This window comes from Gastrolobium bilobum, unplaced genomic scaffold (assembly GCF_033153095.1).
Source record: "Gastrolobium bilobum isolate Gb01-03AN ecotype WA unplaced genomic scaffold, APGP_CSIRO_Gbil_v1 utg1262, whole genome shotgun sequence".
Taxonomy (NCBI): domain Eukaryota; kingdom Viridiplantae; phylum Streptophyta; class Magnoliopsida; order Fabales; family Fabaceae; genus Gastrolobium; species Gastrolobium bilobum.
The window spans coordinates 104,559-248,737 of NW_026897857.1; the positions used below are offsets into that span (position 1 = coordinate 104,559).

A 144,179-nucleotide genomic window follows, 5' to 3' on the forward strand; every position below is an offset into this window, starting at 1 on the left:
ACAAAAAATGAGGATTGACATACTCATTTAGTAACAAGTAGCTCCTTCCAAAATTCTACTAATTAGGGTTTCAAAAAACCAAGCAATTCTTTGCCTTCTTTCACATATAAGGGGTAAAAATAAGCACAAGAAATTTCAGGATAAGAAAACAGACAAAACAAATCAAACAAGACTGACAAAAATCATAGGTAACAAGAACAGATTAATTTCTCTCTTTTTACTTTTTCTTTTGCATGAATTTGAAAAAAAAAAAAGGAAAAGAAAAAAAATTAAATAACAAAGGATTCATTAAATATAATACCAACTTACTCGTGTCCTCTATAACAGAATTTCCTTTACATAATGAATGATTCATTAAATATAATACCAACATGCTTGCAGCTGCTTAATCAAAATGAGCTCAATTTTACATAGAACCATCTCAATTGACTACAGTATTACAAAACCAAATAACTTCCATAAGCGAAAGAAATTTATTCAACATTTATGGTACTTTTCCATGGTTTTTGTTTCAATATAAAAACTGGATTGTTCATATAAATAAACAAAATTGTGCAGTAGCAATAAAAGGCGAGTGTGATATAGATAGTTTAACCCTTATTTATCAACTTAAGCATTCAATACAATTGGTATTTGGTAATATGAAATAGGAACAGAACTGAGAGCGTTGGCTTTTGCAAAGTACAAATCTAAAAGGAAATAAGAATTTCTTAAGAGAGAAAAGAAGTACAGGAATATGGGATCCTTTGGAAGTAAAAGAAGGCAGGGGGAAAAGGAAAGCAAAATAAGTAAAAATCACACAAAGTTAAAAAGAGCTCTCCAGTCCCTCTGCACATCAGATAAATAGAAACCCCCTTGAAGAGATGAACAGAAACTTACAAAGAAGGAAGTAAACATTTCTTATCCCAAAGAAGACTCACAGATAAAGAATTATAACCTAGCATTTTTGAAATAAACAACTGGGCGGTGTCCTATCATGTTATGCTTTTGGTTGAAAATTGAAATTTAGTCTAACGTCTTGGTCAGCAAATTAGAAATTCAAAATTGTTCATTTTCTACCCAAACTCTGCATTCACCAATCAATATATATTTATAAGGAAAAAAAGAAAAGTTTCATTTCTTAAACTTAAGGTTTTGGGTTGAAGCGGTTCTTTACATGGTATCAGAGCTTTAGTGACCATAAGGTCACGAGTTCGATCCTCACCGCCCTCCACTTTCTAGTGGAATTAAATAAAAAGCACAAAAGAAGATAAACCACAACCCAAAAGCTTAAGCTGTTGGGTGAGACTACATTAATGATTTTTATATATCTCAGCACGCCCCCTCACACGAGAGCCCACTGGGCTTGAAGGGTGGACAATGCACAGGCCCACCTACCTGTGCTAAGAAATTCCACAAGAGAAAGTGGGGGCGGTGAGGATCGAACTCGGGACACGAGGCTCTGATACCATGTAAAGAACCAATTCAACCCAAAAGTTTAAGCCGTTGAGTGAGACTACATTAATGGTTTTTATATATCTCAACACTTGCTTATTCTTTCTTGTTGCTGGTTAAAATAATTTCTACAATAGAAGAATAACAGACTCAAAGGCAGAAATAATAGGAAACCACACAACCGACTATCTCCGCGCACAAGATTGCCTTATTTTCTCCCTCAACTTCTTGGACATGTTATGGGCAACTGATATTCAAAATAACGAGCAGTTGAGCGCTTGAGTCTAAAAGCTCATTTAACTTATCTTCCTAAATCTCATTTTTGTTATATTCACAGTTATCTATTACGAACTAAAAACCACTTTAGGCATGAAGAACTCATTAACTAAGTAAATCTATTAAACCAATTTCTGACAAATGTATTCTACTTCTTTTCTTCATGTACCTTGCTTTATGTGCTTCTTTGTTATCGATGGGCCCTTAGTCACTAAGGTGTACACAAGAAAAGATAAGCAAGGAGCAGGTGATCATTACACACAACTAACAGAGGCTTCTCCAATTGCCAGTATTGTAATTGTTTACCTTGTTTGATTTCAATTTTCTGTCTCCATTGTACTCCGATTTCCAGAAGCATCAATACAATCACAGGTTACTACCATTTCCTTAAATTTCCTTCTCTGATACCTATCAGTTATCCAATACATCATAAGGTTTTTAAATCTCTGGCACAACTATAAGAAATTTTTTTCTTATATCCCGATAAATTGGTTTTAGTACCACATTGTTAACTGTCCATTCATTGGCAAGTAAGAGATAAAATAATCATTAGTTATCATTAACCCAATTTGGAAAAAGATATTAATTTACATTCTAAGGCTCCTACAATCATTTAAAGCCAACATAGACAATATAGGAACGCTATTTAAAAAGTAGAGTTATTTGTACTAAGACTACTAGCTAGTCAAGAGGGTGAACTCTGTGCAATGTAATGCAAGCAGGCTAGAACAACAGACATGATTTTATAGAGTCAATTGAAGGTGTCATCGACATTGCAATACCCGGGATATGGAGGAAGGTAAACTGGTAAAGTCCTCTATTTGTATAAATGAGCATAGCTAGTTTTACAATTTGGTAGTTCAACATCACAAGCAAGAACAATGGCAAGAAACCTTGATATCACCCAAAGGAACAATTGAAAACAGACCTTGACTCTAGAGAGTATGAGGGTTGCATGTTTCTCTTGCCACTGAGAGAGATCAGTTCGAACTTTGTTTGAAGTGGATTGAGCTTCTTCACCATAAGTGGCTTCATCTTCATCTACACCCAAAAAAAAGTTAAAATAAAATAAAAAAATATTAAATACAATCAATAGATGGACAAGAAATAACACTGCATCGTTAATGGATTTTCCTACGAAGAATGCTAAGGGTGTGCATGACAACCTTCTTAGAAACAGGGTTTGACAAGACCAGTTTATTTTTTTTTGTTCTAGAACCGGTTCAATTTATGTGTTGGGAAACAGACAAAAGAATAAAAAAAATTCTGTTTTTTTGTTTCCAGGCACAAAATGAGAAACATTTGTCTCTCTCAATCACTCTACACTACTACCATCATCACCACTACCACCATCCCAACACGACCATTATCACTGTCACCACCGCCGTCATCATACCACCATTGCCCTCGTCACCACCATCACGATGTCACCGCCACTATCACTGCCACCGTCACCACTACCACCACCACCATCACTATCACCATCACCATCACCATCACCATCACCATCACCATCACCATCACCATCACCATCACCATCACCATATGAAAAGAAAAGTGATGATCCAAAATCTTTTATGTTTAATAGGAATAATTTTTTATTCTATTATTTGTTGTATTAGCAAACGCAATTCTCATTCTCAGAATAAAAATAGAACATATTATCATCCACATTTCTCTCTCTCAAAAACTGTTCTAAAACACTGAAATAGATTTCTTTTCAAAAAAGAGTGTTAGGAACAAAATGATTGTCATGCAGACCTTATGACACAGATTTTCTGCTACAAACTCACAAGATTTTAAAAGTTTCAACAGCTCCTAAATTTTGCTTTTCATTAGAACAGTTCCAACCAACCCATTATTACTTGGCATAGAAAATTAAAGAAATTCATATCATATGGGTTTCTGGGTAAAGAAAGACAACCAAAATTATGAAAACTGGTAATCAAAAGATGGGACCCATAAACCCCATTATTTCTTTCCATTTTCTTCAATTTGGGAAAAAAAAGAGGCAGAAAATTCAGAACAAAACAAAAAATAATAAAGGAAGAACCTTGGAGAGGGAAATTCTTAAACGTGTCAACGGTGAAGGACTTCACGTGGTTTATGAGTTCCTCAGTAATCCCATATATGCGTTCTTCTTCTTCTTCTTCTTTTCGTCCTTTGGAATTCGATTGTGTTTGGGTATTTGGGCTTTTGCTATTTCTTGAACTCCTCGAAAAGCTATGTCTAAGCCAATCCATGATTCGCGTAGCTTTCTTCTACAGCGGCCACTACCTCGGTAAGAAGAAATGTTACACTTAACATAGGAAGAAGGTACAAAGCTTAGTTTATCAACTTAACATTCATAATTAATTTCATCTTCTTATGCTGGACTCAGCCCTCTTTATTTATTAATGTCGTTGTAATTTTCACAATATTAAGGTACAAATTAACATCTATATTTGACTATTCGTAATAAGCTAACTCTAGATTAATACAGGCTGGGCCATAAAATTTTGTAGGTCAACTTAACCAATTTACTCCTCTTCTTTTTTTTTTGTCCTTTTTTTTGGTGAGAGGTAATATTATTGCACTTTAATTTATTATTCTTTATTGCAATTTCACCTTTTTTTCTATCGGTACATAGAGATTAGATTAGGCTTTGATTTAAATAGGCAATGTCTGTGAAAAAAAACTTAGATCTGGACTGACCTATTAGCTTATATAGGATCAAATTATAAGTCTGACTTGACCTATATTTAAAAAATAAAAATCTTGACTTAAGTCTGTTAGTCTTTTAAACCTATTAAACATTCAATAATTAAAAAAATAACTAAAATAATATTACTTTATTATTCAAAATAACTAAAATATAGGCAGGCTTGTAGGCGTATAGGCCCGACATGTAAAAAAAAAACATATGGTCTATTTTCTAAATAAGTTTTTTAATAGTCTAGGCATGTTCTATTTGACTATTTTTAATAAGTTAAGTCTAGTCTAATATAGGTTATGTTATACGCCCTTATAGCCAACCTAACCAATTTACACCTCTACTTTTTTCTTACAAGTTACAACCTCTTATAACTACTTTTATAGTCGTTGTATAAAAATCAAATTAACGGAACTGATTTAATGGCTTTTTGTAACAATTGATTTGATTTTTATCCAATAATCATAAAAATACTTGTAAGAAGTTGTAAGGGAAAAGAGATTGTAAATATAACCTCTCTATTTATTTTTTAATTTAAATATTAAATAAAAATAATTATTTTAACTAAAATGACTATACTTTAAAAGAATAAATATTTTTTCCTTACTTAAAATTAAAATATAATTTGAGAATAATTACTATACACTGTAAACAATACCCTTTATCTTATTTGCATCGTTCTTTCCTGTTCTCTCTTGTTTAAACTATTAACTACCTGCCAATCATTGCTAATATAAGAGGAGCATAATTCACCATTAGTATAAGAAATGGTTGAAACAACAGTTGTTTTCATCATTTTTAAAATTAAAAAGGAAGGTGAACAAATAAAATGATAATTTTATAATTACTCGTAAAACAAAACTAAAAAAAAAAACTAAACGTTCTCTTAATATTTCTCTATCATGATTCTTCAACGAGTTTTCTCTTTAAATTAAGAATTTTTCAATATTATTTGAAAATGTTAGTACGTATTTAGTTATTTTCATATGTACCAATATTTAATGAAATTTACTTTTAATTTTAGTAGTTTTTAGTGGGTGTTGCGATACCAATTGGTCTAACACTCTATTTGGTTTAAGATAAGTGAAATGCTGAAATTAGACGATGTGTTATTATTTATGATGCTATACATTAAACTGCAAAAGATCTTTAGGCAAAAAGTTACACACCATTACGTGCTTAGCACATTCATTGAATCCAAAATAAATTTCTTTTTAAATATTAATTTTGTTAATTTACCTTTCAAAAATTTAGTTATTTCCAGATTTATGTTATTTTGATAGTTTAATTAAATATTTTTTTCATTAAGTTGTTGGGTGAATCATGTTGTTGCGGCTCGCAACAAGTGCATTGATCATTCTAAGTAATAGAGAGAGATAATTAGTATAATTTTTCCACAAAAATTATTATTAAAACTCATATTTTGAATGTGTTATGGGCTCGTGTAAGAGGTCCATATTTTAGAAGGTCTATGAAAGGGCAACAGAAAGAAGAAGCTAAAGCAAATAAAGAAAAGAATTATTAATTGCTACTAATCCTAATACGACAGTTATGAATCTTGACTTGGGCCCCGAGAAAAGCCACCAAAGATATAGAATTTCACTACCCACAGCTAAACCCTATAAATAAGAGGTAAAACTCACATATATGACACATTCTCTCTATTGTTATATTATTACTGTGCACACATGTCACCCCTTTGACAACGTCGTTATACCCAGTGCTTAGAGATCTGTTACTCTCAAAGGTATGTCCTTGATATATACCTGGGAGAGAGCCCTTAGATCCAAAATAAATTCATTAATGTCTAACTAGACATCTATAACTCTAGGACAGAACAATGGCGCCGTCTGTGGGGAACAGTAAACTTCTACCCCCCATGATTAACATGGTGAATACAAGAAGTAACAGCTACTAACAACCTCTGCCGCCACGAATCCAGTCTTGATGGAGCAACCCTTTAATGAGCCCAATCTTGACAACGGACCAATTTTTTACTATAACGCGGTTCACGTCAGCGATGTAGTCTTCGATACAGCCTCGACACTAGTGCTGAACTCGTAAATACAGCCCGAACTAATGCAAACCAAACTAGGGCAGCCACAACCATGGTAGTTAAAATCTGGATTTAAATCTTAAAATCCCGATTTTAACGATTTATTTTTGCTAAAACGATTTAGATTTCACTTAAAATCCTTCCCAATATAAAATTCCGATTTAGACATTTACTTAAGTCCCGATTTTAAGATTTAAATTCCGATTTTAACTATTGGAATAATGTTAAGCAAGTTAGAAAAATTGTTGAATATAACATTGCTGATGTTTCATCCGAAGATGAATGAATTATAGAAAATGAAGAAACTTTATCTCATGATGAAAGTTTAGATGAAGACAATTTTGAATGATGTAGTTGAAGATCACGTGGAACAGAATGTCTTCGATGATAATAATTTATTAGCTTAGACCCTTAGCGTGTGACAATTGTATGCAAATGTATAAGGATGATGGCAGGTAGTCTATTTTTTTAAAAAAAAATTTTATACATAAGCATATGTATATAAAAATTTAAATTTAGAGTGCAGGTAAAATCTACGATTTGTATTACGATTTTACGATTTACGATTTTTTATTCCCTTTTGGATTTTAGGTAAAATCCCGATTTTGACTACCTTGGCCACAACCAGTTGTGAACGTCGATCACAGTATATTGGTGACTGCCTTGAATGCCATTCTGCAACGAATGAAGGAAATAGAGAATCACAACTAGATCCAGAGACAAATGGATGCCCAGAGGATCCGAGATCTAGAAGAGTGTTTGCTCCAGAGGGGCAACCCGAAAAATAGAGGAGACTGAGTCCGAGCTGAGTGAAGCAAAAGAAGATAAGAGGGTCGAGATATCAACCTCGACAGAGAGGAAACTAGCAGCGGCAGAAACAGAAATGAAGGGAACAACTTAGGTCAAGTAACCAACAACGGCCGAGATGAAAATAATGGCAGCATAATCATGAATGAGGAAATAAATTAAGGTCGACATATCAATAACAGCCGAGATGAAGAAGCCCAGAACACTAATCGCAACCAGGATACCAATCCAAAACTAAGGTGAGGGAGATGCATACAAAAGAAAGTATCGCAAATGGCAGTATAACAACAACCCATTCATCGACAGCATTGAGAACACACCACATCCAGAGGGATGGAACTCGACACATTTGCCAAAGTACGATGGGAGCCAGGATCTTGAGGTGCACCTCGACGTATTCGACACAGATATGTACGTGAAAGGGACTCAGGAGCCAATCATTTCACGTATTTTCGCATCAACATTAACAGGAGCCGTGATGTCGTGGTTCTCCAGGTTGCTGCCAAATTTGATTGGATCATTTGAAGAATTTGCAAACAAGTTTATACTCAACTTTACCACTAGTAAAAAGCATCCTATGTCTAAGTTCATTTTGGGAGCTGTCAAATAGCAACAAAGGAAGACACTCCATAAGTACTTGGACCGCTTCAAGAATCTTGCAAGTCTCAGGTCTGAAGAAAAGTGTGCATTTGCATCTGGTGGCGCCAAGGCTAAATGGTATGTCTTGGCTAGCAAGGTCTATCTATAAGGACCAAGTAAAAACATTGGAGGACTTTAGAGCTTGTTTGAAGAAGTACCTAGAGCTAGAGCAGATGGAGTTGGTGAATGCCACCATAGAAGAACTACAAGAGATCGTAGTCCTCAGAGAAGAAGCCCAGTTAGAAGTGAGAAAGATCGAGAAGGGAACAAGAGGCGGATCGACTTCCGAGGAAATAGCTCAGATAACCAACCTCTGAGAGGAAGATACGAAAAATACGCCCTTTTGAACGTACCACGTTTGCAAATTTGGAGAGAAATAAAATTGACCGAGATGAAGAAGGCAGAGAGGTCGAGGCCAATTTTCAAAAGAGGCAAAGTCAACCGCTCTCGATATTATGTATTCCATGACAGACCGACTATCTCATTGACGAATGTTGGGATCTCCGAGACGCGATTGAGAAACACATTAGGGAAGACAAGTTGAGCCAATACCTGATCAGAATGCAGGGATAGCAGAACGGCAAAAGGAAGCAGAGGGGCCACACCAAGAGTCAGAGCTCGATAAAAGAAAGGAAGAAGAGAGATGACAAAGGCAACAACCAGAAACCAATAGCAACGAGTTCCCAAAGGCCGAATTCATTTGTAATGTAATACGTGGAGCGCTGGGCAGTGGAGGAAACACGACAAGTGCAAGAAGAAAGTACCTTAGGGAAGTACTCTTAATTAGAGACCGGACCAAATACAAAGAAGACCATAGCAAGTCGGAGCCCTCACTATTATATTTCACTAAGGAAGAGCTCGAAGACGTGGTCCCAGGACACGTGGATGGGTTAGTCATAACAATGACCTTGGTGAACTGCCAGGTTAAAAAGATCTTTGTGGACCCTGACAGCTGCACAAACATCATCCGTTGGGATGCATTCAAAAGGATGAACTTGGATAAAAAGACTTGAATGATTATGTTTGACCATGCTGATTGATTTCAATGGAGAATACACTCCCCCTAAAGGATACATTGACCTCATGTTGACTTTGGGAACCAAAGAATCTTTCAAATTGGGCCAGGTAAGGTTTATTGTGGCTGATTTCCAGTCACCATATAACTTAATATTAGGGCGGCCAACTATTCATGGGTAGGACATGCTCGTATCCACCAAACAACAGAAGTTGAAGATGGTGAGCAATAAAAATGAGGTCGTCGCCATTAAAGGAGATCAGAAGGAGTTGCGCGAATGCTATTACGAGTCAGTGAAAGACACTAAGGGCAGGCCGTCATCCCCTCCCCAGATCCGAGTTGGAGAAGAAACAGCAAAAATAGAAGCCATTTCCCGAACAGGAAAACCAGTAAACATAGTATAATTAGATAAGAGGGAAGAAACCTTGATGCCAAGGCCAGAATCAGATGGAAAATTGGAAGAATTGGTCCTAGGTGAAGAACTTAGACAATGCACTAAGATTGGCAAGGCACTGGACCCAGAGGTGAAAGCAAACTTGGTCGAATTCCTAATGAAGAACAAAGATGTGTTCGCGCAGAAATCATCAGAAATCCCAGGGATAGACCCCAAGTTTTGTTGCCATAAATTGGCAGTTTATCTCGGATTCACCCCTATGGCTCAAAACAAAAGGAAGTTAGGACCGGAAAGGCGGTATGAGCTAGATGAAAACGTGAAAGAACTTTTGGAAGCTGGATTCATAAGGGAGATACAATACATCACTTGCTTGGAAAATATGGTTATGGTGAAGAAACCTAATGGAAAATGGAGGATCTATACAAATTATACTGACCTTAATAAGGTATGCCCTAAAGACTCATACCATATGCCCAACAATGACTAGTTAGTGGATAATTCTTTTGGGTTCCGTCTCCTGTCGTTCATGGACGCTTATTCCAGATATAACCAGATCCCCTTGCACCCGGATGATCAAGAGAAAACCACGTTCGTCACTGAAAAAGCAAATTATGGCTAGAACGTTATACCCTTCGGGCAGAAGAATGCTGGGGCGACTTATCAAAGGATGATGAACTGAGTCTTTGAAGACCAGATAGGGAAAAATATTGAGGTTTATAAGACAATATGATCGTTAAGTCGGCGGAACCAGGGACACGTGTAAAGGATTTAACGCACACTTTTGAAAAGCTTCGACCTCACCAAATTCGGCTAAGCCCGGCTAAATGTGCATTTGGAGTGTCGGCTGGAAAATTCTTAGGTTTCATGCTGACTCACAGAGGGATCGAGACCAACCCTGACAAGTGCAAAGTAGTACTAGAAATGAAGGATACCAAGAACAAGAAGGAAGTCCAGCAATTAACGGGATGCCTTGCTTTCCTCACCAGATTTTTGCCACGGTCAACAGAAAAGGGATTGGCATTGTAATCCTACGGAAAAGGTTGATTACTTGATCGTTCATTTAGCTCTGGGGTCACAAAGTATTGCTAGTACTCTGTGTGGTCATTAAATGAGTTGGGCCCATTAAAGGCGTTTAATGAGCCCAAGCTTATTTATGTTAGTGGATATTTGGGCCTAATAGGTCACCCACTGACTTGGACTAGAATATGGTTTTGGGCCTATAAGAGTATAGTATAGATCTTGTGTGATAGGATCAGGCAAGTGTTAAGTGGGCCATGTGTCGTGAACACATATGCGTGAGTCCAATAGGGCGCAAACTAGTTAGGCCTAAGAGGAACTAACTTCTTGTCCGATTTGGCCATAGAGATGGATACTTTATGCACTTGATTGGATCAAGTGTTAGTCAAGTTTAAATTTAAAATTTGAATCAAAAAAATAATTTTATCGTTATCTTAATTTAAATTTTGAATTTGAATAGGATAAGGATAAGATAAAGATCTTATAATTGTTTAAAATTTGAATTAGTTTGAATTTTGAATGAATCAAATGTTTGAAATTTAAATTGTTTAAATTTCATCCTTATCTTAATCTTATTAAGATATACACTTATCCTATATAGGATTTGACTTGAAGTAGTCTTAGAACTTGAATTCAAAACTAGGAGACTACTAGTTATTAAATTCAAATTCAAATTTTATGAAGCAAGAGAATCATGGTTCAACCATGACTATTGAGTTCATCTTTTTTATGAACCCTAGCAAAACTTGGCTGCCAAGAACAAACTTGGGCAGCTATGAGCTTCATTTTCTTCCTCTTTTTCCTCACTTACTTGCATTCCAAGCTACACAATCAAATAACTTAGATCCCAAGGAATCACCTTAGTAATAGGATAGCCCCTTCTTGTGTGAGAGACAACTGTCCAAGGGAAGGAGTTTTTCCTGCGAGAAGAGTTCTCACAAGCCCTCAAGTTGATAGTGTGGATTATAGTTGAAGATGCAACCCGTCTCTATAGTGATCAAAGGTATGCAGCTATACATTATACAAAGGTAGGGCTTTTATATGCGCATATGAAACATTTATATTGATCACATGTTTCTTATAAAAACAACATGCATAAATTCACGGATTATAATGAGTTTGATGCATATAACTTGTATACTTCTGCGAAAATAAGTTTTTATGTTTTTATACATGCTTATCTGCGGTTATAAGTAAATTCAAGGCTGCAAATTTTTTCATTTTATCTTCCTTTTAGAGCTATACTCACATGTCTATTGAGTGTTTTTTTAGTAGATAATCTGCAGGTATCCCCACACAACCTCCTCCAGATACCTTGTTCTTGGAGTACAGCTCATAAGGTTAGCTCCTCATTGAAACAGAGGATGCATTGGACTACTGTCATAGAAGGAAGGGTGAAACTAATACCCCTTCGATGGGGAGACGGTTTCCCTCTGGCCCCTAAAGAATTTCAAGAATTTGCTTTAGCTAAGATTTGAACTCTTGACCAAAGCAAATCTTTGGACACTCAGTTCCCAACTGAGTTATCCTTGAAAGTTTTAAGGTGTATGTATGTGATACTTCGAGTCTGATGTGGAATGTTATAGTTTTCATATTTTACCTAAAACAGAATTCATAAAATAAAATAAAAGGTCCATGAACAGAAAATGGTATTACTGGTCTATGGACAATTAAAAACCAATGTTAAGACTAAAACCATAGAACTTCTTTAATTATAATTTATTATTTTTTGTTTTTAATCATGTATTACACCCATATTACGGAAAGAGTCTTCTTTTTATTATGGTTAAATCATCTGATAGGACGAACTCTGTTAAGATATGACAGCACATTATTAGTGAAAATATAGTAAAGAAATACACTAAAAGTGGGTCAAATTAACTTCAAAATTATTTATATATGATAGATATTAAGTAATTGACATTTGACATCCATGATAAACAAAAACAAATATGAGTCCTAGCTATTTATTCCATATAAAAATGAGCCTTAGCTATTTACTTAGTGGCTATTGCCTATTGCACTGAAATCCTTACGCTTGGTAACTTTGAGAACTTATACTAAGCCAATAAGAAAAGGAGATTGAAATCCTGTGACATTTTATAAACCATTAATTTGATGCATTTCGTCACAAAAGTCACAAACATTGACTTAGAAGCCATCGATAAAAGAGTTGGTAATTTTGTTAAGTTTTCTACTAATGCTGCAAACTTAAAATTGTCTTCCATGCTATAAACCAAAGTTTTCATTTTCAACCAACAAAGCACAGTTGGTAGATAACTGGGTTCCTTAAGAATCATACTGACAGGGGTTCGATTCCTGATCGTGCGTATAGAAAAGATTTTGTTGAGAGAGGTTTATTCACTTAATGTGATCTCCTGCCTCGAAAGGATTACTCTTCGGTTGTCGGCTGCAGGATACCTTGCGAAACCAAAAAAAAAAAAAATTCATTTTCAATTCCATATGCTTACAACAAACTATAGACGTTTTTAGTTAATATAATCATATTCCATCATCAACTGATCAGTACAGGTTGATGAATAAAGGATTAAGACAAGAAAACCTTGAAATTTAAGTAACACTTACTTGAATATTAACCAATAGAATCCTAATTTAACACAGTAATAGAAAATTTCAAGTACCAGCAATCCTTTGAAATGATAACTTATATGGACCACAATCTTTACAGTGTTGCGCTTTATATTATGAGTTTGATCCTTTGCTTATTCATTTTCTGATTTTCTCTCCCACTTTCACAAATTTAGTAAGCCTTCAATTCAATGGAATTAATGATGGGGGGAATCGGTATTAACAATAAAAAAAAAAAAAAAACAGATAATTAATTCATCAGTTATATATGAGACACTTCACGAGTTGTTATTTAGACTTACGACTAATTTGTTCTTATTAATTTTTTTTTCATCTAGTGACTCGAAAATATTGTACTAATAAAGAGAGAGAGAACAATGCAATCTTGCACCGATAAGAATAGAGATTAAAATTAATATAAATGCTGAGAGATGTTTTACTATTAGTTCTAATAATTTATTTAAAAATATTAGTAATATATTAATTTATACTATTTATCGTAAGTTGTAATTTTAAAATTTAAGATATTTGTTAAATTTAAACACAGAGAAAATTTTATTTCGGGAAAAGTAGATTTTATATATATATATATGGGATAGGATCCTTTGACACCTAACCGTTGATTTCCGTCAATCAACGGTTATCATTTATTGGAAATTAATAGTAATTAATAAGTTTGATTCCCAATAAATGATAACCGTTGATTGACGAAAATCAACCGTTAGGATTTGGTGTCAAATTTTAAAATTTGACACCGGTGTCAAAGGATCCTGCCTCTATATGTATATATACATATAGGAGAATGTTATATTTACAAACTTTTTTTATTTACAAACTACACTATCTCTTACTAATAGACACTATTGAATGAAGTACTTTTTTTATTTACAAACTACACTATCTCTTACTGATAAACACTATTGAATGAAGTTTTACTGGTAAGACATAGTTTAGTTTGTAAGTTTGTAGATATATATATATATATATATAAGTCTTACACTCAATCTTGATCATTGATCCACTTGTATCTAATGACTCATATTACTAAAAAGTTAGAGCCCTTAGATATAAGTAGGATCTATGGATAAGATTAAGAGTGTAACTTACACTGGTGTAAAATGATCCTATATATATATATATATATATATATATATATATATATATATATATATATATATATATATATATAGGCCATAATCTTGTTACATCGGTGCAAGAATAATAAATCGTACACTTAATTTTAACCGTTAATTTTTGACATCTGACGGTTATAATTTATTGAGAATTAATAATTGAATAATGAGAACAATTCAATTAATTGCAGTTGTTTGATAGACAAAAATCAACAGTTGAGATTGAGTGTAAGATTTATTATTCTTACACCGATATAAATTGATCATATTTACAAACTAAATTGTTTACAAACTCTTACAACCAAATCTTAACGTTGATTTCCATCAATCTAATGATTATAATTTATTAAAAATTATTAATTAATTAATAAGTGTGACTCAATCAATTATAACTGTTAGATCGACAATAATCAATAATTAATATTTAATTATAAAAGTTTGTAAATAATTTAATTTGTAAATATCAATGAAAACAGGTAGAAAAGTATTAAAAAGTGCATAAAGAAATATAAATTTTTGGTACTTCCATGTAATCAGTTTAATAACATGAACAATTGTTATTAATGTAACGATACAAATGCACATGTCCATGACTTTAGGGATCCTGCCCACCATGCATATTGTTGTCTCTATCACCATATATGCCACGCATGGCTCTTAATACACTTTGACTTGGACCCCGAACTTTTTTTGTTTCCATCTACATGAAAGGAATGGAACCAGTAGTGGACGATATGATATCATATCATATCAATACTATAATGTGATCATAGAGGACCATGAGACCCCACTTCATTAACTCCACTGGTGTCCCACAGAGTGGGTGGTGGGCAATCATAAATCATAAAATTATCAAAAGTGGGCGCACCCATCACCATCCAAGTTTTGAGTGTTCTTTCTCTTTTTTTACCTTTATATTTTTGCTTTCTTTCACGTGGAAAGGGAAATCAAATGCAGGTGCAAAAGAAGAATTAGGTTTTCTTTTATTCCTTTGAAACAATTACTCCCACTCGATTTTCCCTTTTGTGAATCGAAGCAATACCAATTTTGAAATCCTTCCCTCGATCTACAAAATCAGTTTCAGATTTATGATGTGAATGATAATATTTCTAAAAATATTATTTTTGTATTTTTAATTTGGAAAATAGAAATAATTAAAAAGTATATTTGATGAAACTAATTTATTTTCTATTACAGAGAATGAACCGATAGCCTGTAGATAAAGATTGGAAAAAAAAAATTAAAGTTTTTAGTTTCTTTATCCTTGGTAAAAAATAAAATAAAAAATTATTTTTCTTCGAAAAAAAATAAGAGAACGTAATAATTATCAGTAGAGCCAACCGAGTAAGTTGGTCCCTCTAATTAATCATTGGTAATGGATAGGGTTACAAGTTATTGACAAACAGATCCAACTCGTTGAGCTGATCTCTCTAGTCAATCATGCATAGTGGGTTGGGTTACAAATTGTAACCCATCCCATATAAATACGGGTTAAATCCGTTTACGGGTTAACCCGTTGGTTGGGTTGAAGCACCAAAACCAACGCGCAATAAGTTTTCTCATCCCAAATTCCATCAGACGAAGCACGTTAGCAATCCCACGAAACCCAAAAGACTCTATGGTGGGGCAAGACGGTATCAATGCAGGGTTTTTTGACCATTGTGCATGACTATTGCTGAAAAAGTGGGAAAGTGGATGGGCACTTTTGCTGAAAACCAGTGGACCACATCCTTGACTTAATCTCAATTTGTTACCAAGAATAAAGGCAAAAACATTCTCACACTTGATCCACATATCCTGTCATAAACTATATGAGAAACAAAATACATGAATCATGGCGATAAGTCCTCTAATATATGCAAGTATTATCTTGAATGTATAACACTTCATTATATTTCTTAAGCCCATATAACTCAATGTTTATTCTAGGCCCAAACTTTATTGATGTTTCTCATAATAAACAATTGTAAAAATATCACAAGTAGACTTTCATAATATCAATGAAAATCACGTAAGGGAACTAAGCCTCATCCTTTCTAGATGATTCTTAAATTTAAATGGCAGCATGTCCTTAGTTGAAGGATAAACAATCATTAATTCAGTGCTAATATGCTCAATAACCCCTGTAATATCTTTAACACGTTCACTTATGGCTAGATATTTAATGTCAATATGCTTGCTTCGACTACCACTTTTGTTATTCTTAGCCATAAAAACAACAAGTGAATTATCACAATATATCCTTAATGGCCTAGAAATAGAATCCATAACTCTAAGCCTAGAAATGAAACTCCTCATCTTTACAATTCATCGCTCCTGAAAATGTTTCAGGATAATTTTCAGCTCCAATATTATAGTCAGATTCTTGTAGATACACAACAAAATCACTTGGTATCGTCAATTTTCTTATTCTGATAGATGTTCTCAATGTTGTTTCATTATCTTCTTGAGGAACTTGTTGTTCAACTGGTTGATCAACAATATCTTCTTGTTCCTCATGAGCAACTTGATCTACTAGATTATCAGCGGGTTATGGATCTTGCATGACTAGTTGTACAATACCAGTTGAGCTGGAAGGGTATTGTGAACAACAACCAATCTCAAACTTAAAGTAGACGATTGAGCAACTGAATGATCTTTCTCAGAAATAAAGTCTATGCATCAATCGCTCCCACTAGTGAAGTCATTCTCAAGAAATTTAACATTTCTTGATTCCACAATCCTAGTAGTGTATGATGGACAGTAAAATTTGGATTATCTAAACCTTTTGTCATATCCAATGAAATACCTGCTAATAGTCCTTGGGTCTAGCTTCTTTTCTTGTCGGTTATAGATTCTAACTTCATACAGGTGTAACACCTAGTGCGCACCCAGTGTATTAACTCATTATGATATTAAGCGCAACATTAATAATTAAGAAATCAATAATAGAGTAGCTTACTTTGTCAATTATTCACTTTATGAAATATGAGTAAACTTTTTTCCTTTACTTAACATGATATTAAACTCTACTAATAGCGAAATAGAGTCAACAAGTCCTTCCACTGAAGGACAAACAAAAGAAATATACTTTATCGTCATACTAAGCACTGAACAACCAATACTATTTCCAAAACTGGGATTACATGTCTCCACCACCAATTCTAATACTTTATTATGTTAAACTAGACATCTTAAGCTTTCCAACATGGTATAGCATGATTCATTTCGTTGGGTATAAATAGAGTTATGTAACTTACAAAACAACTGTTTAAAACCAAACTTCCAAAAATAGGGTAACAACTTCAAAACTGAACCTGGACTTATTCATTTATCTAAAGGTCCTAAGGTTTTATATATTTATAGGTCTTTGAGTAAGTTTTACATAGGTTCAAGTCTCACTAATTTATAGCTCTTTAGCTCAAAATATGTGCATTTTACTGTGCTATGTATCCATTTGCTAAAACCCTCGCTGTCGAGCAGACCTAGCGAGCAAGCTTATAATAGTTATTATTTCTAACTCTGCTCGCTGGAGCGAGCTTCACTAGTGAGCAAGTCTAGAGGATGACTTTTCCCCATGTTCTGCTCACTACAATGCTTGCTGGAGTGAGCAAAATCAGCGAGCAAACCTAGAATACAAAAAATGACAACTCCTTGCTACACTTGGCTAACAAAGGATGCCTCTAATGCCCACTTATCACCTAATTGACCATTTCTCATGCAATATACATTCATCTAGTTATCCATTATCTTAAAATGCATTCCCATTCATTAAATCATCAAGTTTGGCATCAAACCATCAATTCAATATCATATACATCCTTATACATTTTCATACTTGAATTCTAAAGGAAATGTCATAAATCTCATATACATATCCTTAAGCATTTTAATTACAAAATGTTATACTCAAACTCAATGAAATTACATATGCCATAATTATAAGCTTTTAATAAAAACAATACCAAAGCTTCTACAAAATATATGGCTATACAAAAGTTCTCCAAAATACATGTCGATATCATCAAAATACTCTAAGGTGGTGTTTGGTTTACGGTTTTTTAAGATTTCCCTATGCAAATGAAGCAAGCAATCCACTTTGCACTTGTTTGGTTCAACAGATTCACTCAGCTTCCCCAGCCATGCTATTTGCGTAGCATTTTCAATATTGTCTTCGAATGCTAGCTTTTTTCACTGTTTAGAAAGAGATGTTGGAGGTGGTTTTTTGTGGATAGATGGGTAAACCACTTTTTGGCAAAATATTCCAGACCATTATACCCTCTAAAAGCAACCAAATATACCCTCTGAAAGCCACATAAAGAAGAGTGGGAGAGAAGAAGGAGTTGGCTGTTGTCATTGGCAACCATCATTGAAAGAGAGAGAGAAACAAAGAAACTTCATTTTTCGAGATAGTCATCCCTATCGCTTATTCTATCATCGACGACCATCATTGAAATAGAGAGAAGAAGACTGTTTCTTTTACTTTTTACTTTTTTTGAAATCAGAGCAAATAAAGACTAAGTATTGAAAGCAAAAACACAAAGAAACTTAATCCTTCAGGAGCAGGTCGCAGGTCGAAGAGAGCTACCGGCGGAGATTGAAGATTGGGTTTTTTTGTTTTCCCTCTAAACTGCAACAAAACGATCTCGTATGAGAGAAATAGAGGAAGCAAAAATTAATGGTGTGCTTGTTTCTAATTGGTTTGATCAGAGAGTTGAGGATTGCCAGCATGGATGATTTGTGTTTCTTTTGTGAGAGCCCATTTATTTGTCTATTTACAATATTTTCGATTTCCTTTTCGGTACTGGTTTAGGGATTTTTAAAAAATCATGTTATATGATTAATAATAAAAGAGTACTCCATTCAGTATTTTTATTTTATTTAATTATTTCCAGGTACAGATTTATAAAAAAATTGAAAAATCTTTGTTTTTTATTTTATATGTACAGGCACAAAAAAGGAATAACCAAATCAATGGAAAACAAGGATATTTTCGTAATTGTCACTTATTTCCCCATCTATATTTTACCTCAAACCAAACATAGACTTTATAAATCTTACCTAATTTGCTCGGTAAATTTTTTCCAACCAAACAACTTTTTTTACATTTTCCTACCAAACTCACTTTCCAACCATTTCCCTATCAATTATATTTCCCTGGTATTCAAAAAATTTATCCTCAACCAAACGCCCCCTAAAGGGAATAAGTATGCTCCTTTCGCTTGAGGTCTTGAAATATATCCCCCGAATAGGGTGAGATAAAAATCTCAATAAACTAAGGTCCTTGGAGATTCCACCACCTTCAAGTTCACTTTTGATGCGCAGGTATTAAAAACAAGTAAAACATGTCATATTTCATGCAAATGAGCATCAAACACTAATAAAAGTGTATCGGCAACAGTGCCAAAAACTTGTTGCTACTTCGGCAAGTGCACCGGTCGTAAAAGTAATAAAAGTGTACATGAGTTCGAGATCGTTCCCACGAGGATTAAATTTTAAACACTAGTTCACTATTCGCGCTTTATTTGGATAAACAATAACGAGAACTTTGAATTTAAACTAAGAGTGATCAAAAAGCATAAAAATTCAGAATTAAAGATAAGCAATTAAAAGAAAGTGTTTTTGACAATTAAGAAAAAGTGTAGTTAGGGTTTTGACTTTCCCCAATTTCTTTCTTATGTTATGAATTCAATTGTTAAGTAAGTGCCCTTAATATATTGCCAATCAATTCCACTAATTGAATTAAGGCTCAATCCGTTGTTACCCTAATTCTATGTGATATTGAAAGAACCTTAGTTCCTCGGTTATTTCTCAAGAAAACATGCATTAAGTGCAAGAATCTAAAGATTGTATAATTGACCTATGTCTATTCCTAGATCACAAGGACTATGATGAATTTATCAAATCAAGGTTCATGCACCAACATCCCTATTGTCATACAATTCTCCTAAATCAATCTATAAGGAGCAAACTTATAGAAAGCATTAATCATGGATAAATTCATTCAATTATAAAAAAGAAAATTACAGAAACAATTTAATCCATAAACATAAGGATTCAATTGGGTTCCATCTACCTCTAACTATGTAGAAATCTAGTCTAGCATAGCGAAATCAAAAATAAGAGAAAGTAAAGAAAATTCCCTAAACTCCATTGGAGTGATGGCGTGGTGAATCCTTAAAACTCTTAGCGTGTTCTTGAAATCAACCTGCTCCCAATGCTCCAAAGCATGAAAGACGCATTTCTATCACCAAATTAGGATTCCTTAACCAGAATTATAAAAAGCTGCTTAATTGGTGTTGAAATTTCCTTTTTATAGGTAATTGGTTCGTGCCCTAAGTGGATTTATGAATTGGGCCTTGATTTGGATTGTGTCAGCGCGCTAGTAGCGTGCTGAATTACCTTGAATCTCTGCCTTAGCGCGCTCTTTGAAGGGAAATTTCTTTATGATAGCGCGTGTTAGCGCGCTCTTCCAAGGAATTTCATTTTTTTTGGGCAACTCGGAGAATTTGGCCATTTTTGTTTCATTAGCGCGTTGTATGGCGCTAAAGTGTGCTGCTCCAATCTTCAATAATGCTTTTGGAATACACTTTGTTGACTTCATTTGATCTTCAATCTTCTCTTCTAAGTCCTTTGCTTCATTTTTGCCCAAGTTTATGTCAATTCACCTTCAAAACACGCAAAAAAAAAAAATTATGTTAGCTCAATATCCAACTTTCATGCTTTTTCGCAATAAAACCTAAGTTTTCATGCATTTGACTATGTAATTCATGTACTATTTAGCCCTAAAACATGATAAACTCAAGGGTTATCAAAAATCTTCCCTCCTTGCTCCACCCTTAACTTTTGCACAAATGGGTATAAGTAGAATGGGTTTTTCTTCCAAATAAAAACTTCTAAGTTGAAAATTGTGCATGGATTTTGGTTTCCATGGGTGGGTGTGATGGAAAAGATGAAGTTAAGATGCCTTTCTTCCCAAAGCTTGGGCAAATGCCACTAAAAGAGGGGAGAAATGGTGAAGTTCACGGTCAAGATAAAGGACAAGCATGTGAATGAAAGGAGAAATGGAAAGAGAGAATGTGAGTTGTTGGTTTTTGACTAAAGTCAAAGTGTTTAAATGATAAAAGACTATTTTACCCTTCTTTCTTAGCTCTCTCTCCCAACTAATAACCGAGAATATCTAACATATGAGTTTTGGGTTCATAAAATTATATAAGAGGGTTTCGTTAAACTATTTCTATGTTTCGGGTAATTTTGCTTAATTGTATTTTTACCCCAAAACCTTTACTTTTTGTATTTTTACCCCGAAAAGTAACTTAATCAGTAATTAGATTTTTCATCTAATTAACCTCTTTTAATTATTGAATAATTTTTAATTACATAATTTAATCACTCGGGTTATTATAACGTGCATCCCCAAATACATACTTGTTGCAAACTCAGTTTCCAACCTTTAAATAACTCAAATGGCGTCTTTGAGACAACATTAGTTGGAATTTGGTTCAATATGTACATATCTATCTTTAAAATGCTTCAATCCATAAGGACTTCGGAAGCTTGGACTTACTAAGTATACTTTGCACTATATCCATTAATGATCGGTTTCTTCTTTCTGTTACACTATTCTGATTTGGAGAACTATGCACGGTGTATTAGGCAACTATCTCATCCTCTTCAAGAAACTTAACAAACGGGTCAGTTGTCCATCTTTGGTGTATCTACCATACTATTCTCCACCTCTAACCCACCTCATAATCTTAATTTGCTTATCGCATTATTTCTCTACTTCCAATTTAAATACCTAAAAGGTATCGAATGCTTTATACTTATTATTAAGCATGTAGAGGTACATGTATCGTGAATAATAATTTGTGAAAGAGATGAAGTATTTTTGACCATATGCGTCCATGTCTTGATAACAAATATCTGTATGTATGATTTCTAATAATTCGGTACTTCTCTTGGCACCTTTTTTGTACTTGTTTGTTTGCTTTCCCTTAATGCAAATTAAGTAAGTTTCAAAATCTAAAGTACAAAGTACACCATCATTTACTAATCTCTTAATTCTCTGAATGGAGATATGTCCCAATCTTCAATGCCACAAAATAAAGGAATCTTCATTCATAACATATAAATTCCTGCCAATATTAACATGCATAGCATCATAAGCAGTATCATTTTGCAAATTAATATAGAAAAGACCATCAGATAATGTATTATTCCCAACAAACGTAGAAAACAAACTGAAGGATGTCTCATACAATGAAAAGGAATAACCAAAAGATACAAGTCTTGAAATTGAAATTAAGTTCTTAGAAAAACTAGGAACATAAAAAGTCTTTTTCCAAATTCAAAATAAAACCACAACTTAAAATAAAATTAAAAGCCCCAATATCCTCCACAGGTGAACTCATCTTGCTTCATGAATAGATGCATAGTTCACTTCCCACTGGCTTCCTTAGGTTTTCCATACCCTACAAAGTATTCAAAATATAGATTATAGAACAAGAATCAATCCACCATGTGTTATGATTAATGTTAGTCATATTAGATTCTTATTAAACTAAAGAGGTCAGCGTACCTTTCTTTTCAAACCATAGCTTGAATTTAGAACAATCTTTCTTTATGTGCCCCTTTTTTTTACAGAAAAAACACCTGGATTCTTTCTGAATTCCAGCTTGGGGTGATATTTTACCACTTCCCTTGTTCTTATCTTATAGCCTTTCTTATTATCCTTCTTTTCGGTCATCATCAAAGAATCTCTCCTGGTTCCAATTGCAGCCTTCCCTTCTCCTAAACACACTTGGTCATGAGTTCATTGATAAACCATTTGTGTTTATGTGTGTTATAAGAGATTTTAAAGGGACCATATGGGATGAGAGAGTATTTAGAATAAAGTAGACCATAAAAGAGTCTAACATACCTACCTCCAGAGTTTTCAGCTGAGCTGCAATATCTCCCATTTGCATGAGGTGATCATGCACACCCCTCAGAGTAATGAGCTTCGTGGAAGAAAACTTCATTATAAAGGTACTTGTCAATGCCTTCCCTGAATTCTTAAATTGTTCATCAATGAACTTCAGGAGTACCCTAACATCATCATATTTTTCCATCGAACGTCTAATACCAGCTGAATTTTAATCTTAATGAACATTACACAGAGGCGATTGGATCTTTCCCATTTTTATATAGATATACTTGTTTTGTCTCACTATTCTCAATAATTGTCGGGGGTTCAAGTTTCCTGATTGCATAATTAATGTTCATATACCATAGCCTCAAAAGAATTCTTTTCTTCCAAACTAGTTAATTGTCCACTTTCAATTCCAGAACATCAATGGAATTTATAGGTTGTATACCTGCAAAAAACAATTCAACATATATGCTTTGAAAAAGTTCAAATACCCCCAAGTGGTTTGCCTTTGAATCACTTACTCCCCTATGATTTTTATTTCTATCATTTATCCCCTTATGTTTTTCTCCTCTTAGTCCCTCCTTAACAGTGAAAGAGTTTTTAATTAATACTCACTTGTATCTTTCTAAGAAGGGTAAAATAGTCATATTAATTAGAAACTATAAAACTGTTAAGGAGGAACTTGGATGAAAAAAAAGCACATGGTGGTAAATGATAAAAAAAATCGAGGGGGAGGGGTAAGTGATTCAAAGGAAATCATATGGGGGTATTTAAACTTTTCCCTATATGCTTATAATCAAAATTTGAGGTAAAAATAATAATATATCATGCATGTTTTACCAATGTAAATCATGCTTAAACAATTATGATTTATCGACATAAAATTTGTCTCTGGTCTAAAATTTTAATTCAATTAAATTCATATAAACATCATGATAAAATTGTCAATTATAGTTCCTGATATATGAGCAAATCAAGAATATAACTTAATATTTTATCCTAATTAATCATTAAAATTATAATAAAAATTCCTATGGGATGATATCTATTATATTGTATATGGCTTATTATAATTAATATCATCTATCTTAGGTGATCTAGATGCTCTAAATATATAATTTAAATAATTAAATATGTTGTGACTAATTTTTAATTAATTAAATTGTATAGATCACTAAATATTCTCTAATTTTCAAACTTGTATTATTGACAATTAAACGTAAGCAATGATGTTAAGTATTAATTATAATAACCCTAACCTAAATTAAATGCTAAATTGCATTGGGTTAAGTATTTAATCATATATAATTAGATTAATTAAGTGAGAGGCTTAATATTAAGGTTAGATTAAATATTTATTAAGCACATTGTAGATAAAATAAGTGGGTCAACCAATGTGGAGTGTGTTCACGTAGGAAGACACCATTTAAGTGAGTTTAATTAGGTAAAAGGCTTAATTAAATGAATTAAAATCACTTTTGGGATAAAAGTGCAATTACTGTAAGTTTTGGGGTAAAAATATAATTAAGTAAATTATACCTGAAACTATTAAATAATGTGATTCAACATTATTGTAGCGACCTTGATGGATTTTAGAATCATGATTATATGCCAAAGTTAAGAAAACAATTATAATTGGAATTAGAATTTAAATGAAAAAGAGGACGTGGAAGTCAATAGAAGAGAAGTTGCTTTATGCTTTTTAAAAGGTGGAAATACAATACTTTTCCAAAACTTCATCTCCTTCATCGATTTTTCTTTTGAAGACTAAGAAGCCGTAGCTCAAATGCTCTAAAACCTAACTTCCTTAATACTTGATGGAATCATATGGAGTAAAGAGCAAAAGTGCTTAGTTTCTCCTCCTCTACATAACCTATAATCCATAATCCATAAAAAAACCTTAGATTGAGAGAAAACCCTTGGAGAAAGTGGTGCCCCCTTCATTGTAATAGAGCTTTGGAGGTTTCATCTTTCTTGTTGGAAGGTTGAAGAACACTCTTGGGGAGGATTCTAGGTGAGTTAATGTTTTGAAATCCCACTTTCATTGAGTTTTATGAAGATTTCATTTTTAGGTTTTTTAAGAAAAATGTGGTTGGGGTAGTGGTAGTTTGAGCTTATGCTATGCTTAACTCCTTTGGAAATGTTGTTAAGTATGATGATTAATCTATGAAAAGAAATTGAAAACCTCATTTAGTCATAGTATGACATTTTCTAAAATTTCATGCTTGGAGAGTGAGATTACTTGAGTCCCAAGTAAATTGCATGGGTTGTTGATGTATATTCATTGTAATCTAGGTGTGAAACAAGTGAACAATTGGTGGGACAAACATTGGATGAGCCAATGGATGTTGGTTTGGGCACTTCAACAATTTCAAGCCTAAGTAAGTCATGACACATTGTGGATGTGTGAAATTTTCTAAGGTAGTTATGAATATTGATATATTCATGCCAAAATGTATGATTGACTCATTATTACCTTGTTAATAGGTGATTGGTAGCATAGCTATTTGAGTTGCATCTTGGAGCAAACGGTTGGTTGAATTGAATTATGTTGAGGAGAATCTGTAGTTATTAGTTTACAGATAAGCTTTCAGACCTTGAGATTTATCCCTTTATTATTCCACCAAGTCTCGAGTGGATTGTGGTATATGTAAATTGCATGAATTGTTTGGCATAGCATTTTGTGTATATTATTTTGTGTACCACACGAGACGGTTGTTTCCTTGTGTGAAGAATAAGACTGTTGTTTCCTTATGCATGGTATGTTGCAAGACAGTTACTTCCTTGTGTAATGCATTCATTGTAGATCTCTGGCCAGTAGATTCATTATTGCATACATTGCATAGTTATATATTTATATGCTTTATTGTCATAATGTCATTCTTTTATTCCTAGTGAATTTTGGGGTGGAGAAATCCTCCAAGGACCCCTTAGTTTACTGAGATATATATGTATATCTCGCCCCGTGTTGTGGGGATCCCCTTTCAGGTATAGATGATGTGGAGCATCCGATGGCAGGAGGCCATAGTAGACTGCATATGTAGATGACATGCTTAAAAATATTTTTGGAATTACCCTATGTATATGTTATATGAACATGTATAGGATTTACATTTGATAGTCATTTGATATATATACATCATGCTTTATTTTGGTGGACTTAGCCTATGCTCACCCCCTTGCTATCTCATGTTGTTGAAGAGAGCCAAGGATTTGAGCATAGTATTTTGTAGCTAAATTCCATGATTATGTATTAAAGACATTTGGACATTGTGTAATCTTGTACTTATTGCATATATGATGGAAGGGTATGGATGTCTATTTTGATATCATGTGAGCCTTGAAATGATAAGGATTATGTATTATAGTAGTTATACAACGTTGATTAGGTGAAAGAAGATAATTGGGTTGGGAATCAATATAAATATAAGGATACCTTATCTTGTGGTCCATTTTTCATATCCTATATGATAGATTTGGATCATTTGATCTTTTTGGAAGTTATAGATCTTTTTCTTATCTTTCCAATGAGACCAAGATTGTGCCAATTGGATAAGTATAAACCATGTTATGGGTAAAATATCAAAATAGGTTCTAATTCCCTATTCTTAGCTCTATTAGCGTCGTCAAACTGGAGCAATCCCGCTTCGTGGCACTTTCGACGCTAGTCTAGCACTATCAGTGCTGGGCCCATATGAGTTTAACACTATTTTCTTAGAAAATTCATAATTTAAGCTACGGTACTCCAAATTGAGCGTGATTTGAATCCACACGTAGCTAACGAAGAGATCTATAACATAGTAGGAGATGAGAATCATAAAGAAAGTAGACAATTTCCAATGTAATAAAAAGTGAAGACAGTTTAGTGCTGAACATGAATAAATTGAGTTTTCAGCTTTGTTGGTCTAAGGGGACTACTTGACACTTTGTGGGAGAAACATATGGCTTACTTAAATAAACATCAAGTGTCCCATATATTATTTAAGTTATGATTACAATTGTTTTTGGGAATTATTTTAATTATGGAATTAATTTGAAACATAAATGTTTATTTACGAAAAGAAAAAGTTTATCTGCATATTTTAACTCAATTGTTGTGATCGTAATTGCGCTTAATGTCACACGTAATGTTAACAAACCGATTTTAAAATGGGGTGTTACATTAGTATACTCCCATTCATTCAATTGTATATATAAAATTTTGTGAGAACTTACACCAAATTACATGAAAACAAAAAATCATGAACCTGAGGAAATGGATGGATATTGTTGCTGAAGAATAAGTGGTCATCCTTGACTTATTCTCAATTTGTTACCGAGAATAAAGGCACTAAGAGCATTGTGATCTTAATAAAGCTTTCGAGAAACCCGTAATTTGATACTTAAGGAAATAGTAGTTTTGATTTTTCCCCAAATTGAATACAACTGTAAGAGTTTCTCAATTTTCTATAAGTAATAAATAAATTAATTTGTGCATTGCATGTAAGTTGCATTGAAAACTGAAAGGTTTTTTTAAAAAATAAAATAAAATTTAATAATTTGAAATTGCATTTATATTTTCATATTTTTTCATATACCATTTTTTCTTCTATTCGTATGTATGCAGATTTATTTTTATTAATTAATTAATTTACAATAAAATGTTTGTTTCATTAATATTCATCATTATTAATAATAAAAAATTATATTCATTTTAATTTAAAACAAAAAAATTATAATCTATATCTTTAAGTTAAAAATTAAAAGTGTATATACCACCATCCAATATCAAAAACACATTAAGTATTAAGAAATTCTAACTTTAAAATCACTTGTAAAAGTTAAAATTATTTACAATCAAATCAATATTACATAAATATAAATATAAAGATATAAAATCTTTTATAAAGCTTTTCAAAGAATGAGAGAATGATTAAAACTAACATTTTTTTTTTGGTAATCTAAGGGGGTTAGAAAACAACACCCCAAAGAAATCAATTCAACAAGATCCTTCTGAAATTACAAACCAAAGACAAATCAGCCCAATAAAAGGCCAAATACCAGGGGGAGGGTTTGAAAAAACACAAAAATTATTCTCAACAGGATAATCTAAAGGAAATCTAGAATGCCAATCTGCACAACTATTTCCTTCTCTAAAAACATAAACCAATTGAACTTTCCAATTCTTTTGTAACCATGCTCGAATCCGAGTCACTAAACGGGACTCTCGAGCTACTCTTCCATTCCTGGAGAGCAAAGTGATAACTGATTTTGAATCACTTTCTAGGATGCAGCGTCTCCAACCTCTAGTCCAAGCAAATTCAAGACCCTTGAGAATGCCCCATAATTCCGCACCAAAGGCTGAACAGTGACCAATATAATAAGAAAATCCGTCTTTCCAATAACCATATTCATCTCTTATAATTCCTCCACAAGCAGCACCCCTACCATCACTTCTCTCTGCACCATCCGTGTTTAATTTACTCAACATGTATCCGGAGGTAACCATCTAATAGGAACAATAGTATAATTTGTAGTAAGCTTTGTTCCCTTATTAGTTATCCAGGCTTGTGAATACGCACCAGATTTTCCACGGACTGCACCTTATAAGCTTTCCAATTGTCTTCCACACCATGGACCTGATTGTTTCTCCACCTCCAATCTAACCAAACGGTAACAGCAAAAACCAACGATCAAGGGGCATCAAAGCATAAAATAACTACATTTTGAATATTCAAAAACAGCCATGAATCTAAATCAGTATTAAAAAAATCAATTACCATATTTGGCCTCAAAAGATCAGTCCTAACTTTTTTAATTTTTGGATAGTCGCGGGCCATATGAATAATAGATTCATCCTGAAGATTACAAATAGGACAACAAGGGGGACACAAGTTGAACTTAGCCAGAAAGTTCCTGGTTGTGAGACGATGGTGAGCATTCTTCCAAAGGAACAAACTTATACGATTGGGCCCTTTTAATTTCCAAATAACTGACCAGAATTTTCTGTCAAAACCATTCATATTATTCTGATTTAACAAGGTATAATAGATATTTTTCACAGAAACTTCATTTGATCCACCTAAATTCCACCATTTTCTGTCAATACCATTAGATTCATGAGGAGGCAGCATGCTTCTAATAATTTGAACACAATCATCTGGAAGAAGAGTAGATAAATTCTCACAATCCCAAGCTCCATCATGAGTAACATAATCTATTACTTTCTTTTCAGCCTCCATTGGGGAAATTTGAGCAATAGCTCTGTTAGAAAGTTTATCTCCAATATTCACCCAGTGATCTTCCTAAAAAAGGACAGATGAACCATCATCCACATCCCAAACTTGAATACGTAATTCAGGTTCCATTCTTATTATTTAAAGTATAATTATTATATATCTGGACCATTTTATAAGATTAGTTGATTTCATATTTTGAAGTTTCTAAATAAAAAACAATAATATTTCTCTTATTTTATATAAACAATATTTTCCTTCTGATCTCCATTCTTTCATTAATAATTTCTTTTACTTATATTATTTATATTTTAAACTTATACAAATGTATCAATATTTTAAAATTCAGAACATAATTTTATTATTAGGTTTTATTATTATTTTTTAAAATTTTGAATATAAAGTATGAATTTATTTTATATAAATACATAGGAATAGGATCCTTTGACTTTTAGTTTGACAAAAATCTCAATAGTTGATTTCCGTCAATCGACGATTATAATTTATTAAAAATTAATAATTAATTAATAAGTGCGATCTAATAGATTATAACTGTCAGATTGACAAAAATCAACGGTTAAGATTTAATGTTAAATTTTTTAGTTTGACAATGGTATCAAAAAATCATGACTCATATATCATATATATATATATATATATATATATATATATATATATATATATATATATATATAGGGCTTATCATTTCTCAAGTTGCTTGAGATAACTTTATCTCCGGCTACTAAATTATAACCGTACAAAGATGGATCAACGGTGATAAAGGAAGAGAGAGAAAAAGGAAATCATAATCATTCAAAGGTGAATCAATTAATATATGAAAATAAATAAACAAAACGACGTAGTTTTGGGGTGACCGGAGATAAATATATCTCAAGCAGCTTGAGAAATATTTTTCTCATATATATATATGGGCTTATCGTTTTTCAAGCTGCTTGAGACAATGTTATCTCCGGCTACTAAATCATAACCGTACAAAGATGGATAAATGGTGATAAAGGAAGAGAGAGAAAAAGGGAATCATAATCATTCAAAGGTGAATCAATTAATATAAGAAAATAAATAAATAAAACGACGTAATTTTGACAAAGATGGATAAATGGTGATAAAGGAAGAGAGAGAAAAAGGGAATCATAATCATTTAAAGGTGAATCAATTAATATAAGAAAATAAATAAATAAAACGACATAATTTTGGGGTGGCCAGAGATAAACTTATCTCAAGCAACTTGAGAAATGTTTTTCCATATATATATATATATATATATATAAGATCATTTGACACCAAATCTTAACGATTGATTTTCGTCAATTTAACCGTTATAATTTCTTAAAAATTAATAATTAATTAATAAATATGACACAATGAATTATAACCATTGAATTCATAGAAATCATTAGTTAAGATTTGGTGTCAAAGATATAAATTATAACTGTTAAATTCACATAAATCATTAGTTAAGATTTAATATCAAAGGATCATGTCTTTTATATATATATATATATATATATATATATATATATATGACCCATTAGTTGAACCAATAACGTAATGACTAGTATTTCGACTGAGTCAATAATCGAATCAGTTTTTATAACATTGATTATTGTATTGTTGTCAAAATAAATGAATAAAATAGATAAAGTTTTGTTACAAAAAAAAAAAATAGATAAAGTTTTGTATAAAAACTCACCGTTATCAACGGAGTCCATAATTTCTGCACAAAAAGTAATTTGCTTAGTGACAAGATACTAGCAAATGTTTAATGAGGAGATTCAAATAAAATATTCAAACCTTGGTGACAAAACATTACTTGTTCAGAAGAGAAAATGATGAAATTTGGTGTAAAAGGGGACAGAAACACCAACATGACAAAATTGTCAAAACTAAGTTTACTTTTGTTCCCGCTATCATTCCTATTCCTCATAGCATCATTTTTTGACTTTTCCATTGTTAAAGGAAAACCTATAAGCACCCCTCCACCTTTTTGCGCCTCTTTAACTGTTTAAAGACACGGATAAAATAAAAAAGCACCGAATGAAGAAAAATAGTTGTGTCTCAACTCAACTCTCACACACAATCAGTGTCTCTTTCTTGCACCTAACTAGAAGATTCCGAAACAAATTGATTGTCGTACCAATAAAAAAATAGTTTAGGACAAAAAAATAAATAAATAAAATTATTTTATTTTATTGCCAAATTAGTATAAGTAATGCAAAAAAAGAAAAAGAAATAACTCAATGAATAACACAAATTTATAATTTTTTGTTACAACATAAAAAAGAGAAAAAGAATAATTCATATTTTTTCATTGTCCTAATTTATTATGCATAAAACAATACACAATATAGAGAGTGTTATAATAAATCTTGTATTCTATCCATGGTATCACAATTTTTTAATTATTTGTGTTAATCGTCAAACAGCTAATAACGCAAAAATTTATTCTCTGATTCAACCATTTTGTGTTGTGTTGTTATTCTACTCTCTCTTTTTTTAGTGCATTATTCTACTCTCTTTTGTTTATATTGTCTTTCAATGTGCGTCAACCGTAATAAATTGATTAATAATAATGTTTTAAAAATTAAACTTACAATCAAATTCATAATTTTTTTCAAGTACAATTCAACCATATTTAAATCGGATAAAGGATAATAAAATTCAAGACATAAGTTATTAATGATGTAACCGATTAATCCAGTTTGAATTTTAAAATATTGACTCATAGGGTACACTATACTATGATGCATCCACGTTTCAAAAACTTCACATATTATGTAGAGCACTTCTCGACACTCCTTGACATTTCAATACGCGTTTTAGAGACTCAAAAAAAAGTTCAAAGATTGTATTGCGTTTTTAGTTTCAACTATTATATTCGTTGGATTACGATTATTATATTATTGAGTTTAATATAAATATATGTAATATTTACGGTTCTTTGCAAAATTAATAGGTATTATAAATTTAACTTTATTTTTTTGTTAAATTATTGGATATTAAATATAATATATAATTCATAAATTAAAAATATTATTTAATATCAAAACTTGTTCTAAGGTATCAAAATCTAATATTTTTTAAAATTAACATATCAAAATATCATGTCATGTGTCGTGTCGATGTCGGTGCAATATAGCACCACACTATACATGATAAAATGTCTACTTTAAATATATATATTTTTTAATTTATAAATATATTAATAGTCTAAATCTCTTCCAAGATTATGACAAAGCATGACCCACAAGACAGGCCCATAGCTTTGGAGAATTGCAATCTATGCAATGAGCAACTCCTGTTTAACCAAAATGACCAATGAACTCTCACAACAGGAACATCTTCAACTGAGTTTCTCTCTCTTTCCCCACTTCACTGCTACCTTAAACCCACTGCAACTACTGCTACTAGTACTACTGCACTTTTATCATTCACTTCACATTCTGTTCTGTTTTACTATCCTTGGTGGTTTTTCTCACACCCTATGGACCGTACTGAAAAGCAGCAGCAGCAGTTGTCCTTGAACAAGAGTACGCGCCAAAGATACAATGAATGGTTTGTTTTTTTTCATGCTTTCTCAGTCCTCTTCTTTTTATGCTGTGAATTACCCATGCTTGTCCTTTTCTAGAGTTCAAGGTTGTTGGGTTTTGCTTGTTTCTTGTTTTCCTTCATAGAAAACTTGTTACTTGAAGGGTGACTTTCTGTTTGTGCATATGTTGTTTTGTTGTGATATTCTTATTACTGTAATGGGCACTGACTAGTTTTTTTTTTTTTTTTCTTTGTTCAATATTTTATTGTGTTGTTAGTAGTGATCTATTGAACATCTGGTCTGTGGCCTGTCATGTATTAGTATAATTATGCTAATTAATCACTTGAATTCTGCTAAAGATTATTGTTACTGAACTTAAAAGGAATGATAGGAGATCTGTTCTAATATTGTTATGAGATGATGTTATATGTTTCTCAACCATTTATCTTCTGTGTTATCAATGAAATATCATGCCTTCTCTCCTTTGAGCATGGGATTGCTTTTTATTTTGTATTTGGATGCTAAAAGTGTTGATCTGGACATCTTGATACATTACAACACCATCCTTCTTATCGTTGTGAACTGTATTTTCTATTTATGATTCTGATTTTGTTATAGCTGGTATAATGGTATTTATAGTAAATGTTATTATTTTATCTCTAGTAGTATAAGTTGATTTAAACTTTTTCCCTTTCTTTCTTTCTTTCTCGATTAAGGGACATATTGACGAGCACTTTCTTTTCTTATTAAGCCAGAGTGCCAGACAATGATCATATCAATAAAGCCTGTTATTGATGTTGTTATCTTAATAATTTGAGGGATTAATGTTTCTCATGTTGTAGAAGATAATTTTATCTCCTACATACACATAAAAAATGGGTGAGGCTCCGCCCATGTGAAGAGAAGAGAGAGAAAAAGAAAACATGGACCCAACACATTTTTTTGTATGTATAGGAGATAATTTTATCTCCTGTAATATGAGAAACACTCATCTCATAATTTAATTAATTGAGCTATAAGATTAATAGGATTCCAATTTTATTTTCTTTTTCTTTTTTAGTTGGTCCTTTGCGGAATTAATGCAGGTAATATCATTTACTGAAAAAAAAAGTTAATAATTGGACTTCAAAACTGCTACCATTTTTGTTCTTGAATAATGTATGCCCACTTAACTCAGTTTTGCTATATTCATATAACTTTTTCCTTATTCATTTCTTCTGCTTCTTGTCATTTTTAGAAAAGTTGAAGTGTTGCCATTTATGCCTGTAAATAAGGGACATGTTTATGTACATCTTAATTCCAAAGCAATTGCCTAGTTGGTATTAATACCTTTTTATTATGATTGATTATGAGTGTTTTTTTCCTTCTAAGCAAAGAATAAATCATTTTCTTACATGCTTATATGTTCTTTTAAAGAGATTATAGTCAATAAAGAGACTGTGATGTTCCTAACTAACTCTTGAAATCCCAAGTTAGTCTTGAATTACACAAGTTCATAGTTGCAACAAAACTGTTTCTTTAGAATGATTTACCCATTAACCTTTTGTAGGATTTTTCGGGATGTACCAAGCGATATAACTATAGAAGTGAATGGAGGAACATTTTCATTACACAAGGCAAGTACTTAGCTCGTTTAATTTGAATTTTTTTTTTATGATTCTTAATAAAGACATGACAATTACTATGCAGAAGTCCCTGTCTGTGATTGTTCTAATTGTTATTACTTTGTGTCTGAAGTTTCCTCTTGTCTCTCGAAGTGGGAGAATAAGGAGGTTAGTTGCAGAACATAGGGATTCTGATATCTCAAGAGTTGAGCTTCTTAATCTACCGGGAGGTGCTGAATGCTTTGAGTTGGCTGCCAAATTCTGTTATGGTATTAACTTTGAGATAACATCCACAAATGTTGCCCAGCTATGTTGTGTTTCTGATTACCTTGAAATGACAGAAGATTTCTCAAAAGACAATCTTGGATCGCGTGCCGAGGAATATCTTGATAGTATTGTTTGCAAGAATCTTGAAATGTGTGTTCAAGTCTTGCAACAGTGTGAAAGCCTACTTCCTCTTGCTGATGAGCTAAGAATAGTTAGCCGCTGCATTGATGCAATAGCATCAAAAACTTGTGCAGAGCAAATAGCTTCTAGTTTTTCGCGGTTAGAGTATAGCAGCTCAGGGAGGTTACACATGAGCAGGCAAGCCAAATGTGATGGTGACTGGTGGATAGAAGATCTTTCTATTTTAAGAATTGACATGTATCAAAGAGTCATAACAGCCATGAAATGCCGTGGGGTTAGGCCAGAGAGCATTGGTGCTTCCCTTGTGAATTATGCACAAAAAGAATTGACAAAGAAATCTTGCTTGTGGAATCCATCTAGCCAGACTAAAGTTGATTCAAACTCAACTTTGCATGAGAAGCTTGTGGTTGAGACCATTGTAAGCCTTTTGCCTATTGAGAAACTTGTTGTTCCAATCAATTTCCTTTTCGGGCTTCTTCGAAGTGCAGTGATGCTTGATTGTACAATTGCTTCTAGACTTGACCTTGAAAGAAGGATTGGATCACAGCTAGATGTTGCCACTCTTGATGATGTTTTGATTCCATCTTTCAGGCATGCAGGTGATACCTTATTTGATGTTGATACAGTTCATAGAATCTTGGTAAACTTCTGTCAGCAGGATGATAGTGAAGAAGATCTAGAAGATGCTTCTGTTTTTGAATCTGACAGCCCTCATTCTCCTTCCCAAACTGCGTTAGTTAAAGTGTCCAAATTAGTGGACAACTACCTTGCTGAAATTGCCCCTGATGCAAACCTTAAGCTTTCTAAGTTTATGGTCATTGCAGAAACCTTGCCAGCACATGCACGCACTGTTCATGATGGCCTATATCGAGCAATTGATATTTACTTAAAAGTATGTTTTGTTATCCTTGCTTTGATGATATGTGTACAAGATTTTGCTACCAGCAGTGAACAAGTTAACTTAAAACCTGTTGCTGTGTTGAATTTGATCTAAAGAAAATTCCCATTTCATGTCAGATATATACTCTTTCTCTTTATCTGCCTAAACACACTCTTTTTAAAACACTTTCTCTTTGCACATCATTCATAAAGTTTTCTGTGTTAATCAAACTTGTGTTGTAAACATCATGTATATAATCTCAAAATCTTCCCAGAGGCAAGAAGCAAAATTTTGCAATTTAAAACTAATGCTTTCTGTAATGCATTTTCAGGCTCATCAAGGTTTATCAGATTTGGACAGGAAGAAACTAAGCAAATTGATTGATTTCCAAAAACTCTCTCAAGAAGCTGGAGCACATGCTGCACAAAATGAGCGCCTTCCTCTCCAATCAATAGTGCAAGTTCTATATTTTGAACAATTAAGACTTAGAAATTCTTTGTCAAGTTCCTATGGGGAAGATGACCACAAGCCAATGCACCAGTCATGGCGCATAAGTAGTGGTGCACTAAGTGCAGCAATGTCTCCACGAGACAACTATGCATCATTGAGACGAGAAAACCGTGAGCTAAAACTTGAGTTGGCTCGACTGCGAATGAGATTAAATGATCTAGAGAGGGAGCATGTTTGCATGAAGAGGGATATGGCAAAGTCCGGATCTCGTAAATTTATGAGTTCTTTCTCCAAAAAAATCAGTAAGCTTAGCATCTTTGGACATGGTTCTTCCAGAGGATCAAGTTCTCCATCTAGGAATTCTCAGAGAACAAATTCAAAGGTGATTGAGAGAACCTGTGTTAGCACAGAGTAGATATACGTTTAACTGCTATTTTTCTTTTGGTATTTTTCACCCTACTCATTCAGCAAACTGTAAGTTATGCTCATGGTGACATTTTACTTCATTTTGTTTATATTTTGTTCCTTTTTGGCCACTTTTATGTTAGTTCAACTAGGAAGTTCCTCTTGCTTGCAGATTAGCTTTGTTTGACTATATATTATGTATAAAATGTTGACATGAATGTGAAATCAAATGTTACTAAGTTATGTCCCATCTCTACTTGAAGTACTTTTAACAGGGTGGAAAGAGGATAATCTTTGTACGTAATCTTACTATTGCATATTTGCAGAGAGATTGTTTTCTGGATTAGAATTTGTGATGTTTCAATTTTCAGGCTCATAACAAATATGTCAATGATTAATCACATTTGAGTTCCTAAAGAATGACATCATCTAGCCACGCACCCGATACCTCTCCGCAGTTTGAATTTCGTTATGTTCTGTAAATGCTAATAGCACCATATATAGCTAAAACTGCAAGAGAGATATTCTTGTTCTGAAAGTTTTGTATGTTAAAATCCTTGGCTGTAATTTGACTTTCAACAGAAATATTTGAATAATTTATCTCTGTAAATGTTGTTACCATAAACAAGTGTCAGTGTCTGTAAAGAACCACTTCAACCCAAAACCTTAAGGTATTGGGTGAGGGATTGGTTCTTTACAGTGTCATTCTTAAAGAAGTTGTCAACAATACCAAAGCCAGATAAAGTAAAAATTGCCAAACTGCACTTCCTCTCATCAGAGTTACCTTAGAATGGAAGGAAAACTTAAATAATACACCGCAAAGATAGTTTTAATAATGGAGAGAGGTACTACGTTTTCGATGTTTTTTTTTTTTTGTGTCATTTTGAAATAATTACATTAAAGTTTAAACTGATAGATAAAGGCACATAAATGATTTTATATCCAACAACTATTTCTTTCAACTGACTAATGACTACATGAAATTAAAATAAAATAAAAATTCTTCCTTTTACGGTAAGCCTCATAATTACCTTTCAATGGCAACTTGTTCATCATCTGAAATTAAAATAAAAAAAAATAATAATAACATGGTAGTAAAAACATACAAATTACTTTGTTCTATGAATAAAGAATACCCTTTGGACAGAGAAATTCCCTACAATCACCATAGGCATTCCTTACTTAAAAAACTGTTTTTTAAAACTCTGTGGACTTTAACAAACACCAAAAGGCATGGTTGAAATTTAAAATTGATCTCCAAAAGGTCAACATTGTTAACACTTTAACAGTGAATCTGCTGTAATGAAATAGGAACCTTGTAAGATACCTCTAAATAATAGACACGGGACCATGAAATTCTTGCTGCAAATTTGTCCCTTTTGTCTGTACTAGTGTTGTGGGACTCAATAGTTCCTTACTGAAACTCCAATATAATTAAGAATCATGTTGTTCATTCTGTATGTTTTTGTAGACATTATATACCAAACAACATCGAAATGCAAAGATATTCTTGCTTTGACTATGGCGACAAGCGTGCCTATATGTCCAAATCGTTCTCTTTTCAAGATGGACCATATATCATCACTCTCCGTAAAAGCTGAAGGTTCATATGTACATATATGATTACACTTGATCCACTTGTAACAAAGGCGAATTTGTAACTCATTAGAAAGTCAATTATGTTGTGACAGGTCCCTCAAATTCAGCACGGAAGCGATTTACAGGTCGGCAGGTTGAGGTCGGAGCTCGGCACTTAGAGATCAACCTGTAGTCACCAAGTCGGCCCACATGCAAAAACAAGAAAAGTGCAAAAGTGAGAGAGACAGAGAGATGATATGCCTCCAGCATATATATGATTTTAAGTCAAAAAGAGCAAGAATCTTGATTAATCTCGAATAAAAAGGGCTATAATTACTATTAAACTGATAAATCCTAATCAGGTATCTTGTCACTGATTTTCTTATATTTTTATAGGAAAAAGGACGAGAAAGAGGGCAATTAATAGCCAAGGAAAGACACGAGTCTGAAGCCACCGCGCTATTAGCGCAGCACTGGCGCTATCAGCGCCAACATCACCTTTCAACACAGTGCCACCACGCTACTAGCGTGGCACTGGCGCTATCAGCGCCAGCATTTTCTGTCAACCACGCTATCAGCGCGAGATTCACACTAGTTGTACGAAGCTACTGCCTCCAGACAACACTCCTACGCTATCAGCGCCAATCTGGCGCTAGTAGCGCGGGAAGCACATGACAGTTTTAAGTCTTATATCAGAAAGTATATGAAGGAGATGGAAATCAAGAGATGTGATCAAGATTTGAATCAGAGGAAAAAGTCTATAAAAGGGAGACAGAGAACCCTTAGAAAGGCATCTTTGGCTGGAAAGAATTGTGAGAATCAGAGAATTGAGAGAATTCTTGGAGACTCACGTTGGATATCAGGATTCCGACAAAGTTGAAGACTGGAGACCATTGATTCTTCTGTTTCATCCTCTTCTTCTTTTCTATTTCTTTTATGAATTATTATTTTGATTTGTTAAAGCCAGATATGTCTGGCTAAGTTCTTTTTGTAGTTGGGATCACGGATTCAATGTGAATCCTTTTATATTTTTAAATTGTTTTTATAATTAATTTAGTTTATTAGTTTTATTCTACCTGTGTTAATTCTTTCATATCCTTTATAGAATTGATCGCTCTATTATAGGGTTTTGAGGGTTAAAGCTCACAATAGAAATATTGGGGTTTTAATCTAGACAAGGGTAGAATAACAGTCAGTGTATGATCTAGACATAGGCTTACATAGATTGCGGACTTTTAGATTCATTTGTTTAATGCTTAATTCAAGAGGAATTACTAGGACACTAGGATTCTAATTGGGTTAAAGGGTTGAAAACACTAAGACATTAGGGTTCAACTATTTAATAGGGAAATAATGAATTGTCTGAGCTAATAAATTAGTTAGTTATAAAATTCAATTTAGGAATATAAAGGAGGATCGGAGGTGAAGTGCATCCTGACTGCAATTCTTTTACAAATTCAATTATTCACATTTTCTTTGACGTTCTTGATAATTATTGAATGCGTTTAATTCTTATTGTCTTTAATTTTCTATTGACAATATTTTCACAATCAAACCGAGTTTTTTCCAAATTAAGGGGAAGAGTTAAATTAGTAGTTGGTGCATTAATCCTCGAGTGAACGATCTTTACTTATCACTTTTATTACTTGAAACGAACGATATACTTGCCGATTTCGCAACAAGTTTTTGGCGCCGTTGTCGGGGATTAATTACGCCAACATTAATTTTAACTTTCGATCTTTGAGATTGGAATTTTATTTTTATTTTTGTTACTGATTTGATTTCTCTCTTTTATGCGAGGTAAAGTTAACCGTGAATCTTTACAGTTTAATCCAGAAACCGAGAAGACTGCAAAGAAGAATAGGAAGCTAGCCAAGCTAAGAAAGCAAGAGGAATCCTCGAGTTCAGAGCCAAAAGCAGAACCCGAGGTGGCAGCTCCTAATCCACCACCAGAGGATGAATTGATGGAGTCAATCCTTGCTCCTCTTTTCACAAGGCCTAATTCTAGCATCGTCAGACCACCAATTGATGCCAACAAGTATGATATCCATCCATCACTGATATCCTTGGTGGAGAAAACTCCATTTGGTGGGGAAGATTATGAAGACCCCATGATATACTTGTTACTTAAATAATAATACACCGCAAAGATATTTTTAATAATGGAGAGAGATACTACGTTTTCTATGTATTTTTTTATTTTTTATTTTTTATTTTGTGTAATTTTGAAATAATTACATTAAAGTTTAAACTGATAGATAAAGGCACATAAATGATTTTATATCCAACAACTATTTCTTTCAACTGACTAATGACTACATGAAATTAAAATAAAAAATAAAAATTCTTCCTTTTACGGTAAGCCTCATAATTACCTTTCAATGGCAACTTGTTCATCATCTGAAATTAAAATAAAAATAATAACATGGCAGTAAAAACATACAAATTACTTTGTTCTATGAGTAAAGATCATTGTGGATAGGCTTAAGCTTACAATGGAGAATTTAGTTTCTCCTTACCAAGCTAGCTTCGTGCCAAATCGTCAGCTTCAGGATAATATTATAGTAGCAAAGGAGCTGGTTCATTCTATGGGGAGAGTAAAAGGAAAGAAAGGTACAATGGCAATCAAACTGGACCTTGAAAAAGCTTATGATAAACTCAGTTGGAGTTTTATCTATAAAGTGCTTATTGAAGTTCAGTTTCCTGATTGGATGATTGGTGTTATAATGGCTTCTATAACTTCTAATCGTTCGAGGGTCTTGATAAATGGTGTGGCTTCGGATTGCATAGTTCCTCAGAGAGGAATTCGCCAAGGGGATCCAATATCTCCTTATATTTTTGTGTTGTGTGTTGAGAAGCTTTCCCACTTGATCGCTGAAAAAGTGACTATGGGTTCGTGGAAGCCTATTAGAGTCTGCAGAAGAGGGCCGAGTGTATCCCACCTTTTATTTGCAGATGATATCATTCTCTTTGCGGAAGCAGATATGGAGCAAGCTAAGGTGATTATGGATTGTATTAATCTCTTTTGTGAGATGTCGGGGCAAAGTGTTAGTGCAAATAAATCTTTGATTTATTTTTCCCCGAATACTGATACTCAAGTTGCTACAAGGATTGTCAACAGAATGGGCTTTAAGCGCACTTCTAGTATTGGCAGATATTTAGGCTCTATTGTTAAACAAGGGAGATATATTAAAGCAGACTATGGAGCTATCAAGGATAGGATACGTTCAAAACTGGATGGTTGGAAAAGCCATTGCCTTTCTTTTGCTGGTCGAGTTACTTTGGTGAAATCGGTCATTGCTGCAATCCCTTCTTTCCATATGCAGAATGGTCTTTTACCAGTAACGTTTTGTGATGAAATTGAGCAGATACAAAGGGCTTTCATTTGGGGAGATCAGGATAGCAGAAGGCGGGCTCATTTAGTAGCTTGGGATCAAATGTATAAACCCAAAGATAGAGGTGGTTTGGGAATAATTAACCTTCGACTCCAAAATGAAGCTTATATTCATAAACTGGCGTGGAAGGTGTTAACTAAGAAAGATGATTTATGGGTTAAGATTTTAGTAGCCAAGTATGGTAGAGGTCAAGACTTAAGGAGAGGTATAAAGGCAAAATCATATGACTCTAAACTTTGGCGTGATCTTGCTAAATGTTGGAGTAATTTCCTTGCTGGTCTTAGATGGGAAATAGCAGATGGTTCTGAAGTAAAGCTTTGGACTGATAACTGGTTGGGATGGGAGGAAAATTTGCAGCAGTTGTCGAGCAATCAGGTGCCGTGGGAGGAGAGTCAGAAATCAATTGCAGATTACATGGTGGATGATGGTTTCCGTCTTGAAGTTGTTTATCAATTTCTGGAGTCAGATTTGGCTGATGCAGTAACAAATCATCTCAGGCTTATTCCAAGGAATGGGGAGGATAGATTAGTTTGGATCAATAATCATTACTCAACTTCTTTGGTTAAGGTCGCTTACTGTAATCTTATGAACTTCCCAGCAGATGTTCACACTAGCTTATGGAAAAAAGTTTGGTCGTGGAATGGACCAGAACGAGTGAAAGTGTTTATGTGGATGACTTTGCTTGCTAAACTTTCAGTGCGCAGTAGAACCAGTAAGTGGAGCGGAGGTTCAAATGTCTGTCCCAGTTGTCCAAATCATGAGGAAACTATTATTCATGTTCTTCGTGATTGTAGACATGCCAGGAAAATTTGGCAATCTTGGTTTACAGGTTCGATACCCAATTCCTTTATGAATTCGAATTTGCAGGATTGGCTGACTTTAAATATCGATAACATGTGGTCCTCCAATAAAGTGAAGGACTGGAGGGATATTTTCTTTACTACTTGTTGGTTTTTGTGGAAGTGGAGAAATTTGGAGATCCATGAAGATCATTTCTGTCATGATGAGCAATCACAGGCTTCAATTTGGATGTTTGTCCAACAGATTCTGCAAGCCCGAATTTATCAGCGCCGTGGTGATTCCAACGATAGCGTTTGGACAGCCCCCAAGCAAGGGTGGGTTAAGTTGAATTGTGATGGAGCTTCTTCTAGTGGCATGAAAAAAGCTAGTTGTGGTGGTATATTAAGAGATCACAATGGATCCTTTTTGGGAAGCTTCTATTGTAATTTAGGTTCCTGCAATCCTCTTGATGCAGAATTATGGGGATTACTGAAAGGTTTGGAACTGCTTTGGGGAACAGGATTAAAAAGAATAGAGCTAGAATGTGATTCTAGCCAAGCCATCCAGATGTTAAAGGAGCAGCATGAAGATCCTAGGGACTCTCAAGTCACTAGCAGATTGAGATTATGGTTAAAAGCAGATTGGACTATTCATCTTGTTCATACCAAGAGGGAAAACAACAAATGTGCTCATTGGTTAGCTAAAGCTGGGCAGACTAATAATCTCCATTTCAAGATTTTTAAAGATCCTCCTCCTCAGTTGATGGAACTTATAGTTGCTGATGCTAGAAATATGTCTAGCTTGTTAGTTTCTGATTTGTAATTTCTTTCTGTTTCTGGGGCTTAACCCCTCTTTATTTACAAAAAAAAAAAAAAAAAAAAATACCCTTTGGACATAGAAATTCCCTCCAATCACCATAGGCATTCCTTACTTAAAAAACTGTTTTTTAAAACTGTGTGGACTTTAACAAACACCAAAAGGCATGGTTGAAATTTAAAATTGATCTCCAAAAAGTCAGCATTGTTAACACTTAACATTGAATCTGCAGTAATGAAATAGGAACCTTGTAAGATACCTCTAAATAATAGACCGAGGACCATGAAATTCTTGCTGCAAATTTGTCCTTTTTGTCTGTACTAGTGTTGTGGGACTCAATAGTTCCTTACTGAAACTCCAATATAATTAAGAATCATGTTGTTCATTCTGCATGTTTTTGTAGACATTATATACCAAACAACATCGAAATGCAAAGATATTCTTGCTTTGACTATGGCGACAAGCGTGCCTATATGTCCAAATCGTTCTCTTTTCAAGATGGACCATATATCATCACTCTCCGTAAAAGCTGAAGGTTCGTATGTACTGTATATGATTACACTTGATCCACTTGTAACAAAGGCGAAATTGTAACTCATTAGAAAGTCAATTATGCTGTGACGGGGTCCCTCAAATTCAGTGCGGAAGCGATTCACAGGTCGAGGTTGAGGTCGGAGCTCGGCACTTAGATGTCGGACTGTAGTCATCAGGTCGGCCAACATGCAAAAACAAAAAGAGTGCAAAAGTGCGAGAGATACAATCAAATTTTTAAGGTGGAAAACTTTCTCTGATGCAGAAAAGTAAAACTCATAGGACATTAGTCCAAAAAATCTTTCACTATGAAAAAGAAAGATTACAAAAGATTTAAGCTTCCCTAATTACACTAGAGGTACACTCAAGCATCATTAACAATGATGGAATTCTCAAACTTCTCTAAATATGTCACTTTTCAAACTTTTCTTTAGAGGTACCCTCAACTTCTAAGCTCCCAGCTTTTCACTCACTTTCTTTAACCTCTTACAAAAGGTCTTCGTGTGTATTTATAACTTGAGGGGAACCTTCACCTTTTTCCAGAATCTTATTCAATTATTAGTGGGCAAGATTCATTAAGGTGGTTGGGCAAATATTGAACCATACACCCATAAATGTGATGCATGCTCATCTAACAGCGTTAAAAAAGGAACCACCCCAACAAATTACATATTAACACCTAAAAATTTATAAATAAATAAATTAAAAAGGAGTTGAGTAACATGCTGGACTCGTACAATAGCCCTCTTTTTACCTTGTGAAATGAGCTTTATCCACCTTTAGGTAAATTTTAAATGGGTCTTATCCACTTTCAAGTAAAATTTAAATGAATCTTACCCTTCTTCGAGTAAAATCTCTTTATAAATAAAAGATTAAGCCTAATATGTATGTTTTTGGAAACCCTAACCTTTCTAGCGGTCATTGTGCACACACATATGCCTTTTGGCTTTGAGCCTCTTGTGCACACTGATCTCCTACCACATGCTGTTATTTTTTCTATAAACACAGCTAGTTTACATATCCAACAGAAACCCCTTGATATGCTAGGATGATACGAGTAAATAAACTAAAGCTTTAAAAATCACATTAATAATGGTAAGTTTGTGGTGGAAAATAAATTTATCAAATGGAAATTACGTTGACACAAATTTATAAAGATTTTTTTGTAAAACTTTAGTTAAGTACAAAAAATTAAAATGGGATTTCAACTCATCTAATAATTTAAGGAGAAAGGTGTGACAAGTAGCATAATATCTTTTCGGAATAAATTAGTCTTTGTCAAGAGAGTGATAACATATTAAATAAGTAAACAACGTTGAGGAATGAAAGTGCAATGAAGGAATTGTAATAAGGGATTGAGTGAGGTTATATTGATAAAAAAAATTAAAATTTATAAATTACATTATGTCTGATCGGTAATACACTACTCAAGAGTGTATTATCAGTCAGACATAATGTAGTTTGTAAGAGTTTGTAAACAAAAAGTTTGTAAATATAATTTTTTTCCAAGGAATTAATATTTTTCATATTGTAGGAGATAATTTTATCTGTTATAACATAAAAAACTTTAATCCCTTATCATATAAAAGTAAATGGGGCTCATGGAGGGTCATGTGAGGAGAAAAGAAAGAAAAATAAAACATGAACTACATATTTTATGTGTACATAAGAGATAAAATTATATATTATAATATGAGAAATATTAATTCTTTTTAATAAAATATATTATATGGAGAAAAAGAAAATTGGTTGGCTATGCCTATGCTTACTAATTCATTATGTTGGGTGGAAGAAAGCCAAGTACGAATGATGTCAATGTCCATTATCTATGTGTACCATTAGGGTGTGTTTTACAAGAGAAATTTTTTGGTATCCGGAAATCATGATTAATGGGAATACAGTAGAAATTGAGTTTACTTGGAATCTTACGAAAGAGGTGTTTGGTTCGCCAAAATATTACCGGAAATATTGAGTAAAAATTACTGATTTCATGTTTGGTTTAGAACGAAATATGACTTAGAATATGAGGTTATTTTACAAAAATAACCCCAAACTATTTTTACTTTTGTAATTAATAGATTGGGTCTAGATTTTTATGTATATTGGGGTATTTTTGTCTCAAAATTTATTATTGTGCTTTCCCTTTACTTGATATTCTGATTGGTATTCCGAATTACCATATTATTTTTTGTGGTAATCTGAATAGTGACTTTTCTTTATAAATCAAATTACCGGTAATTCTTGGATATCCGAGAATTGATTTTTATTCCTTCTACCAAACTTGATAATTACATTTACCAAAGAAGGATTACCGGTAATCGTCTTCAAATACTTGAAGCAAACAGAGCCCGCATGCAAACACAGACATGATTCTGGTTTTCGAAGCTCTTTATTTTATCTTCCTTTTTTTTTTCCTTGAAGGCTTGAACGCAAAACAAACGAGAGAGAGATTCATCCAAAACGATTACTCAGAAAGGACAGAGAAATTGAGTAAATCGGGTTTTTTTTTTTCTTAACAAATATATTTTTGATCTCCGGGTTTCAATAAACGAATATTTGTCCTTTTTATTTTAATGCAATACAATTTGTTTCGTGAGTATTATATTTGTTCTGAACCGGCCGACTTATCTTATTCAATTAGCCCAAATGGCTGCGCGGCAAGGCATTAGACACTTACCATGTGGAGTGTATGATTCCCTAATACACATATCCCCTTACACTTATCATGCACACATGAATGGCCTTACTCTGTTAGTGCAAATGGTTTCTCGGTATAATGACTTAAACATGTAATTATGGATTAAGGAATTTATGATAAATATTAAAAAATAAATAGATGAAAAGTCTAATTAAAATGAATTAAAGTCATCTTGTAAAACAAGTTTAAAAATTACAATTAATGGGTAGACAAAGTTGCTCGGAAGTTAAAAATAAAATAGTAAATATTACTATAAAAATATTAAAAATCAATGTGTCAAGTTAGAAATCGAGTTAAGTGAGCGACGTAGATAAATTTGTACCCACTGAATTAGTTTGAATCCACTTAAAGTAGCCAAGACATACTTTCCTTTCCCATTTCTCTTCTCCTTCCCGCAGGCTACCTCCTCCATAACCAAAAAAAGAGCAAAACTTCAAAAGCTGGTAGATTGAGCTAGGCACAACGAAATCCAACTACTCCATAGCCAAAATCACTTCACATCTTCTCCTCTTTCTAACCCATTGCTCATTTTCGGTTGGGGTTCATTGTGGAGTGAGATATTTCTTCCTCAAAGCCACGAGTTTGTGAGGATTTTGATGATTTTGAGGGTTTTTCAAGTGCAAGAAAGCTTGGGGACTCCTCCCCTTTTGTTCTAGGTCGGGTTGTGGTAAGTTTCCCCCGCTCAAATCTCATTTTCATGAATTTTCAAGAAAATTAGGTTGTATGTCAATAATACCACGAAATTTTGATGATTGGAGGTGTTAGAGGTTATTTTGTATATGATGTCCTTTGTTAAACATGCTTGGAATTGGTTCCCGTAAAAGAAAAAATTATGAAATCGCCATTTAAAATACTTTGATAAATAGGACTTAAAATCAAGTATAGGTGTCTTGTATGTGTAGTCTTGGAAATGGATATCATTGGTGATGTCTATGCTTGTTTAAATTGATAGTGGTGAACCAAGTGAAACGATGATGGAGGAACTCCCATTAGAACCACCAAGTGACCAAGCTTAGATTCTTGAATTTCCAAGAATTTGGTAAGTCTTAAACTTAAATCTTGTTGGAAATTGAAAGTGTTGACATATGAATACATTAGAATATGCATGTTGAATTAATGGAGGTATACCTTGAATAGGTTGCATTGGTGACATTATCTTGTGTGAATAAGCCATTTGGACTTGGGACCTTAAGTTGTCAAGCATAGGGTGTTTTGGAGTGAAAGTCTTGTGAGCTTGATTGCTTGGACTACAAGAAAGTGTAAAAGAGGAAGCCTACTTGAGGTAAGCTTTCAGTCCTTTGGGTTAATCCTCTTTCTATTCCACTAAACTCCGGAAGAGGATAGTTCTTTGATATATGGTATGTTGTAAAAGATTGATATATAATGCATGTATACGTATGTATGTTTGTGTGTCACACAAGATAGGTTTCCTTGTGCGAGAGGTATAAGATAGGTTTCCTTATGCATAGTACAAGACGGGTTTCCTTGCGCTGGTATGTTGCAAGACGGGTTTCCTTGTGTAATGCATATATGTTGTATTCTATGGCCAATAGGATTCATTATTGCTTACATTCATGGATATACATATTCTGATGCATACATGATTTTTATACTATTTTATGCCTGAAGTGAACCTGGGGGTGGAGGAGTCCTCCAAGGACCCCTAGCTTGCTAAGATGATTATTTCACCCTGCGTTAGGGGACTACCATTTCAGGTACATTGGCTGATGGTGCTAAGGCATCGCATGGCAAGAGACCATAAGAGGGTTATTATTTGACCTGATAGTCATGACTTTAACTGCTATTTTGATATGTACATGACATGTTATTATTTTGAGTTATATATTTCCTCTTATTTTTTGAGAGAAGTGGCTTAAGTGAGTGAGAAAAGGATGGAGGGGCAAAAAGGTATTTTCCCCTCAGATATTTTCTAAAAGCCAAAATGAACACCTTCTCTACTCACTTTTTTTCTCCCCATCGTGTACCCCCACTCTCTCTCACTCTCATTCTCACGTTTTTCCCATCACAAGAAGAGTTGTATCCATTCCTCTTCTTTTAACTGTTGTTTCGCTTATCATTTCACTGTGTTTTTTACTGTTATCAATTCTTGCCACTGCTCAATTTAATTTCTACATCGTTTGTTTCACACCACACAACAACTATAACTTCCAATGAATTGTCGTTCTTCCTTGAACTAGGAAAGACTTGAGTATATAACGACACAATCAGTGTTTCGTTTCGTTTCTAATTTTTCTATTTTCTCGTTTCGTATCTTTTACTCTCTCTTTTTTGCCTCTGTTTTGTTTTACATTTACTGGAAAAAAATAAAATTAGTCCAATAACAATTAAATTGCTTGTTGGTTGGTTGAATTAAATTTGCTTATTATATTAGTTTATATGCATATAAATATTTATAAATATAATTTGTGTCCTGTGTTACGATTCTACGATCAGTGTTACAATTCTGCGAATTACGATTTTGATTCACCCTTCTGAGTTTGCGTAGAATCTCGAGTTTGACAACCTTGGAAACAGGTAGGAAAAAGAAAAGGAATTTCAGAAGTTTCTTCCTACCACTAGGATCAAAAGTTTATGCAGGAAAATGAAACATGATGATAATATGCTTTCAAAAGAAGTTTTTAATTAGTTTATTAGGAACCAGCAAAAGTTTCAAAAGATTAAACTACAGAAAACTGTTCCTGTAGCATGTCAATGACAAAGAAACACAATCAGATATTTAACAGCAAATTAGGCTGAAAAGGCAACAAGCGCAATATCATCAGGCAGATAGAAATGGAATATCCTAGCAACCCCTCATAATTGAAGGGCGAAAGAATAAAACAGGTAGGGGTCTTCCAGCACTAACATATTATTGCAAATGCCTATAATCAAGTGCTCTTGCAGTTTGAATGATTATGTTGATTTGGTGTAGAAACGAATACCAACAGCCAAACCCAAGATTAGCACAGGAACTAGAAACTGAAGGATCTTGATGATGAACTCGGGTGTCTTGTCCTGATTATACTGAGGTTGTTTTGGAGCAGTGTACTTAACTTTAGAGGGGATGGTTGATGAATCAATGTCTCCAACATAGAACTCATCCATCATTGCTACAGCACTGGTGCTGTGACCAATGTCCTCAAAATCATTAGTTGCATCTTTCCCTGCAAAAGCATGTGTCATTTTCAACTATCAAAAGACATTTACAAACATCTCAATTTGCTGAGACCATGAGATACGAAAAATTAAGTGCATTCAGCGATAACGATGAATACCTGTGGAAGACAACAGCACCTCATCCCCACCAGGGTGGTCCTCTAAGAACTTTGTCACATTATAAACCTGTTCCAAAGAAGATATCTTAAGGTAAGGGAACAGAGGCCACCAGCACATGATTCCAAATTAAATAACAGATTGAAGACCTAGCTCTTAAAACTTTTGGATTAAATTTTATACACTAGATCCCTTACTTAAAAGCTCAAGTCTTCAAACAAGGCACAATGGTTTTTTTTTCCTAAAACTCCATAGGCTCATGACTCAGTATCTCCCTAGCATATACTCACCAGATATGATTATGATCTATGAGAATGAGAAATGAATCCCAACCATTCTTACATCTTATGACTGTGTATTTCAGTAAAGAAAGACATTAAAAATGGATAAGAACACTTGCACAGAGACAATGGCAAGGGTGAGTAAATCCAAGTCAGAGATCCAAAGTTTTGCTTCCTGTATAATAAAAAGCATGTGCAAGTTGAAAGAAGCGAAATACAACAAATATAAATGGAGAAACATACAAAGATTTTTCTTGATTCCAGAGTTACAAGTCAACCTTGAAGGAAAGAAGCACAAGCTGAAAGCTTAATACTTACTCCTAATGTTTGAAATCTACTCTTGACTCCTTGTTTACCACCTCAAGCTTTCTAGGTAATGATTAACACAAAGTAGCAGAAAGTGTGTTTAATATACATACCTAAACATTAATGGTCACCACTCCATTTGAGAAAAATCGCACCCAAATTCAATTTTATTTCAGTAAGATGGTAATAACAAAAAACCTTCAAACATTCCATTATGGAATCATGATCAAGAACATGAAATGTAGCATGGTATCTGTTGAGATATATATCCCACATTGGTTGTATGTGCAACTAATATGAAGTTTATAAGGCCTTGGGCACTCCCAGCTAGCTTTTGGGGTGGTGTATCCCAAGATTCTTTACATGGTATCAAAGCCTCGCGGTTCACGGTAGGCTGGGCCTGTTGCATTGTCCACGCTTCAAGCCCAAAGGGATTCTTTGAATATATATATCTATATATGTATAGAGAGAGAGGTAGGATTCTTTGATACCAGTGTCAAATTTGAAATTTAACACATCATTTGAGAGCCATTAGATAAAAAAAAATCAACAACTCTGATTTGTAAGTATGTGACATCATTGGTCTTTTATGATTTAACAGTTTTTAGATCAGGTGAAATCAAATTTGATCAAAGGATCCTACCTCATATACATACATACATATATATATATATATATATATATATATATATATATGGAGCAGGATATTCTCACACACCAATGTAAGAATAAAAGTCTTATATCAATTTTTGATTATTAATTTGCTTGCATCTAACGGTTCAAGTATCTAATAAATCAGAAGCTTTAGATATAAATTTGATCTACGATCAACATTGGAAGTATAACTTATATTGACTTAAAATGAGTGACTAGGTGAAATCTAACATAGTTTTCCTTCAGGTAGAAACACGGTTTTGCTGTCTGGAAAAAAAAAAAGAAAAAAGAAACAGAAACAGAAACCTTGCCACATAACCGTTGTGACTTGTGACGAGTTCAAAGTTCTGGAAACACTTTAGCAAAAAATTGTAATTGTAAGATATGGCTGCGTATAATCGACCGTTCAGCCATGCGCAATTCACCCAATTCAGGAAGCCTTACATATAGGAATTTGTTTTCTTTAAAAAAATAAATATATAAATAAAATAAAATAAAAAACAACAACAAAAAATCACTTTTAAGTAGGATGGAATCCCTCAATCAAAACAAATAACAGCCCTTAGATAGATCTAATTAATCCTAGTCCTCTAACTAAGTTAATTTCAACAAAAACAAAAACAAAAACAAAAAAACAAAGCGAATCTCAACCAATCCAATTGAATCTCTAACGAACCATTCCCAGAAAATTCCATTCAACTAAAAACACTAGAATTTCAACAACAACAACAACAAAATAGTGAAAACCCAGAAAGGAAAAATAAGAAAAGACAACATTACCTTGCCACGAATGACAAGCCAACAGTCTTTGGAATTGTTGTGGTGAGAGACCTCAGCCAAAGTGAAGACCTTGGTACGTTCCCCACCCATTGTTGTGCCCTTCTCACTTACAAAGTGCAAAGCTTGAGAGGCTTTGAATAAGAGCCAGATGGTGGTTGGTGAAAAATTAATAGCAGAGATTTTGGGTGGTTGTTTGGTTGATGATGGTAATGGGTTGGTGAGGTTGGGAAGGTTTGTCATACCAACCCCTTTTAGCCATTTTTCTCACTTAACTTATTTTTTTTTTATGGAAATATTACTTTCTTTTTATACGAGGTAATTTATTTCATTTTCTCTTACTTTGATTTTCGTACTCCATTTTTTTTTTTTTTTTTTTTTCTTGTAATGGTGGGACCATCCATTTTTTCTCTACCACATAAGATAATTAATTATCTGATATGAAAGGAGATTAATAAAACTTATTTTTTTATTCCTTAAAAGTATTTTCCAGGTCAATTAATGACATTGTGTTGGACTTGGACATTAAAATATGTGCCAGTTTCTAACACGATCGGTAGAGGAACTGCGACTCTGTTGTCACATGACATAATTTTGCTCGTTCCTTCCAAATTTTATTCTCTCTCCAACCCCTATTCATCATTTAATATAAATATTAATTAGGATACGACTTTTATGATTGATACAAATTAGTAATAAACCATTATGGCAAGGAAAAGTTAAGATCATCAATAATATAATTGTTATTACTTTAAAAAGTGTCATTAAAATAATTCAGTCAAATAATAAGTATTTCTCATATCTCTGGCGTGATTTTTTTTATTCTCTATAAATTTAAAAATATAAAATTTGTTATCAATAATGATAATATGATAACTTTTTTTCCATGTTCATAAAAAAAGAATGCTTGTAAAATATTATTATGTTTTTCTCAAAAGACATTGAGATTCGAAGTTAATTACCTCATGTAAATTACTTAAACCTCTCACCATTAAATCAATTTTAATGGCTTAAAAAAATAAAGTGTCATTGACAAATCACCCACGGAGTAGCGGATATTTTTTCCTAAATAACATCTCTTGAGGAAATATATTAATTATTTATTCTTAAAAATAAATATTTGAAAAACTTTAATTTATTTTTAACCATTAATAGAAGGGTGTGATGTTTGTCATTTTAGGAGAGAGATAGACACAAGAAATGAAAAATATTAGAGAGAAAGTGGTTGGTTATTTAAATTTAAATTTTAAATAAAAAATTATCTTGTGTCTATTTCTCTCTTAAAATGACATAACTTTATCTCATTTAAAATGACAAATACTTTTTCCTTAATAAACATATTTTTGTCATCAATATTATTACAATATATTGAAATTTGAGAGAGAAATGACATAAATATATTCTCATAAAATTTTATAGGGTAGCAAATATGGGCCATGGCCCACGAAATGAAATAAAAGTTAGGACCCATCTCTCGTTGCATCATTTTTTCTTTTAAAGAAAAACACTTATTTAAATATAGGATTTTATTAATCTCATGTTAAAGGAGATAAGTTATCTCATGTCATAGAGATAAATTTGTGGCCTCCATCACTTGAAAAAAAAAAGATGACACAGTTATCGAAGGGTGTATAAAAAAGAAAGTTATCACATGTAGTATAAGAGTAACTTTTGCCTTAAATATATTTATTCCCACCCCCAGCTCACCACCTCTCTCTCTCTTTTTTTATTTATGTAATAATATAACGTCAGGTACTTCTAATTTTAATAAATGAATACATACTACAGTCAAGTCAAGGGAGTGCGTTAGCCCACGCCCAAAAGCCTCAACTCGGCTCTTTCACCCATTTGGAATTTTTATTCTTTTAATTTATCAATTTGATATTTGATTCAAGGTATTTACCAATGGTTGTCATCTAGTGATGCTGTGCGGGAGGACCAGCTTCACTGAGTGCCGCTACCATCCCCCACGTCACTTACACTTTTTTATTTTTATTTTATTTTTTCTATTGAGTGTCGCCCTCTCCCCTGGGCCCCCCGAATTGTGCCAAGTGGCACAATCTCGTTACTCCTATTACCGTAAAACTTCGGAAAACCATAACTTTTGACTTGGGTATCCAAATCAGATGATTTTATTTTTGATTTCACATAATTTTTTGAGATCTACGCAATGACACCTCATTTGATATATTTTATCTTCTATTAATATAGTTCAAATTTGCAACACTAATTACACTTTTTTACAGATTTGAATTATGTTTGTGAAAGATAAAATATGTCAAATGAGATGTCATTGCGTAGATCTCCAAAAGTTATGTGAAATAAAAAAAAAGCATCTGATTTAGATACCCGAGTTAAAAGTTATGGCTTTCCGAAGTTTTACGGTAATAGGAGTAACAAAATTGTGCCACTTGGCACAATTCTGTGAGTGCCCCAGGGGAGGGGCGACACTCAATAGAAAAAAAATAAAAATAAAAATAAAAATAAAAATAAAAACAAAAAAATGTGAGTGACGCGGATGGATTGTAGCGGCACTCAGTGACGTTGGGTCCCCCCGCGTCACTAAATGACCTCCATTGGTAAATACCTTAAACCAAATATCAAATTGATAAATTAGAATCACAAAAAAAACCCCAATTAGTCAAAGAGCCGCCTCAACACCATCTTGTAAAGTTTTTGTTTTTTTAATAATTTTTCATTTAATTTCATTTTTGGCTCCCAAAAAATTATAAAATTGGTTTTTGCAACTCCAAGTTGAAATTCCTGGCTCCACCCACTAGCCATTTCCATTCAACAAAAAACACCAAGCAAAACAAATGAATAACAAGTTGAAATTTGAACCCTTTATTTTTATTTATTTTTTGGTAGATTTTGTACCCTTTGTTTTGTTAAAGCAACAATAGGTTTCAATATTCTCCGAGCCTACATTTTTTGGAGCCCGTTTGTTTGCACTTTTGAAAAAAGTAACTTTTATCTTTTCCTTATTTTAGAAGTCTCTTTTACAAAAGTTAAAGCTATTTATAATTTTATAAAAATATTTAGATTTTGAAAAAAAATATTTGACTTTTGACTTCTGCTTTTTTTAAAAGTTAAAATTTTTAGTTTCACAAAAAAGTAGGTTTTTAACTTTTTTTGTGACTTCTGCTTTTTTTAAAAGCAGACATCCAAACGAACTAAAAATGAAAAGTGCTTTTTTTCAACAAAAAAAAGCAACTTCTGGATAAAAAAAATCCATCCAAACGGGCCCTTAAAAGGGTTAAAATCTAGTAAAATTCACCAAAAAAAAAAAAATCTAGTAAAAGGTTGAGAATGGCAATGCAGCAAAACAATAGTTGGTCAATTTAGGTAGAATTTGATTTGGGGTCAAAGAAAAACTTCTGGAATCTCATAATTCTATCATAATATTCCTGTTCAGTGAACATTCAACCATAGTCATTTGTAAGATTATACAGGTGGAGATGGCAAGTCTAGCAAAAGCCAGAAGCCAACACAATCTTCAGAATCTAAGTCGTCTTGGATGGCAAGGAAATGCAAACCTCCACAACTTTTCTTAGCTTCTTCCCAAGCTTCAGCTTCAGTAGTTGTCACAGGAGTTTTGTTATATGTGGCATATACATACCGAGTAGAAATTCCAGCAGCTAGAATGAGGCAAGCTCGAGCAGTGTCTGCTTCCACAGAACAAACCTCCAATCCATTCATCCAAGCTGTGGCAGTAAATGGTGAGGGGTTTCTATATTAAAAGGACTATATAGAAGACACTTTTTTTTTTGGATAAAAGAAAATGACAATTATAGGAGGCAAAATGCTACAATACTGCTAAAAGAACCAGGTTTTTAGGTCTCAAATATACTTGGTGAACCAAGTTCACAGCGTTCTGCTATCCATGAATGTTTAAGAATATCCACCAAGTAAAAGTTAACACCCAAGAAGCATACTCCATTAAGACAAAAACGCTTATTTCACTATTTAGCCTTATTAGTCCACAAATCTTATTGAGGACGCAATCCAGCATTTTTGTCAACAGTTATATAGAATTTTGCACAATTTTGGTAAGCTAATTGACCAAATTATAGTCCAAACTCTGGTTAATGTGTATATGAGCTTCATATTTCCCTTAGCTAGCAAATTGTTAAAGATTGGATGTACTCTAGTGCATTAGAAGCGTATGATAACATCATTAGTGTCTGCAGTTCGGTGCTGCATACTGTTTGAGCTCAAGACAGGTTTTAGTTCTTCAACAACCTTGTTGTATGACTTTAATATGGACCTATATATGCATTGTTACTCAGGTAGAGGAAATGTTAATGCTGACTGGCAACATATTTCAGTAACTCATATCAAATTGCTTGATACATACAAGATCTGACAGATTGTCACCAGCTAGGTAATTCATTAATTCCATGCATAAAAATCATTTTTAAACCTAACTAGTTCTTAATGAATTAATACAAAGAATCTGTTGGTAAGGGACACAAGATGAATATATATGGAAATCTGTGGTTCAATACCTGCTAATGCTGTAGCACGAGAAGATGCAACAGACAGTCCTGGGATCAATGTCTTGTCATCAATTTCGATACCCAATAAGTCAAGATCTAGCCCAGCACCAAAAATAAAGCTTGACTCTAAGGATGATACCTCCTCTTGAACAGCTTTAAAATAGATTATTGAAAGTTAGAGAGGTATATCCTACTAAAATAATTCAAAGTATTAAACATACATATTAGCCTTGTGATAAAAGTAACAGGAAAAGCCTTGGGATTTTGAAAATGTGACCATTATAATCAATGTAATGCAGCTAGTATCTCTTATTTAAACTAGTATTAACAAACTAAGGACATTGATAAATGAAACGAAAAATCTGTGCCTGAGAGAAACTAATTATCAAAAGAGAGAAAGAGAAGGCTATCAATTTGTCAAGCAATTGTGAAACAGATGACATGCAAGCTGCTGCCTCTATACCTGAGTAAGGTAATTGGACAAATGCCCATTTCTCCCCGAAAAGATTCTCTGGAAGTTCCATGGGAAAAGGATTATCTAGTGCCAAAAGAGGCTTGAATCCTTTTTGAAATCCAGGATGCCTCATATATACTGTCTCATAGCGCTCCTCTAGCCATAGAAGTAACGACAAGCACTGAAAAGGATCAGAAAAACCACATAAAATATATGCTGGGGCACCCCTGAGAAGGATATCTGAACTCAGAAAATGGTTACAATTTACAAATATAAGATGCTAAGTATACCATGGAATTTCTACTTCCTCATTTTATGCACGTAAGTAACAGAGGCATTTCACTTTCACCCCACAGATAACATCCAAGAGGTGAAATTAATTTGGGAAAACTTGCATACAGACCACATTCTGGGCAATTTTGAAAATGAAACAAGGCGAAATAAACCAAATTTTACATGCTCTAAGTCAGCTAACGCTAAGTATTAGATATATAGCAATTGGCATTGCTTCCTCTTGCCATTGTTGACAATTTTCTACATCATGGGATACTGCAATTAATATCTATTCACAAAACTTAAAAAATTAATTTAATTTAATTTTTTCAATTAGTGGATAAGTGATTAACCGACCACAACTAGTTTGAGATAAATGTGATATTAATGTTGATGTAGTAGATAAGTGATTAAAGGGCGAGCCTTGGAGCAGCGGTAAGGTTATTCTTTGTGACCGAAAGGTTATTGGTTTGAGTTTGGGAAATAACCTCTTTACAAAAATGTAAGGTTAAGGCTGCTTACAAGTGACCCTCTTCCCTATCCTTGCAAATCAGGGAGCCTTGTGCAGAGGGGTTGCCCTTTTTATTAGTTAAATAATTAAATTGAAGGTTTACTTACTACTTCTTCCCTTTAATAGTACATAGACACAAACTATTATTGGCACCTTCATCTAATCAACAAATTAAGTTTTTCGATTCAAGCTTTGTCAGTCACATTAAAAGACCGTGTAGGCTTATTGCCAGGTAGGGTCTATCAGTCATTATTCAAACTAACTCATTTCTACCAGCAGGGAAGCCTATAGTTTTCTGCTAAGCACTTAAATTTCGCAGTCACAGTTAAAAATTGAAGTCATACACACCCGTTTACTAGGAACAGGTTTTGTGCCAAGCTCCTTACACGCTTTCGTAATAATTGTCTGCATCTGTGATCTACAAAGCAACAAAACACCTAATCATAATTCCTTACTCTAACAAGGACACTGATTAAAAAGAGTGTCTTAACACACACACACAAATGCATGCCTATAAACCTAACATAGAATGACAAATATTTAGTTACCTAAAGAAGCGAATTTTTTCAGGTAATGGGAGACCCAACTCGTCAGAAATGGTAACAATAGCATCCTTGAGAGTAATGCTATTAATGACATTATTTGGAAAATACTTTGTATATTGCAAAGAGAGGGAGTTGTCACAAACAAGTAACTCCCAAACCTTCTTCCCTCTGATATCAAGAATGGGTCTGGAGCAGAAGTCCAGTTCCCACTCTGATATGCTCTCAGGGTCAGTTTCTGGATCAAGATAGCTCATTTCCGCAGTTGGGTCGTCTTCTTCATCTTCAAAAACCTCTTCCTTTTCTTCTTCTTCTTCTTTCTCGGTTGACACTGAGCTCTCAGACACCGAACAGGTTCGAAAGTGAATGAGTTTTGGGTGGTTTCTTTTTTTGTTGGAAGAAATGGTGCATGAGGTGAATTTGGAGATGGGGTTGGAATATTTGAACGTTGGGGTTCTGATTCTGGTGGTGTTGAAGCTCAGAGTAGCCATGGCTATGGCTATGGCTATGGCTATTTCCCTTCGTAACTGATCAGTTTTTTTAAGAGACAGGTTTCTGTGTAGTTGAGGTGGTTATCCTCTGCCACATGTTTGGTTAGCGTAATCATGATGATCCGGGTCGAAGTGCCCGTTCGGGTCATTCGATTGGGCCTTGAAGTCTTGAACTTTGTTAAGCTGTCTGTGAAGCTTTCATGTATGAATATTCTTCTGGTTATTAAGCCGGCCCAACATTCATATGGCCCACATTCAATCATATCGGCCTCTACAGGGAACAAATTTTTGGTACAACGAGAGTAGATACATTTTTATGAAAAAAGGAAAAAAATATAGGGATATGTAAGTATAATGTAAATATGTTATTTTCTTACATATTTAGTAAAGGATGTATCAAGTGGTCGGTGGTCGGTACATCTGTAGTACCGAAGATATTTTCTTTTATGTGATCAGTTTTATCCACGTACTCTAAATTGGAAATAAATCCTCATATGTGACACGATTGGTTGTTCATAGATAAATTATAAAATTATAATATTTAAGTTAAAAATATTAAAATAGAGAATGAAAATAATTATTAATATTACTTTAGATCAATAAACTTGTCTTAAGTCATACCAAATAAGATATGAAAAGATTCATTCGCTTTAAATCATATTTCCTAAGAAGAAACCAGAATTGCATTATGGTATTTGTTATAGACCTAACTTATGGGCTTATACTTTAATAGCCACAAAAGGATAATTAACAAATAGAAAAATAAGGAAAGAATCTGCACACTAAGATGTCAATCTTACAATATCTTCAGCGAATGAGATATTAGGTTCTCAATATTCCTTAGAGGTCCAAAATTCCACACTTATCAAGTAATTATTTATAAATAAGAGGTTAAGCCATAGATACGCACTTTTTTAATTTTCTATCTTTTAGTTGTCACTGTGCAAATACCCCCACACTCTGGCTATGTCGTTCTCTACAGTGCACAATGATCTGTTATCCTCTAAGGTATCTCCCTCATAGATACCTGAGAGCAAGTAGTTAAAATTGTGTTCCAACTCATAGGATCGCACAAACAAGTTCTTCTGACAAGGACGATTTAACTCGGTTGTAGGATTTGGTTCGGCTAGGATCGTCGAGCAACATCGGAATAACGATAAAATCACGTGATTTAGCCATTTAGGATGATCTAGAAAAAGAGAAACCATTTCTATTTCATAAACCTAGAATCATTTTATCTTTCATATACTCGTGGAGAATCAAACAAAGAAAGAAGTGGAAACCCCTGTGAGCCCTACCTAAGCAATAAAACTATCTTTACAATGCATTCGACCTTTTCTCTAGTAACTGACCACTTGTGAAGCCCTAACCTCATAACAAACTCAGTGTACATGTCTTTTGTTGACGACAGCTCTTTATCAATACTGAAATTAGGGTTTTCATTTTAACTTGAGTTTGGGAAATATTGTGCTCGTTGGACTATGACTAGTATGTGCTAAAACTTGGGATTTTAATTTTTTATGGTACATGGGATTTCAGTTTTAATTCTTATCTTTCATTAATAGGTTTCCAAGACCAAGAAAGTGAAGTTTTGATGATTACAAAATACCAACTAGCTCAACATGTTTGCACAACATTGAAGGCAGTGCAACAAGTCCCCAATGAGGTTAGAAGGCTATGGCAGTCAACTCTAAGGTCAAAGCTTTTGAAAGAAGAATAACTCAAAACTACTCAAAGATGGAAGACAAAATGAAGAAGATTGAATACATGTGCTAATACTGTTGTAATAGTATAGTTTAGTCTTAGGAAGTGTGAAAGTTGAGTTTATTGAGCTATAACTCTTAAGGTTGCATTTAGAAGCCATAAACTCACACACAAGTGACTTACATACATGATCCATACATACATTGACTCACACACATGAAACATTGTTAGAATGATGATAGAAGCATGCATACATATGTAAGAAGTAAGTAGAATTCATGAAGAAATCATTTGGATTGAAATTGGACCATATAGGGCTGCTATGCAGAAATATCCGGATATGGGTATTGTGATATTTGGATATGGATATCCGGATATGAGCCTGACGAATATTCACATATTGATATAGAAGTACGTGATTACTTAAAATTAGGAGTCTAACGGCTATAAACGGCTATCTAATCATTCATACTCCTACATAAACATGTGATAGAGGTCCCTAGATATAAACTCATCACATTGTTGAAAATCAAATATTAAACACCATTTAGGCCATATTTTAATATATTGAGACAAAAGCTAAATATAATAACCCAACCTAGTAATCAGAATAATTAGAAATTTCTCAGAGTATTAAAGAATTAAGAATGACAAATAAAAGTACAGTATTGAGAGTTTTTGGTTAAATACAGAAATCGACAAAAACTTAAGCAAATATAATAACTCAACCTAGTAATCAATTGCCTCTTGTTGGTGCATAGCTCCTTCAAAAACTTGGTGTAAGAACCTGCACCGTTAAATTAGGAATTTAAATAATTAATTAAGAGTTTAGGAAATAAATTCATAATTGACCTTGAATAATTATGAGAAGACTTAAATAATTATTATAATGGCTTAATAACGTTGAAAGTCGTTTTTCTGACGAAAAGTGCAGATACCGATTTTGCTTTACGGTATAAGTGCATACCGGTGAAGTATCCCAAAAAATTATAACGAGTACATGAATATTCCTAGAATAATATTTAAGTCAAGAATATCAAGTTTGAAGTCTTAATAATGAGTGTTGGTGTCAGAACTAATATCGGTTACGTATAAAACGCGTATCAGCAAAGTACTACGAAAATTATAATAAAAATATGACAAATCCTAGAAAAATGGCTAGGTTCAGAATATGAAGTTTGAGATTAAAAATATTAGCGGAGCTATTAGAACTAATACTATGGATTAATGTTTACACTTATATAAATAGTAACTGTCACAAAACTCTAGATCGGTTTCTAATCCCTAGGCTGATCCTCCATGGCTGCCACCTTCCCCTTTTTGAGAAAGTTTGAATCTTGTGCATAGAATTTGGTCAAAAACCCAACTTTCTTCATACTTCTTCACTCTTATTCCATTGAACCATCATTAAACCTTGTAAAACTTGAGTCTTGTGAAGTAAAGGCTTGGTCTTAGGAGTTTTAGTTTCTGCATTACGGGGAGGAAGGGCTGACTTTGATGTTCTTAGTGTGTGAGCCATGAATACCTCCTTGTAAGTTCAAAGAACCAACTTTTGTGAAGAAAGAACATACATTGGAGTGGGATTTTCGTGCACCACCAAGTCAGTAGCTTGGAGCACCTTCAAAGTCCTCAAAGTTCCCCCATTTTTCTGTCTTCAAAGGCTCATAGGTAACCCCTCACCTTTTCCTTTTTAAATTCATGAACAAGGCTTGTTTGAGCCTTTTAAAAAGGAAAACTTTGATGATTCAAGTAAAAGGTTGTTAATTTAAGTGTAATATGGTAGTTTGAACTTCTGTTTGTGGGTAAATCGAAGGTGGGAACCTTGGGAGGCCATTGGAGCTCGAATTATGCAGAAAAATTTTCATTTTTGCACAGGTGGTAATCGATTACCTTTGAGTGATAATCGATTATCATTCAAAGGTGACAACAACGACCTAGTTTAGTAAAATTGCGATATCTCAAGTTACAGAGCTCCAAATTGAGTGAGGTTTGGACCTATGTGAAGCTAACACATAGGGATACTATAAAATTTCATAGTCATTGGATAAGTGGATTGGCCTCAATGTTAGTTTGAAGTCGCGACTTGGTTGCTGGGAATTCAGTTTGCAGCAGTCACTTTGCGAAAAACATAACCGGAGCTATACAACTCCGATTGAGACATAAAGTATATCGTTGGAAACCTTAAGATGTCTATTTTAACATAGTAAAATATTAGAATATTCCGTGAAGAGATGAAATTGCAGTCTTAAAAATGGTAAAGACAGTTTAGTGTTTGTGGCTTTGGAAAGAGCCCGCAGTAAGCGAAACGAAAAAGAAATAATGTTCGTTTTAAATATGAAAAGCTATGATATGTTTTTTGATAGTATGAATGTTATGAAAATAGATCTGTGACATTGCTGGACATTGTTATTAGTTGTGACCCTTTGGACACCGAGTCGTGAGGGAGGGTTTAGCTTGCGAGGTAAGCACTCATGTCCTCGGATTGATTTGTTGATTGTTCCACCAACCTCCATGGGAGGGTGGTTTATATGCATGTATGCTTTTATGAAAGATGAAATATGCATTGATATATGCCTGAGATATGTTAATTTAACTGTTGATGTAATGTATGAATGTGATGTTGATTACTTACACGATCAAGCTGCGACCCTGGTGTGTAAGGCATACGGTTGCGACCCTTATGTTTAGATAGGTCGCAGACGTGCATAAATCCTATTATATTCCCTGGTCAGTTGAATCGCATTTGCATACATCACATGAGATATGATTTGTAGTACTTGGCTTGTTGAGCAAGAGATATGTTGAAAAATGAATAAGTAATCAACTTGGAATCAACTTAGTTAATGATGATGACATCATAATTGAAAAGAAAAAGTTAGCTTCCGCTTTAACTGAGTTGCGGTTAATACCGTAATATGATAACAATTCGGGTATACACGGGGTGTTACACTTGGCATATTTTGGAATTTCCTTGATCGCATCTAAGAAAGGGATGTTAACTTCAACCTTTCTAAATGTCTCTAGGATTTCCATCTCTTGTGTTGTTTATGCAAACTTCTTGGGCTTGATGGCTCACTAAGGGAAGGGTAAAGGAATGGGTACTTCAGGCTCATTGTCAACTTGTTGCTTCTCCTGCTTTGGAATTGGACTAAATGGTTCTTCGAGGGAAAGGGAGAGGAATGGAAATGTCAGACTGATCATTGTTTTCATGTTCCTGTGTTGTCTTCTCTTTTTTCGGTGTTGGTTTAGCCTCAACTGCAGCTTACTTAGGCTAACCCAGTTGCTTGCCTCACTTTAGAGATATAACGCTAACATTTGCATTCCTTTTTGGATTCGAAACTATTTGTGAAGGGAGAAAATTGCTGGAACTGTAAGGTTGAACTTGACTCATTGAAGTTGCTAACTGCCTAATTTGTGTTTGCAGGTTCTGAATTATAGACTCGGTCTGTTGTTGGAATTGCAAATTGTTTGTTGCCATCCACTTGACCAAATCTTCTAGTGAAGGACTACTACTGTTCTGCTATTGGGCTCGTGGCTGCTGTTGCACTTGCTGTGTAGTTACAGTCTGTTGGAAATTCTGTCGCTACTGGTTCAGGTTCTGATTCCACTTTAGATTGGGCTGACCCTTCCGGCTAGGGATGGCAAAAATTAGCCAACCCGACGGGTTGGCTCGTAACCCGCAAAAATGAGTCGGGTTAGGTTGGCAAAAATAAGTTGACAACCCGAGCCAGCTCAAAAAAAATCGAGCCAACTCTCGGGTCAAACGGGTCAGCTCACAGATTGTTCTTTTTTCTAATTAAAAAATAAAAAAATAATATCAAAACCCACGCTTCTTCACTTTGTTTCTTCCTTCTTTCTTCTGCCAATAATGCAAATCATGCACAACATTATTAACACATCATAGTGCAAACACCTAACTGCAAATTAGAATCAAATCCTTCCTCGTTCCACACCACAAAGGCACAAACCACGAACTTTATACATATCCATAAATCCCTCAGATAGGTATTCTCGGTGTTTAAGCAGATATTGAAAGTGTAGACATTTGAATAGAAAAAAAGAGTGAATCGATCTCTTTCAATTGGCTTATTTTAACCAAAAATATATATTCATTGGGACATCCATCTCGTGTCTGTCAATGGCATATGTCTTGAGTTAAAAATTTGAAGAAAAGACAATATATCAAAGAGAGTAAAAGTAAATCCATTATTTAAGTGAACTCACGAGCCATTTTTTTCAAGTCAACCCGCGAGCCATTTTTTCGAGCCAACCCGACACGGCTCGGGTCAGGATAGGTTGGGTCTTCTAGCTCTCTTTTTTTCGAGCCACTAACCCGTCTCGTTTTTTTCGGGTCGCAAATGGGTTGGGCCGGGTTGGCCCTTTTTGCCAACCCTACTTCCAGCCCGGTTTGTAAGTATTGGTGAAAGGATTGTACTGCTGCTGATACTGCAACTTACTAATAAAGATTCCTGTTGCAGCTACTAATTGGTCTACTGCCAGGAATAGGCAAGCATTCATGGGATAGAGAAGATCGCAGTAGATGCCGCACGGGTTGCTCATCTGTGGAGTGGGAGACTGCACTGTCTGCATCATCGCCAACTGTCTCACTAGCCAAGTCAGCTCGTCAAGCCTGTTTTCAATTCTCTAATTGTCCATGCTTGATGTTGCTGTTGTGGCTGTTGAAGACTGGATAGGGGGTGTTTTCACTTGGAATGCCGCACTGCTATTTGCTGTAGTGCCAAACTGCTGAGCATTTGCGGCCATGTCTGCTATCAATTCTTTGGCTGGAGTAGGTGTCTTGTTGACTAGAACTCCATCACTAGCCGTATCTATCATACTTCTGTCAATGGGCAACAAGCCTTAATATAAATACACAATCAGGAGTTGATCCGGGATCTGGTAACGTGGACAGATCGCACAGTCTCTTGAATCTCTCCTAGTATTCGTGCAGGTTCTCTTCATTCACTTTTCTTATGCCACTTATCTCCTTTATGATGAGTCTAATGGCCTGATTTTCTTTTCCTTTGGTTCGATTTCCCAAGATTTCTATAACATCATTTCATAGGTTGGCAAGGATCTATACAACTATACTGTGCACCTATAATAAATATATATGATCTTATAAGTTGGCAAGGCATCAGTTAGGGAGATAGGCGATCAGATTGTGACTTTAATTTTAAGTTACTATTATTATGATGATTAAATAAACTAAATTCAAAGATAAATAATTCTTGCAAATTTTATCAAACTGAAGGGCGGTACGTCTCCATGCCTTATGTATAAGGCCATTTGGTCAACATCTATTTTGGTCAAGTGGCCAACACGCACTTTGGCCAAATGGCCAGCATTCACATTGGTTGGATGGCCAACAAATATAAAGCAAGATGGCCAGCCTTCACACTACCCGGGTGGCCAGCATCTACAAAGTCGAGCAGCTAACATTATTACATCGGGTGACCAGCAACATATATTGGCCGTCAGATGGTCAATATTTAATTTTTGACCTCCAACAAGGGCAACTGATCACCAGCACATTTACGATACTCTTTGAATATTTTATGCCTTTTTTGATTATCATTTTTCTCTGACCTCCCTAACAACTAATGGATGAAATCCACTTGCAAGTTTGTTATCTCCACAATTTCAGGGTGTCTATTGCAACCCCAATAAGAAGATCAACAAGTCCTAGATGGTTAGCAAGCCATCTAGGCATGAAGACCTCGTCGGTCAGTGTGCCATCCAAGATAGAGACCATAATGGTCAGCGTGTCAATCGGGAGACTAAGTGCTAGAAGGTCAGCGTGTCATTTAGGCATCAAAAACCCGGTCGATCAGTGTTCCCCCGGGAATGAAGACCCTGAATGGTCAATATGCCATTTAGGAGACTAAGCCCTAGATGGTCAGCGTGCCATCTAGGCTTCGAAGACCTGGTCGGTCAGTGTGCCACCTAAGATAGAAGACCTAGATGGTTAGCGTGCCATTCAGCAGTTAAAGACCTAGATGATTAATAACTCATTAGGAAATGAAGACATGGCAAGCCATCCAGACACTCTTAAAGACCTAACACGACTAGACATATTATTATTGTTTAAATGTTATTGATATTAATTGTTGCAGGTTTATGACCTAACTTGGCTAGGCACATAATTTCTTTCATTGGCAGTGGTTGGGGTGTCGACCAACCAACTTCATCAACAAGTGTTGGCCGAGAGGTTGGGTAACCAAATTCATCAAAGAACGTCGGCCGGTAGGTCAGCCAACCAACTTCTTCAGCATGTGTTAGCCGGGAGGTCATCCAATAAACTCCATCAACTTCTTCACATGCAACCAACTTTATCAAGAGTCCAGCTGGGAAGTCGACTAGTCTATATGTGATAGACGAGGGATTACCAAATCAATATTTCCTTATCATGTTATTGTTGAGTGCTCCAAGACCACATGAACTGATCAGACGACTGGAGTTTTCTTTAGAATATACCATGTAGAAGTTTACTGAGAAAGAAATAAGTTTTATATCCGGGGTGAATAGGTCCTGATATGCATCCATTTCGAAGAAAAATTATGGCGAGCAGCAACAAATTTCCTCATGCAGAAGGTGAAAAGTGACCCACGAAGAGGAAGCGATAAAGGTGCAGAAGCTTACAGAGGACCATTAGTTATCCTTGACTCAAATTTGTCAACTATATACCGAGATTATTTAACGCATCTTCTATTTAACTTAACTGATCAACTCAATTTGCCTTTTCTATACAGCCACCGAGAAGGGTACCATTTATTGGACTGCAACACACAGATTGTCCATCTTAGACAAAGCAAGGTTGCTGACCGAGAAGAAGAAATACTTATCTCAACAGATGACAAAATTAGTTAAGGGCCCCACATATTAAGTGTTGGCTTTGCCATTGTGAAGTTGGTTAATTGGCACAAGACCTACTAGATGTATACGAAATATCCAACTGATCAAAGTTTACCTCGACAAACATGAGAGTTTCAGTACCAGTCGAATCTCCTCCCTTTATTGTTTCTTGATGTTGGAATATCTATTCATGTTACCTATCGACATAAACGTAGTTCATATGTCAAACATGGAATTTATAGCTATGTTTAGGCAAATTATTACTAAGATGCTCGACCCACCTACAAGCAATATTCAAAAGAACCCTATCTCCAACAAGAAGATTATTCAAGGGCCGACCGATCAGAACATCAGCATGGTTGCAAGTCAAAAATAAAAGACTCTAACTTGAAGCACTTGATCTTACTGCCCAGGTAATTCGTGCATGAAGACAATAAATATAAGCAGGCAGTGAGACCAACACGAGGAGCAAGTACTGATTAGCGCACATGCATAACTCCATCAAAATGAAGAACCTCACTGATGATGGTGTGACGTATGCCAACACAGCAAAGCAAACAAGACATGAGGACCAACATAAAGGCTCATTACTGACCGATTAGATCATTGTATTCTATTTTAAACACTACACTCTACGGCGGGCTGCTTAAGTTCCCTTGGCATCCTGACTTCATAGGCTACCAAATTGGAGGGCTTCTATTCTGGCTTGCCCATTTTATAGGCCCAATAAATTGGGTCTAATGTTAAAAGCTCACGTTTAGAATCTTTTAGAAGGCACCCCATGATGAGCTATAGAACCTCATCACAGTGGATTCCTCTTCTCCCTGCACTGCGACAGATGCAAGGCTTGGCTAACGGTGGTACAACTTTGTCCCTCTCTCCTCATTCTCTCTCCCACGCTTGGAAAATCTCATTTTCCCTATAACTGTCCCTTTGTCCTATTGAAGGGGCATCTAATCTATTCACTCGTGAAAGTGAATAGATTAGATGCCACCATAGCCAAACACAATCACCTATTGTAGAATATATGCCTAGCACCTACGAAATTCATGTTGAGCCTTGATCTTTACTATTGCTACTAAGAGCATCCCTAGATCAACATACTATATCACTTGAGGGATACATCTTCAGCTCTACAAACACAAACAATTCACACACATAAACCACAATGGGTGAAATTAAATTTTTTCCTTTTAAATAATAAAAGACTGACTTATGTACTTATTTTAAATAACTTTATATTTAATAAATAACCAACATGGAACGAAAGGGATTTTTTTATTATGATCCCGGTACACAATTTTTGGGATGCTTCTTTTCTAATAAAGAAATTTTTTTTTTACATTTATATCCCTATCTTCTTTTTAAATTACCCCTTACTCTTTTTTTCTTTCTTTGATCAAGGAACACCGAGACCCGGTCCACCCTAAATAACCTCGAATGAAAGGTACTAGTACTACCATTATCCCTACTCATAATCCTCCCAAAAAAGTCAAACTTTGACACAATTATTTTTTCTTTTGGGTATCCGATCTACCTTTTCATTTTAATGCTCGAAGTGACTAGTCTCATCTATGCGTCCCGCCGTATCGAAAAAGACGTTGTGATATTGCTTATATAAAACAAATTTAGTTATTTTAAAAAAAAAAATAGTTATGGTATTTGGCACTCATACTTACATATTATCTCCTGCTAAAATATTTACGCATCCAGTAGCTTACGTCTTTTATAACATCAAATCAAAACCGTATAAAACTGTACCTAATTGGAGTATAGGACAACAATGGATCAAAATAATATACCGTTTTGTAAAGAAGCAAAAGATGCATGTCTGTCTGTGTTTTTGTTTGTGTTCATAAGACACTATGGACTGATGGATCAAATGGAAATCATACAGCTGTTTTGAAGGACAAAGCCTAGGTCCAATATTCAGGGATATTGGCTACAAAAAAAGAACCATCAAAGCAATTCATTTGTTGGCTTGCGCAGAAAGCAATAATTGAAGTTGATCCATGGGGTCTGTCATGGTTTCTCCCATGGAATAACCTCTAATATATTACTATTGAGTATTTTGCAGTAACATTTTGCTTTCAATATGTATAGGTAATAAGGTCAATCATGGGTCTCTCTAGTGCGGTGGTGGCTGGATTAAACTCTCATCCTTTCATCTTAATAACTTTTTTGAACCAATTTCGAGACCCAAAACAAAGAAGCAAACAACAATAAACCATAAAACCTTTTCTCCCCAATCTGACAACAAGGAATCATCCAAATAATGGTATACATCCTTCATGCCATTCAAATGGGACAACTTCAACATATTTGATGTTCCACAATGCCAAGACTAGAACTTACATTATTTCCTCTTTTTGTACTTGAGGATCATAGCCTTCTTCTCTCATTTTTGCATCTAATTTTCTCAGCATGTCATAAATCTGAGCAGATTCCTCATGGAATCTATCACCAGCTACGAAACTCTGAACCCCATTCTTTAACTCAACCATACTTCGACCTACAATCTTCTTCAACCTATTCTCCTTTATCAATGTCCTGAGTTTTGCAGCATTATGCCAATTCTTGTCCACACTATAAATATTTGATAAGAGTATATAATACCCTGCATGATTAGGGTCTAATGGGAAAAGATTCGTAGCTGCGACCTCCCCCATCTTTACATTTTGATGTATACGACATGCGCCAAGTAAGGCTCCCCAAACATGAGGCCCAGCTTGCATGGGCATGTTATTAATTACATCCAAGGCCTTATCTAACTCTCCCATTCGACCAAGAAGATCAACCATTATCCCATAATGCTCTGAGTTGGGCTTCAATTGGTACTCATTCACCATGATATCAAACATCTTTATCCCTTCTTTAATCAAACCTGCATGACTACAAGCAGATAGAATTGAGATGAAGGTTACATTGTTAGGCTTAACATCTGAATGGTTAGCCATCTGATAAAATAATTTCAATGACTCTTCTCCTTGCCCATGGAATCCGTAAGCTGCAATTATTGAGCTCCAGGTAACAACATCTTTATATCTCATTCCTTTGAAAACCTTGTTAGCATTATCTATGCTACTACATTTTGCATACAGCTCTATGAGTGATGCTCCAATAAACTCGTTATTGTCAAACCCACTTTTAGTTACGAAACAATGTAGACATACAGCTTGTTGAAGAATCCCTAATTCTGAACTAGCAGCAATAATCTTCACTAGAGCAATTGCGTCAGGTCGAGTTCCATTAGATAACATGTTGCAGAAAACCTCCATTGACTTGTGTGCCATTCCAATTTCAGCATAGCCACTAAACAAAACAGCCCAAGAAACTACATCCTTCTTCGGCATTCTGTTGAAAAGGTCAACTGCATTTTCAGGTGAAAAGCACTTCATGTACATGTCCATCAGAGCTGTAGAGACAGTGGTATCCAACTCAAAACCATAATTGACTGCTAATTTATGAATCTTCATACCTTCTTCCAAATTGGAAGTGGAAGCACATGCTCGCAATGCACTAACCACAGTAACCCAGTTGGGTTCAATTCTATTATCTATCATTTCATTGAAAAGATCTAACGCATCGGTTTCAGCTCCATTATCAGCATAACAGGCTACCATTGAGCTCCAAGATATAATATCCTTATTTGACATTTCCCTGAACAAATTAGCTGCATTATTGATAGAACCAGTTTTTCCATATAAATTTAGCAATGAATTTGTTAAACATAACTTAGTGTCAAAACCCCTTCTTTTTACAAATCCATGTACACTTCTTCCAAGCTTAAAATCAGATAACTGAGCACATGCAGAAGCAGCACTAACAAGTGTCACTGGATCAGGACTTACTTGCTCTGTCACAACCATTCGGGAGAAAAATGCAAGTGCAAGCTCAGGACTGCCACTCTGCTCATAACCAGTAATTATTGAAGTCCATAAAACCACATCTGGTTTTGGATACTCCACAAACACTTTCACTGCATCATTCATTTGTCCACATTTGGAATACAACTCAATCAATGCAGACCCCACAAACAAGTCATTATCTATATTCTCCTTCTTTAGAAATCCGTGAATCATTTTACCCAACTCAAGCTTCTGCAAACCTGCACATGATTTTAAAGCAATAGATACTGTGTAATTGTCAGGTCTTTCCTCAGTTGATATAGCATTGACATTCAGTTGACTGAATAGAGATAAAGTTTCTACCCATTCTCCTTTGGAACAATAGCTCCTAAGCATGGCATTCCACAGATAGACAGTTTTACGAGGTGTTTCTTCAAACACCCTATACGCATGGCTAATTGATGCATATTTAGCATAAAGAACGTTAAGTTTGGTCACAATGAAACTATCATGAGCAAGGCCCACTTTCAAACACTGTGAATGCAACTGTGTAGTTGAGATCTTACTGCAGCAAGATTCCAATAGCTTCACTAAAAAATTCCTCCTTTTCATGTACTAATATAACTTTTTAAAGTTCACTTAGTTGTCAAGCTATTGAAATTTATAATCATGTCTCTGAATCACTAATTTTCCTTGTCATTAGCTTCTGGGTTTCAATCTCTCATCATATTCTATTAATGCAATCAGCTTTCGGTGGCTTTAGCAACGTGTCCTGCATAGAAAACCATGTAACTGAAACAATTAACTCAGCAGCATTAAATAGCCCTCACTTGAAACAAAAAACCCATAGAGAAATAACAATTAACAAAGAATTAATCACAACAATTAACAAACTATGCCATGCTACTTCCCATACAGCTTTTTCGTTTGTCTTCCCTTTTAGTTGTACTGAGAGATGGCAACAGGAACCACAAAACTTTTCCTTGTAAAGATACTTTTAAAAACCAAAAAAAAAAAAAAAACAAGACACTTCTATACAGAAAAGTGGGAAAATAAAAAAGAACCAAGATTTCCTAATAACAAACCATGATCAGTAGCCTCTCCATCATTTAAAATTCCTACACCAAGAGTTCTATAGCAAGGAATAAAAGTGACCAATATAATATCTCTCAACAAAATATAGTTGCATGCATCTAAACAATACTTAAATCAATATAGATTTCAAGCCTGCAAAATGCAAAATTGTGAACATATTAAATGCTGCCACATTACATAATTATGTCAACCAATCCCTTTAGGTCATTTTATCAAACACCCAAAAGGCAAGGTAAGCACCAATGACATCAATTAATCAAACTGAACACAGAAAAGGATTTTAATTTTTAAGCATAAGCAGAATCAAATAAACATACTAATTGACAAGAAAGCAAGTAGCAGTCACACACCTAACAGGGAGGGCGAATTAAAGCTTCCGTTCAGACTACGATACTCAAGACTGAAGCGAGAGCAGTCGATTATTTAATCACCGGCTCGTGTTATTCAAATTGTTTATAATGTTTTAGGGTTTGTATTTTGAGGATGAATATTCTAACTACCAAAATTTTTCATTACCAACTTATTACCTATCTAATCACCGTTAGATTAATATTTTCTCTCTCCTTAAAAACTTTTTAATATTCTCTCTTTTTGATCCAATGGGTAATGAGTTAGTAGTAAAAATTTTTGATGTAAGAATATCTTTACACTTGTATTTTAGTTTTTTATTTTTAAAACTGTTATATAGAATAGTTGCGAGAAGATGTGTTTTCTTTCTTTTTTTTAAATTAAAACACAAAATAAAATAACTCAGACATGTTCTATAAATTTGATTCTAAAAATTAAAAAAACAATTACAATTTTTAAAAAACAATTTACAATTTTTGTTCTGGAAATCAAAAAATTATTTTTAGAAACGGTATTCAAACACAGATTGGTTGATACTTTTTGCTCTTGATCAATGCTCTTATCTTTTTGTTGTTATCCATTTGTTATCATCAAAACATACCTTGTATTCACACCTTTGGTTTGTGGCACCAACATTCTTCAAGCCAAACGACATCATGATATAGCAATAAGTTGCCTTATTCGTTATGAAAGTTGTGTTTTGTACCTTAAGTGTGCATCCATAAATCATAGGATTTGATAACTGATGAATTATTAACTAATTTGTCGATATTGGGTAATGGGTAGGAGTCCTTTTGAGCAAGATTTGTTAAGATCTATGTAGTCAACACACATCCTTCATTTATCATCAGATTTTCATACATATTCGAATGTTTTTCATGATCAAATTGCAATTTTTTCATTTCTAGCAAATATTTTTACTGTTCTTCAAGCCCAGGCTTTGTTTCTTGAGGAGTTCGAGGATATGTTGGTCCATAACAGCTACTTGTTGAATTGATGGGTTGTTCTACTGAAGGGAGGTTGGAGACACAGATGAGGTTGTTCTCTTGCGAGATGACTGGCCTTTCTTCTTTTTGGTTTTTGATACGTTTGGAGACTTCGTCATCTTGCTCCTGGTATCAACCATTTATTTTATTTATATGGAGTGGGAGTCAAAATTTATCGTTTCCCACAAACATCGTCAATGATCAGTCCAACAAATATTGGGTTAGGCCTGATCACACACGATTGAAGGTGATGGATGTTGATGACGAAAATGATGAATGACAAGGAGTCTTGCCGAGACGTTGAGTTGCTTGGCGAGATGGTAGATTCACGAGTTTGATGTCTGAGCAGTTTGGAGGAGACTAGGGGGTACGTGCAACTATAAGGCACTTTGACGCTCAAACCAGTTAAGTATTCAATATAGTTCAAATATTCAAAGAGAGATAGATTACATGGGTTGAATGCCTATGCATTTATAATGTAGAATGTCTTGCTTCAAGTCGCCTTTCACAAGGCGATGTCAATTCTTATTGGTGGATAATGGTGGCCTTTCACGAGCTATTTCTTGGGTGAAAAGCCTAGAGTCAAGCTAGTTTCAATAGATGTAGTGGTAAGTTGGTGCTGCCATTCATGTATTGAGTTTAAGTGAAGGTCAAGTTGCCCTGAGCTGCTGATATGAGCAATGATGTTTCCTTAGTTATTAAGTCACTTTTGGCTTGTCAACTCAGTAGGCGATAGGGGTGTTCGCGGTCTGGATTGGATCGGTTTTGGAAGCAAAACTCATCCGATCCAATCCCTTCGGTTTGATCATGTAATCATCCATTCAGTTTAGATTTTTTTTCAAATCTGATCCGATCCAATCCAATTTTTTTCGGTTTGGATTGGATCAGTTTTCGGTTTTTTGAATATCCTAAAATTAGTTTCATGATTATTGTGCAAATAACATCTTTTATATTGGTTTTGTAAAAAAAAAAAATTGAAATACAAAAATATCAGTAAACAATACTATAGTTGATGAGACGTGACTAAGTTTTTTTTTTTTAGTTTAGTTGATGAGTTAATGGGTCTTGAGTTTAAAAATTTTTGGGTTATAATTGGAGAAAGGACAAATAAGTAGAGGATAATTAATATATTGGATCGGTTTTCATCAACCCATCCGAAAACCGATCCAATCCAATTAAAATTTGCGGTTTTCTTTCGGTTTTTGATTTTTCGGTTTTCGGTTTATTCGGTTATCGGTTTTTCGGTTTGGTTTTCGCGGTTTGAGTCGGTTTGGATCGGTTGATGAACATCCCTAGTAGGCGAGATGTCCACGGTTCACATACGAGTGTGGTTTCTTCAGGGTTAAGTCTATGGTTTATTGGGCCTTCTAGGCTTTTATTGGATTGGACCTTCATATATTAGATCTAAATCACTTCCTAAAAATGAGATAATGTGATATTACGTTGTGATACCTAGGGCTGGCAATATGGGCCAGCCCGCCCCGGTCCGCCACTAGCCCGCCCAAAATGGGCTGGCCCGCCCCGGCCCGTTTTGACAAAATGGGTTAAAAGGAGTAACCTGACCCGTTTTATGAGTGGGCTGGCGGGCTACGGGCCAGCCCGCCTAAAATATAAAAATATAAAAATATAAAAATAAAATACAAAAACTTAAATTCTGCATAAAATCACATAAAAAAATCTGCATAAAAGCATACAAAAATCTGCATAAAATCCTAATGTGCTTATGAAACCAAGAAGATCAGTGTTTAATAATCTGCATATAAATATGCATCTTTCATTCCAAAAATAATAATAAAAAAATAAAATCATATCAGGATAAAATAGAGTAACAAAACAAGTAATAAAGTGTTGTATGAGCAGTCCACATCAATTCAAAAAAGCCACTTGCATGCAGAGAAATCTAAGATACGGAGCTACATAACAATTGGGTAACCTAAAAAAAAAAAAAAAAGGACTTGGCGGGCTAGCCCGCCCCGTGGCGGGCTGACCTATATAGGCTGGCGGGTTTGGCGGGCTGGTGGGTTGAAAAACTCAACCCAGCCCGCCCCATTTGGCAGGCGGGGCGGGCCAGCCCGGCGGGCTCAGCCCATTTTGCCGGCCCTAGTGATACCCATGGTTCTAATGGGAAATAAAAGTATAAAGGTGTTTTTGAAATTACCCTTACAATAATTGAAAAAAATGAAAAACTCGTTCAATACATTCATTTAATTATTGAATTCATATTTTTTAGTCTAACTTTGAATTGATCTTTCATAGTTAAATTTTTGCTTGCATGTGAATTTTTGTTATCTAGATAATGATATACTTATATCGTGGATTCCTAATCAGTTGAAGAGATTTGCAAGCATTAAAATTACTCAAAAGAAAGCTATCATGGATTTTTTTGTCTAAAAATAATCCATTAAAATCTCAATCCAATACAACCTCGTAGTAAAAAAAAATTGTTGAACTTATTTAAAATTTATGTATTACTTGATTTGTGGCCATAAAACAATTGAGAGTGCTATAAAAAATCTCGTTGAATTAATTTTTACTGAAAAAATTAAACCGTTAAAATTTTCACATGTATTGAAAATATTATTGATTAATAAAAAACTCCATGGTAAGTATTAATGAATGAAAATATCTTTATTCAAGAAAATAATCAAAAGTGAGGAGTTCTATGTTTTTTATATAAAAACAACGGTTCAAAGTTATTGGAAAAATGATTAAAATTTTGCTTACATTGTATATTTGTATGCAAATATTATTTTATTAAAAAAATTAAATTATGAAAAATTAATATTTTGTATTGACTATTTTAAGAAAATGTTAAATATTTATTTATTAAAATAATTTTGAAAGCATTGAATTGATTAAAAGAAGGCTTTAATGTTTTTACAATTAATGTAGATAAGTTATCTACATTCACTCTCAAAATGACGTCATTTTTTGTTGTTGAAAGATTAAAAAATTATAATGATAAAGACTATGATTTTCTTGATAACAAAAAATTAAATTATGATTTTCTTGATAAGTTATCTTACATTGTATATTTTGTTGTTGAACAACATAATACAAGGTGCATCAAAATTAAAACCAATTAACAACACTCTTCATAGTAATAGCTTAATTGAAGGTTAGCAAAGGAATATGATTTTCTTGTGTTGGAAAATAACTGCAGGAAGGTGCAACTATCATTAAACTGTTTACATTTGTTGAAGGATGAAATAAAGAACAAGAATATATTCGTGTCTTGAAAGTTTAGATTTGCAGGACCTAACTGAATGCCTCAAATGGCTCAAAATCTTTTATACATACAAATTCTAGTTATATCAACGAGGTTCAGATTGTTGATTTTTGCATTTTATAAGGAAATCGGGTTTTGACTCTCTTAACTGAAAGCTACTTCATGTATCAAAAGAAGCATATCTTGTGTGTCACAAACAGTGCCTTTGACATATAACGAGGTTGACTTTTATATATAATTATATTTTTTTATTGTGGGGTAAATTAGCCAGTTCTAATGATTTCTCTTCTTTGCAGTTATTGATATTATTTTTATCATTAAAGCTTCATATGAATTATCGAAAGATACTAATTTTGGTTTGTATAGGAGGCTATATTTCTACTCTGAGAAACAAATATTGTATGATCCCTTGCTTGGGGTGCTGCAATTGGTTGTAGTTATAGAGTTGAAGGGTATTCCATTGTGAAGGTAGTAACGAAAGCCATGCAAAGCTTTTTATCCTTTGGAAATTTCCCCCCTGAAGTTATGTGATCTCTTCATTGCAACCTCATCTACTTTAGATGCTAATCGTATAATTTGTTCAACTATTTCTGCATAAATATACTTCACATACTGTTTACATAACATGTAAACATTCTAACAATGACATTATATTTGGATGGAAATGGGTATTTGTGCTTGGGGATTATTCTGCACTCTGCACAACTTCACATTGATGCATATTTGTGTACAAACATGTTCATTCTCAATTGGACTAATTAAGAGCACCAGCAAACTTCAAACACTTGGATAAAACAAGAGTGAATATTAAATTTTTGAGTTAAATAAATTCCCATAAACTAAGAAAATAACATAATCAGAAGAATAACAATATATTGAGGTGATAGTTGAAAATAATAACAATTGAAGTTCCATGAATATTAGAGTGATAATTCAAAATAATATAATAAGAACCATAACAATCTATTGCAGAACAAAGTTCCTTAAGAATACTTATCTCTATCCCCTTCCCCACCAGCTTTTGGTTTAGCCATCTATGTCATACTTTTGGACACACTTCCCTCTCATAAATCTTCTTCCCTTTTCTCTCCTCACATAACCACTTTTTCTTCAAGATTTCCAACTGCACTCAAGTTCCATGTTCTCACATTATACTCACCTTGTCTTATACTCATGGTTGCACAGCAACTTGATGAGTATAGTGCCTTCCGTAATGGCTTGTTTGACGAGGAAGTTTACATGGCCCAACCTCAGCATTTGAAGCCTTAGATAAGTCCTTTGTGTGCAAGCTACAAGCTATTTATGCAATTAAACAGGCTGCTAGGGCATGGCTTGAAAGGCTCAATTCTACACTACATAGTTTTGGTTTCCTCTTTAGCAAATGTGACACCTCTCTTTTCATTCAACAGCTGATGACCAAGCTTAATTCTGTTTTTGCTCTCAAACAACTTATCTCTCTTGTCTACTTTTTGGGAATTGAAGTTTAACATCTACCTAATGGTTCCTTATTACTTATGCAATGCAAATATATTGGGAACTTATATGCCAAGGCCCAAAGGAATGATGCAAAGGGTCTCTTTGCACCTACGGTTAGTGGCTGTAAACTCATTAAATATAGCAATGCCTACATGTTCCTATTACCACATCTAAGTCCTGCCATTTACTGTGACAACTTAAGTATGGTGGCCTTATCTCACAATCCTGAACTTCACACTTAAACCAAGCACATTGATCTAGACATATTCTTTGTTCAAGAGAAAGTCATCAACAAGAGCTTGATTATTGCTCATGTTCCAGCTCAAAAGATTAGATTTCTGATGTCCAAACTCCTCACTAACCACAAACTGTGTGGTTGATCTCTTCCAGGTTTTGCAATCACCCAGAGTTTGAAGAGGGGGCTGTAAGAGACATTAAACTACATGTGGACATCATATGGTAACAAGTTGCATGCATATTTTATAATGTCAGTTAATTGCAGAATTGTAAAACCTATTCTCCCCACTCAACATATATCTAACTCAAACTCCCCACACAATGTAAGATCCACATTTATCGTAAACAAAAAACAAGTAGGTAGCCTTGCAGTATATCGGTAACACACATAAATTCAGTTCATAGAGTGACACAAAATTGCTTAAAAGGAAGTGAGATTCACAAAATAGTCAATTCGTAGAAAGCAATTGTTCAACTGCAGTTAGCAAATGTTTCCTTATCCGCTATTTTAAAGTACAATAGTGACGTACAGAGTACACAATCTGCTAATAATATCTTCAGTAAATGAGTTCATTTAGAAAACGGATTCAAATAAGAATATTATTAAACTACTTGAAATTAGTTAAGACTAAAAATATTCAAAGAGACAAGATTTGTGATTGTAGTTAGAAACCAATTAGAAACTCTGGTTTGCTTCATTTAAACCTTAAAAAAATAACAACTCAATTCCAAAACACTATACACTCCCGCCCTGGTTTCATATTGTGATTACCAAATGTCTAAATGTGATAATTTTTTTGCAAGTCCATGAATGTCGACAGATACTTGGGCCCGAGACAAAAAGAGAGAGGATAAAATTAATCAGTTTCCCCAATGGATAAAATTTCCATAGAAAATGCAATGAGACACCAATATTGAAAAATATCAAAATTGATAGAGACCAGTAGAAAATAGATGAAATTATATCAAAGATCTACAAAGTTACCTTCCATTAGGATATAATATCACATCAAATATAAAAAACAGAGCATTAATTCTGTTTCTTGGTTTTCTTTCTGGGCTTGGCCCTCCTTATTAACCTAAAAACAAAAAAGCAGTAACCATGACAAAGAATCAAAACACTCTAACCACGATTCAACAACCTTATTCAATGATCTGCAGCTTCTCTATCAACATTTGGACATATTTTTCTTTCCTTTTCTTTTCTCATGTATCCACTTTTTCTTCAAAGATTTCCAACTGCTCTCAAAATTATCACTAACCCTCATTGCAATCTTGTGAATCTCACTTCTCGAAGGGTACAACAATGCATAAGAGAAAACAAGCTTCATATCATTTGCAAATTCCTCAGTTGCTGTGTACAACCTTTTGTTCAATATGAACTCAATATCCTTCAAACATGTTGGCTTGGATGCAGCCTCATGGTTATCAAGAAACTCCAAAACCTTAACATGAAGAGGTTGTTTGAAAGCCCAACCATCTCTTCCTACCATCATCCTCTTCAAGATCACCCAACACTGCATCATTTTGTATCTTATCTTTCTTGCACTCTAAAGCTTCATTCTTAGACTCAGAGCCTTCTGACGCAGTTCTTGACATTCTTCTTGAGTTTTCTTTGACAAAAGATTTTGTTGATGGGAGTTACAATGAACAAGTATATTATGTCAGTATATATATGGTAAGTATTTGATTGCTGCACGTATAGCAGCCGTAGAAATGTAAACCCCTTAATATATATATATATATATATATATATATATATATATATATATATATATGAGGTAGGATACTTTGATACGAATGTCAAATTTTAAATTTGACAACTCATCTGAGAGCCGTTAGATCAACAAAGGTTAATGGTGTCACGTACTTTCAAATCAGAATCATTGAAATATATATATATATATATATGTGTGTGTGTGTGCGCACGCACTGAAACATAAATTGAGTGAAAATATGATTTACATTATTTCAAACATAATTTGAAAATATTTATATAAAAAATATTAAACATATAAGAAAAATGAGTAAGGGGGTATTTGGCTAAGCTTTTTTTTTTCTAACAAAAGATTTTATTTTATTTTTTAAATGAAAGAATCGTTTTGAGCTATTTTATGTGTTGGATAACAGTTTTTAAAAAAAAAAAGTTAAAACACAATTGTTTTACTTATATTTGCATGATTAGTTTAACTAAAAAATATTTAAAATACTAATTAATTTAAAAATTAAAATCTAAAATTTCAATGAATAAAAATTACAAATAAAAATTTACATTTTATAAAAAATTAAATTAAAATATTTAGGCACTTTAAAAGTATTTCATAATTTAAAATATAAGAATAAATTATAATAAAATAAAATGATTACAAAATACATCTTCTATCTTATACAATATACATCTTTTAAAAAAAAAAATCAACAACAATAGTTAATGTTTAAAAAAAATAAAAACTCAAGTTACAAGTATTATGTAGATAATTTTAAATTTACACAAAATATAAAATAAAATAATTAAAGTATAAATGTATTAATACGAATATATTTAAAATTATAAAATTTATATTCATGGATAATTCAAATAAGATCTAAAGAATGTAATTTTAAAAATATAATATTTCTTTCATTTAAAGGATAAACGAATGTATCTTCGGGTCTGTTGGGCTTAGCTTAAAGCCCAACCCACACACATCACATGGCTTCGAAAACCCTAATTTGCACCTTCATATATTCATAACCTTCAGATTCTCAACCGAGAGGAGCAGCAAAACAACTAACATCAAAAGCCGAAAGGGTTCACCGTGTGCTGTGTGAGTGCGTAAGGGATTGAAAATGGTGTCAGGTTCAGGGATCTGTGCGAAGAGAGTGGTGGTGGATGCACGGCACCATATGCTTGGTCGTCTAGCGTCGATCGTGGCGAAGGAGCTTCTCAACGGGCAGAAGGTGGTGGTTGTGCGGTGCGAGGAAATTTGCATCTCCGGTGGACTCGTTAGGCAGAAGATGAAGTACATGAGGTTCCTTCGCAAGCGCATGAACACCAAGCCTTCCCATGGTCCCATCCATTTTCGTGCTCCTGCTAAGATCTTCTGGCGCACTCTTCGTGGGTCTGTTTTTCTTTTCTTTTCTTTTCTATGAATGAAATGTTAGTTTGAATTTGAGACTTTTTAGGATGAGAGGGTTTTTTTGTTTGATTTGAAATACTGGCTTTTGTTTAATTTTTTTGTCATATCGTCTCTGATTGGTTGGATATTAATTTAAAAATATCATTACTGATTTCTGTTTTTTTGAACCTTTGTGTCTCTTTCATCTCATGTGGTAAATATCTATCTATTAAAAAAGTGAACATTTCTTCACGGAGTACATGTCACTTGTATAGTAGAATAATAATTTTTCCTGTGTCTAAGTTGTAGTGTGATAATAATTTGTTTAGGGGTATGAAATGAAAGTTATTTGTTTGAGGTTATTTGACAATTTGTTTTTTTTTTTAAACCCTGGTCTTCTCTCGTGTTGTGCTTAGTGAAGATGTTTGAAGGATTCTGTTTCTTTGATTTTGTTCTGTAATAATGAAATATCAAATGTAACAAGAAGTCTTCTTGTACAAAGTTTCTGTTAAGAGATTTTGTGATTACTAAATTATTCCTGTGGTTTGCTCTAAATATTTTGAAGAATAGGATGGGTTCCTCAAATGTGGAAAAGGATCAATTTTACCTTATTGTGGGAAGGTTCTGAAAATTTTGTTTTTTATAGGATGATACCACATAAGACAAAGCGAGGGGAAGCTGCTCTTGGTCGTTTGAAGGTTTATGAGGGAATCCCTCCTCCATATGACAAGATGAAAAGGATGGTTGTCCCTGATGCTCTCAAGTAAGTTCTGTCTTTGTGAACTGTTTTTGATGTTAATATTTTACAAATTAACTTTTTATATATATGTTTCTAAAGATGTCCTTTATCTTATGAATATTGAACTAATCAATGAAATCAGGGTGTTGAGGCTTCAGAAAGGACACAAGCACTGCTTGCTGGGTAGATTGTCATCAGAGGTTGGATGGAACTACTATGATACCATTAGGGTAAGTTATTGCTTTCTAAAGTTGTTGTCCCTTTTCTCATGTTGCTCCTAATATTTGAAATGTTCGTTTTATACAAGTGCTAGGCAGGCTTCAAATATTATCTTTATCTAAATCCCTTACTCTGTTTGTTTGCTATTGATCTTTTATGATTGTGCCAATCTGTTTTCTTACCAGAATTAGGAATATAGATGATCCATAAAGTTGTTATTTACTTATTCATGTTAGTTCAATCTTTAGGCGAGATGAAATGTTGGAAATTTGGTGTGTTGTACTATGTAATTTGTGTTTTGGGAATTGGAAATAATTATTATGTTTACTGAAGTGAGCAATTGTTTTGTTTCTCACAGGAGCTTGAAAAGAAGAGAAAGGACAGAGCACAGTTGGTTTACGAGGGAAAGAAGCAGCTCAACAAATTAAGGGTGAAAGCTGAAAAGGTTGCTGATGAGAAGCTTGGTTCCCAACTTGATGTTCTTGCTCCAGTTAAGTACTGAGTAGTCTTTGTTAGTGTTTAGATTTTTGATGTGACTTATACCAAATCGAACTCCCTCTCAATTTTGTTGGTGATTGTATTTGTCATTGGACCCTAGATCTGATAATCTTGGAAGCTGTTTTTATTTAATTGTGTGCTTTGTAGAATTGTTTCATCCAGATAATTTCCATTGCCTTAAAAAAAATTGACTATGGGTTATCATTCTTAGCCTTATCCTAGAGTAATTTTTTTTGAAATTTTTAACTTTGATGGTGATGGACGGTTTATTTCTGGTAATAACAAGCGTTTTTTTTTTTGAGTTTTTTTGGGAATAATCACATTGCTTTTCCCCTTGTCTTTTTTTGCCCAATGAAGCTCTGTTTTCTACAGTTGTGGCCGTTACCTTCCCTTAACTAGTAAAAAAGCATTTTTATTAAAAAAAGGCGTAACAATACGAATTTTAAGGATGGCCGTTTTGACGTGGGAGAAATCAAATGGAAATGCCTCTATCACATTTAAGTGACAATAGGAATATTGAAATTTAGAACACCGATGGGCATTGAGGCTTAATTGATTTCATTCTGATTGAGACTTGATCAATTACTTTCAGTGCGATAATGTGATTCGGAAATGGACTATGATGAGAGGGGGATGTATGTCTACAATACAAGAATGATGGATTTATAAGTATTCTAAACTTATTCAGTGCCAAACTTAACCTGGAATCAATTGAACAAATCTATTCATTTCTTTGGACCAGAAGAATAGTTTTGTATGATTCTGGATATAATGGTCACTGACTCACTGTATCCTCACTACTTTGCTAGAGCATACTACTTGCTCACTTGAAAGATTAACAAAGGTTAGGTGGTTTGTGTTCACATTAAGGGTGATGTGGAAAAGCAAAATATATAATGGGAACAAATACAATCTTCATTAGTGGATAAATTCTATCGGAAAAGCGTTACCTACTATAATATCTTGGAAAAAATACATATTTGATTAATACTTTCAACTATTACAATATTATGGTGCAAAGGTTTTGATGATATTTTATATTTTATCTAATATGTATCACTTTGTGTCTTGTGTGGTATTCATAAAAATTTATGTATAATGATCTTTCGGTTGTAACTCGTAACAATCAACAGTAAAGAGTGAATTCAGATTTAAAGTAATTTTGACATTGTGCAATTCCGATGAAGTCAACATCTACACATGAGAGAATTTAGCAAAGAAACAAATATTGTAGATTCTTCAAATACAACATGGAAGAATATATAAATCAATCGACAAAACTAATACGAATATAATATTATATATCCATATAATTATTTCTTTTTTTTTGGTGGTAAATCCATACTTTTATGATTTACAAGAAAACAATATTAATGAGATTATAACGTTTTTATTTTGCAAGATGTATTAGAAAAATATTTCTGCTTTTGCTATATATATATATATATATATATATATATATATATATATATATAATTTTTGAAAAAAGTGTATCATTTTAAAGGACTTAAAGTTGTGTCATTTTAAGTGAAAGAAAAAGATAGGAGGAGAGAGAGTAAACAAAAAAATATAAAGATGTGAGTCTCACTTTTTTCTGAGAGCGAAATAACACAAGTTGTGTGTGTCATTTAAAAGAACAAACATTTCCCCCGTAATTTTTAATGCCATGTTCAGATAAAAGTGAGTGTACTTCATTTTGAAAAAGAGTGGCAGAAAAAAAAAAACAAATTGCCGCAAAACAGACATGTTAAACCCTATTTTATTTTAGGGAGAAATGTTTACTCTTTCAAAGAACAGATAATTGTGGGAGAGAATGAGAGTTTTTATTTTTAATTTAAATAGGGTTCACTTTTTCTGGCCGTTACTGCAGATAAATTATCTACAGTAAGTCAATACGACGTCGTTCTGAGGTAGAAATCATGATAATTTTATAATTTTAATTTATTTCAGGGTTATAATAGTCTTTATATTTATAATTTTTTAAGATTTCAATACCAAAACGACGTTGTTTTGAAAATAAATGCAGATAACTTATCTGCAGAAACATTTTTCCCTTAAATAAAATAATAATTTTAACTAAAATAACTATCTTTTAAAAGAATAAATATTTTTTTCCTTTATTTTATAAACTTTTTAATTTATGAGACAAAATATTTATAATAATTAATATCTTTATCTACCTATACTTTTAATACATGGAATTAGTCCTTTTGGTAATAATTCATATTTTCTAAAATTTCCGTTCATTAATTTAAATACTAATCACCAAACAGTTTCAGACTTACCTGCATATAAAGAAATAGAAGCTTATTTTTGTCATGTAACTTCCACTTCTTTCCTCTCATTCACTCTTAATGTTTCAAGGTCTAAGACTCATATGTTAAGTATAACTCATAATCATAATAGAATTGCATGAATAAAATTTAAAAAATGCAAAAAAGGGCACTCACGTCACTATCAATTTGCTAGTAACAATAATAAGAAATAAAATATTTACGTTTACAGTAGAACTTTTGTTGTTGTTATATTCACATAAAGTTAGTGGATCATATGAAATTCACTGTTTTTGGTGAAATTAATTTTTTTTGTAATATAATGATTTTAGTAACGAAAAAATATTTATGCTTTTGTTGCATAAATTTTCTTTACTACACTCACATAAAAGTGAGTGAAACTCATTATAAAGAGGGAGAGAAAATTTTTTTATGGTATCCACTCACTATTATTTGAGTGTGGAAGAAAAAAAATTCTACAGCAAAAATAAAAATATTAAACCCATTTAGTAATTTTTTTTGAGTAACAAACCCATTTAGTAATTATAATAAGACACTCATTGTGGCAGAAAAAAATTTCTGCAACAAAAGCAGAAATATTAAACCATATATATATATATATATATATGAGAAAAATTATTCTAATGTCACATGAGGTAAGTTTTCTTTCTACACCTCCTTCGATAACCGTGCAATATTTTTCTTTATTTTTTATTTTTTAGGGAGTGGGTCACACCACTATGTGTCTATAACATAAGATTTCTTCTCTCCTATAACATGAGATATATATATTCAAACTAAGCTCTTAATTGACTTAATGCTATATTAATCATACAAAAGTACCAAGTTAAATACTAGAGAAAGTTGCTCAATAAACTGATATAAGTGGTTTGGGAGACACATTGTTTTTTCCTAGTTGGAACCATTTTGATACTTTGCAGATATGATCACTTCCATTGTATAAATATGCGGCAATGAGTCCTTGGTATGATGAATGTTGGCTCCACTTGTAATTTATCAGCAATCTGATAGCCAGTGCCCAAAGCAGAAAATAAATCCACAGATAAACAGCAAAAAATAACATCAGCAATGCTACTCAGGATGCTGAGATTACATCTTTAGCTACAACTGAACAATTTCTATATTTATAATGCCCCATGTCGACCCGGCCGGTTACGTGTTGTGATTTATGAGCGATAACAAGATAAAGGTCTAATAATTACAATGAACAACTTATATTGCATACCCTTGCCACTTCAATTAAAACAGCCAAGTTTGAGACAATTGTACGTTGATATATTATGTCAGTAGTGCCTAAGGCTGTCTTTGACATAATCCTTGCAGAATAGATGAGTTATCAATTAGCGTGTAGTCATCCCTATACAAAGCCAACAACACAGCATTCCCTTCCTACTTTGGATCTTCCATACCCAAATCTTTTCCTTTGTCATTTCCTGCAAGGCAGCCCCAAGGTTGGGTGAGAATACTTCTCAATTGTAAAGAAGAAATTCAATCCAAAAGCTTAAGTTGTTGGGTGAGGCTATATTAGTGATTTTATATTTCTCAAACATGCCCCGTCATACGAGAACCCATTGAGTTTGAAGGATAAATGATGTATCAAGCTCAGCTTACCTGTACTAAGAAACTCCATAATATTTAATTTTTTTTTATTAATAAAATGGAGACGGTGAAGATTGAACTCACGACGACTTAATTATGTCGGGCCTAATACCATATAAATAATCAATTCAACTCAAAAGGTTAAACTGTTGGGTAAAACTATATTAATAGTTTTATATTTTTCAAACATCAATAAATCAAGGAAATCTTGGGGTCATTTCTCCCACAAAATCCGGATTCCCCTTGCACAAATTATTAGTATTTCACAAGCCTTTAAGACATATATAAGATTTCTTACAAGCATATCATAAGAACACATCAAGATGTATTTGTAACACCTCCATGAGCCTTGCTTATTGTAGGATTTCTCAGAGGTGTGAACTTTATCCATTCATACACTTATCCGTAACACCTCCATGAATCATACTCACTGTCGAACATCTCCTAAGAGGTGTGAACTTATCCATTCATCTGGCAAGGGATTTTTCATCATGCTTTCAAGAACATAATACATTTCTCATTCTGTCCACAACTCATTTACATAATTTTTCATCTTAATACTTAGGGACAGCTCACATTCGCATATGCAAATGGCAATTGGCAGTACATTTCCATAAATCAAGCATATTTCTCACATACAAGTGCATAAGGCTCTATTCATGAAGTAAAAAGTCTTATAGGCACATCATGTAATTAAAAACAGCCATGATAGATTATAGAAAAACAGAACCAGAATTTCTTCCACAGGATGCTCACACCTTGAGTTAACATTTATTCACAAGATAGCACAATAGCAATTGAGAGTAATTTTATTCATTAAATTACATAGCATATGGTTAATAACATATAACTCGTTCCACTTAATTATACGTCATTCCATTGCACACTCACAGGCATTCCACATTTGTACAAGTCCAAACAGAAATATATCTACACACAAATTTGTAAAGAACCAAATCAACCCAAAAGCTTACGCTGATGGATGAGACTACATTAATAGTTTTATATATATCTAACACGCCCCCTCATACGAGAGCCCACTGGGTTTGAAGGATGGACAATACACAGGTCCACCTACCTATACTAACAAATTCCATAAAACTTAATTAATTATTAATTAAATGGGGGAAGGAGAGGATCGAACCCGTAACATCGAGGCTCTGATATCATGTAAAGAACCAATTCAACCCAAAAGCTTAAATTGATGGGTGAGGTTACTTGATAGTTTTATATATTTCTATTGTCATCCCATTTCAGTAATAAATATCTTAAAATACAAGGTTTCCTTCATACTTTCTTTACTGTCCACATGTTTAACCTCATGGTATTTTACATTAAGTATTCAAGAACAGCATGCTCAACGTAGAAACAGAGCATATGGGCTGAAACTTGTAATTCTCATTGCATAGTACATATAATAACATCATCATGGCTGTTGTTTTGGTCATAGTCATCGTGCAATTCAGTAGAATGTCATTTCATCACATCTCATATCAATAGCATTATTTAACACCATTTTCAACCAAAGAATTTATATATAGGAGTGAGACAAGGCTGTAACAGCCTTGCCCGAATTAAACAAGGGAAAAGAAGGCAAGAGTTCCATGGTTTACCTTCTCTTCTTGGTTACTTAGGACTGTCCTTTAAGTTCTCCCTCTAGTTACTCCTTTCTCTATTATTTCCCCCCTCTTTTTCTGCCTAATCCTAGAGCATTGTAAAGAACCAATTCAACCCAAAAGCTTAAGCTGTTGAGTAAGGCTATATTAATGGTTTTATATATCACAACACGTCCCCTCACACGAGAACCCACTGGGCTTGAAGGGTAGACAATGCATAGGCCCACCTACCTGTGCGGCTGTGCCAAGAAAGAAATTCCACTTGAAAGAAAGTGGAGGACGGTGAGGATCGAACCCGGTACACCGAGGCTCTGATACCATATAATAAACCAATTCAACCCAAAAGCTTAAGCTGTTGGGTGAGGCTATATTAATGGTTTTATATATCTCTACAAGCATATTTCATAATTCCAAACTCCTGCATGCAAGGAGATATTTTACACCTTCTAACCATCAACAGCCATAAAAGAAAACAAATTGTTGGACAGAATGATTACCCACAGCTCACCTTACAATATAAGGACTATAACACGACCTCCCCTTAGTGAGGAGTTTACTTGTTCATCTTCGGTTCTAGGTGCCCAACCTTCAGCCCTATACTCTACCACAAGCAAGATAGTGAGGAAGAGTTACAATTCTTCTTCCCCCATAGGATCCCGAAATGTGTTGGAAGAAATAGAAGGATAAATTGTGCTCACCTTGCTCACACCCGTCACCCATCCTCGCTTAAAAGATGTTCATTTTTCATAGTTGTCAAACTTAACTTCCTATGGGTGCTTTGGAGAGCAGAAGAAGGGATTTTTCTCTCCTCTCACTGACTTGGGAAATTTGAGGAACCATGGCAGTGGAGATGATGATGCAATACTTTCTCACATGCAAGAAGGATGGTCTGGGCACAAATCATGAAAAACTCCTACTCTCCCACGATGAACTTCACTTTTTGGAAGATAGAGTGGTTATAATTAAAATTGATTCTATGAAACCATGCTCATGTTAAGAATTCTACAACCCCAACATGCATCACAATTGAAAGGTGTAGTCACTTGATATGGACCTTCTCTCAACATAACATAACTCTAACAGACTATTAGTATTTACACTTCAGCTCCTTAATTTTCAGAATTTGCTAAAATTCTGAAAATTTCTAAATTACAAATCTGTTCCAAAAATTTTCTAAATTTCAAATTAGTCATCTCCCCATTTATAGGAACTACACACATTAGGGTTTTATATCCATCATTAAGTTGAAACCTATCTTGAGCACATACAGAACCATGGAACTCAATACAAAATTTACGTATATCAAATCACATCCATCCATCTTAGAACTATCAAAATACATGGAGTTCTCATTCAACATCATTTTGATTCAAGATTGCCAAATACAACCAAAATGACAGTAGAGCACCATATATATCATCTATTTAGTACTTCCAAGGCCAGGAGCATCATCACTATTTTGATTTCCAGAAACAAAAAATCCCCATCACGGGTGAGAATGGAATCTCAATAAGCTAAACCCTCCTAAACCTTCAAGAACTGGTGTAATGGTGAGGTTAGCACTCAAATAATCAATTTACCTGCAGAGGTCAAAATTTTATACATACATACATACATACAGAAATGAAAATGAGGCCTACAAGTCATATTGAAAGCAAGCCATTACAATGGAAGGTATTTATTATTCCCATTTTCCTTTCATGTGCCGCAATTGTCCAAATTAAAAGTGCCTGGCTCAAGCATTCCGATGGGTGTCCCCATCGTATGACGATGGTAATTATCACGTTGTGGCACCGAAGTCACCTCATCACCTTGAGGATCATTCTTCTTTATCTATTAACATCATTCACATAGTACTAGTACTATCATTCCTTTCCAGTAGTTAATTATACAGCCAGCAACCAATGTTGTTATCTCTTACCCCATTTCACTTACAAAAATTCCGACATTAATCACACGAAAACTTCATACTGTTAGTGGCCTTACTTGAGTAAATGCCTCCATTTACTCCAATAAGGTCTGTTACTCAAGTATAGTAGAGTAAAATGCTTGAGAGGAAATTACCAAAACTTCCTAACTACACAAGCTAACCAAGATGCAAGAGGAGTTACCATCATATATTATCACCCTTTCAGCCATATTCATTCCAGAATTGTGCATGCATAATTAATTAAAACAGTTTGACATCTATTATTTTCAACATACATGCATAAATAAAGGTTACTAACAATTGTATTATTCAACATAATTCAGTTTCTATAGCCACACCCACTCACAACCGAGAAACACAGAAAATAAAGGAGCTTTTAACTTACCAAGTTATCTTCCGCTTGTCTATCCAAGTGGTTCAGCGAATTCTTCACTCAAAGTCTCCCTACCAAGCGTACTCACAGCTGCAAAATTCCCCCCCCAAATCATCAGACCACTGGTTCCAAAAGATACACAAATTTTGGTTTCAAGTTTCTACTGATTTCTTACAAAAATTTCCTACTTAATGTATTCTTCCTTTCAGTGACAGAATTGGAAATTTCCAGGTTCAAAGAAGTCTGAAGGTCAAAGAGGAAGACGGGACAACAAGGGTGTTATGGTTTATAATTTCTGCAATTTAACTATGGAAGAAGAAGGATAAAAAGTTTTGGGTGTTTAACTCAAGTTGGATAGGGCTAAGTAACGACTAAAAAAGGAAAAAGGGAAAGAGAAGAAAACAACATCTGAAATGGTGACCTTTTTGGAGATGGTATTCTCGGCTGATTCCCAAGGAAAGAAGGTAGGTGAATGCATGTACTACTATTGGAGGTGAAGAATGTCACCGTATGGAGAAAAATAATAGTTAAGGTACGTTGGAAAGAATATGGGTTAGTGGTGTCCAATTTTGAAGTGGGTTCCTCATAATTTTTTTTTTTTTTATCAAATTTTAATAACCAGCCCATATATATATATATAAAACACAACCATGATTATCATAAGAGGCCCACTAAAGTATTTAGTGTGTTAGTATTGCTCCTACAATTCCCATTATTTTTTTTTGGTAAACTACAATTCCCATTCTTTATTATTTCAATAGCTAAACATTTGGTTCTAAATATATTTCTCTTGGCCCCAAAAGTGTTCCATCCGTCTTGAATTTCTAAAGTGATTAAAAGAAATTTTTTTGGGGGTTATACCTTTGGCAGCAGCTAGCTGTTTCTTTAGGTTGAGCACCTCTATTCCTTTCGAAGCCAACAGGTCTTTCAGCTTCCGTGAAGCTTCTTCATACTTTGTATTCATTAAAACTGAGTCATCAATTGCATCCTTATATCTATTACGGTAAGCATCTAGCTTAGCTTGTAATCCACGGAGTCTCATTCTATGTTTAGCCATCCCTTTGTGATTTGTTGCTTCATCCTGTTCATAAAATTAGAAGGTAAAAACTTTATACTGATGTCAACTATGATGACTCCTATTTCAATGTTCAAGCATGGGACTAGTCTATAGCTTAAGGTGGGTGAATCTTTCTAAACTTAAGGTGGGACTAATCTATATACATCAATTATTCTTTGAGCAAACTAGTGGCTTGGCAATTGGCATACGTAATAAACAAATAGAAAAAAGCCAAATTTGAAACAGATAACCCAATATAGCACTTACCGCATGCATTTTGATTTCCATGCAGGAAATTTTCTGACTCAGCTCCTCAACATGGTCCTTTGCCTTTGATAACTGAAAAAGAAAAAGAAAAAAAAAGGAATATGCCATAACGGGATTACAGAATTTAGAATGTAATTACCAAAAGATAACCTTTTAAGTCTACCTCAGCCTGGTAATGCTTTTGCAGAGATTCCACTTCCATAACTTGTTTCTGTACATCTTCCACCTGAGTCATCAATTTGTCCCTTTCTACCGTCACAATGGAAAGTTTGCTCTCGAGATTCTATAAAGTAACCTGATATGATCAGTAAAACTAATATTGCGTGGATTTTGATAGACAGATCTTTGTTCCAAGGTCCCAAGTTATACATATTCACAATTTTCTAAGGCAAATCTTCTACAGTAAATCATAAGCATAAGAAATTATTAACAATTAATATTCCTTACTTCTCGCGATTGTTTGCTCTCAGCATCAACTGTTTGTAGGTGATTTTCCAGTTGATCTAAATCTAAAACCTTTTCCCTGAAGCCATAAAATAACACGGCATGAATAATGGTTAAATTTATTTGAGACAGCTAAAGCTGGCTGACCATCATAATTTAAAAAACAAAAACAAAAACTGGGAATAGCAGACTGGGGAGGCTATATCCAAGTTCCTAAGCATACGCACTTGATGCGTACGGTTGCGCAGTTTGGGTAGATTTGCTCTCTATTTGACTAATTGCTCATCGGATGCAATATTTGCTCATTATTTTGCTCCCACATTCCCTAGAGCACATCTCAGCCCAACAGGCATCTACAAACCCCCAATAATCTTGGTATGATAATTTAGTTTAATAACAATCGAAATGATCCTTACTACACTATACCTCTACAACGATAAATTTGGTGAAATGATCCTTACTAGTTACTACACTAAACCTCTACAACGATAAATTTGGTACGTTTAAACTTTGATTGATCTTTATGCAATCACATACTTTATGTTCTTGGCTTGTTGCTAGGGATAGTATTGAGAACCTGTCAGACAAACTTAGGCCCTAGTATAGCATGCAAGATCAAATCTAGTATAGTATGCCAGATTTCAAAAATGTTTTGCAAGATACCAAGTTACATATAACAAGAGAAAATCTTGGAAAAATAAGAAAGCAAGAAGAGACAAGAAATAGGGAAATAAATTAATATAATAAGCTAAACAAACCTGGGTTTTTCCTTGAGATGTGCATTTTCCCATGAATGAGTCAATCTTTCCCGGAGAGTCCAACATTCTTCTCTATATGATTCCAATTCATTTCTTACCTTACATTTATAGACAAATTTTATCAATTTAAGTAGATGATGACACAAAAATTTAAAAGAAATTTCATCTATCAAACTTGAAAACACCTCTGACAATAGCCATGTAAGACTCTATCAATCCTTTTCTACTTTACTTCACTTTTTTTCATAATACATAATTACTTAACTGCTTGTATCGTAGTGTAAGTTAACCGATTTAGATGAAGTTTGTGTATGACAACGGGATGATACATGGAATTATTTGCTACAGGGTTATATCATAACAAAATTATATACCAAAGTAAATAATAATGGTAGAGTTATTCTCTGATTTGATATTGCCATTATGTTTACTGCGTCAGAATCTAAAGAGACATCTTCCCAAATTTCATGATTAAAACTTGAGCTTACATGCAATTATTTGTGCATATATTAACAGAAAAACTATAAAGAACATATATGTTCTAATTCTAAACCATAAAAAAAACAAAAAAAGACAAATGCATTCCAGTAAATGCAGGAGTCATTAGAATCTGAACAAATACTGCAGCTTCAAGAACCCCATGTATGAAACAATACCTATAAAACGAGATATTAATCAAGGTCTCCTAAATAGCCGCAGAGCCCTGAATCTTACTTCTGATAATTCTGTTGATAATGCTGTAATTTGCACATTGTTTGACCTTGTCTGTTCGTCTATGGCTAGAAGTGCATCTTTCTCCTTGGCAGACCATATCGCCTTTTCCTCTTCTATTCCCAAAAGGGAATCTGTGAGTTGCTGCAAGAACAAGGAAGAATAATGACACAACTTTAACTTAAAAACAAATCCCCAGAAAAGGGAAGAATCACCATCAAAAGAAAGAAAAGGACAGTTGAAGTTGAACTACCATTGCCAACTCCTCCTTTTCTTCCATCAATACTTTGATAGAGCTTTTTAAGTTTTCTTGGTTGAGATCAGATTCTTCCAACCTTTGTCTCTGGATGGAGAATAATAAGATGCCAGATATGATTTTTGAATGAAAATGCATAGAGGCTATTAGACATTGTCTTCTAACAACTGGGTCGAAAAGAAAAACCTAGGAAGAACTTCACAGAAAAACTTACAAGAGTTGAGATCTCCTCCTTCAAATTATACAGTTCATAGGTTGATGTATTCAGTTTTTCAGTTAAGCCTTCTAGCTCTGAAGTCAAACCTTCGTTAATAGATATCACCTCTTCTTTATCCTTCAATGCAGCCGTTAGTTCTTCTTCCAATGAAGTGATTCTTGTTTCCGATTCAAATGCAAAAACTTCCAGCTTTTTGTGCTCTTCCTGATCAGTGACAATATATATGTAAGGAAAAAAAATTAGTTATCCTACTTAGAAACTTAAAAAAATAAAATATATTAAGACAAATAATTGTGCATCAAAATGATTCTAATCATGATGAAGAAACCTCTTCTAGATCTGAAAACAGTCAAACATGTTCATAACTTTATATACAACGGCATAATGATGAAACTGCAAGGCAAGAGCTCAGGAATGGCATAATCACATCCTATTAACAGATAAATATGCTGAAATGTGGCCTGTTGAATATTACAAACCATCCACTGTATAAGTGATTCACTATACAAGCCTGTATTAGTTAATGAAATGTTATAATCTTTGATACAAATCATATTAAAGGTTTACAGAGAAACATTCTATCTATTATTTTTTATTGGTGCTGTCATTTAGATTAACTGCACATAACTTATTTTACCAACAAGCCTGAATTACGAAATGGTGCTTTTAGACACATGTACGCACATACAAATAACAAAAAGAACAAGTGTGCCGAATTTTGATAAAAGCCAATCAACTCTCACTATAAACAAAAGCACTGATAAAACACATTTTTTTCTTGCTATGATTCGTTGTAAATAAAAGGAGTTAAAGGCTTGCTCAAAGAATAACCACAGTTTCTTCAAGCATATATCAAGTCCCAATGTCAAAACCTGTAATGTTTGTTCCAGAGAAAAAGCAAGACTTTTTGGTCTTTTAGGATCGAACATCTTTGAACTCCTATCAACAATTGAATCACGCCTTCTACCAGCAAGTGAATCGAGTTTATTGATATCACGTTCAAGAAGAGAGTTCTGACTGTGCAACCGTTTAATCTCACGTTCAGCATAGGCTTTCTCACCCTAAGGTATACATAATATGTTAGGGAATAAAATCATGACTTTGACAAGTTAATAGCTTACAATGACACCAAGAAATCTTTGGATATAGCTAAATAAACCTCAAGTTTTGTTTTCTCTTGTATGACAATCTTAAGCTTGGACTCAGTTTCTTTTGACTTGGCTTTTGCCTTCTCAAGATCTTTTCTTAAAGTTTCCCTTTCCTTGGCTACTGAAGATGATGTTAAACATGATATATCTTTCTCAAGAGTCTTAATATATGAAATCAGCTCTGCATTTTCCAATTCCTGTTGTTCAAAGCGTTCCTGTAAGAATAATAAACAGTTAGTGCTCCTTGTTTGCTGTATTGCACATTCAAACAATATAAGAGATAGTACAGATTAACATATCATCAAATTAAGGCCAACCATCAAAGAATTTTGGGAATTCTGAGCTTCTAGTTTTGATTCATGAAGATGCTTTTGAAGATCAGCTAATTGGTTGTCCAAAAGAATCTGCAACACAAAAATTGGACCAATACCTCCCAGATACAACTAGAAATAGATCATAAGAAAGGCAACCTTACCTTCTCATTCTCAAGCTCGGACATTTTTTGTCTTAAGCAAGAATTCAACTTCTGATAATTACTCAAGATTACATTTTGTTCTGCTGAATTCCGAGATATGGAGGTTTTGAAATCCTGCATCAAACCATAAAATATTAACTCAACAATCAAATGAGCATACATATTTAGATACAATTATTAGATAATGTTGTAAATATAGAATTCATAATTGTGTAATTATTCAAAGGTGGTTGAGTCAACTTTAAACAACTACACAAACTCTAAGGTGCCTCAACCACCTTTAAATTTGTGCATAAAAAACTCTTGACTTTTTCTACAGACATTAGTTTATAAATTGTAAACATCTATACATGAATATACAAGCAAAAAATTCAGATTATAATTCAAAGTTTCAACTTGTTACCAGAGCTGCCAATCTGGGAGACTTTGCTTCCACATAACCTTAATCTGCCTTCATTGCAGCTGACCCCAGCCGCTTGCACTGTCTATCCATTTGCTCTAGATCTTTTATTGCTTCTTAGGGGGTGTTTGTTTCAGGTTTTTGTAGAATTTACTCATCCATCTGATTGTGTCTTTTTTGGATTTCTTTGTTTGGTTAAAGTTTTTGAAATTTTTTCCTATGCATTGGTGTTGCCTAGCCATTTACAATTGTGTGTAAAAATGGGGAAAAAACACTGTTGAGAAAGACCCTTTGCATGATGGTATTTCAAGTTCTCTATGCTAATGGAAGAAAGGGGACTATTTACATGCCAAAAATACCCACTGTTATAGCACTATTTAAAAATATTTATTATAGACTTTATCAATATAAGGGGTATTTTGGTAATTGCAACTCATTTTCCCATCAATATTTTAACTCAATCCAAACATAGACTTTATAATATTTACCAAATTTTTCCCAACCAAACAACTTTTTTTACATTTTTCTACCAAACTCACTTTCCAACCATTTCTCTAGTAATTACATTTCCCTAATATTCAAAAAAATTCTCCTCAACCAAACGCTCCCTTAATGATTCTAGTAAATCACGGGTTGTTGACTATGGTGCAGCCAAACATATGACATGGCTCTAATTATTTTTTGTCTAATGAATCCATCTCTAATTCTCATACTATAGTTTCAGGTTTTGACAACATTCAACTCCAACCTCCTTATGCCTTAAAAATATGCTTCATAATCCCAAACGCTCCAATAATCTTATCTCCACTCATAAACTTACCAAAGATTTAAATTGTGTCATGAGTCATGACATGCTTTTCAACTCATTGTATCTTTTAGGATCTCACACTAGGAGGACAATTGGAGTTGCTAAGGAATAAGGTTGGTTGTACTATCTCAACCATTGGAATTTGATGGTACCAGTAACCAGGAACAATGCACTTATATTGAAATATTGTGACAAGCCCTTACAATAACCAACCTTACAAGATAAATGAAACAGTAAAACTGAAAAATTCTCACGGATAAACCTACTAGACACTGTATCTGTAATTGAAATACACTAAACAATTAAAGAAGAAATGCAGAAGAACCAATGCACCAACTGCGACCTCTCTTAATGAGGAAAAGCACCCAACTCCTCATCAAGCTCCCCTACCTCACCAATTTGCTTACTGGCTCGCTGATTCCTTCACTCCCTCAGCCTTCTTTTTTATAACTGACTCACTTTCCTTCTTTCCACCCACTACCTCCTCTCCATTCAAAGCATTCCATGTGTAACTCCTTATAACAAACTCACTTTCCACATTTTCCTTCTCAACAGCCATCAATACCTGATTCACCATGGACTTATCACTTTGGGCCTTGTTCTATTTCTTCTTTTTTCTACGATCATTTGAAGAAAAGAAGAAGTGTTTTGTCTGAATAACACATTTTCTTGATTCATTGAGAGACCCAATAGGTCCTTTTTATATTGAGTACAGTGAGCTACATCAATAAATAGAAACAGTAAACTAAGACACTCATTTACAATAACAAGAGACACTAATAAATAAGGGAACAGATAGCAAAAAAGCAATAAATGATAAATCACAATCTAGAATATTCTACACTCCCCCTCAAGTTGGGAGATATATATTGATCATTCCCAACTTGCTGATCAAATCCTCAAAGGTCGGCTTAAGTAATCCTTTGGTGAGAATATCTGCCGTCTGTTCCTTGGTAGGTATATATGACAAGCATACACTACCGTCTTCTAATTTTTCTTTGATAAAGTGACGATCAACTTCCACATGTTTTGTTCTGTCATGATGAACAAGATTTTGAGCAATGCTGACAGCAACCTTATTATCACAATATAATCTGATAGGTAGGGAATAAGAGATCTTCAACTCCTCCAGAAGCCTTCTTAACCAAATTCCTTCACAAATACCATGGGCTAGAGCTCGAAATTCCGCTTCAGCACTGCTTCTTTCAACAACAGTTTGTTTCTTACTTCTCCAAGTCACAAGGTTTCCTCAGACATAAGTACAATATCCTGAAGTGATCTTCGGTCCATTGCAGAGCCAGCCCAGTCTGCATCTGTATAAATTTCAATCATCCTTTTGTTCCCCTTTTTAGAGAGAATTCCTCGACCAGGGGTGTTTTTGAGGTACTTGAGAATTCTATAAACAACACTAAGGTGTTTTTCCTTAGGAGAATGCATAAATTAGCTAACCATGCTCACAACAAAAGCAATATCAAGACGAGTGTGAGACAAATAGATTAATTTTTCCACTAGTCTCTGGTACTGCTCCCTATCAACATCTTCCCCGTCCTCAACTCCCATCTTGATATTAGCTTCAATTGGAGTCTCTGCCGACTTGCACCCAAGCATACCTGTTTCTTGCAACAGGTCTAGAATGTATTTTTTCTGAGTTAAAGAAATTCCTTTCTTACTCCGAGCAACTTCCATGCCAAGGAAATATTTGAGAGATCCAACATCTTTTAGTTCAAACTGGTCAGCTAAACATTTTTTTAAAAAGGTTATCTCCTCGCTATCATTTCCAGTGACAATTATGTCATCAACATAGACGATCAGAATAGCAATTCTACCTTTGTCGGTGTTTAAAAAATAAAGTGTGATCAATCTAAGCTTGGGTGAATCCTCTTCCCTTAACAGCTTGAGTAAATTTCCCAAACCATTCTCTGGGAGACTATTTAAGTCCATAGAGAGACTTCTGCAACTTGCACACAAAACCATCCCCTTTTTCAAAACCAGGAGGGGGATCCATGTAAACTTCCTCATGTAGATCACCATTCAAGAAGGCATTCTTAACATCTAACTGTTGCAATGGTCAATCAAGGTTGGCGGCAAGAGATAGCAGAACGCGGATAGTGTTAAGCTTGGCAACAGGAGCAAATGTCTCCTGATAATCTATCCCATGAGTCTGAGTAAATCCTTTAGCAACTAATCTGGCCTTATACTTATTGATGCCATTGTCTGCATTAAATTTCATTGTGAACACCCACTTACAACCAACAATTTTCTTTCCTTTAGGTAATGTCACAAACTCCCATGTTCCATTTTATATAAGTGCATCCATTTCTTCTAATACTGCATTCCTCCATTTTGGGTCATCAAATGCTTCTTGGATATTTTTGGGTATCCTGGTACTATCTAACATAGTGTTGAAAGCACGAAAACCTAGAGACAACTTCTCATATGAGATATAATGAGAAATAGGATGAGCAGTGCAAGATCTAGTACCTTTCCGAAGAGCAATAGGCATATCAATGTTGGTTGTACTACTGCATTCAAGTGGGTTGCTGGAACAAGGACTCGAGTCAGGATCCTGGCAGGCTAGAGTATTTTGATGTGTTTTGCGCTTGCTGTAAAATTTTCCCCATTTACCAGGAGGATCACAAGGAGGATCATTAGACTCAGGTATAGTTGTTCCCCTGTTTTCTTCCCAATAACTCTCCCTGTTTCCAAAAGCCAAGGTAAGACAGCAGCATCATTTGGTTTTCCGAGCTTATCTTCATCCATACCAATACCAATAGACTCCCCCTGAAGAGAGGTCGGGGAAAAAAAAGATTGTGTCTCATAAAAGGTAACATCCATGGAAACAAAAACCTTACGGAGAGAAGGTGAGTAACACTTATAACCTTTTTGATTAGGAGAATATCCTATGAAGACACATCTAATAGGTTTAGGGTCAAGTTTGGACCTGTGATGTGGAGGAATATGCACAAAAACCACACAGCCAAATATTCTGGGAGGAAGAGAAGAAAGAGCACTGAAAGAGGGAAAAGATTTAGTAGGACAGGATAAAGGAGAATGAAAATTTAGTACCCGAGAAGGCATCCGATTAATGAGATAAGAGGCTGTCAAGACGGCTTCCCCCCACAGATATTTTAGGGACATGCATCGTGAATAAGAGAGCTCGAGCAACTTCAATTAGATGTCTATTTTTCCTGTCAGCTACCCCATTTTGTTGAGGGGTGTTAAGACAAGAACTTTGATGAATAATTCCATGTTGGTTTAGGTAATCTCCAAGAACAGAATTAAAATATTCAGTACCATTGTTTGTTCGCAGAATTTTGATAGAGGTCTGGAATTGAGTTTGAATCATAGCATGAAAGTTTTTAAAAGTGGATGCCGCATCAGACTTATCTTTTAAGAGATATACCCAACATACCCTAGAATGATCATCAATGAAAGTAATAAACCAACGAGCACCCGAGACATTTTTTTCACGAGCAAGTCCCCAAATATCACTATGAATCAATGTAAAGGGAGAAGATTCATGATATTTCTTAGGAGAATAAGTGACACGAGAATGCTTTGCAAGATGACAAATATCACCAAGAAAAGAACTTGGCTTTTTATTGATAAATAAGTTCGGGAATAACTTCTGAAGATAACCAAAATTTGGATGTCCTAACCTACGATGCCATAACAAAACATCATTACAGTCATCTGATAAACACAGAAAGTGGTTCTAAAAAATCCTCCTTTCACAAAGATCTTATTTAAAATAGTAGAGCCCTTCTTCCTCTCTAGCAATGCCAATCATCATCCCTGAGTCCTGTTCCTGAAAGATACAAGCATTTGCAGAGAACTTAGCAACACAATGCAACTCAGCGTAAGTTTGCTAATAGAGATAAGGTTACAAGTAAGAGAGGGAACATGAAGGACTGAGTTCAAAATAATATGCTCAGAAAGTTTAATGGATGCCTTTCCCACAATAGTGGAGAAATTCCCATCAGCTGTTCTTATTCGTGACAGGTGATAGTAAGGGGTATAGGAGAAAAATAAGGTTGCATTACCTGTCATGTGATCAGAGGCCCCTGAATCAAGGATCCAACAATTACTACGTTCAACATGGAATGCCATACCTTTTTTAGCAACATGACTAGTTGCCTCAGCAGGTTGAGACATCAATTTCTGAAATTGCTCATACTGGGCCTTAGAGAGGAAAACACCATCAGGGTTTGAAGGGAGATGAGACCCCTCCCCCTTATCTTCGGAAGATACTTGATTAGCACGATTCTTGTTCTGTCCTTTTGGTTTCCAGTTTGGTGGTTTTCCATGAATTTACTAACATTTTTCACGGGTGTGACCACCCTTATTGCAATGAGAACACCAACGGTCAGAACGTTTTGAGTCCCCAGAAGGACGAACAGTATTCTTTGCTACAAGGGCAGACCCATCAGAGGACTTAGAGTCCCTATCACCCAACATTACCTTTCGGCAAAGCTCCTCCCTTCGTACCTCAGAAAAGGCAGTAGCAAAGGAAGGTAATGGGTTTTGCCCCAAAATTCTTCCACGAAAATCATCCAGATCAGAATTAAGGCCAGCAAGAAAATCATAGAGACGCCTTTTCTCTATATAATTTTTGAATCTTGCATTAGCTTCTAAACCTTGAAGGTCTACTTTATCATAAAGATCCAACTCTTGCCACAGTGTTTTTAGAGCAAGGAAGTATTCAATAACAGTCATCCCTCCTTGGCGTAATTCTTTCACCTTGGTGTTGAGATCAAAAGCCTGAGAGGCATTGCCCAGGTCAGAGTAATATTCTTTAACAGCTTCCCATATTTCTTGAGCCGTATCAAGAAATAAATAAGTTTGACTGATATCTGGTTCCATAGAATTAGTCAGTCATGTCATGACCAAAGCATTTTCAGTCACCCAAGCATCATAGCCAGGTTCACGTTCTGCTGGTTTTACCTTTGTTCTGTCAAGATACCCCATCTTCCCTTTAGCCTGGATAAACAACTTAACAGATTGACACCATTGCACATAGTTCCTACCGTTTAAACGATGATTGGTGATCTGCATTGCTGGGTTGTCTCCAGAAGACGAAGAGTTGGGAAGGGGTGGGGTTCCAGACGAAATTCCAAAATTTTCAGCGTCCATGGCTTTCTAACAACAAGTACCCAGAAAAAAAGTTCCTCCAAATATGATTTTGACCCTCAAAACATGAAGAAGGGAGGCAAACGATCAGAACGGGGTATGACTCGCCGAAAAAAAATGACGGCAGGGCGGCGCGTGGAGCACACACGCCGACGAGGCTGAAGGTTGATGGCGGCGCGTGGAGGGGTTTCCGGCGACGAGTCTTCTGGGGGCTGGCTCGGAATTTTGTTCTGATCCTAGTGGTGGCCTTGGTTTCGTGGTTGGAGGTGTCTAGGTAAGGATTAAGCTTGGGCAGTGGCAAAAAAACGAAAAAAGAATAGGAAGAAGACTTTCAAAACAAATCAGAATGGGGAAGAGACTGGAATATAACCAGCTCTTGATACCATGAAGAAAAGAAGTGTTTTGTCTGAATAACACATTTTTTTGATTCATTGAGAGACTCAATGGGTCCTTTTTATATTGAGTACAGTGAGCTACATCAATAAATAGAAACAGTAAACTAAGAGACTCATTTACAATAACAAGAGACACTAATAAATAAGGGAACAGATAGCAAAAAAGCAATAAATGATAAATCACAATCTAGAATATTCTACGTCATATACCAATTTCAAGGGTCCAACAGAATTCCAAAGGTGTAACTAGAAAGCAGTTGCAGATTTCCCAGCACAAGTCCACTCCTAAGTCTCTTACCTCTACCAGTTGGTTGCATCAAAAGAAGATAGGGCATCCTCCTAGTGTTCTTCGAACTATGTTTCCATCTTTATTTTTGTATGCAACTGTTGAGTCATTTTACAATGATGCTTGCGAATTCACAAAACACCATCATGTATCTTTTACTTCAAACTCAATAAAAAGAGTTGAACTATTCAATTTTACTCATTCTAATGTTTCGTTCCTGCAAAAATGGCTAAGTCTGTGGGGCTAAATAATTTGTCTTTTATTGATGATTGCACTCATGTAACCTGAATTTTTTATGAAAGCCAAGTCTGAAATGCCAAAGTTGTTTATCCAATTCCATCACATGGTTGAGATACATTTTGCAAAAAACATAAAAAGATTGCATTGTGAAAATGATAGAGTACGTCAACCAACTCTCACAATTTGTCGAGGTCAATGGCCTAATTCATGAGTTCACATGTGTTGACACCCCTCAAAATGACGGGGTTGTTGAATGGAAAAATTGTCACATGCTGGAAGTGACCGGAGCATTACTATTCCAGACATCTATTCCTAGTTATTGTCATTTTAACTACAACATATTTGATCAATCAATAACCTCGTATCTTTGGCAATGTAAGTCTTGTACACCTCATGACGTCTTTTCTCCATCTATTCCTATTATGCAAAGTCTTTCATCTCCAGTGTTTGATTGTGTTGCCTTTGTTCATGTTCATAAACAACAACACAACTAACTTGATTCTCGATCTGTTAAGTGTGTTTTCTTGGGTTAAACCCCTGACAAATAGGGTTACAAATGTTATCATCCTCAGTGTCATTGTTTCTATGTTTCCGTGGATGTTACCTTTCGTGAAAATGTATCCTTCTCTTGCCCTCACCTTTAGGGGGGAGAGCATTTCTAGAGTTTTGTCCGACTCTTATTTGAGTTTGATTCCTACTTTCCTATGCCTGAGTCAAATACTAAGTCAATCGTATATTATGTGCCAACTCTTCATTATGAGTAGTTAGAAGCTGATGGGACCCAAAAAAAAGGAAATAAGATTGGTTGTAAATAGCCTTACAGAAATGTAAGAAAACATTACCCAGAGGACTGCTCCCAATTCCCTTTCCCACTGTTTACAATAAATTTTCCATATGCCAACACCCCACATTCCTACCCATTATATATCCCACCTCCACCAATTTGTTAGACAATTTCTCTCTCCTCTAAGTGATTCCTAATGGGCCCACTGTCTAAGCCCATTAGGAACTCTACCCAGTACCTCACCAAAAACATATATTATCAATCAACCTAGGGTTGGTACACCCAAGTTGGTGCATTAGAGGAGGAGAAACCCCAAATTGATCTCACAGCAGCCAATGCCCGAACAAACCAATGTTATTAGTAGTGCGTGATTGTGCCACTATTGCACCGTAGCGGTGCACAACAGCCCCCCTCCGTGACAAACACTATGCAACGCCCCTCTGTGACAAACACTATGCACCGCAATGATTTGGAGTAGCGGTTGCAATCAAGACCCAAATTCGCTACTACAGTGAAGGAGGGAAAATTCCATCTTTGCCTCTATCTGAAGTGTTGCATGCCAATTTAAGCGGGCAAAACTGACTTTGATCTCTGTTTATTATTTTGATATGTTGCCATTGTGAACCACATTGTGCTCACTACCTCTCTGAATCCACTCCTCTCTCTCTCTCTCTGAATCCACTCCTCTCTCTCTCTCTCCTTTTGACAAGTCCACTACAGTTTTGGCAGTTTATCGACAAGCCCATTAGGGAAAATATTAATATCTTTGCAATATAATAGTATGAAAAATGCAAACCATAGGTTAACTTCTGCAAAGGAGGTGGCTCAATTATTCATTCAAAACATAGTCAAGTTACATGGTTCCCCCCTTTCAATCGTGTTTGATAGAGAATCTTTCTAAGCAATTTTTAGACTGAAATTTTCAAGAGTTTTTGCACCCAATTTTTCATGTTTCTTTTCTTATAAAGCTCATTCTAAAATTAATAACCGCCAACTATTGCCACCTATGTTGAGTGATGAGTTAGAACTTTGGGTGGAACAAAAGGACATTTTAGACCGATGCGGAACCACTTCTGGATAGCTGGAAGTCTTACTATAATGGAAAAATTTACCATCTATTGAGAACACTTGATAGGTTGCTTCTTCAATTCAACAACATTTTCCCTCATTTCACCTCCTCGAGGACAAGGTGAATTTTTTTTTTTTTTTTACTTTTTCTTTTCTTTTTCTTTTTTTTTTGGGAGGGGGGGGGGGGGAGAGTTTTCATAAAGCTCCTACAATGAAAGTCTCTGTTGGAAGATAAGCGAGCGCAAGCATTTTATTTTAGCCGTTGATTCTAGCGGAATTCCAACATCAGTTCAAGGAGCATTAAAAGATAAGAAATGGGTTTAAGCCATGCATAAAGAGACGAGTACTTGGAAAAGAATAAAACATAGGCAGTTGTTAAGAGACCAAAGAGAAAGAGAGTAGTGGAGCAATGATGGATCTATATTTTAAAGTATTTGTCTGATAGTACACTTTAAATGTGCAAGGCAAGGTTAATTGCAAAGGGCTATACTTAAACATATGACATTGATTATTGGTAAATATTTGCTCCAGTTAGGGGTGTCAAAACGGGTTGACACGACACGAATTCGACACAACACGAATACATCAACATTAACACGACACGAATTTTTATTCGTGTCAAAATCTTCAACACTGACACGACGCGAATTTTTTGCGGGTTGACACGACACAAATAACACGAAAAATAAAAGTCAAAACAGTAATTGACAAAAAAATTTAAAAAAAATGGATCGAAATTAAAAAAATTTAAAAAATAATAATAATAAATTAAAAATATAATAATTTAAAAAAAATACGGGTCGACACGAACACGAATACATCAACACGAACACGACACGAATTTTTTTGCGGGTCAACCCAAACACGAATTTTCGTGTCGTGTCGCGGGTCGACCCGCGTGTCAAAACCTATATTGACACCCCTAGCTCCAGTGACAAAATTGAACACTAAGTCCTATTATCTCTTGTTTCTCACTTTGATTGGGAATTGAACTAATTTGGTGTAAAAAATGTTTCCTTTACGACGAATTGAGTTTTATATGGAAATCCCACCAAGATTTGATTCCAAAAATGGAGAAACTAAAATATGTACGTTGAAAAAGGCACTATACAAGTTGAAACAATCAACACACAAGTTAAGGTTTACAAATGTTATGGTGTCCTTAGGAGTTAGGATACAAGAAAAGTCAGGGAGATCACACTCTCTTCATTAAACATTCACCGAAGGAAAAACTCAATATTCTTCTTCTCTATGTAGGTGACATCGTTATAACAAGAGAAGATCTGGTTGAGAAACGACTACTACACGAAAATTATACTAGATGACCTTGATGAAATATGAAGAGTTTATGAAGTTGTTATGTGAAACGACTACTACTCTATTAGTTGATTTGTTGACTAAAGGGCCTCCCACCAAGAGATTTCACAACCTCATTTGCAAGCTTGAAATGATAAAATATTCATTCACAAGCTTAAGGGTGAGTGTTGTAAATACATATTGTAAATATAAAACTAATAATTGTGTAGTTATTCAAATGTGAATTTGTGTACTTATTCAAAGGTGGTTGAGCCACCTTTGAATTTTTGTACCAATAAGTCTTGGCTTTTTGTAACAACATTACTCAATAAATTGTAAATATTTGTACATTAATATACAAGCACAAAAGATACAGAATTCCAAGTTTCCACTGTTAAAAAAAAAAAATTAGAGATAGCAGTTGAAGACGTTATATGAAATAAGCACTGCAATTTCATTTTATTATAAATATTTATCCTATAGTGCCTCAATAGTACTTACAAGGAACACATCACAGAGAGCCGAGAAACTTTTATTAGCATCATCCACCATCAAAATAATACTTTGAACAGCTTCTTTAGAGTTTTGTACTTCTGACATCATTTCTTGAACTCCCATGGAAACATTGACCACAAAGTCAAAATTTTCATCCTACATAAAGCTTCAAGAATGAATTTTATAGGATAGGATATAATATGTATCATTGTCATATAAAACTTTAAACTTATACATAATCATGAAGACATTATAAGTAAACAAGAATCTAAATGTTCATAAAAGCATCAAATGCATACATTAATGATACTCACAGTTTCTCTGGAACTAAGTTGTTCATTAGCCGCTCGAGCTGCTTCCTGTGCATTTATAAGCTCTTCATAGAGCTAAGCAAATGAAACAAAATACAGGAATTAGAAATGTTAACTGGAAATAGAGAACACAGTTTTATATTTCTCCAACCAGATCTATATATACCTGCTGCATCAGCAAAAATAGAGTTTAGATATGAATGTTACAGAAGTATATAAACCAGCCTTCACTTAACAACTTAAGCTTTTGGGTTGAATTGGTTCTTTACATAGTATCAGAGCCTTGTGTCCAAGGTTCGATCCTTACCACCCCCCACTTTCTCTTGTGGAATTTCTTAGCATAGATAGGTGGGCTTGTGCATTATCTACCCTTTATGCCCAATGGGCTCTCGTGTGAGGAGGCGTGTTAGAAAAGTATATAAACTATTGATGGGCCTTCACTTAACAGTTTAAGCTTTTGGGTTGAATTGGTTCTTTATAATGGATAACAAATTTAGACATACAATTATGAATCTTCTTTCCAATAATTAATTAAAACATTATGCATAACACTGAAATGGATGCAACTATGTATTATCTGCGGTAGTGAAAATTTCAAATTGTGTGTATGAATTATTACACAGAACTGTTATACAGCGCCTTGACATCATATAGTAACCTATCTTTACTACCATATTTTGTCGCAAAAAAAAGGAAAAAAAAAAAACTTAATGTCAACTGATAAAGAGGCAAGTAATTTTTATTATTCTCTCCTTTTTTTTTCTTTGTTTTACTTTTCATACATTAGCATATGTAATGTAGTTATTTCGACTTGTATATGAGGATAGAAAGGGCATACAAACATTCTTTAGGATGGCAAGGTTCAACTCTACAGTGGGGGAGTTCGGACGACATAAACTGCTGAGGTTGCTGTAGCTACTGAATTTAAACTTGATATCTTAGAAGTGACATATCAAGGAAAAAATAAAAAGAAAGCTTTTCTCTATGCTTGACTGGAGTTCAGGGGTAGACCCGCTTGATTGGAGATCAAGGCGTAGATCAGACAACTTGTATATCTGGAATTCCCGATGGACTTCATTTAGGGTGTGTTGGTACAAGGTTATTTGAAAGATTACTGGTAAACCTTCTTTGGTAAACGTAAATTGCCATGTTTGGTAGAAGTAAATAAAATTCAGTTCCCGGGTATCCTTAATTATTAGTAATTTGATTTACAAAGAAAAGTCACTATTCAGATTACCAAAAACAATATGGTAATTCAGAATTCCAAGTAAAGGGAAAGCACAACAACAATTTTTGAGACAAAAATACCCCAACACACATCAAAACCTAAACCCAATTTATCAATTACAAAAGTAAAAATAGTCTGGGGTTATTTTTGTAAAATAACCTCATATTCCAAGTCATATTTCGTTCTAAACCAAACATGGAATCAGTAATCTTTACCCAATATTCCTGGTAATATTTTGGCGAACCAAACACCTTTTTCGTAACATTCCGGGTAAATTCAATTTCTATTGTATTCCCAGTAATCGTGATTCCCGGATACCAAAAAATTTCTCTTGTACCAAACACACCCTTAGAATCTTGTTCATATTAGGTCCATTGCAATGAAAAATAAAATATAAGTTCCTCACTCAAACAATTCAACCACTGCAAGCTTTAGGATAGTTGATGAGTAACCAATAATCTAATAATCAGCATCTTTTAATCAGATTAGAAGGCATAGTAAAAGAAACATTGTTGACTTAAACAATGATTACCTCTTCATATTTCTCCCTGACACATATGTTCTGCTCTGTTGCCAGATCAACAACATTATCCAGGTTTTGTTGGCTTGATAACTTTTCCATTTCCAAAACCTTAATCTTCAACGTGAAGGGACAAAAAATATAAGCAGGACACAGATAAAAGTCAAAAAATATATAAATACATTTTAATGCAGCACAAAGTAGGAATTGGTTATTAAAAATTGTAATCAAATAAGCTTTAGGAACTAAAGAAATAACAGTGAAAAGAAACATGAAAAAGGAAACAAAACCTGCTCTTGAAGCTTCTTGATAACAAGAATAGTCTCCGACTCTCTAAAGCTCATATCTTTAGCCCCGTTGAAATTAACACTACTGGCATAATTTAAACAATCAATAGATTCTGTGGAATCAAGAGAATTTGCCTCAGCTAGCTGTTTTTTCAATGATTCAATATGTATCTCACTCATAGTTCTCTGCAATAAGAAAAACATGGGCATGTTTAGAGTCTAGCTGCTTCTGAATGGCAGGAAGTGAATCAAGAATTAAAAAAAAAACCTGAGTTTCAAATTTTAGAAGCAAATTCTCATATTCTGCCTGTAATTCTAGAAATTTGTTGTCCTCCTGCTATACTGCCAAGATATTAGAATACAAACTACGGAGCATTGAAGAGAGGAAAATATTAATAACCCATATGATATGACAAACCATGGATAAGCTTTTCTTCAGCGATGGAGCCTTTTTCCTATTCGTTACATGCAATAGAGCACAAGGGTTTGGTAGACTGCAATTCTCATTAGCATCACCTTTATTATCATCTTCCTTAAAGGACTCGTCCTCATAAACATCTTCATTTACAAGTTCCTCAAAAGGAATAAGTGGTCCCATGTCTTGCTTAGGTCTTACAGGTTTTACAGTAGAAGCATTTGGCCGGATGCTAGAGTATACCTATGGTGCACCAAAAAACAAATGAATTGTGATTACAAAAACAAGACACAAACAAGTTAACAACAATCGTCTAAAATAAATGTCATAATATGCAAGGATAACAGTAGTATTATATATAATATTGATTTCTAACTTATGAATATTTTCTAGCAACTTACATCTGAAAGTTATCTATACCTTCATAAGAAAGTCAAGAATTGAAAAATACTTAATAGTAAATTCTTTAAAGAGAGAACAAGGAATTAAATACAATGAAAACCTAAATGTCACATAACCACATCAAAGCCATACACAGAAAATGAAGCAGTTCAATGTCCTACTCCCACTCTTTTTCCCAGGTATATCCTGAGTTACCAGATTGCTCTCTACATCCAGATACAAAAATCAGATCAGATAATACTGCTCTTTTGAATGACAAGCCGCAGCTTCTTACAAAACACTAATACCATCTTTATATAGCACATTCCTTTTGCTAACTTTGAGTCATTTGGTCTTCTTTCTAATAAATTACTTCTGACATTATCTTGTGCTTTCAATGAGGTCACTCTAGGCATCAGTCAAGAAGATTGAGAGAATGAATCATTGGCAGAACCGTGTCTTGCTGGACTGAAGTTACACAATAAAAACAGCATGCTAAATATGAACGTAACTGGACTCATTCAGTCACAACCTCACAGGAATAGAGATATGCAAATCTAGGAAATATTTAGTTACGCACAGATCATCCAAACATGGATTTGACCACAGTCAAGCCAATAATAAACCTGGTTGCCTATGAAAAACTTTTATAAACAAGGAAATGTTTCTTAGTAGTTCTGCAATTGTATCTCTCGCTACAGTAAAAGTTCATGTAATTTACCTCAATAAAGGATAAATGATGTGATTACAACAATACAAATAATTTAAATGGCACCATACACATAGACACCAATTCATAATTCATAAAGGACAAGACCCATAAGAACTAATAGTCAACTATTAGCAATAAGGTAGCATGTTACATCTCGTAGATGCTCCTGTGAAAGATTTCCTAGACACCATGTATCCCGCCTCTTCTCCTGTAGAGCATTCATGAAAACTCAATCAACCAATGGTGGTGAGATAGATGGAAGATGCAAGAAAGAAAGACCAGAAGAAAGCATATTAGTTGCAAGGAGTTAATGCAGCCAAAAGAAAAAGTAAATAAATATGCTTATGTGGGCAGTAATCGCATGAAGAGAACTGAAAAAATCAGGGTTAAAGTTAGGAAAACCAGTTCTTGATGCAAGGTGTCACTGGAAAAAGATTGAAGAACTTAGAGATTTGTACAAATTTGCTTGAGTGATTTGCACTCAGCCTGCTGTGATTACATATACAAGAGAAAATTCATTACAATCTTTATTTACAAGAACAATAAATAGGAAGAGATATTTCCTAGAGCTCATGGTTTCCAATGAAACTAATTCCAACAATATGTTATTTCCAACACTCACCCTTAATCTGGCGCATATATATATCATTAGTGTAAATATTTGTGTATTGACTTAATCTTCCCAATAGGGAGTGCCATAGGGGGTGTAAATGGGTCAGGTGGCCTAACAGGGGACTGCAGCCCAGCCCAGCCTACATCAAGCAGGCTTGACCTATAATATATAGTCAAATAGAACAGGCTCAGATTTTAAAAAAAACCTATTTAGAAAACAGGCCATTAGCTTTCTTTTACAAGCCGGCCTATAAGCCTACAGACCGATCTATATCATATATTTATTTTAATTAAAAAAAAATATTTTATTATTTAAAATCATTAAAATAATAAAATATTTTTTTTTAATTTTTTTTTTTTTAATTATTGAATGTCTAATAGGCTTAAGCAGGCTAACAGGCCTAGGCCAAGGCTTTTGTTTTTTAAATATAGGTCAGGCCATACTTATAATTCGAGCCTACACAAGGCTAACAAACCAGGTCAGACCTAAAGTATTTTACATAAGCCTGACCTATTTAAGTCAAAACTCAGCCCAGTTCATTTACACCCCTAGGGAGTGGTTGCAATACAATACAATACATACAGTATAGTAAACGGAAATAAGGAAACTAAATAAATACAAGAATTAATCAAACCATTAAAACAGATCCTATTTGAGAAACCAATCAAATACTTTCTGCTATTTCTGAGAATCTGCATCTCCATGTTCCATTAATGTAACATTCACAAGATGCTTGAATTACAATTTATAGCTATATATATGTCAAGAAGGTCATGCCTATATAAAGGCAAGTAGCACTAAAAGCTTCTGATAAGTAATTCGCAGGATGCTGATCCCTGGCTATCAATTTTGGAAAAACTGGATATTCATCTCCAATGAAAGCAAAACAAACTCTTATTCCTTAAGCATACAATTTAAAACCAGTGAGCAACAAAAACCACTTTGTAGTACAGCATTTTATATATTTTATTTGTAGGATGTATCCCAAACACAGCAAGGTTAGCTTTAATGACCTGGGAAGAAATTTAAAGAAAAAGAAGAAAAACAAAAACATGCATGCCACTCAAAAAAGTATGCTTGATATGTACATGCATTAATAATACCTTTTTAATATGTTCACGACTCTCATCCCTATTTGAAAATAAAACCATTGAACTCAAATTTTCAATTTTCTTGGCTTGCTCCTTTACTCTCTTCTCCCATTCAGCTTGGGTTTTCTTTTCCTCCTCTAACTGCAAAGCAATGCGCTCCCTTTCCAGTTCAATCTGGCAAGAAAAGCATTGTAACAAACAGAATACACAAGCCTTTTTATAATAATTAACCAACAAGGAAAAATCATACACCTTTAATAATTTATTTCGAAGGTTCAGAATCTCCTCTTCCAAATGCTCTGAATGAGAACCCTGAACAAAATACGAAATATAAATATGGCAACACTTTAGAAAACAGAATTTCTGTTCATTTTCTACCAAACAAAGATCACCATCAATTTGGCACGAAGCTCTTCAATCTCTTTCATTTGGCGCTTTAACAAAGCAGCATCTGTCAAAATCTGGAAAAACAAAGTGGAAAAAATTACACTGAAATAAAGGACACACTTCAATGGAAAGCAGAACCAAATCATACAACACAAGGCAAAAGCAGAATGGGAAAACAAAAGTAACTACTACAAACCACTTGGTATCAATAATTGAACCTTCCTGCAAGAGATGATGCAATGAAAACAAATTTTTTTTTTTAAAAGAACAAGTTTATAAGAGAGAAGAGAAAGAACATGAAGAATAAGACATCCTACAAGCAGAAAACTACATTGAAATGGCATAAGATACAAAAAAACCAAGAACAAAATCAAAGTAAAAGCACATTCCAAATATGGGAAATGGATGATAAGAAACCTCATTCACGTGAGCAGAATTTGTGACACGCAATGCTCTGCTTGCAAACTGGAGAGTACTTTTAGTTTCATCTGTATGTATCTGCCACATAACAAATGAGCTGAAATAACTAGATGAAAAGAACATACCTAGGAAACTTTTGAGATTCCTTCATAAAAAAATAAAATATAATATAAGTAGGCTGTACATTAGAAAACAAATTGATCTTGTGTGACTAACGGTAGTATAAAGAACCAATTCAACCCAAAATCTTAAGCTGTTGGGTGAGGCTATATTAATGGTTTTATATATATCTCAACAGGTAGTTAGGAAAATTCAATGTTAGATGGATATTAATTGATATACAAAACAACTGGCAATGACATATCTCCAAGCCAGTGAAGCCATCTACCTTTTTCAACTGAAATGTGCATAATAAGGAAAACTTCACAACTGAAAATGTTTGGAAATAACAATATTTTCAATTCAAGGTTAACGAGACCATATATTCTTTGAACATAGCAAACTCCTTTACAGAGACCTTCCAAATGGCAAGTTGTTTGGGAGGGGGAAAAGCAAAGGAAATTTGAGGACTACCTCAAGTCATGTCACCAGAAGAGAACAGACATAAATATACATTCATTAGTTATTGCAATGATATAAAACCTCATGGTAGATAAACAAGACGTAAACTAGCACATTATATTAAGTAATCTAAAAAGCAGATAATTCGCAAATCGACAGAGTGTTAAACTCATGGATATCTGATCCAATAGAGTGAATGAAGCATAAAACACATTGCAGGGAGATCTTACCTGAGCAAGTGTTATGTTACATATTATAGCTGTTTTAGCATTTCCCCCTAGTGCAGGTTGCAAAATTCGTGTAAGCTTGCTATCTCGATAAGGAACATGACCCCTGCAAAAAATATTAGATTTCCTTTTTTGTTTATTGAAAAATGAAAAGCTAAATAAAATCATTCAAACATACCCCTGGCTCTCAGCACCTTCGCTCAATTTTTTAATCACAGTTCCCAAAGTCATTAAGCTTTTGTTTATATGAGAACCTTCTTTGAGTCGGACACCTTCTGCCCCAGTTTTTGCAGCACGCTCTGAACCAGCAAGATCCACTAAATTCTAGAAATAAGAAGATAACGATTAAAAATATGAAAAATTTACACAAAAGTATTCATTTCGACAAAGGAGAGAGGAAGATACATGTGTGGGAATGCCCACACCCAAAAAGTAAAACCTTTTCCAATAAGATATTGTTGAAATAGTGACATACCAACACTGATACACGGACAGCATCACAAGAGCTATCATTGTCTTCATCTTCACTTCTATCCCTACTCTCAATTATCTACAAAACCCAAGGTATTAATGACTGGAGAGACAAACATAAGCATTTTTCTAAAAACAAAAAGGTAAAGTCGTAGAGAATACTATTACCATACGGAAAATAGTATGGGACCTACTACTGTACAAATTCATATTTGTCTCTCCAATATGTCTATGAGCTGATACAAATGCAAACATAAGGAAAAAAAAATTAGTTGGCTAATAAGAGTAGCACAATATATATCAAACAGTAAGTTGGATATAAAGTGAAAGATATGCAGGTGAGTACGTTCGGAAGAGGGAGGTAAAGTAATAGACCAAAAGATACTTCATGAACATAAATAAATTGCATTGGTAACCAGAAAATTGCAAATGAAGAAAGTGGAGAATTCAAATTGAAATTGAGGCTCATTATCATTTCAATCTTCATTATGCCCTCCAAAACATACATGAATGGAAATTTAAGCCTCGCAAAATTGACAAAGTAGTTAAAAAGTAAAGCATGAAAAAAAATGCAAAAAAATAAATTACATTCTCCATACTCCATGAGATCAAGGACTTGCTCAGGAGAGGCAACAATTTCTTCTCGCAGCCCCGCGACAAATATTCCCCGCTGTGATTTCAAAGAAAAATGATATAAAGTATCAGAAATACAAATATAATACCAGATACGAGCAAACTTAACATACCAAAAAAAAACTATTAAAAAAATAACCTCTAGATTTTCATGAATCTGCAGTTTTCGATGCTCAGGAGCCAATAAGTCATTTATCTCTTCATTATAAATCTCCATATATGACATTCTAAGAAGAAATTCTCGATCCACATCCTAAAATAAAACAAAAAAATAATAATATGAAACATAATATGAGAGTCAACAAAGAGAAATTTCACAGCAAAATAAATAAAGTTCAACAAAAAGACAAATTTGGTGACTGTTTTATATCTTTGAGCAAAAGATGTTGTGACTAAAATCTTTCAAGGATTAATATGGTAACACACTGATCTTTGAAAAAACCAATCTAAGAGTTTATTGTTTCATAAATTACAAAATTAACAGTAGGATGTATAAAGTGGTTACTTGTTGAATCATTTGAAACAAATCATTCACAGCGCGAGGAATGACTCCTGGCTCCGCGTTCGAGCCTCGCATTGTGTAAGTCTTTCCACTATTTGTTTGGCCGTAAGCAAAAACAGTACCTTGAGTTCACATAAAAGTTAATAAATTGAATCCAAGTAAAAAAAATAAAAATAAAAAGGATAACAATTAGCTATGCAAACCATTGAATCCACGAACTGCTGCAGCGACTATATCTTTTGTTCGAGCTTGATAGACTTCCTCGGTCTTGGAATTCTCGCTGAATATTTGATCTGCGGGAGCGTAAATTGAACTTAAAAGAGGAAATTAAGAAGAAAATGAAAAATGAAGAAAAAGTGAAGAGTACCAAATTCAAATTTGAAGGAGTGGTTGGGAACGGAAATGGAGTTGCCGGAGATCCTCCAGGGACTAGTCTTGGCATCTTCGGAGGAGAGAGGCCTTGCACGTACAGTGACGTGAATCCTCTCCATAACCACGAGGAAAGTGACAGAATCAGAGAAAAGAAGAAGAGGAACAATGCCAGTTCTGCTCTGCTCAAGTAGTATCTTCTTTCCCGCCTTGCGTGACAAATTAGGGCCAGGATTGTTGGTAATGGTATTTTATAAAAAATATTTTTTTAAAAAAATTTATGGTTCTGCTTCTATTACATATCTTATAGATAACTTTATTTATTTATTATACAGATAGCTTATACTCACCTTTTTTTTTTTTTTACTATCTTTTATTATCAAATTTTAATTATTGATTTTCGTCAATTTAATGATTATAATTTTTATTGGAAATTAATAAATGTAACTCAATAAATAAGAATATGTTATTCTACTTACTTTTTTTTCTAACTCTATCTACCACTCTCTAACACTATTAAGTCAAAATCTCAAATATCTTTATCATTTTTTCTCCTATTAAGTTTATAAACTAATGTTGTCGAAAATTTATAGATAAAAATAGACAAAAAAAAAAAAGAGAGATAGTAAAATAATTTATTCCTAAAAATAAAGGGACAAGATATTGTATTTTTTTTTAATGCCAACTTTATCCAAGTAAAAGATGGTTAAAATTATAATTTAACGGGCATTAAAAAAAATGAAGTAGACATAAAAAAAAATCCTAAACCATAAATAAATAGATAAATTCTATTTTTTTCTCTTTCTTTTTCTTATTTGTGTGCCAAAGATAAAATTATTTCTTATTTACATAAAAAAATTAAATCCAAAAAAAATAAAATTGTAAAGATATATGGCTATTTCCTTCCAAAATAAAATTGTTATTTTTAAAAAGTTATAGATTTATCCTTTTAAGCCTTTAGCATTTAATTCATTTAACTAAAATTATATATTAAAAAAAAATAAAGCAAGCCAATAAGTTAGTCTACATGAAACGAGAATGGATCCTCTTGTGTATTATTTAACATGATTATATTATGTGGGAGAATTCGAACCATACAATGCCGAATCAAAGGTGGTGATTTTATAATTACCTATTTTAATATATATTTTTCTCTCTCTCTTTATCCCTATTGATTCATCTTTGTATGCTTAAGATTCTCCTGCATGACATGGTCATATTAAATAACACATGAGAGGATTCACTCCCATGTGAAACAAATTGGCTTCTTTAACACACGAATGAAATTAGTTGAACTTAGTTAAAAATTAATTTCAAAATATAATCCTAGTTAAAGATTCACAAATCTCTTTTTTTCTCCAAATGGGTTCTTCCCCGAGCAGGTTATCTTCTACCTGTTTTCGCTCATAACACATTATCAATTAAATCAAATAATTCTTCTCACACTTTTTCATTTCTTTTTGAACATGATGAATAATAGAGATAAAATTTAAGTTCCACTTAGGCAAAAATTAAATATACAAAGGAAGTGTTGTGCAAGGCACAATTTTGAATTATGAATGGATGATGAACCAATGTAACAACAATTGTGAGAGATTGAGCGTGAAGAATCCTTTATCGAAGTGGGAGAGGGATATTTATCTCTATAAGTCCCACTCAGTGTGAGTCACGAGAGATTAGAAGGAGAAAATGGAGAAAAAAGAAATTTTATCACATATTATGAAAAATGGTTGGACCAAAGATAGGTGAAGTAAATATCAAAACACTTTTCAAAGTTCATCCATCTCCTTGCTTTAAAACAAGAACAACTAAAATACGACAAGAGGGGGTCAATTGTGGTTACTTATTTTCCAAGAAACTTAGTTTTGCAAGCCCTTTTAACAAGAAATATAAAAAAAAAGGTGAGAGATAAGAAATCAAACTCTTACCAACCCAAAAAAGAATCAAATCAGAGTAATAAACACTATATATAAAGAACCAATAGCGAAAATTAAAAAGATAAGGGTTAGGAAGATTAAACTGCAATACTAACCTTGGTTCACCCTCAAACCACTAGAGGATTACATCCAGACTGAGGTCGATGATCCACTAAGCTCAGAACTTCTAACTGGTGCCTGAGAAACTGATGTACAATGAAATTTTACAAAAATCTTGATCAAACCTTTTATCAATCTCAACATATACACATATGGGATCACTCTACTTCACCAAAATGAAATCCAGCAACAAACAATCTTCAAACAGGCGTAGAGTGTAACACCTCTTCAGCCACCGGTGTATTATCATGCATATGGTATTAAGCACAACATATTTAACTAAATAAATGCAGAAGCTACATTAATTGAATCATAAATATTCTTATGTCAAAACGTGAATAAACTTTTTCATTTAAGATGTATTGCAATTCACAATAATTTCGTGTCCAAATAAAACTAAGTGAGCATTTCTCACACTTCATGACTTTTTAAAAATATAACGGACAACATCTCCTTTACATTTGGAGGCTTTCGGGATTATTCCCACTTTAGCAAAAGTTACCTAATTGACAGCTATCCAATTTCCATACACGCATACAACTATCAACTCGTCCAACCTAGAATCCATCCATGGGTTACACATAATAGGCTTCGCGCCTTTACTTTCTAATCATTAGATAATCATACATCAATTTCCAGAAGTAACATGGGAAGATAAACACTGAATAACCTCATACATTCATTCTTGACATACATCATGAATAAATTAAGGTTTACATACAGTCATTGTACATGCATCTCAAAATATCATATCAAAATAATAAGACCTTATACATGTTCCTCCAACAAAATATACAACTTTATACAAAATATGCATAGATACACATTATGCTCTTCAAAATACATAATCATCATGTGAGAACATGTACAACAAAATAATCATCACGGTTTCATGCTATGAAATAATCACAACGATGGCCTATTGCCTCGTGATACTGCAACAACATCAGTGTCTGTACCTGAAATATGGTCCCCACACGGGATGAGATAACAATCCCAGTAAACTAAGATCCTTGGAGGATTCCTCCACCCCTAAGTTCATTTTAAGAGTAAAAGCAGTAAAACAGATATAATACAGTATATATGACAATGAAATATATAACAATCTCTACAAAGACATTCCTTTGGTCCATCAGCCATCACCAAAATGCTCATATGACATTTGCTAGGAAAGTCCCTTCAGGCACACCTTTCCTCTGGTTTTACCCACTTAGAATTGCATCCATGTAACTCTGGTCCAAAGGGAAATCCATATTATACTTTGAGAGAAGTCCCTACGGGCTCAGCCCTTTTCAGGCATCAAACAATCAAGCAAACATTCAACTGGCCAGAGAATAATATCAAGTATGCATTGCGCAAGGAATATTCATCTTGTAACATAAAAAGCATAACAAAACACAAAGCAAATACACATATTATGCATTATACCACATTTCAGTGCAATTACACACCACATATAAACCACTACTCCCTCGGAGCATGGTGGAACAAACAGGAGATAAACCCTAAGGACCAAAAGTTTACCTCTTGAAGCTAGGTGTTATAGCACCTTCCTTGCCTAAGTTCTCTTATAGCCCAAGAAATCAATCAACAACCCTTCAACCAATATCACCTATTTAAAGGACATAATTCCATAATCAATATATACACAATCATACAAGCATATTAATATGCCAACACTTCTAATTTTTAACAAGGTTTAGGTTGAAGACTTACCAAATTCTTGGAAATTCAAAAACCTAAGCTTGGACACTTTGTGGCTCTAATGAAAGTTCTTACCACTTCACTTGGCTCACCACTACCAATTCAAACAAGCACAAACATCACTAATAATATTTATTTCCAAGATTATACATACAATACACCTACACTTGATTTTTAATCAAATTTTTGAAAATGATACGAGTAGTAATTTCAATGCATTTTCTTGGCTAAGACAATGTTCGTAACATATTTTGTGAAGGCACCAAAGCCCGTTTACATCACAACACAATTAAACATGTTAACCCTCTTTGAACATACACTTATTCTTAGCCATAATTTCGATATGCCTAAGGTGACTTCTTCATGATTTTTCCTTCAACAATCCACATCATTTAAGACTATATCATTAATTACACAATAGGCATAATAACCCACATTATTAAATTGAATGTTGAAAGTTAATTAAGGGAAATGTTTATGTAAATTAAGCATGGATTTCAAGAGATCAAGGTGATAATGAGTAATAAGAATACAACTTATGTCAATCAAGTCATTAGGTGGAGTTATGAGAAAATATTAGGGGTCAAAGTATAAATATGATAAAGTTTAGGGGCCAAATTGCAAATACGCAAAAAGTTACCCTAAATTTAAAAGTAATATTATAAAACTATAATTTAGAGAAAATGGTGGGCTCAAAGTGCAATTAGTATAAGTTTGATATGATTATAAATCAAATTATAAACAAAAGAAAGCCTGGGGACTAATTAGCAAAAACTTGAAAGTTTAAGGTCAAATTCAAAAGTTTGACTTTGTATCACTTAAAACCAATTTAAAGACTTAGCCATTCTTTCTGTCTTCTTCCTCCTCCGATGTCCCATGCACTCAACCAACTCCATGCTCATTTTTCATCAAGTTTTCATCTCCTTGTTTACTCATTAAAACACCAAGCTTCTTTGAAAAGAATTGATGCTTGTCATCTTAGGAACATAACCTAGGTCCTAGCTCACCTTGAAAGGCTTTGGTTGATGAAATTTTTGTCCTTATCTCCTTCGACCTTGGTACTGTTCATGGAGCTTAGGAGTAGTTTTTGAAGTGTTTGAAGCTTGTAGAATAATCCATTGGTGATTTAAAACATAACCAAGGTAAGAAACTTTGATTTAAATGGTTAGTTTTCAAGTTATGAACTTAGGTTTTCATGAATATTTTGTAGACTTTGATGATGTTGTGTAGACTTTGATGATGTTGTGTAACACCCCCAAATTTCTAACAATTTATGAAACCTTATTATTATAAAGAAATTGCCAAAATTCACGTTTTATTTATTTTTATGATCATAGAAATATTGCGGAAGCCAAACTAAAACTAATTTGGGGGAATGTTACCGCTGCACCTGTACATGGACAGGTGCAATGCTAACTCTATTACATTCATAAATATTAAGATAAAATCAGAGACTTTGTTTTAATACATAAAATTTAGAACTAGCTAGAAATTCTCTGAGTCATTATCCTCACTGCTCACTGCTAGCCTCATCTTTTGCAACCTGTATCACGGAAAATCTGCTCCCCCAAAAGGATCATTGCAGTCAAACAAACACAAACAGTCAGCGAAGCTGGTAATCCTAATCAAAAACACAAATTACATAACTCAAATATAGTAATCAAATTAAATATATAATTTCATAATAATTGAATCAAATATCAACTTTATCATATATAAAATATTCTCATCATAATCAGATCAAATATCAACTTCAATATTCATCATATATATTCTCATCACAATCACATCAAATTATCAACTTCAATATATATTCACATAGAATCAAATATTATTCATAATCTTTATTAAGTTTATTTAGTGTAGCAGTGGGGGTAATTATCAACTAACATATTCAGCACAACCTTAATCATAATATGATAATATTCACAACTCAATGACATTCGTCATAATCAAATCAAATAACAAATTTCATTAATAATAATGTTTAAGTTCATTGTATTTAGTGGGAAGAGAACCATGGTAGACCCGGAAAATAACCACTGTTGCCAGTCTACCCTGTGACCCGAGAAATAACCACGGTTGCCAGTCACGTATAATCAAAATTGGCCATCATCAAAATATCAAATCCTAGTGTCCACACCTCTTCCCAAAGTTGCTACTAGTACCCCGAGAAATAACCACTGTTGCCAGATTCCACTTTGGGAAGAACGAAAACATCATTGTCACATCAAATAAATATCAAAGGCATAAAGCTCAAAGGTTGTGTTCATCACTTTCAGGAGGTATCATCCCAAAAGTTATCTTCCCACTATTATTTATTACAATCACACACATTCAATACAATTCAATCTTATCACGATTCTCATAATTGTCAAATAGTTTTCATGATTTCCACATCAAATTAAAAGTATAGTTTCCAAATTCAATCTTTCAATAATATCATAATTTTCAAATCCATTATCCAATAATATCATAATTTTCATATTCAACATCTACCAGAGTGAAACCGAAATCCAATCATCATATCATAATTTTCCAAATCATAATTCAAATATTCACATCTATTAGAGTAAAGCCAAAATCCAATAATTAATCTAATTAATTTCTAGAGGTTAAAATAATTTAATTTAAATACCCTAAGGGTTACATATAATATATGAAAATATCCTAAAATTCCCTAAAGATCAAGATTATATTTAACAAATTTAATATAAAATTATCCTACGATCACCTAGAGGATTACATATACCAAATTTCATCTAAAAATAATTTAAGATGCCCTAAGGATCAGGATTACATTAGAAAAAATTTCTTATAAAAGTTAATCTATTATTTCTAAAGCATTAGGATTATACCCAACAAATTTCTTATAAAACTAACCTGACAGCACATAGGGATCAGGATACCTAGGGATTAGTATTACATAAATTTCAAATAAATTAATTGGTTATTCCATGAAGATTAGAATCACATCGAATAAATTTAATAGAAAACATAACTATAGTGCCCTAAGCATCGAGATTACATCAAAAATTCATATAAAGCTAACCCTTGACTCTCTAGGGATTAGGATTACATATAAGGATTACGCCTAAATTTCATATAAAAGAGATAACCTACAAATACCTAGGGATTAGGATTACATATAACAAATTGGGATTATATCAAATAAGAATCACATAAAATTAATATATTACTCCGTAAAGGTCAATATTATATCAAACGAATTTAGGATACACCCAACAAATTTCTACACAACAAATCTACAACCACCTAGGGATTAGGATTACCTGGTCTCCGTGTTGGCTACCTTTTAGAAGAAAAGTGATTGGGGGAAGAAAAGCGGTTGGTATCGTATCCAAAGGAAAATAATAGTAAAATAAAATAAATAAAAATTTGAAGTAAGAAGAGAGAAAGTAGAGGAGAAGAGAAATGGAGAAATGTTGAGAATTGGGAAGTGGTTTGGTTTGATTAGGTTAAACTTCTACTTATAGCTGTAGTTTTGAAACCGAGACATTAACTACAGATAATATCAAAAGTCATATACTTATTTCAATTATTGAAACTGCAAGTAATATCAAAAGTCATATACTTATTTCAATTATTGAAACTGCAAGTAATATCAAAGGTCATCATAATTATTTTAGTTATAAAAACTGCAGGTAAAATGAAAGGTCATCATAATTATTTTAATTATAATATCTCAATGGTTACAAAGTTAAATAAAAATAATTGTTGGCATTTACTAACTAAATGATAACCAACCATAACTGCTAAGCGTTACAACTAAAATCACCACTAATTAAGGTTACAATTTTATAGTCATATTATGACACACTATTAGCAATCAATGCCTATAACACTATACATAAGGGTACACACTATTATTATTACTACTATTTTTCTGGGATATTACATTCTATCTCCTTAAAATAAGTTTCGTCCTCGAAACTTAAAAGTTTAAGTCCTTCACAAAAGACACAAACGTAAGCAAGCAAACCAAAGTCACGTGATCACCAAGATAATAACTTCTATATATAAAGTATTAGCTCTAACTAACCCTCTAAAAGAAAGGTTTCGACCTCAAAATACTTTCTTTAAATAAATAGGGGTATTTATTGCATATATAAACTTTCATTTGCTTGAAAAATTTAAACAAGTCAAGGACAACTCTACAAATCTTTAGAGAAATCTATTTATTCTTTTTCAGCAAAATGAATTGCAAAAGAGAACATATAAGCATTGTAAACATATTATTAACAAGTGTAAACCTCCAAAATTAAAGCACATATAAAAGTCAATAAGAAACCCCTTTAACTATCCAACTCTCACGATTTTATTTTATGTCTTATTATTTTATTTCCTAATTTTTTATTTTTTTATTTATTTATTTAACTCTGGGATCTTTGATCCCTTGAGTTAGCATCAAGAGTAAACCCAAGCCAAACTAGGGGCTCTGATACCGTTTTTGTGACACCCCCAAATTTTTAACAATTTATGAAACCTTATTATAATAAAGAAATTGCCAAAATTCACGTTTTATTTATTTTTATGTTCATAGAAATATTGCGGAAGCCAAACTAAAACTAATTTGGGAGAATGTTACCGCTGCACCTGTACATGGACAAGTGCAAGGCTAACTCTATTACATTCATAAATATTAAGATAAAATCAGAGACTTTGTTTTAATACATAAAATTTAGAACTAGCTGGAAATTCTCTGAGTCATTATCCTCAATGCTCACTGCTAGCCCCATCTTTTGTAACCTGTATCACGAAAATTCTGCTCCCCCAAAAGGATCATTGCAGTCAAACAAACACAATCAGTCAGTGTAACAGCCCTTTGTACACCGGTATTGTTAACATTAATTATGATATTAAGCGCAGTTACAATCACATCAATTCGTTTATAAAAATGCGAGTAAACTTTTTTCGTTATTACGCGAGTGTTTAAAACAATAAAAAACGTAATAATTAAAATCTGTGACCGTAACTGTAACTCTTGCGGAATACTTGTTTCAACAACTTTTATAACTTATTTTACTTACTACAAGTCACTAAGAGGTTCCCATAAACTCACTTAGCTAATTTCTCAATTTTACGTTTTCTACCTATCCGAACATGGTTCGATCTTTAATTATATGAGGATAAACCGCATTCTCAAAACCTCACATCTTTTGATATGTTATTCTACACTCAATTACCTCTCTAGGAAGCTTCACAGAATTTATTTAGAGCTCGTTTGCTCCGGATATCGCCGTTTGAAGTTTGACAAGCAAAACTGCCAACCAACCCCAAACCAGCTCCAAACATCTCTCACTCCACGAATTACTGCAGACGATACACTCAACCAATTGCTCTCAAATTTTTATACAATAAACTAGACACCTCAATATTCAATTTGATATATCATACACTTAATTTGACTAAGAAAAGAAGCGGGAATCAATTTCCCAAAACCGGTCCAGAACTGCCACAAGTGCAGTGAGCAAATGGGCAGTCTGCACTCTCTGCCTTCTCCAGGCCGGAGTTCAACCCAGAATTCTATCAAATTTTACCACAAGATAGAGGACATCTCAAGCTTCAAAATGGCATATGGAACGTCCCTATCAGACCTCTATGGAGAGAGATATGCTCTCCCGAAGTTTGCCTAAAATATGCCAATTTCTAGAAATTTCGCCAGAGTTTCCTTTGTTTTTACAAAAATCCCCAAGTTTGCTAATGTAATCTAGGACCTCAAATGTACCTAATAATCATTGAGTGGCACACACAAGGACCAACAATGCCTTGGGGCACTTACAACCCATCACAGTTTATTTTACTTATACAATACATATCACATTGCTTTCTTTATCAATACTTAATACGTTTCAATCATCAAAGTCCAATTGCATACATTTGCTAATCATACACATATTCATAGTCCTAAAATAGGCCTAAGGCACTTCCATCATATTACAAGTACTTCATAATTACATCAACTCATGCATAATTTACAAGATTTCACATGACATATTACACTTACAACTTAAATCTTTAAATAATACATACTAACCATACTAGTCATTTCATAAAGTGTTGAATCATCCATTCCAAAATTTGACTAAGTTACCAATAATTTTTATGAGCTCAATCACCATAAAACATATTTCTAAGACATTTTTATCTAATGCACATTTTCAATTTGAGCTCTCCAACCATATCAATCCATGCATACTAACCCTAGGTTCATAAATTTCAATCCAATGAAAACTCAAGAAAAATTAGAGAAACTCACCACAAAACAACTCATAGGGTCCAAGAGAATGATCTTCAAGCAACCAATGAACCTAAGTGAGCTTCCAATCCACCAAAATCCCAAAAAAAATTCAACATTTTGCAACTGAAAATGGGCAGTATCTCCCTCTACACTGCACCAAACTCGAAAATAAGGACAAAAATGGACTCCTTGCAAAATTTTAAGTGAGTTAGGCTTTGGAACCACTCAATTTGGTGGCCTAGAACTCTAGTTGCAATTGTTTGAAGTTTTCACAACCATAACCATGGTGACCCACGAATTTGCAGCTGCAAAGGAAGGGGATGAGTTTCAAATTCTGATTTCCACATGTGCTTAAATGGTCATTTAAGTGGGGGTGGCTCCCACAAGTGCCACCTCACTCAAAATTCACTTATACTCACTTAAATTCACCACTAATCTTCCATTAGTTCATAAACTATTTAGAAACTCTAATTTTTAACATTAACCATTGTCCTTTAAGTGCCTTTGATCAGATGAATCCAGAATTTTCTAGTCGTTCGGAGAAAATGCTGTTTTAAGCTGTTATGCGCGCCGTGGGCACGCTTCCCAAACTCACTAATTTCCATCAACTTTTCTCAGAAATCATATTTCCTAGTCCTATATACCATTTATAACTTATATCCAAACCTAGACCTCAAAATTCAATCGACACGCTTTACGGTGTAACTGTACCACGATATTTTTACCCGGTAAAAACACTATTCACCAAATTTTCAGAAATTTGCCTGACCACTCAATTTTTCGTTATGAATCCATTTCCAGGGTTATTTTTATCATTTGAGATCTCCTACTCAATTTTACCCTCCTAGGATTACGTGTTTGGCTAATTACCGTTTTACCCTTCCTTTGTATTTTAACCCTAATTTCAAGATTTTCACTAATCCTACCCTTTAATCCACCTTTAATGTATTAATATATGTTTTAGAAATGTGAGGTGTTATATTCACCCCTCCTTTTTGAAATTTTGTCCGCAAAATTAGATCATACTTGTCCTGCTAACTCAGGATACAGCCGGAGAATCTCATCCTCCCGTTCCCAAGTAGCCTCCTCAGGTGTGCGTCTTCTCACTTTACCTTTATCACAGGTATAACCTCATTTTTGCAGTATCTATCATTCCCCAATCATTCACAATACTTGTCTATTATGGTGCTATGACTTCTTAATTCACAATACTTTAAATTTTCCACGGTTTACGGTTGCACTTTCACTAATTTATAGGTAATAATTTAGTTATGTTACAAATTCGTCTACTTAACCTCACTTCCTTTTCATCTTTATCTAATTATCTGACCCAAGGTCTTGCACAATAACATCAGACGATCTCCAAGTATATTTATCTGTCATTTTTTGAATATTTTAACTCATGCTTTCTTTAGTACTTCGATCCTTTCGTTGCCACTACTGTTTCAACAATACCCCAATACACCAATCCTTTCCATTAATGTTACTAATCTTACCATTTCGTTGCTTCCTTAGCTTTCGCACAACACATACCTTCTAGTTTCAATGGCACTTTACAGTACCCAATAATCCTAACTCACATTAAATTCCTTATTTATACACTTTACTTTACTTTGTCACGTGTCTTCATATCTTCTTAGATAATCACAGCTATATTTTTCTCTTTGTGATACGAAACTAACAACCCTCATAATCGTTTATATTTCTGATTAGCTATCTAAGGCCTTCAACCACAAACCCACTTATAAAATTTTCTACCTACAACGTCATATCAATAATTTTCACCTATTGTTCGTCTATCTATCAAATTAGCCATCTCCGAGTCTAAACACAAAATTCGTCAATGACTTCCGCATCAAAGGTCTTATGCCTGAGATTTTCATCAACTAACCATTTTTTTACTCATCATTTCGTACCAATATTGTAGATTCAACATATATTTCATTCATTTATACCCCATTTCCTTAACATTGACATTTAATCATGGATATCAAACTCAAATTACTATATCGTAATCCTCACACATAAGTCTCCTCACATTTGCAATTTCCAAACATAATCGTTCTATCACATGGAACTAATTTCACCCTTAAGCAATTTTCTAAAATTTTATCAATGCAGTGTATCTCCAAAGGATATGTCTCTCACACCTAGCATGTATCATATACCGTACTCCAAATCACTCCATCGAGTTATCAACATTTCTTTAGTCACCACAATTTAAGTTACTGATCCTTATTATACATTTTTACCTAATTCCATCACAACTAACTTCTTATGGAAGGCCATCAGGCCACCATCTTAACTCCACGTTTTTTCCTCACTAGTCCTCCTAGCAAAATATTTACTCAATTATCAGTATTATCAAGTTGCTATCCTTCCCCATAGGGCAAGAACCCCCGATCAACTTCACAATTTCCGCGAAACCCAAAACTCATGTCACCACACTTGGTACACACACCTACACATCACCGAGTGTTCAGAAATCATACCTCAAAATACCTTTTCATGACGCCTCACATATTTGATATATTACTGTTCACTTAAAATTACCTGATATCACATCTTGCGTTCTTTACACGACACAATCCTCGTTGTGCATTTACATAAGGCATCTCATCTGTACTAGCAGTCACATCGATGCAGGATACTCCCTTGTATCATATTCCTCTTATAAGATAATAATAGTCTCCGGGAACATAATCCGCGCAGAGATAACAAGAGTCTCCGGGAATATAATCCGCACTGAGATAACCATACCCTCCGGGCACATAAGCCGCACAGAGCTAACAATCATAATATATCTGTATCTAACGTCAAGATGTGTCTTGTATAAACACGTGAGGCTACCCTCATTATAGGAATAGTGGTATACTAAACATATTTCACATATGCATAATTCATTACGACTTCCTGGGTATGTTCCTTTCCATTAACCATGTAAATTTCAATTTCTATTGCACATTAGCTCTTCTACTAATCATGCAAATTTCAATTTCTATTGCACATTTGCTCTTCCACTAACCATGCAAATTACAATTTCTATTGCACATTAGCTCTTCCTCTAACCATGCAAATTTCAATTTCTATTGCACATTAGCTCTTCCACTAACCATACAAGTTTCAATTTCTATTGCACATTAGCTCTTCCATTAACCATGCAAATTTCAAACTCAATAGCACATTAGCTCTTACACTAATAATGCCATTTTCAAACTCAATAGCACATTAGCTTTTACACTAATCATGCCATTCTAAATGCTATTGCACATTAGTTCATACACTAATCGTACAGTCTCACATTAATTTGTACATTAGCTCTTTCACTAATCATACAATCTCTTTCCTTTAATGGTACCTTAGCTTATTTATTAATCATAACATTTTCACTTCGTGGTTATGAAGCAACAACTCACATTACTTAGACTAACATAAGGTTTATAGATTTTACATACATTAATTCTTTTTCAAACATTATATACTTCACGCAAATATATTCACATAATATACTAGATGAATCATTAGAAAGAAGTACTCTTTCCATTCATACCTTTTTCCAGTCTGAGGGTTTCCCCCTCTATTCAATGACTCTAGGGTATATATTTGATTTCCCTCATGAGGTTCTGCAGTCACCCGGACCATTGCAGCTACCTCCGCCCTAGTAGTACACTCATTAGCAAAATGGCCTGGCTTGCCACATTTAAAACACACATTTTGTTTATACCAACAGGTGCCTCCGTGGATCTTCCCACATGTATCGCATTTAGACCAAGTAACTTCACTTTTATCAGTATTTTCACTCTTAGGGTTCCCACCCCTCTTGAACCTATCAGCAGATTGCTTCACTAGTAGACCTTTACCCCTATTATACTTCCAGGAAGAATTAGAATTAGCAGTTTTCTTGATCTCATTATCCTTTATAGCAGTAGATTTAGGATACCTACTATAAACAGTCTCCACTTTCTTGCATTGAGTAACCAGATCAGCAAAATTTATCACGACAGTATTAGACATTCTCTTTGCCATCTTCTCATTTAATCCCTTCTAAAATTTAGCAGATAAAAACTCAGGAGTCGGCAGCATACCCCCGTAGTTCGCAAACTTAACCAACTCATTAAATTTCGCCACATAGGCATCAACAGTCATGGTACCCTGTACCAATTTATCAAATTCACCCTACTTGGCTTCCCGAACATCCCTGGGAAAATACTCGTCATGAAATAATCTTTCGAATAAGGCCCATGTGATTTCTTCCCCCAGAATAGTAAAAGGGTGAGATGCGTTGCACCACCATTCGTGGGCATCACCCTCCAGCATATACACCGAATACAATAAATTCTGAGGATTCTGGCACCTCATAACCTGGAATATTTTTTCCATCCCCCTCAGCCATGTAGTAACCTCCTTCGGATCCTTTGACCCCAGAAATGCGGGTGGTTTGTGTTTTTTAAATGATATGAGCCTTCGCTCATCTACAGCATCGTCAGCAACTTGTTCAACAACCCCAGATGTCTGAGCAACAGAAGTCGGGTCAGCAGAAGTATGGGGTACATATGTAGGATCAGTAGTAACGGATGGCGTCAGTGTAGGAGTCACCATAGCAGCATGCGGAGGAGAATTGTCCCTCCTATGCCGAGTCCTATCTGCCCTTATCTCATTCATGAAGGCATGCATCATATCCTGATTATTTTTCATCAGGTTCTCGGTCATGGTTCTATTTGCAGAAATCTCTTCCTGCAGAGCATTAAGAACTGCAGTAATAGGATCTGGTGCTGCTAGACGACCTGCACGGCGACCTCGTGCCCTACTCATGATATCTGTATATGTAACACAAAGGAATGAGCTGATCAGACCCACACTGAGAAATCACATATACTTTAATCATAAACAGTTCAGAGATAGCTATGCAACACAAAATACAGTTATACATTATCAGAGTTCCCTTACAAAACTACTCTGATACCATAAAATGTAACAACCTGTTGTACACCGGCATTGTTAACATTAATTATGATATTAAGCACAGTTACAATCACAACAATTCGTTTATAAAAATGCGAGTAAACTTTTTCTGTTATTACGCGAGTGTTTAAAACAATAAAAAGCGTAATAATTAAAAGATGTGACCGTAACTGTAACTCTTGCAGAATACTTGTTTCAACTACTTTTATAACTTATTTTACTTACTACAAGTCACTAAGGGGTTCCCATAAACCCACTTAGCTAATTTCTCAATTTTACGTTTTCTACCTATCCGAACATGGTTCGGTCTTTAATTATCTGCGGATAAAATGCATTCTCAAAACCTCTCATCTTTTGATATGTTATTCTACACTCAATTACCTCTCTAGGAAGCTATCACGAGATTTATTTAGAGCTCGTTTGCTCCGGATATCGCCGTTTGAAGTTGGACAAGTAAAACTGCCAACCAACCCCAAAACAGCTCCAAACATCTCTCACTCCACGAATTAGACTAAGCAACGAAGCGAGAATCAATTTCCCAAAACTGGTCCAGAACTGCCACAAGTGCAGTGAGCAAATGGGCAGTCTTCACTCTCTGCCTTCTCTAGGACGACGTTCAACCCAGAATTATATCAAATTTTACCATAAGATAGAGGACATCTCAAGCTTCAAAATGGCGTATGGCGTGGTCATGCCCTAAGTCTAGCCTAGGTCTAATGGCCATCAAAATGCAAAATATTAATGATACTCCGGCTAATCATCCTACGGGCTTCTTGCCCGCCACTCCTGCACCACCGCTACCTTCTGAAATAATGCACCCAAGACAGGGTGATATATACGAATATATCTCAGTAACTCAGAGGTTCCGGAGAAAACTCCGCCCAAAGGCTCACTTCGATGCATATAAATAACATGCATTTTCTAAATTTTATTTTAATTTTCCTTTGGTATTCTAAGGTCATCACAACACCATTTTAAGTCCCAATTTCCACCCTACACCATCACAACACCATTCTACCAATTATTTCATTCTAGGTTCAAATACACATCACACACACTCCAAGCATTTTTCCTTTAATTTCCAATGCAACAACTCAACACACAACTCATCCAAATACCATTTAAACACCACACCACATCAATTACACAATTTTACAACATCACACCTATATGCCCTCTCTAGGCCGAATCCATCATGCTCACAAATCAAAGGGTATTCAATCCAATTTAATACTTCCACACACCTTACAATCCTATATTTAACTCATACAAACACTTCATAACTCAATTACACAATCACCCCACATAGTCAATTCATAAAGTGTTGAATTATCCATTCCAAAATTTGACTAAGTTACCAATAAATTCATCAATAATTTTTATGAGCTCAATCACCATAAAACATCATTCTAAGACACTTTTATCTAATGCACATTTTCAATTTGAGCTCTCCAACCATATCAATCCATGCATACTAACCATAGGTTCATAAATTTCAATCCAATGAAAACTCAAGAAAAATTAGAGAAACTCACCACAAAACAACTCCTAGGGTCCAAGGGAATAATCTTCAAGCAACCAATGAACCAAAGTGAGCTTCCAATCCACCAAAATCCCAAAAAAAATTCAACATTTTGCAACTGAAAATGGGCAGCATCTCCCTCTACACTGCACCAAACTCGAAAATAAGGACAAAAATGGATTCCTTTCGAAATTTTAAGTGAGTTAGGCTTTGGAACCACTCAATTTGGTGGCCTAGAACTCAAGTTGCCATTGTTTGAAGTTTTCACAACCATAACCATGGTGACCCACGAATTTGCAGCTGCAAAGTTCAAATTCTGATTTCCACATGTGCTTAAATGGTCATTTAAGTGGGGGTGGGTCCCACAAGTGCCACCTCACTCAAAATTCACTTATACTCAATTAAATTCACCACTAATCTTCCATTAGTTCATAAACTATTTAGAAACTCTAATTTTTAACATTAACCATTGTCCTTTAAGTTCCCTTAATCGGATGAATCCGGAGTTTTCTAGTCGTTCGGAGAAAAATGATGTTTTAAGCTGTTATGCGCGCCGTAGGCATACTTCCCCAAACTCACTAATTTCCATCAATTTTTCTCAGAAATCATATTTCCTATTCCTATATACCATTTATAACTTATATCAAAACCTAGAGCTCAAAATTCAATCGGCACGCTTTACGGTGCAACTGTACCGCGATATTTTTACCCAGTAAAAACACTATTCACCAAATTTTCAGAAATTTTCCTGATCACTCAATTTTTCGTTCTGAATCCATTTTCAGGGTTATTTTTATCTTTTGAGATCTCCTACTCAATTTTACCCTCCTAGAATTACTTGTTTGACTAATTACCGTTTGACCTTTCCTTTGTATTTTAACCCTAATTTCAGGATTTTCACTAATCCTACCCTTTAATCCACATTTAATGTATTAATATATGTTTTAGAAATGTGAGGTGTTATAGTCAGCGAAGCTGGTAATCCTAATCAAAAACACAAATTACATAACTCAAATATAGTAATCAAATTAAATATATAATTTCATAATAATTGAATCAAATATCAACTTTATCATATATATAAAATATTCTCATCATAAATCAGATCAAATATCAACTTCAATATTCATCATATATATTCTCATCACAATCACATCAAATTATCAACTTCAATATATATTCACATAGAATCAAATATTATTCATAATCTTTATTAAGTTTATTCAGTGTTGCAGTGGGGGTAATTATCAACTAACATATTCAGCACAACCTTAATCATAATATAATAATATTCACAACTCAATGACATTCATCATAATCAAATCAAATAACAAATTTCATTATAAATAATGTTTAAGTTCATTGTATTTAGTGGGAAAAGAACCATGGTAGACCCGGGAAATAATCACTGTTGCCAGTCACGTATAATCCAAATTGGCAATCATTAAAATATCAAATCCTAGTGTGCACACCTCTTCCCAAAGTTGCTACTAGTACCCCGGGAAATAACCACTGTTGCTAGATACCACTTTGGGAAGAACGGAAACATCATTGTCACATCAAATAAATATCAAAGGCATAAAGCCCAAAAGTTGTGTTCATCACTTTCAGGAGGTATCATCCCAAAAGCTATCTTCCCACTATTATTTATTACAATCACACACAGTCAATACAATTCAATCTTATCACGATTCTCATAATTGTCAAATAGTTTTCATGATTTCCACATCAAATTAAGAGTATAGTTTCCAAATTCAATCTTTCAATAATATCATAATTTTCAAATCCATTATCCAATAATATCATAATTTTCGTATTCAACATCTACCAGAGTGAAACCCAAATGCAATCATCATATCATAATTTTTCAAATCATAATTCATATATTCACATCTATTAGAGTAAAGCCAAAATCCAATAATTAATCTAATTAATTTCTAGAGGTTAAAATAATTTAATTTAAATACCCTAAGGGTTAAATATAATATATGAAAACATCCTAAAATTCCCTAAAGATCAAGATTATATTTAACAAATTTAATATAAAATTATCCTACGATCACCTAGAGGATTACATATACCAAATTTCATCTAAAAATAATTTAAGATGCCCTAAGGATCAGGATTGCATTAGACCAAATTTCTTATAAAAGTTAATCTATTATTTCTAAAGCATTAGGATTATACCCAACAAATTTCATATAAAACTAACCTGACAGCACATAGGGATCAGGATACCTAGGGATTAGTATTACATAAATTTCAAATAAATTAATTGATTATTCCATGAAGATTAGAATCACATCGAATAAATTTAATAGAAAACATAACTATAGTGCCCTAAGCATCGAGATTACATCAAAAATTCATATAAAGCTAACCCTTGACTCTCTAGGGAATATGATTACATATAAGGATTATGCCCAAATTTCATATAAAAGAGATAACCTACAAATACCTAGGGATTAGGATTACATATAACAAATTGGGATTATATCAAATAAGAATCACATAAAATTAATATATTACTCCGTAAAGGTCAATATTATATCAAACAAAATTCGTATATAAATAATCTATCACTTCCAAAGGTTTAGGATACACCCATCAAATTTCTTCAAAACAAATCTACAACCACCTAGGGATTAGAATTGCCTGGTCTCTGTGTTGGCTACCTTTTAGAAGAAAAGTGATTGGGAGAAGAAAAGCGGTTGGTATCCAAAGGAAAATAATAGTAAAAATAAATAAATAAAAATTTGAAGTAAGAAGAGAGAAAGTAGAAGAGAAGAGAAATGGAGAAATGTTGAGAATTGAGAAGTTGTTTGGTTTGATTAGGTTAAACTCCTATTTATAGCTGTAGTTTTGAAACCGAGACATTAATTACAGATAATATCAAAAGTCATATACTTATTTCAATTATTGAAACTGCAAGTAATATCAAAGGTCATCATAATTATTTTAGTTATAAAAACTGCAGGTAAAATGAAAGGTCATCATAATTATTTTAATTATAATATCTCAATGGTTACAAAGTTAAATAAAAATAATTGTTGGCATTTACTAACTAAATGATAACCAACCATAACTGCTAAGCGTTACAACTAAAATCACCACTAATTAAGGTTACAATTTTATAGTCATATTATGACACACTATTAGCAATCAATGCCTATAACACTATACATAAGGGTACACACTATTATTATTATTATTATTATTATTATTATTACTATTTTTCTGGGATATTACATGTTGGATCATGGATATATGCTTGGTTTGATTTTGGATTTTTGTTCCTTGATCATGGTAGAGTTGAATGAACTATAAATTAGCTATTGAAAAGCATGAAAGTTTGATGATCAATTAGATCCATAATTCGGCCATCATAGGGAAATATATGTAGGAGAGGTGTTTGATGATGGTTAATGTGTATTGATCAATGAAGTGCTGAATGGTTTGGGTAATGGTAATTGGAAGTATGTAAAATTTGATGGAAACCCTTGGTCACCATTCGACCAACTCACGTAAAAAACATGTTGAAAGTGTGTTAGATGTGGTTTGGTTGATGGCTATTATACATTAGACATTGTATTGACAAATGGATTGGTTGGTAAGCATTTGAGAGTTTGAAAAGTGGATGAATCCACCTAGGCATGATTTAGCCATTTAATTAAGTAATGTGTTGGAATCATGTTGAGGTTTGATTGGTGTTTGGAAGTCATTTCTTATATCATTCTAAATGATAATAAGATGTGAAAACTAAGCTTTTAACTTAGTTTATGGAAAATGGCATTATGTGGTATTCTTTGATAATTGGGACTAATAAGTTATGAATTGATTTTTGGCATAAATTGGCAATTAAAATGTGATTAGGAATGATATTTAAGGAAGTGAATATGTGGAAACCAATTTAACATGATTTTCACAAATTTGAAGAATATGTAAAGTGTTGAATTTTTAGTATTTGGCATTTGAAATGGTATTAAACCAACTATAACCTAGGCTCAAGATTTCATCCAAAGGATTTGTTTAGGTCTCTTCATTGCCAATGTTGATTCCTCAGCTCTTGGGTTGAAATGGTATACCAAGTCCTATATTCCTATGACAACTTTGTTCCCAACATTTACTCTAGGCAGAACCTTTAGTGAACGAGGGGATTCCTTATTTCAGAGCAACCAGTGAAAGTGTTTCCATACTTTTCACCTTCCTTATATTATCCAGTTGTCTGAAATCCCTTCCTTAAGGAAGTTCCTTTCTCAATCATGTTCAAGTTCTGTTGATACAAGATATTAAATCACTCAAACAATAGAAACCCCATTGAACTAAATACAAGAGATTCTATTATAGAGATTTAACAGTTTTATAACTTTTTCATTCCAAAACAAGTTAGCTCATGTTCAAAGACATGGCTGAAACTACAAACATAATCTTAACAACCTAAGATCTTTTAGACCCGAGATTCAAGCTGATGAAGACGAATTGGAAAGAAAAGAAGTTTACAAACTCCAAGACTCAATACAACAGTGACTCAACAAACAGTAAAAGAAAAATGGAGAAAATGGTTGTTTGCTCGTGAGGAGTCTCAAGGGAAGAAAAGAAAAGATAAGTGTGTTGCTCCAAAGATAAAACTTGAATGCCAAAAGCTTCTTTTACCTTCGTTTGATCTTCTATTTATAAGTTGGGAAAATAGTGGCAATTTTGTAATTATTTCAAGTTGTTCCCAGCACCATTGGATTGAGGGTGTCTCCTCCTTTCTTTCATTAGGCGATGGGCTTTGAATTAAGGTGGATAAGGTTGGAGTTGAGCTGTCTCCTCTACTTTGCTTTCCCAAGGACGATCTTCTGACACTCAGACGCGCCCAACATCCTTGTTTGCTTTGTTGTATATAGCAGCGTCTTTTTTCTGCTTTGTTGTGCGCGTTTGTCCTTTTTGGTACATTTTGTTATCGTACTCTGCAAAAAAGCAAAAAACAGGTGTGAGTGGAATCGAAAAGTAAAAGTAAGGGCTAACTCATCACTCTTTTTTCTCTTTCTTCTCTCACTATTCCACACTGGTAGTCGTCCTTCAACATGAACTAACATTTATTGGATTTATACTAATATTTATAACTAAACATATTTAAAAAGGGCGAAACGACTATTGTTCCGCACTGAAAAATGAATCAGATGGGAACAAAATTTTGTCCTATCACTTGTGTTTGTGTGACATTGGTTAGCCTGCAATTTGTATGTGATGATATGTTAGGCGCAACGATTTGGCCTGATGTGCAGGGGTATTATGTATTGCAAATTATGTTTATGGCTGCGACATGTAACTATTATGTAACTATGGCCATTTATTGTTTCTGGATGATAACATGGTGTGAAGAATAACCCAATCTACCATGTATGTCTAAGTGGTATGGAGATTACGATAATGTGAAATCATGAAGAAACCTTGGTATTGTGGTTGAATATAATTTGACTATGTATGTACATTAGTAGTCTGCTTGCTGTCAAAATTAAAGTTCTATAACTGTTTTATAAACTTCATATATGGAGTTTTAGGTGTTCAAAAATTATGATCTAGGCACCATTTTAAAGGTATGGATGTCTAGTTTGCTTAATAAAAATTTCAAGGTCATTGGACATAGGGATGAGTACAGTTTCATGATTAAAGGAAGGTAACTCAGGATGACTGGGTTGCTGTTAACAGAGTATAATGAGTCCAGACATTTGTAGTATAACAGGCACTATAAATTCCATAGACATCCTCTTTTTGTGAAACTTGTTGCATTTGAAAGATAAAGTCCTCATATAGCATGCATTAAAATCTCAACATTTTCAAAGTAATACATGATTAACCATCCACTATTGAATCTAGGAGGGTTTTAGTTATTTCACTCCTGTTTTTTTGTCTTGGGCAGCCTATTTCAAAAATTCATAAGTTGGTCCATAGACATCTGAATTGACTGATTCTAAAGCTTCCTATAAGCTTTGCCTCTCTAGTTTCTTCCTATAAACTTTTAGAACAATTGGAGCACACATGAGATATTATGAAAGACAAGAGTCCACTATCTTGCTTAACTGATGTTTTTTGACAACAAAAATTAAGAGAGTTACAGGCACCCAAATGGGTACTCCTCTCTTATGTCTAGACTTTATATTGATTAATTAATATTGAACGAGACTTTAGAAATTATATTAAAAGGAAACAAAAGCCGAAAGGTGAGACTTACGTACATTTAAGGTTTCCAATAGCAAGTAATCTGCACTGTCTATTTTGTAATTGAACTGTGAATGCTTTTATCCTCTAATTGAAGACTCGAATACAATTAATTTGGCAGCCCTTGGATGCGTACGAGGGTTGATACAATAATATAATATCCACTGGGTACTTCCAAGAGCAATCCTTACAAGGCCATTCTCTTAGGTATTCTACCACCTAGCAATCCTCACATGGCTAGTCCACGGGAAGCGCCACACAATCATGCATTTCTACTTGCTAGAGAATCATATATATATATATATATATATATATATATATATATATATATATATATATGTATAGCATACTATACATATAGTTTATCATTTCACATCAATGCATGATCATACCATTCACTATCACTATCATATACCACATCATCCAACCATTCCTCCAAAAAGGAACATGGTGGAACACACAAGGGGATGAATCCCAAGGTCTAGAAGTTTACCTTAAGCAGACTTCTTTGCCAAGCTTTCTTGAAACACAAGCAAGTCAACCAACCACATTTTTTTACACCAAGATAACCTATTCAAAGGTCATAAATTCAATGAATAATATGCATTCTACCAAAACCATTAACATAATGGCTATCTCATCACCAATAACATAGGTTCAAAGACTCACCATATTCTTGATTTCTCAAGAACCAAGGTTTCCACCACAAGATTAAGCTAATACTTGTTCCTCTATTATGCAATCACTTGGCTTCTACATAACCAATCAAGCTCACTCATCAACATCAAAACTCTATACAAGTCTTGAAACATAAGAAAATCATCATTTTTCCATGGCCTAATTTTCGAAAATATACAAAGTCACTCAAATGGTTGTTTTTTTAACCTTTTTTCACCATTCATTTTGACTCCTTAACACTTTTCCTAACACGAATCATGTCTGATTCCAAGTCCTCAACATCACAACATGCCAAAATTTCTCATGAAACCTAAGTATTCAAACTTCCATGAAACTTAAAGAATGTTGAGAACTCTGACCACAAATCATCTCGAAAAGATCTTAGGAGCCAGCTTCAAGCTTCCGAAAAACCAGAACACCATTCCTCCTTAACAACCAACCTAGCGCCACTTTCAAGAGGGAAGATCTCCTCACTCAATGCTTTTCAACAAGATTTCTTGGGTGGGATTTGATCACAATGACAAACTAAGCAACTTTATGAACAAACCTAAAGGTTTCAATGGCTAAAACTCAATTTGTGTTTTCAAGCTTCCTTAAACATGGTGTCCATGGTTTAGAGAGAAGAAGTCCATGAAGAAGAAGATAAAAAATGAGCTAATTAAGTGTCTTCAAATGTTTTAATCACTTAAGCTAAGTTTGACTAAAAGTTCTAACAATTTTTTCTCATAAGCATGTTATAGGTGTTCTGGATCGTCCTTCACATCTCAATGCATTGGGCCAACCTACAAAGGCTCATTAAGGGGGTCACAACCCCTACTTCCCCATAGTGAGCATATAGATATCACCTTAGAAGATTTCTCAGACCTAACACAACTCATCCATCGTACATTATGGTGGAGCAATTCCTCACTCATAACACTAAGGGGTGGACAAAAATGGTTAGGCTTCCTTTCTCCCTCATATCATTGGGGAATATTATTCTCACCTATATATACCCTTCTTTTCCATCTGAACAGGCATCCGCAAATCACCATTTTCATGAGTTGCCAAAATACAAAGCCAATGTGCCCATAACATTCCCTTTCTCGCGTGGATATTGTATATATCCATTTTTTCTTTCTATTTCGTGTTGACTTAAATTCACTAGAAAGTGGGGGTCGTGATAATTGAACTCGTGACTCCGTGTTTACCTTGGCTCTAATACCATGATAAACAACAATTTCACCTAACAGATCAAGTTATTAAGTGATGAGCCCTTGGTGATTTTATATTAGAGTAAATACCCTTTTTGGTCCTCAGCAAATTTTACGATGCCCGTTTTAGTCCCTAGCAAATAAAAAGGTCCATCGTGGTCCCTAAGAAATACAAAATGAACCCATTTTAGTCCTTTTGAGGACTAATATGGGCCTTTTTTGAAATTATGAGGGACCACGATTTCAACTAAATTGGTCCATTTTGAATTTCTTAAGAACCACAATGGGCCTTTTTATTTGCTAGGCACTAAATCGGGCATCGTAAAATTTGCTGAGGACCAAAAATGGTATTTACTCTTTATATTATATCTCTTTAACACCCCAACAGATTAATTAATTATTATCTAAAAGCTACTTAACGTTTCGTCCCATTTAAAAAATTTCTACCACGGTTTTTATTATTTATTCAGTTGCTATTACAGCAAAGTCGTCAACTAGCAATTAGCATGTTCTTTTTAAAATGTTGAGCTCATCCATTAGACACGGATAGATAAATCCGGCAGCTAGGTAAGCAAATCTGGCTTTTGATCCTATTTCAACAAAAGAACATATTATGGCCTTTTCATTATAAAATGCGTTCCTAACTTTTAGAGATTCCAAATATTTTATTTAGGTAACTAGCTTGATTCTTTAACAAATCATGGTTAAGAGGCTTCTTTCCTTTCTTAAACGAAAAAGAGTAATATAATTTTTTAAACTCAAATTAAGTACTTTTAAAGAACTTGTTTTCCTTAATAAAAAATCTAGAAAACAGAGAAAATAATATTATGAGAATCATCTTCATATGAGTGTAATAGAGCTCGAACCGAATTAAACTGACTTGAATAAATAAATAAATAAATTTGTTTTCTTTCAAGAATTTTTTTTTTTCATTCGACTTTCTCTAGTTGGGCTTTCCATTGTCTAAATATGATGATGCTAGTTCCATACCATCATTATGTCACCATCCTTCGTATCCCCAAAAAATTATGGAAAATATCTTTATCTGGTTATTATAATTCTTTATTTATTTGCAAAGTTTCGAGTCAAAGACAAATTTCTATTATTTTTCCTATTTTTATTTTATCAATACTCGATTTGACCTTTCCATATCCAATAAATTAATTAGATATTAACTAGATTCATTGAACTAAGCTTTTTTGTACACACACACCCCCCCCCCCCCCAAAAACGTTAAATTTGAATTTGCAAGGTTATCTTTTGATTTGACGAATCTTTTACGTTTTTATTTATTGTTGTTAAAATCTCGATTTATAACTATAATTTTATGTTTTTAAGAATTTTTTTCATCAAAATGATTTTATTGATATTCCAAACGTTTTTACGATTTTTTTACAATATGATTTTACATTTTACGATTTTTTTACATTACGATTTTATATTTTACGATTTTTTAATTTCCTTCCGATTTTATTTAAGGTCTCGATTTTAACAACATTGTTTTTAATAAAGAATCTCTTAAAGTCACCAAAGAGAAATGTTATTAATTTATAAATTTTACAATTGAGTCGAAATATAGAGCCTGAAGAAACTCTGCCGAATTTGATGATTGTGTAACGATTTCAAGTTTAATGGCCTAATCCACAGCTCTTCTGCGCGCAATGTTATTAAAACTTGACCGGTCATTGACCCGGTTGAAGTATCAAGTCACTGGGTTAATGATTCAACCGGAGGATCACGGGTTGAACCGCATGAACTTGATATATATATAAATTTATATTTTATATTTAATTATATAATAAATATTTTAAATGATGCTATCTAAACAATAACCTGATGTAGTTTAGTGGTATTTTCTATGTTGTATAACCTCAATGGAAGAGGTTTGAACCCTATAAGATGCAATTTTTAAAATAATTTTCTTAACTTAATAGTTATATAATAAATATATTAAATGATGCATTTTATTCCACCAGTGATGGTGGCTTAGTGGTATGAAAAAGCGCTCCTCTGGATTCAAATTTTTGCAAAAACTATTTTGTGACTAATTTTAAAAAACCGGTTTAAATCGAATTTTTTGCAAAAACTATTTTGTGACTAATTTTAAAAAATTGGTTTAAATAGAAAACTGGTATCGGTTTACCGGTTCAACCGCGATTTATCACCGGGTCACTGGTTTAGTCTCACACGGTGAGATGCGCGGAGGCTATTCTTATCTTGTAAGGGCATAATTGTCAAGATGCACTGGATTCGAATTTTTTGCATAAACTATTTTGTGACTAATTTTTAAAAATCGGTTTAAATCGAATTTTTTGCAAAAACTACTTTGTGACTAATTTTAAAAAACCGGTTTAAATAGAAAACTGGTATCGGTTTGCCGGTTCAACCGCAGTTTATCACCGGGTGACTGGTTTAGTCTCACACTGTGAGATGCGCGGAGGCTATTCTTATCTTGTAAGGGCATAATCGTCAAGGTACCTAAGCAAAAAGTATTATAAATTCAAGATAATGAATATACTGTTGGTGGTGTTTCTCCATTAATGCTGTCATACACCTTATTTAATATGTGCAAGACTCAAGACTCCAATTACTCCCCATAAATGGTTATTTGTTGGGAAGATTCTTCCATTAATGTTGTTAGTTGTAACATGCATCACATTTATTGGTGCAGAGCTCAAGGACTCCAACCACCAACAATAAATGCTACTTATCATATTGATTGAAGAAGATTCTGGAAGAAGTTGAAGGGTTCCTCTCACCTTAAAAAAAACCCCTTGAATTCACTTGTATTGTGTCAGAGAGATAGATTCAAAAAAAGAGTGAGAGACTTTGTGAAAATACCTCTAGACAGAAGTTTGAATGTGATCTCTTTAGAAAAGATTGAATACCACAATTGTTGGTGATACTTGATTGTACCTCTAGCGAAAGATTAGGAAAGTTTGACTCTTTGTAATCTTTCTTTTGACCTAGTGGAAGATTTTCTGGACTAGTGTCCCGTGAATTTTTACTTCTTCACATTGAGGAAGATTTTCCCACGTTGAAAATTTGACTGTGTTTTTCTTATTTATCTCCTCTGCATTCTTTCTTGTTTCTGCTGCACAGACCCAACAGTGGTATTAGAGACCAGGTTCGAAGGGTTCTGAAGGAGACGAGATGGAGACCAGCGACATTTCTAATGATGGTGACATGTTCAAGATGACTGCTGAAAATTTCACTTACTGGTGACCAATTATGGAGGACCATTTGTACCGTAAATACTTGTACGAGTCCATCGTCCATGAAGAGATGCCTGAAGGCAAAACTAAGAAGGAGTGAGAGATCCTGAGTCGTAAGGCTATGGCCACGATCAGGAAGTACATTGACAAAAGACTCTTTAAGCACATATCTGAGTTCACCAATGCGTACGAGTTATAGATGAAGCTAGAGTCTATGATTCAGAAGAAGACTCCCAAGAACAAGGCACACCTGGTTCGCTGACTTGTGAAGTTGGAATACAAGGACGACATGAGTATGATTGAATATCTCAACACCTACAAAGGCATTGTGAACTAATTATCCAAGGCCGAGAAGAAAATTGATTACGAGATATAAGCTTTGCTGCTTTTGAGCTCGCTACACGAAAGTTGGGACACGCTGGTAGTGACGTTGAGCTAGGAGAATGCTGAAACTAATTGCTATAACTGATAACTGAAAGCTTTTGAGCTTTGCTGACGAAAAGTTGACGATGAATGCCGTAACTGATAGCCTCCTGAATGAGGAAGCCAGGAGAAGAGAACGAGGAATATCCAGCATGTATGA

General features: G+C 34.1%; 7 protein-coding genes across 8 annotated transcripts in view; 2 read left to right on the forward strand and 5 right to left on the reverse strand.

Moving 5' to 3' along the window:
- Positions 1-4,066, reverse strand: part of LOC133310861 (uncharacterized) — a 6,099-nt gene extending 2,033 nt beyond the window's left edge. The window contains exons 1-2 of the mRNA XM_061511868.1: positions 3,764-4,066; positions 2,639-2,751 (exon numbers count right to left, since the gene is read on the reverse strand). Of these exons, the coding sequence (XP_061367852.1) occupies positions 2,639-2,751; positions 3,764-3,953 (303 nt within the window). The 5' untranslated portion in view covers positions 3,954-4,066. The remainder of the gene's footprint in view (positions 1-2,638; positions 2,752-3,763) is intronic.
- Positions 4,067-32,507: 28,441 nt separating this feature from the next.
- On the forward strand, positions 32,508-36,698 carry LOC133310855 (BTB/POZ domain-containing protein At5g48800). Its single transcript, XM_061511857.1, has 4 exons — positions 32,508-32,733; positions 34,257-34,323; positions 34,445-35,611; positions 35,931-36,698. Exons 1-4 carry the CDS (start codon positions 32,663-32,665, stop codon positions 36,462-36,464), a joined length of 1,839 nt encoding a protein of 612 aa, XP_061367841.1. The 5' UTR covers positions 32,508-32,662; the 3' UTR covers positions 36,465-36,698.
- A 12,209-nt stretch (positions 36,699-48,907) lies between these two features.
- LOC133310852 (cytochrome b5, seed isoform-like) lies at positions 48,908-51,770 on the reverse strand. The gene is made up of 3 exons (XM_061511854.1): positions 51,547-51,770; positions 49,528-49,594; positions 48,908-49,416 (listed from the first exon to the last, which is right to left on the reverse strand). The coding sequence occupies exons 1-3, from the start codon at positions 51,634-51,636 to the stop codon at positions 49,166-49,168; spliced, it is 408 nt and encodes a 135-aa protein (XP_061367838.1). The 5' UTR covers positions 51,637-51,770; the 3' UTR covers positions 48,908-49,165.
- Positions 51,771-54,880: 3,110 nt separating this feature from the next.
- On the reverse strand, positions 54,881-58,378 carry LOC133310854 (protein TAB2 homolog, chloroplastic). Its single transcript, XM_061511856.1, has 5 exons — positions 57,829-58,378; positions 57,629-57,698; positions 56,506-56,677; positions 56,052-56,195; positions 54,881-55,247 (listed from the first exon to the last, which is right to left on the reverse strand). The coding sequence occupies exons 1-5, from the start codon at positions 58,311-58,313 to the stop codon at positions 54,988-54,990; spliced, it is 1,131 nt and encodes a 376-aa protein (XP_061367840.1). The 5' UTR covers positions 58,314-58,378; the 3' UTR covers positions 54,881-54,987.
- A 10,699-nt stretch (positions 58,379-69,077) lies between these two features.
- On the reverse strand, positions 69,078-72,211 carry LOC133310863 (putative pentatricopeptide repeat-containing protein At3g01580). Its single transcript, XM_061511870.1, has 2 exons — positions 72,166-72,211; positions 69,078-71,492 (listed from the first exon to the last, which is right to left on the reverse strand). Exon 2 carries the CDS (start codon positions 71,330-71,332, stop codon positions 69,224-69,226), a length of 2,109 nt encoding a protein of 702 aa, XP_061367854.1. The 5' UTR covers positions 71,333-71,492; positions 72,166-72,211; the 3' UTR covers positions 69,078-69,223.
- An 8,620-nt stretch (positions 72,212-80,831) lies between these two features.
- Positions 80,832-82,854, forward strand: LOC133310848 (large ribosomal subunit protein uL13w). Of its 2 annotated transcripts, none has more exons than XM_061511849.1 (4): positions 80,832-81,192; positions 81,836-81,952; positions 82,071-82,158; positions 82,485-82,854. In XM_061511849.1, exons 1-4 carry the CDS (start codon positions 80,921-80,923, stop codon positions 82,647-82,649), a joined length of 642 nt encoding a protein of 213 aa, XP_061367833.1. In that variant the 5' UTR covers positions 80,832-80,920; the 3' UTR covers positions 82,650-82,854. The 2 variants fall into 2 exon arrangements, with proteins under 2 accessions (XP_061367833.1, XP_061367834.1); XM_061511850.1 differs by having other exon boundaries at positions 82,506-82,852.
- Positions 82,855-85,752: 2,898 nt separating this feature from the next.
- Positions 85,753-115,541, reverse strand: LOC133310853 (kinesin-like protein KIN-7O). The gene is made up of 32 exons (XM_061511855.1): positions 115,455-115,541; positions 115,089-115,202; positions 114,905-114,986; positions 114,485-114,552; positions 114,321-114,395; positions 114,024-114,169; positions 113,849-113,951; positions 113,055-113,135; positions 112,643-112,711; positions 112,503-112,562; positions 112,263-112,424; positions 110,698-110,754; positions 109,457-109,696; positions 109,307-109,372; positions 109,042-109,224; positions 108,764-108,868; positions 107,007-107,078; positions 106,699-106,848; positions 95,791-95,904; positions 95,633-95,719; positions 95,327-95,530; positions 95,040-95,228; positions 94,165-94,371; positions 93,948-94,037; positions 93,698-93,838; positions 92,984-93,081; positions 92,229-92,304; positions 91,945-92,064; positions 91,782-91,853; positions 91,319-91,538; positions 90,470-90,547; positions 85,753-86,372 (listed from the first exon to the last, which is right to left on the reverse strand). Exons 1-31 carry the CDS (start codon positions 115,524-115,526, stop codon positions 90,489-90,491), a joined length of 3,582 nt encoding a protein of 1,193 aa, XP_061367839.1. The 5' UTR covers positions 115,527-115,541; the 3' UTR covers positions 85,753-86,372; positions 90,470-90,488.
- Positions 115,542-144,179: the final 28,638 nt, after the last annotated feature.

Coding starts and splice junctions, on each gene's coding strand:
- LOC133310848 (XM_061511849.1), top strand. CDS start 80,921: ATGGTGTCAGGTTCAGGGATCTGTGCGAAGAGAGTGGTGGTGGATGCA. Junction 81,953..82,070: donor GTTGTCCCTGATGCTCTCAA/GTAAGTTCTGTC, acceptor CAATGAAATCAG/GGTGTTGAGGCTTCAGAAAG. Junction 82,159..82,484: donor ACTACTATGATACCATTAGG/GTAAGTTATTGC, acceptor TACTGAAGTGAG/CAATTGTTTTGTTTCTCACA.
- LOC133310863 (XM_061511870.1), bottom strand. CDS start 71,332: ATGAAAAGGAGGAATTTTTTAGTGAAGCTATTGGAATCTTGCTGCAGT.
- LOC133310853 (XM_061511855.1), bottom strand. CDS start 115,526: ATGCGAGGCTCGAACGCGGAGCCAGGAGTCATTCCTCGCGCTGTGAAT. Junction 114,987..115,088: donor AGATTCATGAAAATCTAGAG/GTTATTTTTTTA, acceptor TTGAAATCACAG/CGGGGAATATTTGTCGCGGG. Junction 109,225..109,306: donor TTCTAAAATTTGAAACTCAG/GTTTTTTTTTTA, acceptor TTCTTATTGCAG/AGAACTATGAGTGAGATACA.
- LOC133310855 (XM_061511857.1), top strand. CDS start 32,663: ATGGACCGTACTGAAAAGCAGCAGCAGCAGTTGTCCTTGAACAAGAGT. Junction 32,734..34,256: donor CGCCAAAGATACAATGAATG/GTTTGTTTTTTT, acceptor AACCTTTTGTAG/GATTTTTCGGGATGTACCAA. Junction 34,324..34,444: donor GAACATTTTCATTACACAAG/GCAAGTACTTAG, acceptor TTGTGTCTGAAG/TTTCCTCTTGTCTCTCGAAG.
- LOC133310852 (XM_061511854.1), bottom strand. CDS start 51,636: ATGGGTGGGGAACGTACCAAGGTCTTCACTTTGGCTGAGGTCTCTCAC. Junction 49,595..51,546: donor GGCTTGTCATTCGTGGCAAG/GTAATGTTGTCT, acceptor TCTTTGGAACAG/GTTTATAATGTGACAAAGTT. Junction 49,417..49,527: donor GGTGCTGTTGTCTTCCACAG/GTATTCATCGTT, acceptor ATGCTTTTGCAG/GGAAAGATGCAACTAATGAT.
- LOC133310854 (XM_061511856.1), bottom strand. CDS start 58,313: ATGGCTACTCTGAGCTTCAACACCACCAGAATCAGAACCCCAACGTTC. Junction 56,196..56,505: donor TGTCCAATTACCTTACTCAG/GTATAGAGGCAG, acceptor TCTATTTTAAAG/CTGTTCAAGAGGAGGTATCA. Junction 55,248..56,051: donor TCGTGCTACAGCATTAGCAG/GTATTGAACCAC, acceptor TTACTGCCACAG/CTTGGATGAATGGATTGGAG.